Source organism: Mobula hypostoma, chromosome 13, assembly GCF_963921235.1.
Source record: "Mobula hypostoma chromosome 13, sMobHyp1.1, whole genome shotgun sequence".
NCBI lineage: Eukaryota > Metazoa > Chordata > Chondrichthyes > Myliobatiformes > Myliobatidae > Mobula > Mobula hypostoma.
The window spans coordinates 11,688,839-11,833,017 of NC_086109.1; the positions used below are offsets into that span (position 1 = coordinate 11,688,839).

Consider the following 144,179-nt stretch of genomic DNA (forward strand, 5'->3'; position numbering starts at 1 on the left):
CATCCACCCCAGATCCACTCTATCGAAGGCTTTCAATATTCAATAGGTTTCAATGAGATCCCTCCTCATTCTTCTGAACTCCAACAAGTACCAGGCCCAGAGCCATCAAATGGTCCTCGTATGTTAACCCTTTCATTCCCGGGATTATTCTTGTGAATCTCCTCTGGGCTCTTTCTAATGCTAGCACACCTTTTCTTAGATAAGGGCTCAAAACTGCTCACAGTTCTATAGGAACCATCCTCTCCACATCCACTTTATCTAGGTTTTTCAATATTCAATAGGTTTCAAAGAGAATTTCCCCCCCCCCACTCATTTTCCTCATGATTACAGAAAGAACGTAGTCAAATATCAGAACATGTTGTTTTAAAGGCAGTTTATTAACAAACACATTTAATGTTTTTACACTTTTTTCCTCATCATTACTTGTGAAACAGTAATTATTTGATGAATTGCATAATAGCCCAATGGGGCTTTCACAAACATCTGGTGTTGCAATTGTTTTAAAAAGAAGCTCCATTGAGGCTTTTGACGGCATTTCCTCTATAAAACTAAAAATGATTGATGGCTCTGTTAGAGAGTGAATCCACAAATTGCTCTTCACTGAACCTCTTCAGTTGTTTTAGTGTAGAGCGTTTACTCCTACTGCTGAAAAAGTGCTCAACAGGTTGCAGTACACAAATGAGGAAGATTTGTCTCTTAACAACACTGACAAGATATCTGGGCTTATAGTTCAATACCCGGCTGAGGAAGTGCCAACTGAGATGAAGAAGCACATTAACATGTGATCTGATAAATATAACGTGAAGGTTTAAAGTATCAATTACAGAAGCATTATGATTGCAGTCCATTTTGTTGAGAATGGATCAATCCTGAATATTGAGCAGTGCTGTGACTAGAAGTTCTCCTCCTTTTCGTGGACAGACGTCTCATGAACATAGCAAAGGCCGTCTTGTGTCTCAGTGCTGGATTTGGTTGTTGTCGTGCCACTCGTGGTACTTCCTCCTTCATCCCTAGAGGACTGCAGAATCATGTTGACAATGTTAAATGATACTACATCAGTTGATCTCCACATGAAGAAAACTTAAACTTTGGTATTAGTGATGGATCCCACCCTTACATGATATATTTTTCACTGTTTTAATTCTTACCAGAATTTAATAGCAACAGCAAAATAACTTGGATGAGGAGGCTAGCTGTACAATTCATTTTACATTACTTTACTTACTGCCTGTTAGATTACTAACGTTGAGGACAGCAGTGAAGGCCCTCTATCTCTGGCGGGTTCAGGGCTTCCTCCATTATGCCAGTAGCTTCCTCTCGGTTTTCACTACTGTTAGTCATACAAGTCTCAGGTGGAGACTCAGGAATACCATTGCATTCATAAATAGAAGGATTCTTCATTGCTTTTTCCGTAACAGTTTTGTTTCACCAGTCAGGGTTGTTGGCCGTGGGCTGAACCCCTGAACCTGGAGGACCGGTGGGCCACTCTTAGTCTGACCTCTGCCCTTTGACCTGTTTGGCATGGGTGACCCAACCAAGAGCCAAAGCATAAAGCCCTGACTCCTGCCAACATAGCTCTCTGGGTCACTGAGGCATGCAAGCCTTTAAACCCAACGACAAGGTTGTTGGCGGCACTTTACACAAAAGATGGTACGTTGATGGAACTAGAAGAGCCATTTTCTCATTGCTTCAGTGACCCAAGTTCAATCCTAATCTCCAGAGCATCTGCAGATTCTGCATATTCTTCATAGCATTTTGTGGGTATCCTTCCATACCTCAAACAAGTGCTGGCTGATAGGTTAATTGTCTGCAGTAAGTTACCTCTAGTGTGAGTGGGTGGTGGAATTTGGAACATGGGAGAATAAATTCCAGGTAAAAATAGTGAGGAATCGGGACTGTTGTGTGAGCCAGCACAGATTCATTAACATACACAAATTGTTGGAGGAACTCAGCAGGTCAGGCAGTATCTATGGCAAGGAATAAACAGTTGGCATTTCAAGCTGAGACCTTTCATCAGGACTGGACAGAAGGGGAGGAATTGTTAAAATTTAAACAGATTTGTTAAAATTCATTGTGCTAGCCACTATGTGGCACAGTAGCATAATGGTTAGCACAATGTATTCCAGTTCCTGAGATCTGGGTTCACTTCCCGGCACTGCCTAAATTGGGGGATTGCTGGGCGGCATGGCTTGAAGGGTCAAAAGGGCCTATTCCACACTGTATCTCAATAAATATGTAAATAAAGTGAAATGGCCTACTTCTGTGGGATAAGGAAATGTGGAAATGTAGTCATTTCTTCAAAAACGAAAGTCAAAGGATGGTTCATGGAAGGCTAGAGGGACATCTGCAAGAAACTGGGTTTTCGTATTTCCATGCAGCACTGAGGAACAGCCTGGACTGGATTAGGGTGAGGAACTATAGGTCTGATGGCCAACTCACTCCCTGAATTTTTCATCACCACCACAGCTTCTTCCATGAGTTGCTGGGCTTCTTGGGGACCTAGAAATGTACATAGTCCTTCCTCCTTCTTATCCTGAAGAAATAGAAGACACTTTTCTAACCAACTCTTGGACTTGCAGTCAACAAACCCATACTGAGTCATTAAAGAGCAGCTATAATACTCTTGAAGACTCTTCAACCAGTATTTGGCTAGATGAGCTTATCATTTTATTGATCATTCAACTATGAATGGGTTCATAAAGTAAATTGAACTGTAATTGGAGTCACTGGGCATTGGGCACAGTCACACTTTAACAAGAAGATTGTTTACAATAGTATGATTGACTCAGTCAAAGGTGTTGCCAGCATATTCTATTTTTATAATATTAGACGTTTAATTGGATTCAGGTGTAGGTTCTGGTTGGACTTAGATTTTAATGTAAGAAAATAAATAATTAGCTTATTCCATTTTTAACACCAGATAAATAATCATTGGGAGATTGTAGCAGATACATGTTTATCATCAGACATTAGATGTGGATTACTTACCCCAGAAGTAGTGACTGAATTAGTCTCTTCCCCAATGTATCTGAATCCTTTCTCACCTAAGCATGATGTAGAAATACATTAGAGAGTTATGATTACAAATTAATACACGGAATCATTTGCAGTATACACCCAGTGGCCATTTTATTAGTTAAACCTGTATACCTCGTTAATGCAAATATTTAATTAGCCAATCATGTGGCAGCAACTTAATGCATAAAATCGTACAGACATAGTCAAAAGGACAGACTAAACATCAGAATGGGGAAGAAATGTGATTTGAGTGACTTTGACTGTGAAATGATTGTTGGCGCCAGACAGGGTGGTTTGGGTATCTCAGAAACTGCTGATCTCCTGGGATTTTCACTCACAACAGTCTTAAAAGTTTGTAGAGCATGTTGTGAAAACAAAAGCATCCAGTGAGCATCAGTTCTGTGGGCAAGAACACCTTGTTAATGAGAGAGGTCGGAGGAGAATGGCCAGACTGGTTCAAGCTGACAGGAAGGTAACAGTTACTCAAATAACCGCGCTTTACCACTGTGGTGGACAGAAGAGCTTCTCTGAATGTACAACACGTTGAATGTTAAAGTGGATGGGCTACAGCAACAAAAGGTAATGATTATTAGGTACTGTACCTCCTGTACCTAATAAAATGAACACCAAATGTGTATTCTAAGGAAAAATTATCTTAAGTGTATTGCAGCAGACAAATCTACTAAAACGTAACATCTTTACTTCAAATTGTTAAAAGTTAAATAATTTATTATCAAAAGATTTCTCTTTGCAACATCTATAAGCGTACAGAATAATATGACACAAAGGACTGTAGCTTTAAGGTGTCAGTGTGACTTTAATTCACCATTGTGTAAGTGGTTCAATGATCCAATTGAATCCCACACCCATTTAACAGGGGCTTGCAAAAGCATTTGAATTGTTGGTATTGATTTAATAATTTAGTAAATGGATAATTGAACCATAAGGATTGACTTGGATGAATTTCATATACAGAACCAATCTTCCAACTCTAATCCGCTTGGAACGTCATGTTACATTGTCCTTTCGCATACTTGTATCTTGTGTGTGCTGCATTGTATATTGTTTGCTTTCTATGGCTTGATTTACATCTGTAATGCCAGTGCATATTCTTATTCATTGTTTCGACTGTTTACTGCTGCTCTCGAGATTCCTGCAGGTGTCAGCTGGGGCTCCGTTGGTAACACTGCGAACTAGAGATTGTGGGTTCGAATCCCACTGTGAGGATCTGAGCACAAAGATCTTGCCTGACAATTCAGTGTGGAACTTAGGCAGTAAATTAATGAAGATGCTATCAGTAACTTAGGTTTTATCTGTCCTTTCTGAAGAATGTAGGAAGGTTGTGGAAGGGGAATATTTCTTGTCATTTGATGAACAAAAGTTGTAAACTTAATCAGCTCCATCATGGGTACTAGCCTCAGTAATGCCCAAGACATCTCAAGGACTGGTATCTTAAAGGTGGCATCCATTGTTAAGGACCCCCACCACCCAGCACATGCCCTCTTCTCATTGTTACCATCAGGGAAGAGGTACAGAAGCCTGAAGGCACGCACTCAGCGATTCAGGAACAGTTTCTTCCCCTCTGCTATCTGATTTCTGAATGGACATTGAATCCTTGAACACTACCTCACTACTTTTTTTATTTCTATTTTTGCACTGCTTGTTTAATTTATTTAATATACATATATACTCACTGTAATTCAGTTTCTTTACTATATTATCATCTATGCAATGTTCTGCTGCCACTAAGCTAACACATTTCACAACATATGACAGTGATATTAAACCTGATTCTGATTCTGACATGAATCATTCCACTAACTTTATGGAAGGTGCAGATAGTTGGATCATTTACACATCCTGTCTGTTTTCACATTGTCCACATCCAACACACATCAAAATATGTTTTTGTTGTGTGATACACTTTCAGCATTTTTCCAAAGTTTAGTACTTGCTTTATTTATTGGCATTGGGATTGTGCTGATATAAACTGTGTTGCAAATCATCATTCTTGACAATACCGATATTTCTCCAAGCACCAAAGGAGAGAAAAAAAAAGATTTATTTGTCACACAGACATTGAAACATTCGGGTATTCAGTGAAATGCACGGCTTGCAGCAACTCAGGTCAGCTAGGATTGTGCTGGAGGCATCTCACAATTGTCACCACATAGCATAGCCACAACTTACTAAACCTAACTGTTTGTCACTGGAATGTAGGAGGAAACTGGAGCACCTGGAAGAAACCCATGTGGACATGAGGTGAACGAACAAACCTTAGAAAGTCTCCTTGCAGACAGCAGCAGGAATCAAAACCTGACCGGCGTGCTAAATGCTGCTCTACTGTGTCACTACTTTTTGGTAGTGTGATAGATTTTCAATATTTCCAAATTTTAATACCTGTTTTAATTATTGGCATCATGTGTTTTGCTGATATAAACTATTTTACAATTCAAGGTTTTGACAATACCAGTATTTCTCAAAACATGATAAATTCATTTATGTGAAATACAGAAATGCATGATGTGAAACCCAGATCTAAGCTAAGAATGTTTTCAAATTAAGATTAAATTGAGGTGCTACAGTAACACAGCATTTAGCACGATGCTGTTACAGCTTGGAACATTCCAGAGTTTGGAGTTCAGTTCCTGCACCTTCTGTAAGGAGTTTGTACGCTCTCCTCGTGACTATGTAGGTTTCTTCCAGGTGGTCCAGTTTCCTCCCATAGTCCAAAGACATGCTGGTTAATAGGTCATTGTAAATTGTCCTGTGATTATGCTCGTGTTGCATAGGTGGGTTGATGGGTGCTGTGGTTCACTGGCCCAGAAGGGCCTGTTCTGCACTGTCTTGCAATAAATAAAAAATAATAAGAAAATAGTAAATGAATTCTCCCAGTCTCAAAACCCTGCTCATTAAAGGAAATTGAAGGTTACTGGTCCCCCGCTTTACGAATGGTCGCTTTACATCACCTTGCTTTTACGAAAAACCTATATTCGTACCTGTTTTCACTAACTGAATGAGGATAAAATAGCGTTCAGCGTTTGTTTTGCAGCGAGCCATTATAGAGAAAGACTACCATGACCATGAAGCCTTGCGCGGTCAGGTGTATGCGCATGCGTGTACATGCCGATTTTTTTCTACAAATCGTTTTTTTGCTAAATTTTCCCGATTCTGACAAATGAAACTACACTGTACATACATTATTTCTACTTTATATAGGCTGTGTATTTATCATGTCATTCCTGCTTTTACTATACAGTATGTTAGTGTTAGCTTAGGTTTTATGTGTTATTTGGTATGATTTGGTAGGTTATTTCTCGGGTCTGGGAATGCTCAAAAAATTTTCCCATATAGATTAATAGTAATTGCTTCATCGCTTTACACCATTTCAGCTTAAGAAAGGTTTCATAGGAATGCTCTACTTTCATAAATGGGAGGGGGGGGGGGAACCTGTATTTCACTGCAGTACTCAGGCTATTTAACATCTCATTGACCCACACAGCTACCATGTAACGTGCCACTTGTGATTGTTTGAACAACGGGCCTCAGTCTGTGGTCAGTGAGTTGCTACACAGCCTGGGTGTATGCTAATGATAGCTTGGAGTCATAGAGTCCTGGAAGCTCTTCCACATTTTCACCACCCTCTGACTGAAGAAGTTCCCACTTAAACACTTCACCTTTTGCCTCTAATCCATGTTCTCTAGTTCTACTCTCACACAACCTCATTGGAAAGAGCCCCCTTGCATTTACCCTATCTATAGCCTTCATAATTTTGCACACCTTTATCAAATCTCCCCTCATTCAAAGTTCAAAGTATATTTATTATCAAAGTATTTGTAATCTGTACAACCTTGAGATTCATCTTTTTACAGACAGCTACAAAACAAAGAAACCCAACAGAACCCATTAAAAAAAAATTAAAGCCTGCCGAGCACCTAATATGCATTAAAAAAAGCAAATCGTGCAAACAATAAAAGTAAGCAAATAGCATTCAGAGCAGAAGTTCGTGAAAGTGTTTTCACAGACTGCGAAGCCAGCAGCTGATTCAGGAACCCATTAGTTGCAGGCCATAGATTAGATTAGATTAGATTAGATTCAACTTTATTGTCATTGTGCCGAGTACAGATACAAAGCCAATGAAATGCAGTTAGCATCTAACGAGAAATGCAAAGAATAGTGTTATTTACAAAATAACTGCCAATAAAAAGTAAGTGCTACAGCACACAAATATAAAAGTACTGAGACAGTACAATATGGGTGCAATACTGCTTAGCGCTGTGATGTGAGGTTCAGCAGTGTCACAGCCTCAGGGAAGAAGCTCTTCCTGTGCCTGCTGGTGTGGGAGCGGAGGCTCCTGTAGCGCCTATTGGATGGGAGGAGAGTAAAAAGTCCATGGTTAGGGTGAGATGCCTTCTTGATAACGCTTTTCCCCCCTGCCCAGGCAGCATTTAGGGTAGATGTTCTCAATGGTGGGCAATTGGGTGCCGATAATCCGCTGGGCAGTTTTCACCACACGCTGGAGTGCTTTGCGGTCCGATACGGGACAATTGCCATACCACACTGAGATGCAGTTGGTGACTATGCTCTCAATGGTACAGCGGTAAAAGTCTGTCAGTATCCTGGGACAGAGGTGCAGTTCAGCCCAGAGACGGGTAACCTCATGGAGCAGTGCGCCGAACTGGTCTGTCCCTCACCTCTGGCCCCAACATACTGACCCTTTCAATCTGGTCTTGTGCTTAAATCGTCCAAACCTTTGGGTTGTTTCTCAGTCTCAGACCCAAGCCCTGCCACTTCAATACGCTCTCAGGCCCGGTCCCTGCCGACTCAGTTTGGCCCATACCTAATCTTTCCAATTCAGCCCGGCACTTAAATTTGGGTCTTTCCCTACAACTTGTCCTGTTTATCTGCCCTACGAGTTGTGAGTTGTGTCATAGAAAGTGGCCTGGAATGATAAGGAATTTAAAACAGTGTGTCTTGGCATGGCAAGTTCAGAAGGGAGCAAAGAAGGAATTTTTTCACCCAGTTGGAATCCGGAACACACTGCCTGAGAGAAGATGCTGAAAACAGAGGACTCACAACATTTTCAGAAATGCCTAGACGAGTCTTGAATGGCAAAGGTAAATGGGATTATTTGGTATGTTCTGGTAAATGGGAAGAATGCTGACTTGATAGAGGTGTATAAGATGATAAGAGGCATAGACAGAGTGGACAGCCAGTTTCCCATGGCAGTAACCACTAGTATGAGAGGACATGCTTTTAAGGTGATTGGAGGAAAATATAGAGGGGGGCATGGCGGAGGTAAGTTTTTTTTTTACAGAGGGAGTGGTGGGTGCACAGAAGGTGTTGTTAGGGGTGGTAGTAGAGGCAGATACTGTACAGTAGGGATGTTTAAGAAGTTTTTAGATAGGCACATGGATGAAAGAAAAATGCAGGGCTACGTACAAGGGTTCTTGGAGTAAGTTAAATGAAAGATCAACCGGAGTGCAGAAGACAACAAATTGTGCAAATGCAAATCTAAAGAAATAGCAATAAATAATGAGAACATGAAGTAACAAGATAAAGAGTCCTTAAAGTGAGATCATTGGTTGTGGGAACACCTCAATGGATGGGCAAGTGAGTGTAGTTATCTCCTTTTGTTCAAGAGCCTGATGGTTGTGGGGTAGTACCTTGTTCCTGAACCTGGTGGTGCAAGTCCTGAGGCTCCTGTACCTCCTACCTGATGGAAGCAGCAAGAAAAGAGCATGGCCTGGGTGGCAGGGTCTCTGATGATGGATGCTGTTTTCCTACGACAGCTTTTCATGTAGATGTGCTCAATGGTCGGAAGGGCTTTATCCATGACGTACCGGGCTAAACCCCCTATATTTTGCAGGACTTTCTATTCAAGGGCATTGGTGTTTGCATACCAGGCCACGATGAAGCCAATTAACACTCTCCACTACGCATCCGTAGAAGTTAATCCAAGTTTTATATATCATGCTGAATCTCTGCCGACTCATAAGGAAGAAGAGGCGCTGCCATACTTTCAATAGACAATAGGTGCAGGAGTAGGCCATTCAGCCCTTCGAGCCAGCACCGCCATTCACTGTGATCATGGCTGATCATCCACAATCAGTACCCTTTTCTTGCCTTCTCCCCATATCCCTTCACTCTGCTATCTTTAAGAGCTCTATCTAACTCTTTCTTGAAAGAATCCAGAGAATTGGCCTCCACTGCCTTCTGAGGCAGAACATTCCACAGAACCACAACCCTCTGTGAAAAAGTTTTTCCTCAACTCTGTTCTAAATGGTCTACCCCTTATTCTTAAACTGTGGCCTCTGGTTCTGGACTTCCCCAACATTGGGAACATGTTTCCTGCCTCTGGCGTGTCCAATCCCTTAATAATCTTATATGTTTCAATCAGATCCCCGCTCATCCTTCTAAATTCCAGTGTATACAAGCCCAGTCGCTCCAAGCGTTCAACATATGACAGTCCCGCCATCCCGGGAATTAACCTCGTGAACCTACGCTGTACTCCCTCAATAGCTAGAATGTCCTTCCTCAGATTTGGAGACCAACACTGTACACAATACTCCACGTGTGGTCTCACCAGGGCCCTGTACAACTGCAGAAGGACCTTTTTGCTCCTATACTCAACTCCCCTTTTTATGAAGGTCAACATACCATTAGCTTTCTTCACTGCCTGCTGTACCTGCATGCTTCCTTTCAGTGACTAATGAACAAAGACTCCTAGATCTCGTTGTACTTCCCCTTTAACTCACAATTGCACTTGTCTAGCACAGATCCTTTGAAATAGTAACAACCAGGAATTTAGGATTGCTCACGCTTTCCACCTCTGTTCTTCTGATGAGGACTGGTCATGGACCTCTGGTTTCCCTCTCATGAAATTCACAATCGATTATTTCCTTGGTCTTGCTGACACTGAGTGAGAGGTTGTTGTTATGACACCTCTCAGCCAAGTATTCAATCTCTCTCCTGCATGCTAATTCATCACCGCCTTTGATTCAACCCACAACAGTGGCATCATCAACAAACTTGGATGTGGTATTGGAGGTGTGCTTAGCCACACGGTCAGAGGTGTAAAACAAATAGAGCAGAGGGCTTCAGGGCTATGGGCACCTGTCCTGACTGAGATCTTGGAGATGTTGTTGCCAATCCAAACTGACTGGGGGCTGCAAATGAGGAAATCCAGCATCCGATAGCAAAAGGAGGCATCGAGGCCAAGGTATTGGAACTTATTGACTAATTTTGAGGGGATGATGGTGTTAAAAGCTGAGCTGTAGTTGATAAAGAGCATCCTGATGTATGCATCTATGCTGTCCAGATGTTCTAGGATTGAGTGAGGAGGCAATGAGGTGTGGACCTGTTGCTCCAGTATGCAAATTGGATTGAGATCCAAATAGCCTCTCAGGCAGGAGCTGATGTATTTCATCACCAGTCTCTCAAAACAATTCATCACTGTGGATGTAAGTGCAACTGGATAGTAGTCATTGAAGCCAAATCATCATACTCTTCTTGGGCACTGATATAATTGAAGCCCGCTTGAAGCATGTGGGTATCACACACTGCAGAAGTAAGAGATGAAAGATCTCAGTGAACACACCAGTCAGTTGATCAGCACAGGTCTTTAGTACGTGACCAGGTACCCTGTTCGGTCTGGATGCTTTCCTTGGATTCACCCTCCTGAAGGCAGTTTGCACTTCAGCTTCAGATACTGAGATCAAAGGGTCATTGGGAGATGTGGGGTTTTCATGATGGTTCCTCCATGTTCTGATGGCCAAAGCGTACATTGAAGGCATTGATCTCATCTGGAAGTGAAGACCTACTGTCTTCCATGTCACCTGATTTAGCTTTGTAGGAGGTGATAACATTCAAGCCCTGCCACAGCTGTTCAGCATCCGTCATTAATTCAAGTTGGGTCTGGAATCTCCACTTCGCCCGCGAGATGGCTTTCCAGGGATCATATCTGCACCTCTTGTGGCTTTCTTGATCTCAAGACGTGAATGCCCCTGGTAAAGCCCTCAGCAAATTTCAAATCTCTTTCTTTCTTTTTAAATCTTTTTATTGAGTAAGTATACAAAAAAGGTAAGCCATATAAACATTAATACAATGTTAAAGTATAATAAAATTCCAAAAGATAACAATACCAAAAAGAAAATACTACAAACAATGTAATTTAAGCATAAGAAACCAAAATAACATAATAGTATACTAGATTTTATATATATCAATGGAAAAAAAGAAAAAAAAAACCCCCCAAAAAAAACCCACCGTGCAACTAACTAAAAGCAAAGCAAAGCAATGGGCTAACTTGAAACCAAACAGAGTTAAACTTAAAATCACGTCCTCAATCCCGACCTCCATTAAAACAGTGAAAAAAAAACAAGAAGGGTAAATATTACATTAAATGAAAATATCGAATAAAAGGTCCCCAAATCTGTTCAAATTTAAATGAAGAATCATAAAGGTTACTTCTAATTTTCTCCAGATTCAAACATAAAATCGTCTGAGAAAACCAAAAAAAGGTAGTTGGAGCATTAAGCTCTTTCCAATGTTGTAAAATACATCTTTTCGCCATTAAAGTAAGAAATGCAATCATTCTACGGGCTGAAGGGGAAAGATTACTAGAAATTTTAGGTAGTCCAAAGATAGCAGTAATAGGGTGAGGAGAGATATCTATATTTAATACCTTAGAAATAATATTGAAAATATCTCTCCAAAAAGTTTCCAAAGTAGGGCAAGACCAAAACATATGAGTTAAAGAGGCTATCTGCCCCGAACATCTATCACAGAAAGGATTAATATGCGAGTAAAAACGCGCTAACTTATCTTTGGACATATGTGCTCTATGCACCACTTTAAATTGAATTAGGGAATGTTTAGCACAAATAGAGGAAGTATTAACTAATTGTAAAATCTGCCCCCAATCATCCACAGAAATGGTAAGCCCCAATTCCTGTTCCCAATCTACCCTAATCTTATCAAATGGAGCTTTCCTGAGTTTCATAATAATATTATAAATCATAGCCGATGCACCTTTCTGACATGGATTAAGGTTAATTATCGAATCTAAAATATATATAGGAGGAAGCATTGGAAAGGAAGGAAGTATAGTACTTAGAAAATTTCTAACTTGTAAATATCTAAAAAAATGTATTCTTGATAGGTTATATTTATTAGATAATTGTTCAAAAGACATAAGGGAACCATCTAAAAATAAATCCAAAAACCGTAAAATACCCTTAGTCTTCCAAGTTTGAAAAGCGCGATCCGTAAAAGAGGGAGGAAAAAATATGTTACCTAAAATAGGAATCGCTAACCCGAATTGATTAAGATCAAAAAATTTTCTGAATTGAAACCAAATACGCAAAGCATATTTAACGATCGGGTTAGAGACCTGCTTAAGGCGTTTCGAATCAAAAGGAAGAGATGAACCTAAAATAGAACCAAGTGTATAACCCTGAACAGATTGTAATTCCAATGCTACCCATTTAGGAATAGATAGTATATCCCGGTCAAGTAACCAAAATTTCATATGTCGAATATTAATAGCCCAATAATAAAATCTAAAGTTAGGTAATGCTAAACCTCCATCTCTCTTAGCTTTCTGTAAATGTATTTTACCCAGTCTCGGATTCTTATTCTGCCAAATAAATGAAGAAATTTTAGAGTCGACTTTATCAAAAAAAGATTTAGGAACGAAAATTGGTAATGCCTGAAACACATATAAAAATTTTGGCAAAAAAAACATCTTAACTGCATTAATACGACCAATCAAAGTTAAATATAAAGGAAACCATTTAGATGAAAGTTGAGTAATATGGTCTATTAATGGTAAAAAGTTAGTCTTAAATAAATCTTTATGTTTACAAGTAATTTTAATCCCAAGATATGAAAGGTAATTATTAATCAATTTAAATGGAAATTTATAATATAAGGGAAGATGTTTATTAATCGGAAAAAGTTCACTCTTACTAAGATTTAATTTATAACCTGAGAAAAGACCAAATTGTGCTAATAACTCTAAAACAGCAGGAATAGATCTCTCAGGATTAGAAATATATAAAAGTAAATCATCAGCATAGAGTGATAATTTATGGGACTTTAATCCCCGAGTTATCCCAGTAATATTTGAAGATTCTCGAATAGCAATTGCAAGAGGTTCTAATGCAATATCAAATAATAGGGGACTAAGAGGACAGCCTTGTCGAGTACCATGAAAGAGAGGAAAAAAAGGTGAGTTTAAAGAGTTAGTACGAACCGAGGCTACAGGGGAGTGATATAACAGTTTAATCCAGGATATAAATTTCAGGCTAAAATTAAACATTTCAAGCACCTTAAATAAATAAGGCCATTCTACTCTATCAAAAGCTTTCTCGGCATCTAAAGAAATAACACACTCAGGAACATTTTGTGAGGGAGTATAAACGATATTTAACAATGTACGAATATTATAAAAAGAGTAACGACCTTTAATAAAACCCGTTTGGTCTTCCGAAATAATAGAAGGAAGTACTTTTTCTAGTCTATTTGCTAATAACTTAGAAAAAACTTTAGAATCAACATTTAATAAAGATATTGGTCTATAAGATGCACATTGAGCAGGGTCTTTATCCTTCTTTAGTATTAAAGAAATTGATGCTCTATTAAAAGATTCCGGAAGTTTACCAAGTTTCAAAGAAGCCTCAAAAACCTTATAGAGCCAAGGAATCAATAAAGAAGCAAAACATTTATAAAATTCAACGGTAAACCCATCAGGGCCAGGAGCTTTCCCCAGATTCATAGAAAAAATAACATTCTTAATCTCATCCATTGTAATGGAAGTATCTAATAAAGAAGACATATCCTGTGAAATCTGAGGAAAGTCTAACTTATCTAAAAAATCATTCATATATTTAGAATCTCGAGGAGACTCTGATTGATATAAAGAAGAATAAAAATCACAAAAGGTTTGATTAATCCCCACATGATCCAATATCAATCGATCATTTTGGTTATAAATCTGATTGATTTGAGATTTAACATAATTAGATTTCAATTGATTAGCCAGCAGCTTGCCAATTTTATCACTGTGAACATAAAAATCACTTCTTGTTTTCTTTAATTGGTTTACAATCGAGGACGAGAGTAGTAAACTGTGTTCCATTTGAAGTTCAGTTCTTTGTTTGTATAGCTCCTCAGAAGGAGCCATAACATATTTCTTATCAATTTCTTTAATCTTGTCCACAATTGCCATCTCCTCCTGCTTCTGTTTCTTCCTCAAAGCAACGGAATACGAAATAATCTGACCCCGAATATAGGCTTTAAAAGTGTCCCAAAGAGTGTTAACCGAAATATCTTCTGTATGGTTAATTATAAAAAAAAAGCTCAATCTGTTCATTCATAAAATTAACAAAGTCCGAGTCCTGAAGCAACAGCGAATTAAAACGCCATTGTCTATTGTTTGGTATATTGGCCATAATTTTAATAGAAAGCTTAAGTGGAGCATGATCCGAAATGGTTATAGAATCATAATCACATTTAATCACTGAAGGAATGAGACGAGAATCAATAAAAAAAATAATCAATTCTTGAATAGGAATGATGAACATGTGAAAAAAAGGAAAAATCTTTTTCCTGAGGATGTAGAAAACGCCAAATATCCGTCGACCCAGAATCAGAAAGGAAAAAATTAATCAAATTTGCAGATTTATTAGGTAAAGTCCGTAAAGGAGCCGAACGGTCCAAAGCTGGAGATAAACAGGTATTAAGATCTCCGCCCCAAATCAATGAAAACTCGTTCAAATTCGGAAACTGATCAAACAATGATTTATAAAATTCCGGACAATCCATATTAGGAGCATAAACATTAACCAAAACTACTTTTTTATTAAATAGTAAACCACTAACCAATAAAAATCTACCATTCGGATCAGAGATAATATCCTGTTGTATAAAAGTAACTGAGGAATCTATAAAAATAGAGACGCCTCGAATCTTAGCATTGGAGTTCGAATGAAATTGTTGTCCCTTCCAGAATTTGAAAAAACGTAGTCTGTCCCCCCTCCGTACATGGGTCTCTTGTAAAAATAAAATTTGTGCTTTAAGTCTCCGGAACACTTTAAAAACTTTTTTTCTTTTAATAGGATGATTAAGACCATTAGTATTCCAGGAGACAAAATTAATAATAGACTCCATAAATCCTAAAGTCAACCCACAACAAGGAGGATTGACAATAGGCGCGACCCACAAACCCGGAGAGGAAACAGAACATACAAAAGATACCGGGGAAAAGGACGCAACCAGTACTTCAATAATGTATATAGCCCAAAGAAAAACAAACTAAAACGTGAAGCCCCTCCCGCCACCCCCCAGCCCAAGACCCCAAGGCAAAATCTAAAGCAGACCCGCCAGAAAGAAGCAAGCGCTAAAACTACCCCCATGACTTCCGGTATACGCTCCCTAAAAAAAAGGTATAAATCATCTCCCTAACAGAGGTTGAAATTTCCCTCTGAATTAACTCCGCTATCGCTTTCAAAGTCACCGGTGATTCAGTCGGAGGGAGATCCGTAGCTTTCGGTTTAACCGGAGGTTTACCATCCTTGCCGTCTTTCTCGTTCTTAGACATAGCAGATCTAAGTTCCATCCAGTTGTCGGAGAATTCAGTTTAATTCAAAGTATTGTAAGAGTTGATGCCTTAATGGTTAATTAAAGTATAGCTGACCATAGAGAAAAAAAACTCAGAGGTAATGGAGCGAGTCAAGAACACGACTTCACTCCATGAGCACTACCGGAAGTCCCGTCAAATCTCATGGATAATCCAGGGCTTCTGACTGGGGAAGACTCTGAATGATTTAGTGGGGCACACTCATCCACAGCTGTTTCTGTTAAGTCCATTAAAACCATGCGTATACACTCAGATCCCTAAATGAGTGCTTGAACACGGCCCAGTCCACTGACTCAAATAATCCTGTAATCGTTCCTCAGCCTCCCACAACTACCTCTCAGTTGTCCTCATCTCTGGAGCCTTGCTGTTTAGGCTGTCCCTGTATGCAGATAGGAGGGGGACAGTCAAGTGATCCAACTTACCAAAATACAGCCAGGGCAAGGAATGGTAGGCATACTAGGCATAGTGTAGCAGTGGTCTGGTATGTTGGGACCTCTGGTGCTACAGGTTATATGGTGATGATAACTGAGCAGGGTTTTCTTCAAGCAGGCCTGGTTGAAGTATTCAGCTATAATTTGAAATGCATCGGAATGGTCTGTTTCTTGTCTGCAGATGACATCATGCAGTGTTGTGGGTGCTTGCTTATAGTCGGTCGCTAGTGGTATATCAGCTGCCGTCAGGATCATGCATGAGAACTCATGAGGCAAATAGATTGGTCTGCAGTTGATCGTTAGATGTTCCAAGACAAGAGTACACCTGTTTGACAGAACCGCCACTTTGGAGCACCAATGAGAATTGACCATAAAACACATGCCTCCTCTCTTTTCCCTACCAGAGTCTGCAGTTTAGTCCATTCTGTTAATCATAAATCCTTCAGTTCTGACTGCTGCATCTGGCGTATCCGTAGATGACCAAGTTTTGTTACAGCAAATAATTGAGCTGTTTCTCACCCGCCTCTGAAACAGCAGTCTCGCTCTCAGATCCTCAATTTTTTTTCTTCAGCGAATGCGCATTCGTCAACAAGATGCTGGGCAGAGAAGGCCTTATCCCTGTGGGCGTCAGCCTGGCGTGGACTCCCTCATCCATCATGCCTTCAGCCATGGTGATGATCCATAAACACGCCGCGTATGACTGCTCCTCATTCTTCGGTCAATTGTGAGATCTGAAGATCATTGATGTGATTTAAAAGTCCATTGTTAAGAGGAATGACTCTATGATTTGTGCATCCAAATGACAACAGAAAATCCTGGAATCACTCAGTGGAAAGAAAAATATAATCAAGCCTCACCCATCATTGAGTACATCTACAAGGAGCAGGAACACTGCCACAAAAAAACAGCATCCATCATCAAGGGCCCTCACAATCCAGACCATGCACTCTTCTCACTACTAGCATCGGGCAGGAGATACAGGAGCCTTAGGTCCCAGACCCAAAAGGTTCAGGAACAGTTACTACCCTTCAATCATCAGGCTCTTAAACCAACGTTGATAACTTCACTCACATCAACGTTGAGCTAACTCCTCAACCTAGAAACTCACTTCTAGAGGCTTTACAACTTGAGTTCTCAGTATTTTTACTTACATTTTTATAATTTGCAACATTTGTCTTCTTTTGCACATTGTCCATTTGTCAGGCTTTTATATATAGTTTTTCATAAATTCTATTGTATTTCTTTATTTTCCTGTAAATGCCTTCAAGAAAATGAATCTCAAGGTAGTTCATGGGGAAATAGACACACTTTCATAATAAACTGATTTTGAACTTTGAACTTTAAAGAATTCATTGTGATGTGAAACATTAACTGTTTCTTTTCCCATAAATATTCCCTGACCCGATGAGTTTTTCCGTCATTTTGGATTTTTATTATAAGTTGCTAACATCTTCAGTTCTATGAATTTTCAGTTGTAAGTGCAAGTGTAGTTAGGCTTTGCTCAGTGTGGAGAGCAATGGAAGGGACTGCAGGGTGCAGGAGATCCATTTAGCTGCTCCACCATTGCTTGGTAATGCATAGCACAACCAGACAAGTTGGTCCCATAAGACCAAAATCCAAGATTATAAGCAGACAGGTACACAGGAATTTACAGAATGTGCATGATGAGTGTTCTACAATAATTCTACAACATGGATCAGACTTACAGTTTTTTTGGATATGTTTGATAGAAATATATATCCAGTGTCCCTTTAATCAAATTGGATCCCACCCACCCTGCGTATAGACTGTTTGTCCCACTCCCATCAGGGAGGAGACTATGCAGCATCCACACCAGGACCACCAGACTCAAGACAGTTACTTCCTTCAACCTGTCAGGCTGATCAACACCTCCCAGCTAATAATACATCCCACCACCACTACCTACACATCACCTTGCATCACTTTATGTACGTACAATCAGTCTATGTAGTTAACAGTTACTCGCACATTGTGCTTTATAGGATTCCTTTTAGATTTAGGTGCGCAGTAGTGTAGTGGTCAGCGCGACGCTATTACAGCTCGGGGCGTTATAGTTCAGAGTTCAACTCCAACGTCATCTGTAAGGAGTCTGTGTGTCCTCTCCGTGGGATGTGTGGGTTTTCTCCAAGTCGTCCGGTTTTGTCCCACAGTCCAAAGACATACCGGGTAGGTTAATTGGTTATTGTAAATAGTCCCAGGATTAGGTTAGGATTAAATCAAGGCTCGAAGGGCCAGAAGAGCCTATTCCATGCTGTATCTCTAAGTAAATAAAAATATATAAATATTTCTACTTATTGTGTTTTTGTTCTTTATGCTGATTGTTTTTTTTTAGATGCTGCATCACTTCCGGAATAACAATGATTTTGTTCTCCTTTGCACTCGTGTACTGAAGAATGAGAGTACGCCATCTTGAATCTTGAGTCTGGAGCTTTAAGCCAGGAGTTTCCTTCGTGTTGCTTTTTTGTATGATTCAAGTATTATTGTATCATCGAGAGGGGGAGAGAGAGAGGGAGGGGGGGGGAGATAGAGAGAGAGAGAGGAACTCTGGCAGAATTCCAGGCTTTCCTCTTGAGCTCACCCATTGAAAACAGGAAGTTTGTTCTTTAATTTGTAATTGAAATGTTGAAGTTGTTCAACTTACCCACTGCTGAATATTTTCTATATCTTATGATGAAAACAGCAGCGATAATCACAATTCCAAACATGATTCCCAGAGAGACTGATAAATTTGTGGTACTATAGGAGAGAAAATTGCAGAGTTTATTTCTCCAAAGCTTATTTTTGTACTCTAAATAATATTGTGATGGTATTGGATTCCCTGTCTGCAAAGCTTTAAACTCAAAAGAGTATTTTAAGCCCTATCTGATATAGATACCTACTGGTACCCTCACTATAGCGAGGGTATACTGTATTCACCTACTCTACAGTGACTAACTTGCTTCTCTATCCAGTATGCATGGAAAGGTCCAGCTGCCAACACACACTGCTTGAGTGGTTTGTCCTGCTTTCTATCAAGGAAAAGATACTTCTAGCTAACAAATAAACACAGATATTTTATTTTTAACAATATATGTTTATAGATTCATAGAATAGTACAGCACAGTACAGGCCCTTCGGCCCACAATGTTGTGCCGACCCTCAAACCCTGCCTCCCATATAAGCCCCCACCTTAAATTCCTCCATATACCTGTCTAGTAGTCTCTTAAACTTCACTAGTGTATCTGCCTCCACCACTGACTCAGGCAGTGCATTCCACGCACCAACGCACCCTGAGTAAAATACCTTCCTCTAATATCCCCCTTGAACTTCCCACCCCTTACCTTAAAGCCGTGTCCTCTTGTATTGAGCAGTGGTGCCCTGGGGAAGAGGCACTGGCTATCCACTCTATCTATTCCTCTTATTATCTTGTACACCTCTATCATGTCTCCTCTCATCCTCCTTCTCTCCAAAGAGTAAAGCCCTAGCTCCCTTAATCTCTGATCATAATGCATACTTTCTAAACCAGGCAGCATCCTGGTATGTCTTCTCTGTACCCTTTCCAATGCTTCCACATCCTTCCTATAGTGAGGTGACCAGAACTGGACACAATACTCCAAGTGTGGCCTAACCAGAGTTTTATAGAGCTGCATCATTACATTGTGACTCTTAAACTCTATCCCTCGACTTATGAAAGCTAACACCCCATAAGCTTTCTTAATTACCCTATCCATCTGTGAGGCAACTTTCAGGGATCTGTGGACATGTACCCCGAGATCCCTCTGCTCCTCCATACTACCAAGTATCCTGCCATTTACTTTGTACTCTGCCTTGGAGTTTGTCCTTCCAAAGTGTACCACCTCACACTTCTCCAGGTTGAACTCCATCTGCCACTTCTCAGCCCACTTCTGCATCCTATCAATGTCTGTCTGCAATCTTTGACAATCCTCTACACTATCTACAACACCACCAACCTTTGTGTCGTCTGCAAACTTGCCAACCCACCCTTCTACCCCCACATCCAGGTCGTTAATAAAAATCACGAAAAGTAGAAGTCCCAGAACAGATCCTTGTGGGACATCACTAGTCACAATCCTCCAATCTGAATGTACTCCCTCCACCACCACCCTCTGCCTTCTGCAGGCAAGCCAATTCTGAATCCACCTGGCCAAACTTCCCTGGATCCCATGCCTTCTAACTTTCTGAATAAGCCTACCGTGTGGAACCTTGTCAAATGCCTTACTAAAATCCATATAGATCACATCCACTGCACTACCCTCATCTATATGCCTGGTCACCTCCTCAAAGAACTCTGTCAGGCTTGTTAGACATGATCTGCCCTTCACAAAGCCATGCTGACTGTCCCTGATCAAACCATGATTCTCTGAATGCCTATAGATCCTATCTCTAAGAATCTTTTCCAACAGCTTTCCCACCACAGATGTAAGGCTCACTGGTCTATAATTACTCGGACTATCCCTACTACATTTTTTGAAGAAGGGAACAACATTCGCCTCTCTCCAATCCTCCGGTACCATTCCCGTGGACAACGAGGACATAAAGATCCTAGCCAGAGGCTCAGCAATCTCTTCTCTCGCCTCGTGGAGCAGCCTGGGGAATATTCCGTCAGGCCCCGGGGACTTATCTGTCCTAATGTATTTTAACAACTCCAACACCTCCTCTCCCTTAATAGCAGCTTGCCCCAGAACATCAACCTCACTCATATTGTCCTCACTATCATCAAGTTCCCTCTCATTGGTGAATACCGAAGAGAAGTATTCATTGAGGACCTCGCTCACTTCCACAGCCTCCAGGCACATCTTCCCACCTTTATCTCTAATCGGTCCTACCTTCACTCCTGTCATCCTTTCTTTCTTCACATAATTGAAGAATGCCTTGGGTTTTTCCTTTACCCTACTCGCCAAGGCCTTCTCATGCCCCCTTCTTGCTCTTCTCAGCCCCTTCTGAAGCTCCTTTCTTGCTTCCCTATATTCCTCAATAGACCCAGCTGATCCTTGCTTCCTAAACCTCATGTATGCTGCCTTCTTCCTCCTGACTAGATTTTCCACCTCACTTGTCACCCATGGTTCCTTCACCCTACCATTCTTTATCTTCCTCACCGGGACAAATTTATCCCTAACATCCTGCAAGAGATCTCTAAGCATCGACCACATGTCCATAGTACAATTCCCTGCAAAAACATCATCCCAATTCACACCCGCAAGTTCTAGCCTTATAGCCTCATAATTTGCCTTTCCCCAATTAAAAATTTTCCTGTCCTCTTTGATTCTATCCTTTTCCATGATAATGCTAAAGGCCAGGGAGCGGTGGTCACTGTCCCCCAGATGCTCACCCACTGAGAGATCTGTGACCTGACCCAATTCATTACCTAGTACTAGATCTAGTATGGCATTCCCCCTGGTCGGCCTGTCCACATACTGTGATAGGAATCCATCCTGGACACACTTAACAAACTCTGCCCCATCTAAACCCTTGGAACTAATCAGGTGCCAATCAATATTAGGGAAGTTAAAGTCACCCATGATAACAACCCTGTTATTTTTGTACCTTTCCAAAATCTGCCTCCCAATCTGCTCCTATGTATCTCTGCTGCTACCAGGGGGCCTATAGAATACCCCCAGTTTAAATTCAGACAAATAGTTTTCATAGAAATTTAACACTCATAGGGAATTTCCAATTTATAAAAGATTTCCAAATTACAAACTACAAAGGATTTCCTAAAACAAGTGCACGGTTATATGGTTTTAAGTGCAATTATTACAAACTAGAAGAACATACCAATGAGTTATTGCGAACAACTCTGATCTTTTGGAAAGGTCATGCAGCTGTGCTAGAAAGCTGAATTTAGCACTAAAACATCTCAGGCCCTGGAAAGCGAATATCCATGACAATATAGTCTTGATTCTTACTTTTCTTCAATAATATAACATCCACTATGAAAGATTCCCACCATCAAAGTCAAAGTAAATTTGTTATCAAAGTATCCTACATATATGTCACACATAGTACATTGAGACTCATTTTCACCATCTGACCCATGCTAACCTTTCACAGCTGCTATCAGGCAGCACATACAGACTTTCCACACCAGCAGGTTTAAGAACAGCTACTTTCCTTCAACTGTTTGGTTCTTGAACTAACCCGAACAATCTTAAGCACTACAATTCAGCAGTAGTATGAACACTTTGATAAAACTGTGCACTAAAATGAAGATTTTTCTTCTAATTGTGCTCTTGGAAAATAGTGTACAGTTTATGGGTGTTTTGTATGCTCATATGATGCGATGTGCCCGTAAAGTTGTCACAAATAAGTTTTTCATTGCACCTGTGCGTACATGTACTTGTCCAAAGTCAAAGCTTGACTTTGACTTTAACTTTCTCAGTTTTATCCTCACAGTTCTACTGCTAAAACTACTGATGTTTACAGGGTGCAGAACCCAGAATCCAACTGTTTACCCAACACTGTCTGCACCCACAAACCGTGATAGTGACAGTTAACTGGCTGTTCTCCATTCTACCATTACCTTTGACTTGGCGGTTGAACTGTTCCCTGAACTTCATAGGGCAGTGTAGGTGAAGGTGTTGTCAGAGCTGGAAAAACAATAACAATGTAAGTATTTCACAGACTATATAACTTTATATTCAGTAGAAGCGTAATGCATAAACACTAGAAAGTCTGCAGATGCTGGAAATCCAAAGCAACGCACACAAAATGCCGGAGGAACTCAGCAGGTCAGGCAGCATCTATTAGTAGATGTTTCAGGCCAAGACCCTTATTCAGGACTGAGAAGGAACGAAAAGATGCTAGAATAAAAAGGTGTGGGGAGGGGAAGGAGGCTAGTTTGCAGGGCTAAGTGCTGGCAGGATTAGTGGGGAGGGATGAATAGACAGGTGAATTGTGGAGGGAGCAATCCCTACAAAAAGCAGACTGGCGGGGAGGTAGAGATATGTTTAATGGTAGGATCCCTCTGCAGATGCTGGATATTGTGGAGGATAATGTGCTGGATGTGCAGGCTGATACATAACGCATTTAATGATAAAATTTTGTCTTTATAAATTTGATTTTATATTCTTCTAGACGAAACTCACATAAAGTTTATTGTGTTTGGGTTGATTGGGTTTATATTCCTCCTTTGACAAAGTGAGACCTACCATAGTGTCAGGTCCAATCGGTAGAGATTGGACAAACTGTTGGAGTGTAGTGACATGGTGAACATTTTACTCAACTATTGATCCAGTCTTTATTCAACTATTAATTCATTCAAGCTATTATTAGTTTGGTTAATGAACCGCAGGCACCAATACCAGTAACACAATAGCAACCGAGGAATTTAATAAATCTGGCTAAAATGCTAACCTGAAACCAATATATAAAAATGTATCTAATTCAATGGCACTCTTTTTTTTGGAAGGAATTCTATTCCCCTTTAAATGTATCCCCAGGCTCATAGCAATATTATTGTCTCTTATTTGCTTTCCGAAATTGCTGGCAAGTGTACAAACTTCCTGCGGGATTGCAGGAAAGATGATACATATATCAGTACTGACTGCTGAAATGGGCATTCTACTCCACACTCCAACACAGCAAGAGACTACATGTGGACAGTAGGAAAGGAATTACATTCTGACTGTCTTAAGAAGACATAAGAGCAAAATTAGGCCACTTGGCCCATCAAGTCTGCTCTGCTATTCCATCATGGCTGATTTATTACCCCTCTCAACCCCATTCTCTTGCCTTCTCCCCATAACCTTTGACACCCTGACTAATCAAGAACCTATCAAGCTCTGTTTTAAATGTATACAGTGGCTTCCACAGCCATCCGTGGCATTGAATTCCTCAGATTCACCACCTGCTGGCTCTGGAAATTCCTCCTCATCTCTGTTCTAATTGGACCAATTGGACGTTCCTCTGTTCCGGACTCACTCACCACAGAAACAATTCTGTCCGGATCCACCTGTGAAAGTTTTGTATCTGGTGCAATCTCTGCCTCGTGATTGTTCAGCAAGGAGGAGGAGCTTTCAAAACTGCACTGTGAACCTTGCGTCCCTTTGCGTGGGAGAAGACTGTTGTACACAATAAATAGGAGTATAAACATCTCCCAAACTACATACTAGCCAGACCAATCAAGCATCTCCTGCCCCACCTAGGCAGAATCTGTGGGTCCTACATCAGCCAGCTCAAAATGCATTTAACTAATGTGGAATTAGGTCACCTTTCATCTCAGACAGGACATAAATCTGAGGATATATTTTACTGCTTCCCTCTGTTTAGGATTATAATATTTTGTTGTAGAGAGGTGGCCTATTGTTCATCCTGCCTTTCTGTCCATACCATCTCGCAATGCTACCTCCATAAGACTGCAAGGCTAATCTATTTCTCTCAGCCCCAATCTCCTATACCACTTTATGCCCTGACCAATCAAAACTCTATCAACCCCTGCCTTAAATATAGACCATAAGACATAGGAGCAGAATTAGGCCATCTGGCCCATCGAGTCTGCTCCACCATTCAATCCTGGCTGATCCTTTTTTTCTATCTCCTCCTCAGCCCGAGTTCCCGGCCTTCTCCCTGTAACCTTTGATGCCATGTCCAGTCAAGAACCTATTAATTCTTGCCTTAAATACGCCCAAAGACCTGGCCTCCACAGCTGCGTGTGGCAACCAATTCCACAAATTCACCACCCTTCGGCTTAAGAGACTCAACCTCCACGGCTGCCTGTGGCAATTTATTCCACAGATTCTACACTCTATGCCTAAATAAATTCCTCCATATCTCTATTCTAAATGGCCATCCCTCTATTCTAATGCTGCGTCCTCTGGTTTTAGACACTCCCAGCACAGGAAGCATCCTCTCCACATTCAATCCATCGAGGCCTTTCAGCATTTGCCAGGTTTCAATGAGATCCTCCCTCATTCTTCTGAACTCCAGTGAGTATAGACTCAGAACCATCAAACACATCTCATATAAGTCTTTTAATCTCTGAATCATTTTCATGAACCTCCTTTGAATCCTCTCCAATGTCAGCAATTTCCTAGATAACTGGCCCAAAACTGCCCAGTGAGGCCTCGCCAGTGCTTTATAAAATCTTAATATTACATCCTTCCTTTTACATTCTGGTCCTCTTGAAATGAATGCAACCATCACTTTTGCCTCCCTCACCACAGACTCCTGCAAATTAACATTTAAGGAATATTGCATGAGCTTTCCTAAGTCCCCTTGCATCTCAATTTCTTTTTGTATTTTCTTGCCATTTAGAAAATTACCCTTTTATTTCCTCTATCGAAGTGCATGACCTTACACTTCCCAGCACAGTATTCCATCTGCCACTTCTTTGCCCACTCTCCTAATCTGTCTAAGTCCTTCTGTAGCCTAATGCTTCTTCAAAACTACTTGCCACTCCACCTATCTTCATGACAGCTGCAAATCTGGCCACAAAACCATTAATTCCATCTTCCAAATCATTGACATATAACATGAAAATAAGCGATCTCAACACAGACCCTCTGGAACAGCACTAGTCACTGGTAACCAACCAGAAAAGGCTCTCTTTATTCCCACCCTTTTCCTCCTGCAAATCAGCTAATGCTCTATCCATGCTGGTGTTTGCTTGCAATGCCATGGGCGCTTAACTTGTTAAGCAGCCTCATGCGTGACACCTTGTTGAAGGCCTTCTGAAAATCCAAGCACACAACATCCACTGATTTTCCTTTGTCTATCCCGCTTGTTATTTCTTCAAAGAATTCCAACAGATTTGTCAGGCAAGATTTTTCCTTACTGAAACCATACTGACTATCGCCTATTTTATCATGTGCCCCCAAGTACTCGAAACCACATTCTTAACAATTAATTCCAACATCTTCCCAACCACCAAGATCAGAGTACTGGCCTGTAATTTTATTTCTTGTGCCTCTCTCCCTTCTTGAAGTGTAGAGTGACGTTCACAATTTTCCAGTCCTCTGCGGCTCTGCTGTCATCCCTGCTAGTGTTCCCTTTCTATCAATTTTGACCAGCTCCTCTCCCATGCTTCTGTAATTCCTTTTGCTGCACTGTAATATTGATAGATCTGACTTCAGCTTCTCCTTCTCTAATTGTAGGGTGAATTCTATTATATTACGATCACTAGCCCCTAAGGGTTCCTTTACCTTAAGCTCTCTAATCTATTCCAGTTCATTGCACAGCACCCAATCCACAATAGCTAATCCACTAGTAGGCTCAATTACAAGCTGCTCTATGAAGCCATCACATAATTATTCTGCGAATTTCCCCCTTGGGATTCAGCACCAACCTGATCTTTCCAATCCACCTGTATATTGAAATCCATGATGACTATGGTAACAACACACATAAAAGTTGCTGGTGAACGCAGCAGGCCAGGCAGCATCTCTAGGAAGAGGTACAGTTGACGTTTCGGGCCGAGATCCTTCCAAAGGGTCCTGACGAAGGGTCTCGGCCTAAAACGTCGACTGTACCTCTTCCTAGAGATGCTGCCTGGCCTGCTGCATTCACCAGCAACTTTTATGTGTGTTGCTTGAAATTCCAGCATCTGCAGATTTCCTCGTGTTTGCATGACTATGGTAACATTGCCCTTTTGACATGCATTTTCTATCTCTTGTTGTAATTTGTAGACTACTACTGTTCAGAGGTCTGTTTATAACTCCTATCAGGGTCTTTCTACCCTTGCATTTTCTTAGCTCTACCCACAACGATTCTACACCTTCTGATCCCATGTCACCTCTTTTTAATGATTTGATTTTACTTATTACCAATAGAGCCTCCCCACCCCCTTGCCCTACCTGCTTGTCCTTTTGATCTCCCGTCTGAATGTTCCCTGCTATTCATAGAGTCATTGTGTTTTAGAAAGTTACTTTGTGGAATCAAGTCTTTTAGGACCACAGAGTCCACGGCAACTATCAAACACCTAATTGCACTATTCCTTCCCATCTTCTGATCAGCTGTGTCCTCCCTCACCCCATTGCCTCACCTGTTACTCACCTGCCAAATAAATACAGTGGCCAATTAATCTACAAAACCTGTACACCTTTGGGATATTAGAAGACTAAGGAAACCCACATAGTTGTAGGAAAAATGTGCAAACTCCACAGAGACAAGATGGAAGTCAGGTCATTGGAGCAACAAGGCAGCAGCTTTGCTAACTGTTCCAATGTGCTCTTACAATTAATGTAGTGAGATAGTCCCAACCATTATACGTGAATTCACACATCAGATTAGTAAAATTGAGAACAATGCAATCTTTCTACATTTGTCCTTTAACATGACAGTAGTACATTTAAATGAACTATAATTTGTTCATTCATTATGTGCCATATCGTATGATTGTTCTTGGCAAATTTTTTGTACATAAGTTGTTTGCCTTTGCCTTTGTCTGGGCAGCGTCCTTACAAGATGGGTGATCCCAGCCAATATCAATAGTCTTTAGAGTTTGACTGCCTGGGCATCAGTGGTTGCATTACCAGGACTTGTGATAGGTACCTGCTGCTTGTATGACCATCCACCACCTGCTACCATGGCTTCATGTGATCCTCATCTGGGGGCTAAGCAGATACTACACCTTGCGCAAGGGTGAGCTGTAGGCTAGCAGAGGGAAGGAGTGCTTTCTACCTCTTTTGGTAGAGACTTTTCTCCATGTCTCCACCCAAGAGCTGTTATTACTTATTTTAAAGAAGCTCCTGTGCAGAAGGCATATATCCAGCTCTACTTCTCAGAATTCCTCCCTTCCTTTTACATGCTGGCTAAAAAAAATCCTTGAAGTTTCTTCCAAAAACATTGAATTTTAACTCAAAATAGGTATCTAAATTTGCAGCAACACACATAAAAGCTGCTGGTGAACGCAGCAGGCCAGGCAGCATCTATAGGAAGAAGTACAGTCGACGTTTCGGCCCGAGACCCTTCGTCAGGACTAACTGAAAGAAGATCTCCCCCTCCCCCTCCCACTTTCAAATCTCTTACTAGCTCTTCTTTCGGTTAGTCCTGACGAAGGGTGTCGGTCCAAAATGTCGACCATACCTCTTCCTATAGATGCTGCCTGGCCTTCTGCGTTCACCAGCAACTTTTATGTATGTTGCTTGAAATTCCAGCATCTGCAGATTTCCTCATGTTTGCGTATCTAAATTTGCAATTGTTTAGAAAAATGGCAGTAAGCCAGCAAAGTATTGCTTATTTATAACCATTTAATCAATCCCTTCTCTAAATTAGAGTGCTGCCCTATTGTTAGGGTGTATTCTGGAATGATGCAATATAGCAAATATTAATTTCATTAGCAACCAGACTTCAGATCTGAATGTGGACTGTAGATTGAATTTAAAATGCAGTTGAGAACAATGGTCTTCCTGGAGATACAGACTGAGGTTAATTGCAAACCAGGAAACACCCATTCACCTGAGATGAATGCATATGCCTAAATATAGCGCAGAATGACACTCATTTTGGGCATGTTGTTGTGAAGATCTAGGTATCTGAAACTGTGTACAACTCAAAGGAAGCATTATGAATGCATTGTCACCAGAGAAATTCTGCTGTTGTTACCTTTGTTCTTTAACATGTAAAATATGATCTAATGTTGGTTCAAGAGGCCTCTTCCAAGAATGTCTCCTGTATAATGCCTGCTTGTTTTGCTCAATAAAAACTTCTATGTCCACGAGCTTCAATGTGACTCCGGAGACTTCATTCACAGTCACAACGCTCATCTTACCTTCTGTAATATTCAAGTGTAACTCAGCCATTTTGTCAAAACCGAAGCTTGTAATACCACACCAGTAATGCCCTGTGTCCCTGATTGTTAGTTGGGTCATGGTAATGAAAAGTTCTGCAGTGGTTTGGTTGTCCATAATTGTGATTCTTTTGTCTGTGCCATCCTGCTGGTTGTTTGAACGGGCAATAACACTGCACGATCTCCAGCTGGACCCCTTGCACAAGTACTTTGCGTAGTTTTTGTAATAGGCATGATACTGGCATCTTATGGTGACCGTTTCTCCTACCGTTCCAAATACTTGCTTTGGCCCGGTTATACCAGCTGCAAGTAAAAGAGCACATTTTAATATTTTTTGCTTGGTTTTAATTGCCACATATACCAAGAAACAGTTAAAAACTTGTCTTGCGTAATACAAGTCTAATCTACACAGTGCTTTGAGGTAGAATGAGGTAAAGCAATAACAATGCAGAATAAATTGGAAAAACCACTGAAAATTGCTGTGCAGGTGAATGATAAAGTGCAAGATCGTAACAAGATAGCTGCGAGGCCAAGAGTCCATTGTACTTTACAAGAGATCTGCTCAAGAATCTGAAAATAATTTGAGTGCAGTTCCTTAGACACTGTGCTAAGAAACTGGAGCTGGAGTGTGATGACTTCCGGTTCATATGGAAGAATGAAAAAGTGATGGGTAGGAGCTACAGGAAGGTAGTGACCCTAAGTTGCAGAAGGGAGATACCTGGGTGACTGCCAGGAGAGGAAAATAGAATACGAGTCAGTACAGAGTGTCCCCATGGCCGTTCCCCTCAATAATAAATGTAATGTATGGACCTATTCCTTTTAGAGCAATGACTCCCTTTAGCACTAGGTATGGACTGTCTCTGCATGCATATTGATCTGTGTCTATGCATGTATATTGATCTGTGTCTATGCATGTATATTGATCTGTGTCTATGCATGTATACTGATCCGTTGTCTACGCATGCACATTGACCTGTTGGCTATGCATGCGTATTGTTCCATCTCTCTCACTGCAATGCGAATACACCAGTTAAAGCCATCTCCCATATACGTGCTTTTATTTACTTGATGTGCAGTTGCAAAGGCACAACGAGTTGGCAATGTGTATGAACCTGAATGTCAGAAAATATCTTGAACTGCACTGACAGTTACAGGACGAGACAGTGAGAGGAGAGAGTTAAACAGTACAGAGAAGGCTGCCACAGACACTAACAAAGGGTCGCGTGAGTAGCTGCGTAGAACACAGTGAAACACAGCAATAGCTTTAGTCAAAATTTAATAGTGCTACTGAAAGCTGGAGGTCATATATTGAGAGGGTTGAACTGTATTGTAAGGCAAATGATGTGGATGAGCAAAAAAATAGTCCCAGGCTTCTTAGCTTAATGGGTGCTAGGACATACAGTCTCTTGTGCAACCTAGTAACCCTTAAAAAACCAGTCAGCTGGCTCTGTGGCTCAGAAGGGAAGAGTGGAAAAGAAAAGTGCAACAGTGATAGGGGTTTCCATAGTTAGAGGGGTAGGCACAAGATTCTATGGACACGCTTCAGATACCTGAATGGTAGGTTGCCTATCAGATGCCAGGGTCAGAGATCTTGGATTGGGTCCACACCATTCTAAAAGGGGAGGGTGAGCAGCTAGAAGTCGTGGTACATATTGGTACCAACAACACAATTGGAAAAGGAAGGAGATTCTGAAGAGAGGATATAGGGAGCTTGGAAGAAAGCTGAAAAGCAGGACCTCCAGGCATAATCTCTGGATTGCTGCCTGTGCCACAAGCCAATGGAGATAAGAATAGGGTGACTTGGCAGATGAATGCGTGGCTGAGCAATTTGTTCAGGGGCAGCATCTCTGAGTTCTCTTCTGGAGCAAGTGTGACCTGCAGAAAAAGGACAGTTTACACCTGAACCCAAGGGGGACCAATATCCTTGCAGGCAGGTTTGCTACTGCTGTTGGGAGGGCTTAAACTAATTTGACAGAGAGATGGGAACCAGAGGATGGGGAAGTTGGTATATAAGCGGATGCAGTGTGTGGTGTTACTGTAAAGAAGTGCAGGCAGATGATAGGGCAAAGTTGAAGTGTAACATGGGAGCAAAATCTAACAGGGTGATGAACACAGGACTGAAGGTGTTATATTTCATTGCGTGCAATTTATGGAATAAGACAGATGATCTTGTAGTGCTGCTAGAGATTGCCAGGTACAACATTGTGGGCATCACTGAGCCGTGGCTAAAAGAAGATCCTAGCTGGGAGCTTAACATCTAAGGATTCATATCGTATCGAAAGGACAATTAGGCAGAGGGGTTGGGTGGCCGGGTTGGTAAAAAAAAAATCTAGAAAGAGGTACATAGGATCACGGATGTAGAGTTCTTGTCGGTAAAGTTAAGAAAATGCAAGGGTAAAAGGACCCTGAAGGGAGTTATATACAGGCCTCCAAACAGTAGCCAGGATGTGGGATATAAATTACAATGGGAGATAGAAAAGGCATGTAAAGAGGGGATATTACGATAATCATGGGGGTTTCAGTATGCAGGTAGATTGGGGATAATAGGTTGTTGCTGGAGCCCAAGAGAGGGTATTTATAGAATGCCCATTGTTTGGTTTTTGAGAACATCTTGTGGTTGAGCCCACTTAGGAAAAGGTAATTCTGGATTGGGTATTGTGTAATAAACCAGATTTGATTAGGGAAGCGGAACAAGTGCTACACATGCCCTTACACTTCCTCCCTTACCACCATTCAGGGCCCCAAACAGTCCTTCCAGGTGAGGCAACACTTCACCTGTGAGTCGACTGGGGTGATATACTGCGTCCGGTGCTCCCGATGTGGCCTTTTATATATTGGCGAGACCCGACGCAGACTGGGAGATCGCTTTGCTGAACACCTACGCTCTGTCCGCCAGAGAAAGCAGGATCTCCCAGTGGCCACACATTTTAATTCCACATCCCATTCCCATTCTGACATGTCTATCCACAGCCTCCTCTACTGTAAAGATGAAGCCACACTCAGGTTGGAGGAACAACACCTTATATTCCGTCTGGGTCGCCTCCAACCTGATGGCATGAACATCAACTTCTCTAACTTCCGCTAATGCCCCACCTCCCTCTCGTACCCCATCTGTTACTTATTTTTATACACACATTCTTTCTCTCACTCTCTTTTTTCTCCCTCTGTCCCTCTGAATATACCTCTTGCCCATCCTCTGGGTCACCCCCCCCCCCGTCTTTCTTCCCGGACCTCCTGTCCCATGATCCTCTTGTATCCCCTTCTGCCTATCACCTGTCCAGCTCTCGGCTCCATCCCTCCTCCTCCTGTCTTCTCCTATCATTTTGCATCTCCCCCTCCCCCTCCAGCTTTCAAATCCCTTACTCACTCTTCCTTCAGTTAGTCCTGACGAAGGGTCTCGGCCTGAAACGTCGACTGCGCTTCTTCCTATAGATGCTGCCTGGCCTGCTGCGTTCACCAGCAACTTTGATGTATGTTACATCAGTAATACCTACTGGCTTCTTGATATACAGGATGGTGTCCTGTGGGGGGCATGCCTTCTTCTGATGGTCAAAAGTTGGTTCTGTTGTGATTGTCTAGTTTAGAAACTGCAGCTACTTTTCTCATTGTTTAGCTGCCTTGGTGTCCAGTTTCATATATCCTGACTATATAAAATAACACGTGGAAGGGGCTTGCTCTCTCCTCTTTTGTTTAACTCAAAGGTGCACATGGCCATTGGGAAGGTATGCTCTGTGCACTCTTTTAGCTAAGTAATGTTTGTTGAATATTTAGCTTTGTAGTGTCTGTAACCTGGAGAACATACTGTAAATGTTTCATTGAATGTTTTACTCTTTGTAAATTAATGTCTAATATACCTATTCATGGAGACCAGAAAACCATAAGACCTAGGAGCAGAATTAGGCCATTCAGCCCATCGAGTCCACTCCGCTGTCCCATCATGGCTGATCCCAGATCCCACTCAACCCCATACACCTGCCCTCTTGCCATATCCTTTGATGTCCTGATCGATCAGGAAATGATCAACCTCCACCTTAAATATACCTATGGACTTGGCCTCCACCACAGCCAGTGGCAGAACAGTCCACAGATTCACTACTCCCTGGCTAAAAAAAAAAAATTCCTCCTTACTTCCATTTTAAAAGATCACCCCTCAACTTTGAGGCTGTGCCCTCTAGTTCTGGATAGCCCCACCATTGGAAACATCCTCTCCACATCCACCCTTTCTAGTCCTTTCAACATTCAGTAGGTTTCAATGAGATCTCCTGCATTCTTCTAAATTCTAGAGAATTTGGCCCCAAACTGCCAAATGTTCCTCTTATGTTAACCCCTTAGTTCCTGGAACCATCCCTGTGAACCTCCTCTGGACTCCTCCAATGACAACACATTCTTTCTGAGATATGGGGCCCAAAATTGTTGACAATACTCCAAGTGTGACCTGATTAGTGTCTGATAAAGGCTTAGCATTATCTCCTTGTTTTCATATTCTATTCTCCTTGAAATAAATGCCAACATTGCATTTGCCTTCTTTACCACAGACTCCACCTGTAAATTAACCTTCTGGGAGTCTTGCACAAGGACTCCTAGTCCCTCTGTACCTGTGATGTTTGAACCTTCTCCCCATTTAGGTAATAGTCAACACTATTGTTCCTTTTACCAAAATGTATTATCATATATTTCCGAACACCGTATTTTATCTGCCACTTTTTTTGCCCACTTTTCCAATTTGTCTAAGTCCTGCTGCAATTGCATTGCTTCCTCAATACTACCTACCCTTCCAGCTGTCTTCGTATCATTCACAATCTTTGCCTCAAAGTCATCAATTCCATTATTTAAATCATGGACAAACGTAGCAGTCCCAATACTGGCCCCTGAGGAACACCACTAGTCACAGACAAACAACCAGAAAAGGCCCCTTTTATTCCCTCTCGCTGCTTTCTGCCTGTCAGCCTTTCTGCTATCCACGCCAGTATCGTTCTGGTAATGCCATAAGATTTTATCTAGTTAAGCAGCCTCATGTGGAACCTTATCAAATGCCTTCTGAAAATGCAAGTTAATGACACCCACTGCTTCTCCTTTGGCCACCCTGCTTGTTACTTCCTTGAAGAATTCTAACAGATTTGTCAGGCAAGATTTCCCTTTACAAAAACCATGCTGACTTTGACTTATTTTAACATTAGTCTCCAAGTACCCTGAAGTCTCACCCTTAATAATAGACTCCAATGCTTTCCCAACCACTGAGATTAGGCTAACTGGACAATAATTTCCTTTCTATATCATTAGCCGAACCCACAAACCTGATTCAACATTACAGATAGACTGAACTGCTGTTTCAGAGAAGGCTAAAGGTGGGAGGGGTTGGGAGGGGTGCTGTCTGTGTTTCATGATAAACGCTTTGTGGTGCTCAGATGTGGCAATTTTGTTGCACTCTCATTCCCCCTGACTCAAAAAATCTAATGATTAAGTGCCGACTGTTCAACTTACCAGGAGAGTTCTTCGCTGTGATCCTGTCAGCAGTTTACATACCACCAAAAGATGACACTAATCAGGGGCTCAAAATATTAAATACTGCCATTGCCAAACAAGAAACAGTCCGCCCAGACAAATTTCAAATCATGGTCAGGAAGTTCAGTCAGGATTGTTTGAGGAAATCTCTGCCCAGTTATCATCAGCATACAGCCTACAGCACCAGGGGTCTCAACACAGCTATACTATGATAAAGAACACCTACTGTTCCATGCCCAGACCACATTTTGGGAAATCTGATCGCCTGGCTGTTCTTCTTCTACCTGTATATTGCCAGAGTCTAACGAGCAGATCCAGAGATTGTTGCCTTTTGCACATTGGCTCTTTGTTCATCCTGTTGGGCGCAGTCTCATTGATTCTATTATGTTTCTTCAGTTTACTGAGTATGCCAGTAAGAAAAAAATCTCAGTGTCGTATATGGTGACATATAGAGTATGTACATGGGAAATAAATTTACTTCGAACTTTGATCGGAAATGGTCTTTCTGGAATGGCTCTGGAAGACTGGAAAATTACTCTTTAAGAAGGGATGGAGGTGAAAGAAAGGACATTGGAGGCCAGGACTCCAGATGTTGGAATCCATTTTCAAGAATGAGGTTTCAGGATACTTGGAGGCACATGATAAAATAGGCCAAAGTCAGCATGGTTTTCTTTAAGGGAATCTTGCCTGACAAATCTGTTCGAATTCTGGAGGAAGTAACAAGCAGGATAGACAAGGGAGAGTCAGTGGATGTCATTTACTTGGATTTTTGGAAGGCCTTTGACAAGGAGTCACCCATGAGGCTGATAAAGAAGCTAAGAGCCCATAGTAGTATAGGAAGGATACTTGCATGGATAGAAAATTGGCTGATTGGTGGGAGGCAAGGAGTAAGAAATAGGAAGCTTTTTCTGGATGGCTGATTGTAAATAATGGTGTTCTGTTCTGTTATATGTCACTGATTTGGATGACATAGAAACATAGAAAATAGGTGCAGGAGTAGGCCATTTGGCCCTTCGACCCTGCACTGCCATTCAGTATGATCATGGCTGATCATCCAACTCAGAACCCTGTACCAGCCTTCCCTCCATAACCCTTGATCCCTTTAGCCACAAGGGCCATATCTAACTCCCTCTTAAATATAGCCAATGAACTGGCCTCAACTGTTTCCTGTGGCAGAGAATTCCACAGATTCACCACTTTCTGTGTGAAGAAGTTTTTCCTAATCTCGGTCCTAAAAGGCTTCCCCTTTATCCTCAAACTGTGACCCCTCGTTCTGGACTTCCCCAACATCGGGAACATGTCAGAACTGATTACTTTGTGGTGAAATTTGCAGACAATATGAAGATAGGTGGAGGGGCAGGTTGTGTTGAGGAAGGAGGGAGCCTGCTGATGGACTTAGTCAGATAGGGAGAATGGACAAAGAAGTGGCAGATGGAAACAGTGTAGGAAAGTATATTCCCATGCACTTTGGTAAAAGGATTAAAGGCGTAGACTATTTTCTAAACAGGGAGAAAATTCAAAATCAGGGGTTCAATGAGACTTAGTAGTCCTCAAACAGGATTCCCTAAAGGCTAACTTGCAGGTTGAGTCAGTGGTGAGGAAGGCAAATGCAATGTTCGCATTCATTCTGAGAGAACTGGAATAAAAGGGCAAAGATGTCATGCTGAGACTTTATAAGGCATTGGTCAGACTGCACTTGGAGTTTTGTGTGTAGTTCTAGTCTTATTGAAGAACAGATATGCTGGCATTGGAGAGGTCCAGAGGAGCTTCATGAGAATGATTCCAGGAATGAAAGGTTAACATATGAGGAATGTTTGATGACTCTGGGCCTGTATGTACTGGAATTCAAAAGAATGGGGTGATCTCATAGAAACCTATCGAATGCTAAAAGGCCCAGAGAGGGTAAATGTGGCGAGGACGTTTCCAATAGTGGGGAGTCTAGAACCAGAGGGCACAGCCTCAGAATAGAGGGACATCCATTTAGAACAGATATCAGGAGGAGTTATCTTAGCCACATGTTATTGAATCTGTTAAATTCTTTTCCACAGATGGTTGTGGAGGCCAAGTCGTTGAGTATATTTAAAGAGCGGTTGATAGGTTCCTGATTAGTCAGGGTGCCAAAAGTTACAGGGCGCGGGCATGAAAATGAGATTGAGAGGGATAATAAACCAGCTACGATGGAATGGTGGAGCAGACTCACTGGGCTGGACGGCCTAGTCCTGCTCCTATGTCTTGAAGTTTTATGGTCTTATAACAGTGAGATGGAAGCTGCACTTGATCATGGTGATACAGGTTTTCTAGCTCTTGTACAATTTTAAATCACGGAGAGCTTGTGCTGGCAATCAGGCACTACTTACATCACAGTATTTTACTACATCAAAGGCCATTCAGCCCATTGTATCTATGTTGTTCCTGGAAAGGGATATTGCCACCCAAGCATGTTCATAAATTACTCTTCATTTTCAAAGTTCAGCTATTTCCTGCTTTGCCAGGCAAAAGGAGAGGATGGCAAGAGAATTCATTTGTTTTAACCAAGCACTTCACTCTGGTTTAGTTCCAGACTCAGATTAGTTTATTGTGATAGATAACCTGCTGCCACGAAGTGCCTTGCTCGCGTGAACCTCATGAACTAAATAGTTTATGGAGTTTGATTTAGCTGAGTGTCAGCCATTGCATTTGGGAAAGTCAAATCAAAATAGTACTTTCACAGTAAATGATAGTGCTATAGAACAGAGGGATCTTGGAATTCAGGTACATGGTTCCCTGTCTACCTGTGACTCCATTTTCAGAGAACAATGAGAACAATGTTGTGCTGATCTTTTCGCCCACTCCAAGGTCATTCTAGTGCTTCTCTCCCAAATAGCCCTTCTTTTTTCTTTCACCCATGTGCCTATCTAAGATTTCCTTGAATGTCCTGAATATATCTACCTCTTCTATTACCCTCGGCCCTGTGTTCCACATATCCACCACTCTTTATGCAAAAAAAACTTACCTGTGACATCCTGCCTACACTTTCCTACAATCATCTTAAAATTATGCCCACTCATGTTAGCCATTTTTGCCATGGGATAAAGGAGCTGGCTGCCCACTCTGTTTATACCCTTTGTCATCTTATACACCTTTATGAAGTCACCTTTCATCCTCCTTTGTTCCAAAGAGAAAATCCCTATTTCCAACCTTTCTTTTTTATCATGGTCTCTCTGACAAACTGGCTTAGGGTCTGCACCCAAAAATATTGGACCAGTAATCTTACAAGAATGTGCATGCAGTTATCAGTGGGAGTTTATTACAAACAAGAGAAAATCTGCAGATGCTAGAAATCCAGAGCAACACACACAAAATGGCAGCATCTGTGGAAAAGAGTACAGTCGAAGTTTTGGGCCAAGACTCTTTGGCAGGACTGGAGAAAAAAAAGATGAGGAATAGATTTAAAAATGTGAGGGAGGGGAGAGAGAAACACAGGGTGATAGGTGAAACTGATCAAGAGCATGTGAAGTGCTGTGGATATAGGTGGGAAGGAACTGAACCAAGGGGGATAGAATGGAGTTGAGGCATGAGGGACAGGGGGGCAGGAGCAGGCGGAAACAATAGACCTACCAGGACAGTCAGGTTTGTGGATCTTACGTAGGAGGTAGAAGCAAGCAGTGAAGGGTAAAGGAACTATGAATTTGGTGGCACTGAATGGGAGATCTCCAGAGTTGATGAGGTCTGTAATGAAAGTTGTTTTGTATGGATTAGCAGAGAGAGAGGTTAGGACATTTTCTTTTAATGAGAGAAGACAGATAGTACAGAATAAACACAAGAGATTCCTCACGTGCTGAAAATCCAGAGCAACACACAGAGGAACTCAGCAGGTCAGACAGCATCTATGGAAAAAAATAAACAATTGACATTTTGGGCCAAGATCCTTCACCAGGACTGGAAATGAAGAGAAGAGCAGACGTTGTTTTGGGATCCTGGGGTTCTGAACCATGAGAACTCTGTGCATATCAGAGATTCAGATAAAGCATTGAAGTAAATACAGTTGAAGATTACATGAGCAAATTAATCAGAAGATTAAAGGAAGCTCCCGGTGCTTTCTGGTAGGGTGCCGAACATGTAAGATAAGTAAAACCTTTGCCTTTTAATTATGTTCTGAATAGAATAAGGCTTGGATTTAACTGCTGTCCTCAAAAAAAGCAGTTGAAGAAGAATGAATCATGGCAATTTTGGGCCAATTACTTTGCAAAGAGTTGTCATCACAGAGCTGAAAGATGGCTTCCTGCATTGTTTCATTGCAAGCCATCTAATCAAACTAGGCGATTTAACAGATGACCTAGAGGGTGTTCACCGTCCAAGGTTGAATTCAGGCACATTAGCTGAATCAGGACGTCAAACAATTTGCCTTGACATTGACATGTTACTTGTTTCAATCTGATTCAGGCAAGCAGCCATCTGCACTTAAGAGACTGATTTCCCACTCCTCAGTCATTTACAAATTGTTTGAATCTTGTCCTACTCTAGGTTGTGAACAAAGAGTGAGCTGAACACGCTTCCATGTTCCTTCTATCCATTGGCATGTTTGTGAGAAATGTGTAATTTGCAGGACATCAGCATGTTTCTAAACATTGAACCACTGCGCCCTCCCCAGTTGGGAAACAAATGATCACTGACATAGACTTTAACCAGCATTGCTGGGAAGTTTGCCAGTGGCTAGTTTCTCAATCACAGCTGGAGCCTGTAACTTCTTTTTTAAGTTGTGGGGCCTGATGCATTTAACAAATGCCCCAGCATCAAGGGCATCTTCAAAAGGTGAAGCCTGAGAAAGTTTATATCTGTCCTGAAGGAGCCTCACCACCCAGGACGTGCCCTCTTCCCATTACCACCGTCACAGAGGAAGTACAGGAGCCCGAAGAAAGATACCTGACATTTTATGAATAGCCCCTTCCCCTGTGTCATCAGATTTCTGAACGGTCCATGAGCCCGTGAGGACTGCTTCAGTATCTTGCTCTCTTTTTGCACTACTCATTGATTATTTTTATACTTCTTATGTAGCTCGTGATTTCTGTCTGTACTTCAGTGATCTATTGCTGGAAAACAACAAATTCCATGCCATATTTCAGTGATAATAAAGCTGGTTCTGATTCTGCCTCCCACCACCTCTTCTTCTCTTTCTTCTGGATGCTCATTGTGATCACTGCTGAAAAACTCTATAGCACAGTTAGAAAGTATTACACCTGGGCAAGTGGGACCGGTATAGATGTAATGAACACCTAATGAAATGGCTGTAACTACAAGATTTATGACTCAATAAACCCAACAACTTGATTCCCTGACCGAGAACTGAATCTGGCTCATGGCGATGAGAGTGATAAATCCTAACCAGGAGGCGTTGGGTCAAAAGGCTTGATTCCATCCTGTCTCAAGGATCAAATTTATTCGCCAATACATTTACATATATTAGGAATTCGCTATGGTGTGTTGATGCGACATGCAACAGGAAAACAGCACCATCCAACAATAACGAATAAAGAACTTTATAAAAAGTGAAGTTAGAGGTTAAAGTACAAATATGGAATAAAATGTGCGCCAATACAGTTCTGTGCAGGAGTCTTAGGCACATTTATATGGCTAAGGTGCCTAAGAGTGTTGCACAAGTGCTGTGCTAATTTTATGTATTGCACTGTACTGCTACAGCAAAAAAAAACAAACTTCATGACATACGTGAGTGTTGATAAACCTGATTCTGATATGGGTCTTTATTGTAGATTGAGAGTGGGAAGGGGTCAGGGAGAAGAGAATTATGGTAGGGAAAAGGGAAAAGAAGAGGGCAGGGAGTGGGAAGCACCAGAGAGACATTCTGCAACGATCAATAAACCAATTGTTTGGAATCAAATAACCTTGCACCCTGTCTCAGGGTTGGGTGTGTCTGCACCTGTTGCACCCCCTGATTCCCTTAATAGCCAAAATTTCATTGTAATACCTGAAGAACATCTCCAACAGGAGAAAGCCAAAACACTCCTTGATAAAGCAAAGTCCCCCTATTTATTATCAAAATCAGGGGGAATTGGTGACAAGAAGTAATCCACTTCAGCCACATCAACACTGGTTACAAACAAATGGACGGGTTGCCTTATTAATTTTCACAAAATCATAGCTGCATCTACAAGGCACCAATCAGGATTACAGTGAAAAGCCATGACTTGCCTGACAGAGTGCCTTCAAAGGTAAATCTCTTTGTTTGCTTAGAGCTCCTAGTAATTGGTATCTCATCCACCGCTCACCTACTGCAGGACATGCTACTTATGGGAAAGAGTGATAGTTATTCCTTGGTAATAATCAGTAGAGTATGAAGGAATGTCTGGTCATTATTATATTGCTGTCTGTGAAAGCTTGAAGATTTGCAGAGGGGATAATATCTTTGGAGATGTGAGGGGCAAGTTCTTTACACAGAGAGTGGGTTGGGTGCTGCCTGGGGTGGTGGTAGAGGCAAATACATTAGGGATTCTTTAAGAGACATTTAGATAGGCACAAGAATGTGAGGGAAATGGAAGGATGTGGACATTGTGTAGGCAGAGGAGATTAATTTAGTTGGCCATTTGATTGCTAATTTAATCGGTTTGGCACAACATTGTCGGCACAGGTCTGTTCCTGAGCTGTGCTGTTCTATGCTCTATATTCTATGTCTTACATTATAACAATTACTCTATATACCATAGGGCTATGGGTAACCCTAGGTAATTTCTAAGGTAAGGACATGTTCTGCACAGCTTTGTGGAGCCTGTATTGTGCTGTAGGTTTTATATGTTTCTGTAAGCATAAAGACATTGGGGATCATAAAAAAATTGCTACATGAAAGTAAATATTCCTTCAATTTTTAAACTTTAATGAGAATTAAAACACCTTTAATTTTATTTTATTTATTGAGATACAGGGCAGAGAAGGTCCTCATGCCCCCCGCCTCCCGCCCCAGCTGCACCACCCAGCAATCCTCCGACTTAGTCCTAGCCTAATCACTAGACAATTTACAATAACCAAGTTATCTACCAACTAGTATGTTGGTAGGTTGATTGGTCATCCTAGATTGTTAAAATCAAACTGATTTTGACAGCATCAACTTTAATGAGTACACCCACTCATATCACTGACTAATAAGGTAATGCAAGACTTGTCAAATATGAAACATAAGCTTTAAAAGTCATTTTATAAGTACGGGACAGAGTTAATAAATTAATTCCTCTTAACATTCGAGATGGAACACCATTGTAATTGTTTTGCTTACCTGCCAATGAAATGCTGATGAAGATGAAGATAAGTTGAATGAGTTTCATGTTTAATAATAATCTACTAATACAGGACATGATTGCCACTTTGCACAGTCCGACTTTATCCAGAAAATGTTATTTGCTTCTTATCTGGATATCACGAAATGACATGTTTGTTCTCAATTGCGCAAAGCCCCTGCAAGGTTATTTGATGGCAAAGATGATACTGTAAACATCACTGAACTTTTTCGCTGGAGCGAGATTGTACTCCATCAGGTGATATTTCAGGGCTTGCTTATTTGCTGTCCTTCCTGGAGTCTCAAAGGTCGATCACCACTACTAGAAGTCGGGAATCAGAGCCAATGAATGAGGGGGTTGTGCCTAGAAATTCACCTATATAATATCATACAAGAGAAAACCCGCAGATGTTGGAATTCAAAGTAATACACACAAAATGCTGGCGGAACTCAGCAGGCCAGGCAACATCTATGGAAAAGAATAAACAGTTGACGTTTTGGGCTGAGACCCTGATCTTGGCCTGAAGTATTGACTGCTTACTCTACAAAAATGAAACGTTGGAAGATTTGCGAAATCCATAATGTGGATTGTTGGCCGCTGAGGAGTGCAATAGAACAAAGTGATAGGGGTAGACAGATGCATAATTCCTTGGAAATGACATCACAGCTATATAGCATATTAAAGAAAGTTTTTGGCACATTAGCCTTCATAAATCAATGCATTGGGTAGAGGAGTTGGGATTGTATAAATTGTTGAGATTATATAAACCATTGTTGAGGTTTAATTTGGAGTAATGTGCACAGTTTTGGTCACCTACTTCCAGGAAAGATGTAAATAAGACTGAAAGAGTGCAGAGAAAACTTATGAAAATGCTGCTAGGACTTGAGGACCTGAGTTTCCATGCAAATTTGTAAAGGTTAGGACATTATTCCTTAGAGCTTAGAAAACTGAGGGGAAATTTGATAGAGCTATACAAAATTATGAGGGGTATAGAGAGGGTTAAGGTAAGCAGGCTTTTTCCACTGAGATTGGTTGAGACTCTATCTAGAGGTCATGTGTTAACAGTGAAAGGTAAAATATTTAAGGGGAACATGAGGGGGAAATTCTTCACACAGAGGGTGGTGAGAGTGTGGTACGAGCTGCCAGTGGAAGTGGTTATGGACTGGGTGCAGGCTAATAGGACCAGGCAGATTAATGGCTTGGCATGAACCAGATGGGCTGAAGGGCCTGTTCCTATGCTGTAGTGTCCTATGATTCTATGACTATGAACTGCTCCCACAAACTAAGGGCTCAATTTCGAGGACTCTTCAGCTCGTTGTCTTGATATTTATTGCTTATTTATTATACTTTCTTTTTCTTTATATTTTTGTATTTGCATAGTTTGTTGTCTTTTGTACAGTGGTTGTTTGTCTGTCCTGTTGGATGCAGTCTTTCATTGATTCTATTGTGTATCTTGTATTTACTGCAATTGCCTGCACAAAAAAGGGAATCTCAGGATTGTACATGGTGACACATACGTACGTTGATAATAAATTTACTTTGTTCTTTGGATGCAGGCTTCAATATCTGAGTGATGAAAGATGGAAAGGAAAGCCACATACAATAAACATGTGTTTGTAAAATTTTAATATCATCATGGAAGTAAAGAATAGCACAATCATTTAAACATGAAAAGTGATCCCACAAATAATAAAAAAAACTGGAGACTAGTAAATCCTTTTTCAGCTGTGAAATTAGATTAAAAAATGTAAACTAGCCTGTCATTAGTACTATAGAAAATACATTAGGTAAATTATATTCTGATTTCTAAACAACTGAATGTAGATTTCATGTTTTAAATTCAGTAGCTATTACATTTGACATTTTAAAACATAATTCTATGGGTTATTGTCAAGTTCTAGATGAAAATGCACAAAAACAAATCGGATTTCAAAGTCTCATTTTGCAGAAATGCAGACTTCAGTGCTGCTTATGCATCAGGGAACACTTTTTGTTGCTCAAAAAGAGTTTAGAATACAATTTATTATTAACTTGGCATAAAATGCAATGCTGTCTTCTTCCCAGTTACCCATTCTAACACAGCTAATAGATTCAATGAAGCCTCAGATCCCCTACATGATAAATTATGAAGATTCAGTTCATTCCCTGCCTCTGATTGATTGTGTGTTTTACACTATACACTGTATGTTTCTTCTTTACACTCTTACACTGTAAGACACAATGTCATACAGATAAGCCATGCTGCTCAGCCAGGCAAAGGGTTTTGACTACATAGTCTAAGATTATAATACTTAAATTAAAAGAAAACTCATTCTACTTGATTTTTCGGTGATTAAAGTATCCTATTGTCTGGATGCCAATTGGCTTTCCACTTGAAGGCATCTTGCAACGGTGCTAATTGGTGATCATTATGTCGTATTACACAGGCGTCCTCATCAATTCCAATCTGAGTTATACGTTAACGGTTTATTAATGTTAATTCTTAAATAATCCATTTTACACATTGCAGATGTAAATCTCCACAGATGTGTGTGGGCAATGCATGATGTTGAACTGCGGACAAATTAATACTTCAAGTTTGATTTTTGGTGAAATTAGTTGGAGTTTGTTCCTTGAGGATAATAATCAGACTGCGTTCAATATAAAGACCATGTGAAGATTCAATTTCTGACTATACCATTCAATATAGAAGTTATGAAAGAATAACTGGCCTTTCAAATGTTTATGTTTCATATGAGTCTCACCCCAGCCCAGGCACAGCTTTTCTTTATTACTACATATTTTGTCCCTTATCTCTTATATTCTTAAGGAAACTGGTTATCAACCTTAACCACACCATTTTGCGATGCATTCTTCATTCTGCCCCCTCATTGGCCTGCTTAATCTAAAATGATTGATGAAAAATATTCTTTCACAGATGTCTTCCCTGCTCAAAACTCCCATTTATCTGTCTTTTCTGCAAATGGAGCAGTACTGGAACAAAGCTGATCAAAGATTTACTGGGAAATAAATATTTAATTATTTGAATTCAAGATTTCCGGGATGGAACTCATCCTGGTGTGGGAGGGCCATTTATATCCGTTATTTTGAGAGTGTTGCTTTAATTTTAAATTAAGGAACATTATCTTTGCTAAGTCAACACTCCACATAAAGGAAGTGTCGGAAAAATGAGAAACACCAAGGAAATTGGTGACCTTCTGAGCTCCTCCAACATTTTTTCTGCGTTAATCTGGATTTCCAGCATCGGCAGAATCTGTGTTTGTGATGATCAGTTGAGCTACTGTGTAGTGTCACTGAGAATCATTTCAGGCTGCCACCACTCATCGTCAAATGCTGTGATAGAGTGGTGCTAACACAATACATTCCCAAGCACATTATCATTGCTGACTGTAGTACAAATGATCTTTAGCAATATTCAGCTGTAAATTCTTAACTCTTGGTTCCTGCAGTTGGCAATGTGTGTTAATTGCTGCTTAGTTATTGGTTACAGCAAGATGGGGATGGCATCCAGTTGTAGGAACCAAGAGTCTAATTTCTACTCCTCTCTAAATGTGCTAATGAAGAATATGAGCAGCACTCATTCAGGGCTGGAATAGCAAGTTGTGTCAATGCTGCATTAACATTTCTTAGGTTTCCAGCAGGGTCCAGGTGTCAATTTTAACCGATATTTCGATGACAGACTCCCTGAGTTTGTCATTGAAGTGTCACTTAAAATCGACACCTGACCCAACTAGAAGCCCGAAAAGAGTTTGTGTGTAATATACGCCATGAAATCACGAGATCATTGTGTTAATACCAGTTCTTTCCAATGTAGTAACAACTTGTGTTAACTCCACTGATTACCAAATTTAGTAATTAATGGTATATTACCTCCTACTACCAAACTCTGTAAACAATAGCTATAATACCATTTATACCCAGCTGCAATATTTACTGATGGTAACACAATTCATTCCCAACTACAGTAAATAATAAACTTGAGAACGTCTGCAGGTGCTGGAAATCCAAATCAACACACACAAAATTCTGGAGGAACTCAGCAGGTCAAGCAGCATCTATGCAAATGAATGAACAGTTGACTTTTCAGGCCGAGACCCTTTTATCAACACTCATTCCCAGTTTTGAAAACCATTATTACTAACACCCCTTATACCTCACTACAGTAACTAATGCTCCAAACATTTCCCATTAACAACTTGAAATAGGAAAACAATAGTGTAAATGGCAATTAATTGTCAACTGCAGTAACTGACAATAGCATTATCTCTTACGAAATGCTGGAGGTCAGGCAGCATCTATGGAGAGGATGAAAGGTTTCAGACCAAAATGTCGGCTCTTCGTTCCTTTCCATAGATGCTGCCTGAGCTGTTGGATTCCTCCGGCATTTTGTGTCTGTTGCTCTGGATTTCCAGCATCTGCAGAATCGCTTGTGTTTATGGCATTATCAGTGCTGTACTTACTAATAGTGTTCACACCCCTGATTTCTAACATATTTTAACAACAATGTAACCACCAACCACAGTAACCAGCTGGTTTAACACCACTCAGCTCCAGTTGCTGCAACCACTACTAATTCCCAACTGAATGGTAACCAATGTTACTCTTCATCAACTATTGAAAACATTAATACTATCACGGACAATTACTCACTTCAGTCATAATTAGTCTCGACACTTTGCATCCCCAATTGCAGGAAACAATTGTGTAAGCATCCCTTATTGCCAGCTGTGACAACCAATAGTGAGAATGCCATTCATTCCAACTGCAGTAGCCAATGGTATCATCACCATTCTTTGACAACTCTATTTGCAAATTATGTTAATGCCTTTCAGTTGCATTGCCCAGTGCTAATAGCAACATGCCCTCGCATCTGCACCAAGAATTACGTGTCAATATCACCCATTTTGAACTGTGGTTACTAACTTGTCTCCAGTTACACTAGCCAATTTTTTTTATTGACTCATGGTAATTGCCGTGACCATTTGCGCTCATATCTCATTTCCAACTCAAAAGCAGAAGAGATTCTGCAGAGGCTGGAGATCCAGAACAACAGAGACACACAAAATGCTGGAGGAACTCAGCTGGTCAGGCAGCATCTAAGGAGAGGAATAAAGAAAGAATGGCTGATCCCCCTCTCCATAGATGCTGCCTGATCTTCTGAGTTCCTCTGGCATTTTGTGTATGTGTGTCATTCACAATTGCAGTACTTAAGTGTAGTTTTGAAAGAGGCTTTTACCAAGAGGCAATATTGACAAGTCTCATGGGACAGTTGTTCGGAACCCCTCTTGTTTATCAGCAGCTCAGCCTGGAGGCTGGCAGTGAAGCAAAAGGCTGGACAGTCCAGTTGGCTAACAGAGTGTGAGGAGGTGTTTCATGATGCTGCACCACAGTAAATCAAGTGTGACTACTGTATCTGAGCACTTTTAACACAGAACAAAACCTGAAGTGAAGAACGCCAGTCGTAGTATCTAACTCACATGAAGTGCAAGCATACGCACTACCTTCAGGCAATGAAGCACTGTTAGGTGTAAGATAAACTAAATCTTAAATAGTGAAGAATCAGGAAGAAATTATAGTTGTGCACCTTTTTGCATGCTATTCTGGGGTACTATGTATCAGAATGGCACAGCCATAGTACATGAGACACCAGAGAAAAACTTAGGGACTGACTGTTAGTTATTGTGTTTCATCCCTTCACTCCCCCACTTCTCATCTAATGGAGCTTTATCTTTCTGTCTGTCCCTGATTCAGAGAAAAGGCTTTGACTGTTTGTCTGAGACTAACTTTCTAGTTACTTAGGAAGTCAGTGTTGACTATTAGGTTATGTAGGTAGGTGAAAAAGTAGGTTATAGAGTCATAGAACGCTACAGCACGGAAACGGCCTTTCGGCCCATCTGCTCATTCAGTTACGAAAGGTCATTCAGCCTTACAGCCCATTCCGTGATTCGTGATTCAGTTGGATCATGGCTGATTTGTTTCTTGGATCCAGATCACCCAGCCTTATAAATAACTAACAATCTCTGTTCTGAGTTTTTCAATTGACATCCCCTCCCCCCCTCACCCCATAAGCATGCATACCTCAGCAGATTTTTGGGAGAGAGAATTCCATATTTCCACTCCATGTTCGGTGAAGAAATGATGTCTAATATTTCCCCTGAAAAACTGAGTTCTGACTTACTTCCCCTTAATCCTGAGCCCTTCATGAAATGAAGTAGATTCTCTCTGTCCACCCAACGTAAGTTCAAAGGGCAAATGCGTGCCTAGGATTCGTGGCATGGGTACACATTGGGAAAATCTGGCATTATGTTCTGTGACTTATCTGATATGCAGTGGCTGGATAGAACGCACAAAGTGATAAACGTATCCAAATGGAGCAAGTTATGATTTACAGGGACGCTGTTCTGCAGAAAACGGGTCAAACGTTAGGTGGAGAAGAATTTTTACTTTTTGAATGCAATTGTAGAATACTCTATCGGCTCTGAAGCTGGAGGCTCGATAACTGATGGCTTGTTCTCCTCCGGGCTGCTGGAAGGGTTCACATTATCGTATGTGGCGGAGTCTTCCTGAGGGTGGCCAGTAGGCTGAATTGCCACAGTGGCGTAGGTAACTCCTGCTTCCTTCTCTTTGGAGAGCTGCAGACAGAGAATGAGACAAAGTGTTAACTCTTCAGTGAAATTATATTGGCTTTAATTGCTCCCATAGTAAAAAAAAAAGGGGCTATGGTATAAAACTATGTAATTGCTATTTATACAGTCTGGTACTGTGGTGTAGCAGGTACTGCTGTGGTCTCCATATCAAGAGGGCAGATATATAACCTGGAGTATTGTATACAGTTCTGGTCGCCCATTATAGGAAGGATGTTGAGGCTGTGGGGAGGGTGCAGAAGAGATTCACCAGGATGCTACCTGGATTAAAAGGAATGTGCTACACCGAGAGGGTGGACAAACTTGGGTTGCCTTCTCTGGAGCGGCAAAGGCTGAGGCGTGATCTGATCGAGGTTTATAAGTTTATGAGAGGCAAAGGCAGAGTAGACAGTATCTTTTTCCCAGGGTTGAAATGCCTAATATCGGAGTGCATGCATTTCAGGTGAGAGCGGGTAAGTTTGAAGGATATGCGAGGGGCAAGTTCTTTTTTTTGCGAAGAGTGGTGGGTGTCTGAAATACGGTGCCTAGGGTGGTGGTAGAGGCAGATACATCAGGGAATTTAAAGAGACATTTAGAGAGGCACTTGAGTGTGAGGGACATGGATGGATATGGACATTGTGTAGGCAGAAGGGATTAATTTAGTTAGACATTTCATCACTAATTTAATTGGTTCAGCACAACACTGTGGGCCGAAGGGCCTGTTCCTGTGCTGTACTGTTCTATGTTCAATTAGCCGGGGAACAAAATGTTAAGGATATTCATATCTGGGATAAGTTCCTTGGAGAGGGTTAACCAATACACGGGAGTTTTAGAAGACCAAGAAAGAATCCTGTAGAATCATAGAAACAGCACAAAAACATTCCTTCACACCACTGAGTGTATGCAACCATTAAGCAGCCATCTTTACATTAATCCAGCCTAATTCATTTCATCTTCAACTTACTGAAGGTTCTGTCCACTCCTGTCAACTCACTGAAGATTCTGTCCACTCCACTCCACTCTTCAAGAAGGGAGAAAGACAGAAGAAAGGAAACTATAGGCCAGTTAGTTTGATCTCGGTGACTGGGAAGAAGTTGGAGTCAATTATTAAAGATGAGATTTTGGGTACTTGGAGGTACCTGATAAGATGGGCCATAGTCATTATGGTTTCCTTAAGGGGAAACTCTTGCCTGACAAATCTGTTGGAATTCTAAGAAGAAATAACAAGCAGGATAGACAAATGGAAATCTCTGGATGTTCTGTAGTTTGGATTTTCAGAAGGCCTTTGATAAGGTGCCACGTGTAAGGCTGCTTAACATGTTATGAGCCCATGGTATTACTGGAAAGATTCTAGCATGGATAAAACTGTGGCTGATTGGCAGGAGGCAAAGAGTGGAAATAAAGAGAGCCTTTTCTGGCTGGCTGCTGGTGACTATTGGTGTTCCACAGGGGTCTGTATTGGGACCGATTCCTCTTACGTGACATGTCAATGATTTGGATGATGGAATTGATGGCTTTGTTGCAGTTTGATGATGATATAAAGACAGGTGGAGGGACAGGTAGTTTTGAGGAAGTAGAGATGCTACAGAAGGACTTAGACAGATTAGGAGCATGGGCAAAGAAATAGCAGATGGTATACAGTGTCCGGAAGTGTATGGTCATGCACTTTGGTAGAAAAATTGAAAGGCTTGACTATTTTCTAAATGGGGAGAAAATACAAAAAACTAAGGTGCAAAGGGACTTGGTAGACCTTGTGCAGGATTCCCTAAAGATTAATTTGCAGGTTGAGTCTGTGGTGAAGAAGGCAAATGTAATGTTAGCATTCATTTCAAGAGGACTAGAATATAAAAGTAAGGATGTAATGTTGAGACTTTATAAAGCACTGGCGTGGTTTCACTTGGAGTATTATGAGCAGCTTTCTGCCTCTTATTTTAGAAACATGTGGTGAAACTAGACAGGGTTCAAAGGAGGTTCACGAAAATGACTCCAGGACTGAATAGCTTGACCTATGAAGAGTGTTTAATGGCTCTGGGCCTGTATTTGCTGGAATTCAGAAGAATGAGGGGTGACCTCATCGAAACCTATTGAATATTTCCTATGGGGGGAGAGTCTAAGAGCAGAGGACAGCCTCAGAATGGAGGTGTGTCCTTTTAGAACAGAGATGAGACATTTATTTAGCCAGGGAGTGGTGAATCCATGGAATTCTTTGCCACAGGTAACTGTGGAGGTCAAACCTATGTACACTTAGTGCAGATTCTTGATTCGTCACAGCATGAAGAGATATGGGGGAAGACAGGAGATTAGGGCTCAGAGGAAAGTTGGATCAGCCATGATGAAATGACAGGGCAGACTCAATGGGCCAAATGGCCTAATTCTGATCCTATATCTTAGGGTCTTATTGTCATATTATTTGACTCTACTAACATGTCCTGTACGTCTTTTGGATTTGGGGGAAGCTGAAGCACTTGAAGAAACTAGTTTCGTAAACGGAAGAACATGTAAACTCAACACAGATACTGTTTGAACCCGGTAGCTGAATGTGTGAGTTAGAGGCTCTATGATGTCTCGCATCGGCACAAATTGGTAATTGGTTTATCAGTGTCACATGTACTGAAGTACAGTGAAAATCTTGCTTTACCTATTGCCCATACAGATCAATTTATTTTGACTGTGCATTGATGTACTACAAGGTTAAAACATTATGACAATAAATTGCTACAGGAGAGTGGGTTTGAGAGGCATAAGTAGCGTCTGGGTAGCGTGACACTATTAGAGCTCAAGGTATCAGAGTGCAGAGTTCAAATTCATCACTATCTGTATGGAGTCTGTACATTCTCCTCGTGACTGTGTGGGTTTCCTCCAGGTGCTCCAGTTTCCTCCCACCTTCCAAAGATGTACCGGTTAGTAGGTCAATTGGTTATTGTAAATTGTCCAGTGATTAGACTAAGTTAAGTCGGTGGGTTTCTGGGTGGTGCGGCTCATTGGGCAAGAAGGGCCTGTTTTGTGCTGTATCTCTTAATAAAACAAATCCATCATGGAATGGTGGATCACACTCGATGGGCCAAATGGCTTCATTCTCTTCCTATATCTTATGGTGCTATGATCTTAAGTTTATGGAGTACACGGTTCAGGAGAAGGAGATGGGAAGCTGTTCTCTTGAGCTGAAGGGTACGGAACAATGGGGCACACTCTCAGAACAAGAAGCCAGGCACACAAATGTATCAAAATCTCCTGCAGTTTAGTGTAAACATTTCATTACACTCGTGAAGTGATGTGAGATGCTTTACTACTTTGACGGCAGTAATTGCAAAGCAATTGTTGGTTTGGGGCAGCACAGTAGCATGGAGGCTAGCGTAATGTTATCACAGTGCCAGCAAACTGGATTCATTCTCTGCCTGTAAGGAGTTTGTACATTCTCCAGTGACTGTGTGCGTTTCCTCTGGGTGCTCCAGTTTCCTCCCACATTCCAAAGACCTACAGGTTAGTAGGTTACTTGGTCACGTGGGTGTAATTGGGCATTGTGGGCTCGTCGGGCTAGAAGAGCCTGTTACTGTGCAGTATCTCCAGATAAAACATAGAATAGATAGGTCTGATGCGTACTGTATATATAAAACCTACATATCCACAGTAGCAATGTATTCTTTAAATGGGATATGTAATCTCTTTAATGTAACGTAATCCAATGTAATTGGATTTCTGAGCTTGGGCAAGGTTTAATTGATGTGGTTTATGGATTGGACTCTGTAGTTCATGTTATGATGTGTTTCTAGTTTCTGATCACTCTTTCTTTTGCTGCTACTTTGGGCAATTTTGATCAGGGCAGCCTGCAGATAACGAACTGAGCAGAACTGAATATGCCAGGACTCTTTCGATTTTGCGTTTTATATTCTGTTTCTCGCTCACTTTTTTTGCTGCCGTTTGCGCGATTGGATTTTATTTGCATATGTGGGAAGGAATTTAATGTTTTTCTTTGAACGGGTTCCATTATTTTCTTAGTTTCATAATTGCCTGTGGGGAAGATGAATTTTGGTGTTGTATACTGCGTATGTATTTTGATAATAAGTGTACTTTGAATCGTGAAATGGGTAACATACTCTTCAAATGATATGGCCGACTCCAAAACATCCTATTGTCAAGAGTGTGCAGCCTTACCGCAGAGTTTGACTTCGGAATAGAATTCTCGGCAGTTGACTCCTTCTCCTTATCTAAAAATACAAACATAGCCAGAATAAATAAGACTATCTGGAAACATGCTCAGTCAAATGCAAATTTTAACATTCACTGGACCTTCAGATGGGAAAAGGAGAACTGAGATACATGGTGCGTCAATTTTCAGGAAGAATCTGATCTATTCTTCCTCAGTTGACAACACTTCAGCCTTTGTGTAATGGTTTAAACCACTACTCACAATAAATCTTTACAGGGATGTCATGAGTGTTAAACAGGGACTTTGTTTTGGCTATTGTTAAGCAAGCTACGTCAGTCATGTGTGTGAACTTAAATCTCTTTATATATTCTGAAACGGTTGCACTGTTTAATTTCCATTCATTCACTGTGAACTAGATTGTATAATAATTTTCACATTTGAGTATTGTTGGTGATTGCCTTTTTCTATGCATATTGTCTTAGGTGTCTATTCATATTTCTTTTGGGTATATAAAAGGCAATTGTATCATTCCTTGTTGTTCCAAGGAAGGTCCATATGAGAATGGTTACTGGGTTGAAGGACTTTGGTTGCAAACAAAGGCTGAGGAAAGTGGGAATGTTTCTTTTTGGGGAAGGCTGAGAGGATAATTTGATAGAAGCATATAAAGTGCTGAGTTGGTGAACAAAGTGGATAATGGGAGACACAGGAGATTTGCAGATGCTGGCTTTCTTGAGTAATGCCCACAAAATATTGGGGGAACTTAGCAGGTCAGACAGTGTCTATGGAGGGGAATAAACAGTTGTCATTTTGGTCTGAGACATTTCATTGGGATTGGAAAGGAAGGGCAGAAAGCCAGAATGGCTTCTTCCTTTTCAGTCTCAATGAAGGTTCTCGACCTGAAATGTCAACTGTTTATTTCTTTCCATGAATGTTGCCCGGCCTGCTGAGTTCCTCAGGCATTTTGTGTGTTTGGATGGTGGGAGGCTGTTCCGGCTGGCAGAATAGTCAGGGACTAAAGGTATCAATATAAAATAAAGGAGAAGAAAAGTAAAACTCATGTTAGGAATTGCTTTTTTATGCAACATGTGGTTAGAATCTGGACTACACTGCCTGCGGATGTGGAGAAGGTAGGCTTCCTTGTGGCCTTCAAAACAGAATTGGATAAATGTGTGGTGAAGAAAGGTTTGGAGAGTGGGCTGGTATGGAACTAGTGAGTTACATTGGTTGAAAGCTGGCAAAGACATGATGGGCCAAATTGCTTCCTCCTGTATTGTAAACATTCTCTGATTCCATGATCTGGGCTGATGCTGCATGGTTAACCAGAGGAAATGTTTCAATATGGATGTATATTTAAGGCAGAGATTGATAGATTCTTGATTAGTCAGGGCATGAAGGGATGTGGGAAGAAGGCAGGAGATTTGGTCTGAGAAGGAAAATAATCAGCCATGATGAAATTGCTGAGCCGACTTGATAGGCCAGATGGTCTAATTCTCCTCTTATATCTTATGGTCTTATGATATCAAGGGAATGCCCTTCAGCTGGACGAAAATGATTACCAAGGCACCATTTAGAAGAGCAGAAGCTAATCCTGATGTCCCTTAACCAACATCACCAAACTGATGATCTAATCGTTATCTTTTTGCTATTTGCTGTACTTTTGCCTTGACTGCCATATTTTCTTTCAATATCATTGTGTCAGTATTTCAACCATTATTCATTCTTTATAAAGTAGTCAGGACAATTTGTGGTTGAAAATTGTGCAATATATGTATAAGTCTGACTGGTTGAGTTGTTCTCTGATCTTGGCAATTTATTTGCAAGCGTTCCATCACCATACACGGAGACATCATCCTCGTATGGTGACGAAACGTTTGAAAATGGATGCCAAGACCAGACCCAACCATCAACCACCTGAGCTACACATTTTTCGAGTTATTTCCAAGTATAAATATATTTCTCCATGGAAAAATTCCTTTCAAGGGCATCTGAACTGCAATACTGGTCTTATTTTGATGTTGCAGGCTGCTCATTTATTCTCTAATCTTGTAATTCTGCTTACATGTCTGCCTTCCTTTCTGAGATTCCATCATGATTTGTAAGTATCCACTGGATTTTTTAGTATTGGCTTGCAGTCTCTCTGGTTGGCTCCACTTAAACCCAACTCACGCAAGAACATTTTCATAAAGCAGGGAGGCAAACGCGAGGCAAAACTTTTATGAACTGTTACACTGCAGATTTACCATTTCCTGTCTGATGGTTATACCAGCTTTCTATTTCCCTACCATGCTGGAAAATGCTACTGATACATATGTTAAAAAGCCCTTTCCTGAGACTTTCGAATTCTTGTTAGAATTGATCCCACTCACCTGTCTCTTGCCCTTCAATTGCCTGCTTCCCTTTAAATTCCACTTTGCAGCCATCCATATGTTCATTCAGAGCTGTGAATAATTAAATGCAAAGGCAGACCCTCAAAGATTGAGCCCAGTCAATAATTATCATTCCAGTGAAAAGTGAACCAGTTGTGAACTACTTTAGACCAATCGTATTGATTGGGTAGGACTCAGTTGCTATTCAGCTTTTGCTTCACTTGAAGGAGATGACTCCATTTCCTTAAAATCAAATTTCACACAGAAACCACTGAATTTAAGACCCTCTTTATATTGTGGGATATTGAATATGTTGGAACTTTGGACTAATGTAATTTGTGCCTCATCTAATTAGCTACCCTTCTCTGCTCAAACCAAACAAAAATATAGAACACACACACACACACACACACAAAGCTGGAAGAACTCAGCAGGCCAGGCAGCATCTACGGAAATGAATAAACAGTCGATGTTTCGGGCCGAGACCTGCCATCAGGACTGAGAAGGAAGGCAGGAGCTGCCAGAATAAAAAGGTGGGAGGAGGAGAAGGACACTTGCTAGATGACGATAGGTAAAGGTAGGGTGGGGGAGCTCAAGGGCTGGAGAAAAAGGAATCTGATAGGTGAGGAGAGTGGGTAATAGGAGAAAGGGAAGATTCTCCTAACAGACCAAAAATGCAATATATGCATTACGGGCAATCAATAAGATTATTTAGCAGGTAATCAAATGGTGCCTGTTTTAACAAAAGAAGAATTTAATGTGTTCTAGCTCATTCATTCAGTGTGTTGATAATTGTTCAAGTAAGTATAATTGTTTTGTTTCTTTCTGCAGTCCCAAACAGGAGGATGGCCTTGAGTCTGATAGATTGCTGACAAGCAGTCCTTTTAATTAACAAATAAAAATCACCTTTGTGTTGCTAACGTGACTCCCAAACATTTTGTAAAGCATCAGCAAGAAACAATGCACGTTGCATTGTGTCACACACAAATTGTCGCCATGTCACTGGCAATCCTGTCACCATTATATTGTGCTGAATAGACAGTGCAACAGAACTCCTATTCTTCCAGAGAGATGAAGGAGGTTCCATCACTTTTGGCTAACTCTTTTATTGAGATCTATGCCAGAATAAAATAAAAAAAAGTGAGGTTATTGAAATTAAAATCTGAGGAGACTTGTTCCTGACAACACACATATAGTTCTTGAGTGTAAATGCATGTGCATCATAGCAAATCAAGATATAATAAGTTAAGTTTGTTTTATATCATGTGATTAGTGTTTCTTTGTAGCAAGGATTTACCTTAATGCAAAAACTTTGCTTTATTTTCTGAACTTACCTTTATTTTTCTGCTTTCTCACTTTTTTCATAACTAGTACCAGGAGTCCGAGAAACACCATAGTTAGTATTCCAAAGACTAGTCCAAGTATTATGAAAAGCCTTGGTTTTTATGAAAAAGAGAGTAAAAAAGAACAGTAAGATAAGGTCAGAATGTATCAATTGAATATGCACCATGAAATATGATGGTAATCATATATGCAATATAATTTACCTGATATAATGGCTGTCATTTTCTAACATCAGATTACAATCTAGGACACTGAAGTTAACTTCAGTGCAGCTGAATGTTGGGAGTGTGCTCAACTGGCAGCCAATAATTTTGCATGTGTTTAACCCTAGCAACCAATGTGGAATTACACCCTCTCACACGCCAAAAGCAATGTGGCATTGAGTCAGTGATCCATCTACAATGGTTTAATGATAGCTGGAGTTCTGATAAAGAGACATTGATTGCATTCCCGCTCACTTGCTGAAGCCCCAGGGACATAATCAATTTCTCTTTATCTATCATAAAGTAACATTGGTTCACTGGTAACAGTGGCATTCCCTAGAACCCCTTTGACACTCGATCCCACTCTTACCAGTTACCAATGTTACTCTGCTCAGCCACAGAAGGACCTATGACTTCCACGACTGAATATAAAAAGAAAAAAATGAACTCCCTTCCTCTTTCCACAACCTCATAAATGACTCCACTGCAGCTTTTGTAAAAATTTCCAGTCAAAGTAAATTTATTATCAATGTCACCAAATACTACCCTGAGATTCATTTTCAAGCAGGAACTCAAAGCAGAGTAAAGAAATACCATAGAATCAATGAAAAATTACAATGACAAACAGCGATTGTTATTTCACAATTGATTGATCCTCTGTACAATTTTTACAGCCTCAGCCGGCATACGCTTTTGATGAAACATGCTCATGTTTATTGCTATCATGGGCATAAATACACAGAGTACAAATGCCATGAAAATTAACTTTATAATGACAGATGGACCCTATCAGTGGTAATACCATTATTAAATCTAACAGTGATATCATAAAATCCACTTCAGACATTCTCTCTTCTCTCCCTTCCCGTTGAGCAAAATATATAAAAACCTGAAAGCAGGCTCAAGAACAACAACTATCATGCTATCTGGTGAAATGACGATTGAATGGTCCCCTTAAACAAAAAGATGAACTCTTAACTTCATAATCAATCTTGTTAGGACCTTGCACCTTATTGTCTGACTGCACTGCACTTTTGCTGTAATTGAAACACTTCTTGTCTTCATTTTAATATTGTTTTACCTTGGACTATACAATACACCATTGTAATGAAATGATCTGTGTGAACGGCATGCAAAACAATATTTTACATTGTACCCGTGTACACCTGATAATGATAAGACAATTTACTAAACCAATTGCTAATTTACAAATTAATGAATTGCACTTCCTAGTTTTATTCCCTTCTGTAGATTTATGACATATTATATTAGGATGCAAATTAAAGTAAAAGCAGAAGTGTGAATGTGGTTTTGTCGTAGAAAATGCAACTCTGCAGTAACACGTTCATGCTGGGGGAACTCATTTGATCAGGCTCCATCTATTGGGAAGAATAAACAGTTGATGTTTTGGGCCAAGAGTCTTCATCAGGTCATGATGAAGGGTCCCGGTCTGAAATGTCAACAGTTTATTCCCCAACATTTTATGCGTGTTGCTCCAGATTTCCGACATCTGAAGAATCTCTTATGCTTTGAATTCTGGAAACTAATGTTAAATGAGGTGTTGAAAATTTCTTCCAGTCTATGCTAAAGATTCGTGCAGACCCATCTGGGCACTGGTGAAAGATGGAAAGACACCCCAAATTTGGTAGTTTGATAGTTTCTTGGTAGGTTGATCTCCAAGTTTGCTGGTGATTAATGAAAATGATGCAGTTGGAGATTGTCACTAGATTATGCTTAATGTCAGTCTTCTGGAATATATTTTAGTTGTTAACTTATGTATAGTAATATTATTTTGTGTTGTGTGAGTTATGTATATATACTGTGTTATGTACCTGGGTCTGGAGGAATGTTGTTTCATTTGGCGTATGCATATACAGTATATGGTTGAATGACAATAAACTTGAACTTGATGGGGGGGAGGGTCAATTTCCACTCCTCAGCTGATAGTTCAGCAGAAATCTTGATGGAAATTGGGGAATTTCTGTGAATCTCTATAATAGTTAACTGTGCTGCACTGAACTGATGGTTCACTATGTCTGTGCAATGACGTGAACTAGCAGGTGAATAGCAAGACATCTGGCCCTGAGGACCACCACTAGCTCAGCACTAGGGCTAGCAGTGGTTCCATAACTTGTGGAGCCGGGGGGGGGGCGGGCACAAACTCTTCCCCTCTGCTTTACCCCTCTCAAAACTGGTGCATCTGGCAAGATTCTATTCTGTTTAGTGGGGAGTCATTGAGTTTCACAGGAAAGGTCCCTGGAATTACCTGTGTTTCCCGCCTGAAATTTTAATCCATTTACACATTGCCAATTTTTAGCATTTTATTAATGTTATAAATTAGTTTATTTGTTACATGTACATCGAAGTGTTAACACATACAGTGAAATGCGTCATTTTGCATCCAAGAACAATACAGTCCGGGGTTTGAGCTGGGCGCCTGAAAGTGTCATCATGCTTCCAACGCCAAAATAGCATTACCATAACTCACTAACTCCAACCCTAATCCATCCGTCTTTAGAATACAGGAGGAAACTGGAGCACCCGGAGGAAACACACAGTCATGAGGATAACATACAAAATCCAATGGGAATTGACTCCTGATTGGTGGTTGTTGGTGCTATAGAACGATTGCGCTAATTGGTACACTACTGCACCGCCCCTGATCGATCTATTACTTAAACTCGGCATAATTTTTTCAAATGGTTTTCAGAGCAACCTGGAATCAGTGCAAGGGACTGTGGCAGGGCGAGCTGTCTGAGGGGTAAAGGGTTGTTTTGTTGGCCTGCACTCGTTTCCATGGCTGGGTCAGCACTCGCAGAAGGCTCTTTCAGGAAGGCGGGCAGCAGGAGTGAAGGGAATGGGTGGGACGCTGGGAAGCTTGTGGCTACATAAGAATAACCAGGCTGCCGACATCTCACAAGAGATGGGAGCCGGGCTCGGAACAATGCAGCCCTGCTGAGCAGCTGCTGGTGTTATAATGCCCTTTCCCACTATGTGTACGGTCCGCACCAAGGAAGCCATCTCCTTGATGGTAAAGAAAACTGAAAAAAAAAATTGAGCCCACATAAAATTGGAGCACCAGCCTCCCCACTATCAAGGACATCTTCCATCATTATGTACTTCCACCATCTGGGACAGGCCCTGTCGTCAGTACGACCAATAGGGAGAAGATATAGGAGCCTGGAGACCCATAGTTAACATTTTAGAAGAGAGTTTCTTCCTCTCTGCCATCAGATTTCTGAACTGTCCTTGAACCCCTGAACACAACTCATTATTCTGTATTTTCTCTAAATTATTTATTTGCTTTGTTTTTGTACATTTATAGATCTGTATGTCCTTGCACTGCACAGCTGCCACAAAGCAACAGAACTCACGTCATACGTCGGTGATAATAAATCTCAGTTATAACAGCATGGTTGTAACATCAACATTCCCACCTGAACCCTATAATCTTTCACTCCCTTACCTATCAAATACTTCTTTCCAAAATTCAGGGGTTTCAATTGAGCTACCCGTTGAGGAAGGAAGTTCCAAAGACTCGTAAACTTCTGAGAGAAATAGCTTCATATTAACTCTGCCTTGAATGGACGATCCCTTAATTTTAAACAGTGGTTCCTAATTCTAGATTCTCTCACAAGAGGGAGTAGTATCTTTATGTCCAGGCTCTCAACATCCACCGTCTTGCATGCTTTCATCTAGTTTCCTCTCAAACTTCTCCATTCCAGTGGATACAAACTATCTGCCCAAACTTCCCTTAAAGGACTATTAATCTATAAAGTTGGATATGTAGTAGGATGAGAGTTTTAGCAGATTGGTTAGGCGGTGTGGGGTGCATTTTCCCGGGAACAAAGAAGCCTGAGAGGTGAGGCGTATAAAATTCTGAGAGGCACAGGTAGGTAGATAGAAAATAATCTGTCTCCCATGATAAGGGTGTCTAAAATCAAAGGGAAAAGGTGAGAGGGCAGAGGTTTAAAGGGGATAATGGAGTAGTAAAAATAACGACTTTTATGAAGTATCTAGACAAGTAATTGACTGAGCATGACATAAAGGGATATGAAATTATTGAATGGAATTAGTACAGATAAACAAGATGGCCAGTATAGAACTGGAGGACCAAATGGCCTGTTCTTTGCTGTACATTTCACTGATTCTATGAGTCTACAGCACAGTGTTAAAGTCTTAGGCACGTATATATCGTTAGGGCGCTGAAGATTTTTACACAGTACTGTGGTAATTTTATTTATTGCACTGTACAGCTGCTGCATAAAACAAATTCATGACATACGTGAGTGATGGTAAATTTAATTCTGATATGGGTCTCTATTGTGGACTGATAGTGGGAAGGGGGCAGGGAGAGAGGAATCGTGGTTGGGAAAAGGGGATGGGAGAGGGGAGGGAGTGGGAAGAGCTGGAGAGACATTCTGTAATGATCAATAAACTAATTGTTTGGAGTCAAATGACCTTCCCCGGTGGCCTGGGTATGTCTCTACCTTCAACTTCCCCCCCCAAACCCCACCGCCCCGGCACTCCTACTCTGCCACCTGTTCCACACCCCTTCCACAGCACTCCACCCTCACCATTCCCAACATCCTCTGCTCCCACCAGGTTTACAAACTCGATTCCTGCTTCACGTTGACAAATACAGAGCTGTGCTAAAGTCTTCGGCAGCCTAGCTATATATACCTGTATGTGTCAAAGTCTTTTACACAGATTCATTAATGTCTCAGTAATATCCCATTTTATTACTTTGTTGTATTTGGGTCGGTCCACAACAGGAAAATGGACACTCACCTGAGTCTTTGTTTGTCTGAAGGAAGTAACTTTTGAACTGTTAAAACATATAAAAGCATTATTTTGTTATTCATGCATTTCTTGATTCATTCTCAACTGTTGTGATGCAACACAGACAAATAAAAAGCTCGTTGTGGTAGATTAACAAGGGAAATTATCACAAGAAAACAGAGAAAAAGATGTATAATTTGTGTTTTTCAGGTTTTTCTCTGTTTGTTCTTTCTCCAACACCCTTTTACTAATTCACCAACTGCACAGCTCCATAGGAAGAACATCACTCTAGCAACACTGTCGTCACACTCTCAGCGATTTCCCTTAGTCCTATCTATTGTTGGCACCCTCCCTGAAACATAAAAAATAAAAGCTAACTGTTTTCTCACTCTCTCTGATGTGATAAACGAACGTGAATGATAACTCTGCATCTCTTTCCAAATATGCTCCCTACCCTACTGACCACCATTTTCAATTGATTTCTTCTTGATCCATTACAAGGAAAAGAGCAGATGGAGAAGGAGAGAACAAAGCGATATATAAAACTTGATCTACCTTTCATAATCTTACACAACTTTATTTCTTACTCTCCAACTGCCTTCATAATCTGTCAACCAGGTGGTTTAATAAACAACGTATCACCATGGCAATTCTGCTCTCACTCTCTCAGAGATACCCCAACCCCATCCTTTTGCACTTAAAACTAATCTTTTTATTCAGTTTTCCAGTTTGATGAATGACCTTCAAACTGAAATAATGTTTCTGCAGATGGTACCTGACCTGCTGAGTGTTCTCAGCATTTTCTGATTTTATTTAGGATTTCCAGCATCTGCAGTTTTTAAAATATTTTCATTGTCTATTAAAATGCCTCTGTGATATCAGTTTTCTTCTGTACGATTAGATCTACATTCTTTCAGGCAAATGGAGGTGACTCCAGCATACTCCCACCTTGTCAATGGTGAAATGGCATTGGGGAGACAGTGGGTGAGATACACAACCTCTGTCCTGATCTTGGGTCCAAAGTGTTAATGCTTATTTCATTTATGTCGAGATACAGCACACTACATGCCCAATGAGGCTACGCTGCCCAATAATACCCATGTGACTAATTAACCTACTAACCCATATATCTTTGGAATGTGTGGAAAAACTAAAGCACCTGGAGGAAACTCACACGGTCAGGGAAGAACCTACAAGCTCATTACAGGCAGTGATGGAATGGAACCTGGGTCCCTGGCACTACAATAGAGTTATGCCAACTGCTATGCCAACATGTCGCCTACTAACATAACTAATTCGGCTCAGTTTCTCACGTACAGAAATGTAAAGGTGAATGTCAGACATGTTAACAAACATAAATTTGACCAAACAAATCATTCTGTTACACACAAAATGCTGGAGGAACTCAGCATGTCAGGCAGCATCTATGGAAAGGAATAAACTTTCAATGCTTCAGGCCAAGACCTGATAAAGAGTCTGGTACAAAACATTGACTGTTCATTCATTTCCATAGATGCTAACTAACCTGCTGAGTTCTCCCAGAATATTGTATGTGTTACTCTGGATTTCCTGCATCTGCGGAACCCCTTGTGTTTTAAATCATTCTGACAGATTAATAAAGGCAGTTAGAGAGAGAAAACAGAGAAAGGACCATATAAAAGAACAAACACAAAATAATTCAGCAGGTCAGGCAGCATCTATGGAGAAGAATGATGTTTTGGGCTGAGACCAAAACATCGGCTGTTCGTTCCTCTACATAGATGCTGCCTGACCTGCTGAGTTTCTCCAGTATTTTGTGTTTGTTCCTTTGGATTTCTATCATCTGCAGAATATCTTAAATTTATGCAAAGGACACACAAGTCTGGGACTTGCAGGTCAGAATAATATCTTACCTTCACGAATTTTCAGTTCTACAGCACTTGAAGGATCCAGAAGATGAGGTTTATCTATTCCACACCAATACCAACCCTCATCACTTTTTCTTAATCTTTCTATTCGTATTGTAAGTTCTCCTTTTTTGTTGTTAGCTGCAATTGTTATTCTGCCGTCTCCACTTTTCATCTCAGGGCCTTGCGTTTGTACTAAAACAGTACAGGTCCTGCGGTAGTATCCCTTGCACCAGTACTTCTGATAGCTTCTGAAAAATGGGTTAAACTTGCAGTCGATTTCAACCTCATTTCCCACCGTTCCGGTTTTCGCACTTGGTCCAGTTATGTCAGCGTATGTCACTGTAAGTGTGAAATTATAACATGTTGTAAAGTACAAGAGATAGATGCTTATACTGCTGTGCACAAAATAGCTTATGTAAAGAAGTAAGGGATAGCATGGAAAGGGTGGCTGAAGGGCCTATTTATGAGCTTTATGAGTCTTTGACTCCATTTAATTGAAACCCTCATGTAATTGCCATATACACGCAGTGGCCACTTTATTAGGTACCTCTGTACCTTATAAAGTGATTACTGAGTGTATGTCAATAAGGCCATAAGATATACAGTCAGACAGACAGACATACTTTATTCATCCCGAGGGAAATTAAGTTTCATTACAGTTGCACCAACCAAGAATAGAGTATAAATATAGCAATATAAGACCACAAATAATTAAATAATAATATGCAAATTATGCCAGATGGAAATAAGTCCAGGACCAGCATATTGGCTCAGGGTGTCTGACCCTCCAAAGGAGGACCTGTAAAGTTTGATGGCCACAGGCAGGAATGACTTCCTATGATGCTCAGTGTTGCATCTCGGTGGAATGAGTCTCTGGCTGAATGTACTCCTGGGCCCAACCAGTACATTATGTAGTGGATGGGAGACATTGTCCAAGATGGCATGCAACTTGGACAGCATCCTCTTTTCAGACACCACCGTCAGAAATTCCAGTTCCATCCCCACAACATCACTGGCCTTACGAATAAGTTTGTTGATTCTGTTGGTGTCTGCTACCCTCAGCCTGCTGCCCCAGCACACAACAGCAAACATGATAGCACTGGCCACCACAGACTCGTAGAACATCCTCAGCATCATCCGACAGATGTTAAAGGACCTCAGTCTCCTCAGGAAATAGAGACGGCTCTGACCCTTCTTGTAGACAGCCTCAGTGTTCTTTGACCAGTCCAGTTTTTGTCAATTCGTATCCCCAGGTACTTGTAATCCTCCATCATGTCCACACTGACCCCCTGGATGGAAACAAGAGGTCAGTGTGGACTCATTCAGCTTTTAGACATGATGATATGGAGGAGAATTGGGCCAATTAGTCTATTGAGTCTGCTCCTCCATTCCATCATGGCTGATTTATTATCCCTCTCCGTGCCATGTCATTGACTGCTCTACTCATTTTCTTCCTCTGCTCTTCTCTTTCATTTTCCTTGCCCTTCACACTTATCCTCTCTGTGCCAGGCAATCATCTGGTCTAACTATTTTACTTTTAGTTGATTACATCTCTCCATGCACAGATCTACAAGTTGCTGAATTTGTTCATCTGAAGTCTAACAGACATCCATTAGTCTTGCGAGACCATGGATCTGCGCCTGGAAAGTCTTCACTCTCCAGGGCACAGGCCTGGGCAAGGTTGTATGGAAGACCAGCAGTTTCCCATGCTGCAAGTCTCTCCTCTTCATGACACCAATGTTGTTCAAGGGAAGGGCATTAGGACCCATACAGCTTGGCACCAGTGTCGTCTAACAGACAAAGAATTACAAAACGACATTAGTTTTAAGACCACAGTCTGGGCCTGGAATGTTGGATGAGCGATCAGCTGGGGAATTCACAGTGATCAGGGCCCGGAGGTTGTACGTGGGGAAAATTCCAATCTGTATCTAAAATCCTGCCCTTGGACTTGGAGTTGAAGAATGAGGGCCATTATGATATGATACTCTGGTAAAGAGCTGATTCAGGTTTAGATTTATTTGTCACATGTACAATGAAATGTGATGTTTGCTTTAACAATCAATTTAGTCTTAAGGATGTGCTGGGGATTGCCACAGGCAAGTGTCGCCAGAGATTAAATACTGTCTAGCTTTGCTGGGCCATTTCCAATAATAGTTAAGATTTAACCATGTTTTTATGGGTCTGGAGTCACAAATAAGCCAAACGTGATAAATGTGGCAGGTTTCCTTATCAGAGGACAATTAGTAAAAAGTGTTGATTTTTATTAATATCCTGCAACTTCATGGACACTGATGCCACTTTATCAAAAATAATCAAGTTTATATTATTATCCACTGTGAGTTTTGAACTATCCAGAGAAATAAACCGCCTACTCATACCCAAGTAAACATCAGCTGGCTGCTACCCTTGTAGACATTGAAACAACAGACAATAGATGGCTGCTGTGACTGATCAACATAGGCCAGAGTAAACTACAGGATACCCAGGTCTGAAGGTTACAAGAAGTTGGATGTGAAAGATATGAGTCAGACTGAAACCCACTACATTTACATTATTATACACATCATGGAAGTCTGTGGGGTGATTTTGGTTTAATTTTGTTTTGATGATCTGCCTTGTTCTCCAAGTCTTTCCAGTCACTCCGCAATCATAACCATTAAAATGTTTATTGATGGTAAAACGGTCATTCAGCTTTTAGACGTGGTAATATTGACCTATTCTTTATTTAAGCTCTGTTGTGCCACGGCCTGTCTCCTCTGAAATCCTTTTCTGGTCATTTGTTATTTGACTCCACCAACACACTTTCCATCAGGTTCCCGAGTCCAAGGACATCTGCGGATCTGCTGCCTGTGTTCAAAGTCACTGGAAGTTCCATTCACCCAACCATTACTCAAGGCCCCATTAACAAGGTCTCAATTTTACCTGAAGAGCATACTGACTGGTTGTGTCACAAACTGGTATGGAGGCTCCAACACATAGGACTGAAAGAGGCTGCAGTGTTCTTGTCTCAGCCAGCTTCACCATGAGCACAAGCCTCCCCACCATTAAGGGCGGCTTCAGAAGGTAGTTCCTCAAGAAGGTGGCATCCATCATTAACGACCCTTACCATTCAGAACTTGCCTTCTTTTAATTACTAAAAAATCCGAGAACCTGAAGACACAGAGCTTCTTCCACTCTGCCATCAGATTTCTGAATGGTCCACGGACCCAACCACACTATTCCGCTTTTGCACTATCTATCTATTCATAACTATCTTTCTATCCATATATATCTATGTATGTATTTATCTGTTTATTTGTTAACATTATTTTTTATTGTAAATTATAGTATTTTTATGTATTGCACTGTACTGCTGCCACAAAACAGCAAATTTTACAACATATTAGTGATAATTAACCGGATTCTGATTTTGATTCCTTGTTTACAAATCATGGTCTCACTGTAACACCACCAGCTCTCCCTCTCCTCCATCCTCACTTTCTCCATTCAGTTTCTTTGATATCGCTGCACGCATTCATTTCTGGCCTTAAATTGATCGCAAATCGATCGATCATTTCTCCCATCAGAAGTCATGACTTCAGCTGCCGAGGCCCTTGGCCCCTGAGTTCCGACTCTAAGCCACTCCTTCTTCTCTTCCTCTTTTTTTCCATATGTTTCTCTTCAAACTGCCTCTAACTAATCTTTTGATCACTGTCTTATGTGCTTGGCATCCAAAATTAGTTGTTAAAAATCCTGTGAAGCAGCTTGTGGTACATTGCTTTGTTGAATGTGCCATTTCAGTGGAAGGTCTTGCCCTGACAAGTGCCTCGGTCAGATTTTCAATACAAAAAAATTTGATCCCACTCGCAGTTAAGTAACTCAAAGTGCTCCAGGAAGCAGGTGACCATAAAATGTATGTGTGATCACTACTGCTTTGGGAGGCTGTGCTTTTTTAATGCCTCGATGGCAGGAGAATGGGGAATTTACTAGCCATGATCAAATGGTGGACAAAAATTGATGAACCGAATAGTCTAATTCTGCTCCTGCATCCTATAGACTTAATGCATCACATAGCTTCAAGAGGTGGAGCTTCCCCTTAGTTTCATAATAGGTGACCAGAAAAAATTGGCATCCATTTTCATAAGGCTGGCTAGACTCTTTGGAAAATCCCTCCCCTTTTAGCCAACGGAATTAATGCTGAATATAAAGAGAACAGAAACATTATCTTATCTGCAATGTTTTCAATAGGCTGTATAAAATTCTACATCAGTAATCATTACATCCACACACACAGACACACACACAGTGCTGGAGGAACTCAACAGGTCAGGGAGAATCTATGGACCGGAAGTGTCTCGGCCCAAAACATTGCTTATTCCCCAATACTTTGTATATGTTGCTCTAGATTTCAAGCATCTGCAGTACCACCTGTGCTTTGAATTCTGGAGTCTGTTTTGAAGCTAATGTCAAATGATGTGTTGAAGATTTCTTCCAGTCCACACTGAAGGTTTACACAGAAATGTCTGTGTACTGGTCAATGGTGGAAAACCACCTCAATTTTGACAGGTTGACAGGATCTGATGAAGGGTCCCTGCTTGAAACATTGACTGCTTATTCCAGTCCGTAGATACTTCCTGACCTGCTGAGTTACTCCAGCTTTTGTGTGTTACTCCGGATTTACGAAGTCTGCAGAATCTTTTGTATTTGTTATTTATGCTGAATTCCATTCAACCAGGCCAGCCTATTAAGAGCATTTAGCAAAGTCTGATAACGACACTTTGAGTTAAAACCGATCAATTCAGGAGATTGGAGATTCTTAGATTCTAACAAGTTAATTTCAGTCCACCACCCAGTCCTACCACCAACTACTTAAAGGCTCTTAGCACATTTTTAAAAATCACCAAACATAATGATTCAGTCTATCTTCTAAATACATAACATTCAGAATAATTTATTGGCAGATGATAATATTAACAGAAGACTGTATATGTAATACTTTCCATGGTCTGACATTGTCTCAAGGTGTTTCTTTTTGATGAGCAAATGCCATTTTAATGTAAGAACCCTAGCAGCTATGTGTGCACAGCAAGATCTCAGAAATTGTTATGTGCTTGTAACCAGGTTATTTTCTATGCTGTTCTCTAAGGAATAAAATGGGTTGTGGAAGGAATGACTTCTATGCTCTTAATAGTAATAGTATCATAGGTCTTTGGTTTAACATTTCTTCTGAGTGATGCTGTCTCTGGCTGCACTACACTCCTTGAAGGAAAGCACTGATACTGCCAAAAGGTGCTTGCAATAACTTGATATTTTACAGAAACTGAAATTCTTTCACAAAACAATGAATAAAAGCAATCTGTGTTCAGGAAGGAACCTCAGTATAAGAGCACTACCATGGATTTCAAAGTGCTGGTCCTATTGCATATCTGTGCACTTGTAATGCTACAGTGACACTGTAATTTCCATCGGGACCAAAAAAGTATCTGTCTATCTATTGTTTAAGAACCACCCAAGTAAAATAGGTGTAACCCAAGGGTGCCCAGCTAGGTGTCTACAGGCCCCTCAGTTAATGGCACAAAAAGTTTGGTAACCCTGGCATAACTGAAACTTGAGTGGAACCAGGCTCTGCTGCTAATAATACTGAGCATTGTCCAAAGACATAAACTTTAGACAAACTTGGCCTATTACAAATAAAGAAGTGATTTCTCTTCATTTGAATCAGCTGAGCAGAATTATTTATAAAGAGGCTGAGTCTTTTAACTAATTGGTTGCCAACTCGTTTTACAGATGCCAGGAACTGAAATTCCCTTGTCAGCTCAAGGGCATATAAAATTGCTTCATATAAGCCACAGCTTAATGGCTCATCATTACAAATCAGCAAAGCTGGATGTCAGACATTGCCTCTGTGTTATACAGAATTAAGCAATGTTATACTGTGTTAACTAGCAGTTAAAATCTCACTTCCCAGAAAAGAGTAACAAATGGTAACAAAAATCTTTATAATTCAGTTCTGTTATTTGAGGACATTATAGGAACTGAAAGCTTTAGATTGGTGTTTAGATATATATTTTTTTTATCACTTATGACTCTCCACAACATTGCACATAAATTGATTTTAAAAGATCATTTTGCATTCTCAATTTTGCTCTTGACAGGAGTATTGTTATCATTTTATCTGGTTTAACATATCAGCGACTTAAATGAGGTACATTGCTGTAAATTTTACCAAATGAAGCACAATGCCCTTTTAGTCCAAGATTCTGTATGCAGTGCTTTATCTGATGAAAGAATTCAACTTGGCCATGTTTAAATTCTGGTCGCCTGGCAATTATACCAAGTGTTTTGTTCCTCTATTGTCACTGCTGGAAAGTGGCACAGATTAACATTTCTCTGAGAGTTAAGAGAGAATTCTGTTTTGAGAGGCATCAAAAATACTGTTGCCAGAATTCCTCACAGATCTCAGTTCTGGTCAGACAGATGCAAACCTACATTACTTCTTTAACTCAATATTTCACAATACAATACTACAGTTACCATACTTCGAAAAATCTAAATAAGATCAATGTTTTCTTACCTGAGAGGAAAGTGACCAATAGTAGAAGAGTCACACCCATTTTTAATTACTGTTGTTAATTCCAGATTGCGAACAGCCTTTTTGTTTGCCCAGTCCTACTTCGGCTCTGCTGTGTCCAAACTTTCACTTCCCCTCCACACTTGCAAGATCATGACCTCCAAATGAAACTGAGAATAGAAAGTTCAGGTTTTGGTTTTGACAGCCCCAGAGTTTGCAGCATGTTTTGTGTGAATAAATGAGTACCAAGGCATTCATTGTACAATACCCAGGCCAATGTGAAAGCCTAATTGTTTTCTTACTGAGCCTTGTTGGAAGAATTGTATCAACTGTTTAATTGTTCGTGCCAAAATGGCTGCTGTGAGTTTAAAAATTACAGCTTTTGCAATCTCTATTAAATAGTTCCAATCCTGCAAAATGCATTTTAAAGATGTGAATTGCTTTAATATTTGCTGAAAAAATTGTCCGTTTTCTTTCTTGGGAGTATTTGTCTATGCCTTTGTGCTTTGGAAGGTTTTGAACACTTTCATTTAAACATTCTCAGTGTTTGGAGCCAGATAAGATAGGTTTAGGAAGGCATTTTAGGAAGAGTCTTTTTTCGCACTGTGTGTGTGAGTAGACTGAGACGAGTCTGGGTTACCCAAGGGGGTATCGGAGGTAGAAACTCTCATGAAATCTAAGAAGTGTGAGTGAAAGATGAAGGGTTTATAAGGGACCTGAGGAGCAACGTTTTCATGCAGAAGGTGGTTGTATCATTTAAAAAAGCACTTTGAGAGGTACATGGGGAGCCTGGGCTTGAAGGGATATTGTCCAAAACTGGAAATGGGGACTATCTGGGTGGACAACTTGATCAGCATAGACTGGTTGGTCCGAAGGCTTGTGACCTTGAGCATATGAATGAGCATTTGAATTGCAAAGGCTTAGTCGACTATTTCTGTGCTGGATAACCCTATGATCTGATAAAATAATGAATTTTAAACTACAGAACATGGCAGTTCTGTAAAATTGGTACAATAGTGATTCATAATCCTGGAATGTCAACCAAGGAATTGAATTCTAGGTACTTCTAGGCAGCTGGTGAATTTAAATTCAAGTCGTTGAGTAATTAGTAATAGTGACCATGCAGCTACTGAATTGTCGTAGAATCCTTTTGGTTGACTAATGCTATATTAGAAGGGAGTTTTATATACTCACTCTATCTCGATGAAGTGTGGCTCCACACTGATCCAAGTCATTTGCCTCTAAACATCTGCAGAGATGAACTGGCTTCTCCAAGGCAGAAAGGATTAAATATTGTCATTACACGTTTTAGTGCCAGCATTAGAGGCTCACAATATTCAGCAGAACATGACTGTCTTGACTGCTCTTTGAAATAGCCATTCCGTGTGGAGGATGGGAAATGAATGTTTTGCTCAAGTGCTTCAAATGGTTCAATAGAATATATCAGAGAATGTGTACAGTATACACCCTGAAATTCTTACTCTTCACACACAGTCATGAAACAAGAAGCCCCAAAGAATGAATAATAGCAAATCAGAAAGCCCCCCCTTCCAAGCACAAGCAACAAGAAAAACATTGACCCTTCTTCCCCCCTTCTGTCAGCTGTAGCACCGAGCCCCACCTCACCATCATGCAAGCAATAGTAAAAGCCCCCCAAAGAAATCTTGATCTAGAATCCATCAAAAACTACAGTCCATAACCCAGCACTTCAGTATCTCAGTAAAGCTCTCTATCTCTTCATCATGGGAGAGAGAGGTCGCTCCTGCAGCGAGAGTGGAGACCAGCAACTTGCTGTTTCAATGTTACAACCTGATGTGTCACTCCTCCTCCCCTACCCGCAACCTGACGAGGATCGACAGGCTCTCAACTCCATCAAAAAGAGAGAGGGATTGCTCGAGTGCAGAGGTCTTCTTCTGACAGCAGCACACACTGCCTGATGTCCTAATGTTTCAGTCTTACGTGATGCTTCAGTCAGTGAAATCAGCGAGGATCTGGGTGGCCTACAGCATCACTCCCCAAAAGCGCATGTCTTCCAGGCCGTTTCTGAAGATAGCAAAGCAGCAAGCTATGCAGCCAGTCTGAAGAACTATAGTTTGTGCTGAAGATCATGGACTCTGACAGAACACCAACCACCTTGAAAAGAAAAGAAAGACATAAGAGACAAAGAATAAGCTGCTTTGTGGATGAACTGGGAGAAGTCGCCTGGGTCTGCAAAAACTGCTGGTGCCATCTTTTTATTTCTTAGAATTTAATTCTTAGATCAGACTGTTTAATTGTTGTTTTCTTTGCAGTCTAACAATTAAGTATTTACTTATTTTTGAAGTAGTTCTTATATGCACATAACAGTTTAATATGCCTCTGGTGGCTGTACAAAGTATAATTCTGGAAAGCTCTGGAAGCCTCTTTGTTCTACATTATTTGAGTAATTGCTTTCTCATTGATTAACTTGATACTGCAATATTGAACAGGTGATTCCTGATTGGTTGACTCTTATCCACAAATTTAATCATATTTTTATGATCACATGACCATAAGACTCTGTTGAACATTAAGAATTTAAAATATTGCAGGTCTGCCCCATCCACGAGTTGCTCATTAATGGAGAAAGTGAAGAAGCTGGATTTGTTGTGGATCATGCTGCTGCCTATGTCAGGCAGGTGCTGGAGGAGTTGGTGTGCAAAGACAGTGTGCAATCTAACAGTATGAGATCATCTTAGTCACTTTTCTTGTGTTTGCAAGATCCTACTGTACATTGTTGATATGGAATGCTGCAAGTTTAATTCTCTGATTTATTGGCAAACAGCAGGGGCAGATGGAAGGAGAGCTGTGTGGTCTGATCCTAGTCAGGACTAGGCCTCAAGCCGCAGTGTCACCGGTTTACAGCAGCCCAGGAGAGAGGCGTTAGAGTCAATGCACTCCTTCAGAGGCAGTGTAGTGTGGCATCTAAGCTGGAGTCAGTGTTGCTCCCCAGTGTTCCCTTGGCAGAGCTCATGTGTTTGAAAGCAGATGCCTACAATATTCAAGGACTTAGCCTCCTGGGCTAAATATTTTTTGTGTGACTGTATTTTACTGATATCTTATATGTACTTTCTATCTTATATGAGCCTTGTACTGTGTGTGACTGTTAGTATTGTGTTTTGTACCTTGGCCCTGGAGTAATATGGTTTTGTTTGGCTGTATTCATGGGTATTTACGTATGTTGAATGACCATTAAACTTGAACTTGAACTTGAATGAAATTTTTCCTTACTTCTATGGTCGGTTGGCATCCGTCTGTCTCGAAGGACAATGGGTGATGATGATCATCATCACAAACCTGGGCAGAAGGTATGGAGATCCTGAGATGCCCAGTCATCAAGATCCCCCCTGTCAGCCTCACCAGTGTAGTCCAAAGGAAAACTTATGAAGCAATATGTTAGGAACCAGCCTGGTTGCAGAGATGACTGGAAAGATGTTCAATGAAGTTCAGCCACATGAGGGGCTCCACTCCGGATTTGCTGTCTGGGTTTACACCCGTAGCCTTTGTCTCTTCCGAAGCTGCTCACAAGGCATTGGGGTTATTTACCCATAGCTGAGGATCTGGTTCATGAGCACCAGGACACGTCCACATACCAATGGGCCTGCGTGCTATGTGTGCAGGGGCCAGACCTCCTCCCCGTCCTCTGTAGTTCGGTCTGAATCCAAAAGGAGTTCAGTTTCCGTGTGTCGCCAGCAAGGAGGCAATGCATGAGGTTTGCTGTTGGAGAGGCTATGTACTGGCAGGGAGAGACTTACACATTCAGCTCTCCTTTTCGCAAGACTGCTAACCAACAATGGAAGCTGGAAGTGAGAGCGACAAGCACTACCCACTACACTACCACACTAGACATGTCATAACAACCATTTTGACACCTTCTCTATGGTAAAGTAAAGGCATCCGTTCGTCTTGCGAGACCATGGATCTGCGCCTGGAAAGTCTTCACTCTCCAGGGCGCAGGTGTGGGCAAGGTTGTATGGAAGACCAGCAGTTGCCCATGCTGCTAGTCTCCCCTCTCCACGACACCAATGTTGTCCAAGGGAAGGGCATTAGGACCCTTACAGCTTGGCACCAGTGTCATCGCAGAGCAACGTGTGATAAAGTACCTTGCTCAAGGACACAACACGTTGCCTCGGCTGGGACTCGAACTCACGACCTTCAGGTCGCTAGTCCAATGCCTTAACCACTTGGTCACGTGCCCACGCTATGGTATAAAATAGATGAACACAAAGCAGTATCATTTTTAATATTAGCTTCCCCTTCACTAGTAAAGCTCTATCACTGTGTCAACTTTCCTCCATTCTATCAACTCTTAAATGATCATAAAGTAGCAAGTTTTGTGCCTCTTTCCTGACTTCTAAAACAAACTTGGATCAAAAATATCAGAATCCAAGAGTTTGAACACAGAAACAGTATTTTTATTCAGATGCACACCCCTGTGCAAAAACCACTAAGAGTTAATAAACAGGAGCAGAGAGCAATTTAAATGGCAAACAAGCATTCTGGGCTTTACTGGAAGAACATTTCAGTATAAGACTGGAGATACTGTATCTTATATTTGAGTTTTTTAGAATATTCACTTATAAGATGGAGCAGCAGGGTAGTGTGGTAGTTAGCGTAATGCTTTACAACCCCAGCTGTAAGAGCAGGATTCAATTCCTGCCACTGACTGTAAGGAGTTGATGCATTCTCCCCATGACCACGCGAGTTTCCTCTGGGTGCCCTGGCTCTCTCCCACATTCCAGAGACATGTGGGTTAGAGATAGTAAGCTGTATGCATGCTATATCGGAGCCAGAAGTATGGTGACACTTACCCCCAGCACATCCTCAGACTGTGTTGGTCAGTGATTCAAAATTACGTATTGCACTGTACGTTTTGAAGTTTTGAGGTACATATGACAAAAAAAGCTATTCTTTAAATCTTGCTCTGATTATATAGGACACTGCTTAGATCTGGAGTATTTTGTAAAGCTTGGAAAAGAATTAGTGCAATGGAGGTTAGTCATTTGTTGTACAGGGCAGGTTAAGCAGCCTTTGGCTGTATGAAAGATAATCTCATCAAAAGCATTGAAACTTTTTATTGATATTGACAACTAAGGTGCAAAGTTCATATTGACTGTTTCATGAGTCCGAAGGCAGGGGTGTGTAGTCTTAAAATAAAAAAGTTACCTTGAGATGAGATCCAGTTGGTAGTGTCAGGGAATGTAGAGGAGGCTTGACCCAAAATCAGGGCAGCGGAGATGATTCAGTGATGAGCGATAAATTTAATAACAGACTCCAAAAATAATAAGCCACGCGGGGTCAATAAAGGAGAGAGAACAGATACGAAACACCACTGGCAACAAAGTAACTGAAGGCCGGGGGCAACTGGTTGAGGCTAGCTGGTTCTGTGGGTGATAAAAGAGCTGGGTTTAAATAGGCTGCAGGTGATAAGATGGAAACAAGTGGCAGGTGACTCCTGTTAACTGAGTGGAGGTTGGGAGGTACCTGCCTGTACAGGCCTGACAGGACCCCTATTCCCCCCACAGCCAGCACCCGATGGCCCAGGATGATCCACATGGGTCCTGTGGAACTCCTTGATGAGCGATGGATCCAAGATGAAAGTGGATCACATCCAGGGTCTCTCCGGGGTGTATCCCTCCCAGTTGACCAGGTACTGCACACCCTATCCATCAACCTACAAGCTGTGTACGTTGGACCACCTTTCACCGTCCTAGGTTCTGGCAGTGCAGGCTCAGGTGGGTTAAGTGGCCCATGAACAACAGGCATGAGGAAACATGGAATGTTGGTGTGATCCTGAAGGGTAGTGGCAGCTGGAGATGGATGAGTGACTGAATTTATGCAATGGGTAACCTTGAAGGAACCAATAAACTGGAGCATTGCTTGTAGGAGCTGGTGCGCACGGTTTGATCGTTAGGTGCAAAGCCAGACAATTTAGAACGGAGTTGAGGAAAAACTTTTTCACACAGAGGGTTCTGGTTCTGTGGAATGCTTTGCCTCAGAAGGCAGAGAGGCCAATTCTCTGGATTCTTTCAAGAAAGAGTTAGATAGAGCTCTTAAAGATAGCGGAGTGAAGGGGATACGGGGAGAAGGCAGGAAAAGGGTACTGATTGTGGATGATCAGCCATGATCATAGTGAATGGTGGTGCTGGCTCGAAGGGCTGAATGGCCTACTCCTGCACCTATTGTCTATTGTCTATTGTCAGACAGAGTATCCAGGCTAGAGTAGTATGGCTGACACAAAATAATCTGCAGATGCTGGGATCAAAGCAACACTCACAACACGCTGGAGGAACTCAGCAGGTCGGGCAGCATCCGTGGAAAAGACCGGTCGACGTTTCGGGCCGGAACCCTTCGTCAGGACTGTAGAGGGAAGGGGCAGAGGCCCTATAAAGAAGGTGGGGGGAGTAGCATGGTTGGCTATTGCTGGTGGTTGGCCTTGCAGCAGCAGGTGCAGTTGGAAGCTAGTGTGGACTCTAGCCATTCGAGCCCTCTTCCAGCCATTCTAGTAGCAGCAAAACAGGTCTCAGGGACTGTGGGAGAAAGGGAAGGAGGAGGGGCATCAGAGGAGGTGATAGGCAGGCCAGAAGATGAGAAGTGTTAAGGGGGAGAGCCAGAATAAGGAATGGAAAAAGAAAAGGGGGAAGAGGAAGAAATCACCAGAAGTTTGAGAAATCAATGTTCAAACTTTGATCAAAAATCAAAGTTTATTAAAGGCTAAATCAGGGACAGGGGTCTGAAAGTCTGACCCCTGCTTCAATTACTTATGCTGTGAGTCACCAGACCATGCCTCTGAATCATAAGCTGAAGTCACAAACTATCATAACTCAAAATGTACCTCGATCTCCCTGATCAGCTATGGGAACACCTTTGCCAAAAAGGCTGCAGTGGTTCAAGTGGATATCTACCCACCACTTTATTAAGGACAATAAATTCTGTCCTTATCAGCAACCCCTAGATCCCCAAAATCACAAACCAAAAAAAACCCAGAGTGACTATAGTGAGGAAGTTCACTATATGTCAGCTCAGCAATAGCTTAGACAGATTGCTTGAAGAAGTGGTGATATTTAAAAAAAACAATTGTATGCTGATTTGTTTCTATTAAGTAATTTAACTACAGATCCCATTTTATTAAGTGCTGTGTATTCAGAAACTGCTTTACTGAAGAATGAATACTTTTGCAGCAGTGGCTTGCTTTAATTAAACTGACTACAAGCATGGCATACGAAGAAATACTGGTGTTATGCACAATGATGAAGTTAATTCCTAGCACTAAGTTTCAGAGATCTGTAGCTGCTTGCAGGGTGCATCAGCAATCTTAGTGCTGTGTCGATAAAGTGACTTCCACCTTTTGCTCCAAAGAATGAAGAAGTGGTTTCTGACTTCCCAAGGCAGTCAACTTCAGCTGTAATTATGTCCTGCCAGACATAAGATTATTGTAGTATTATATCGGTAGCAGAATCAGATTTACTATGCCATGCCATTAAATTTCATGTAATTCCAAGGAAATCTTCTATTGTCCTTCTGCATACCAGAGAATCCTCGCAGGTAAATGCCATTAAACTGTGAAAGAAGATCAGAAGACGTCTTGAAAATTTTACAGTCTTGATTACACAATGAAAGGCAGAAAGGCTTTTGAAAATTCAAATTGACAATGCAGAAGACTAATTAATCAGTAATTTGGCAGACTGGTGTTCATCACACCAGCCTACCCACCATCAAGTACATAGAAACGGAGAGGTGCCGGAAAAGCTCCAGTAGCGTTATGAAGGATCCCACCCACTCTGCTCACGGACCGTTTGTCCCACTCCCTTCAGGGAGGAGGCCGCAAAGCCTCCATGCCAGGACCACCAGTTACTTCCCCCAAGCTGTAAGGCTGATCAACTGCTCCACCTACTAACCCACCCCTTCACACTTCCAACCACCACTACTTTATCATTTCCTGTCATTCACCTAATGTACAGAGACTCCCATACCTAGTGTCACTTTATGGACAGACTATAGCTATCAGTCTATGTATATAGACTAATAGACAATGTTATATTTTATATATATAGTGTTTTTAATTATTAATGAATTCCTATCTTATTGTGTTTTTTGTGCTGCACTGGATCTGGAGTAAAAATTATTTAGTTCTCATTTACATTTGTGTACTGAAATTGACATTAAACAATCCTGGATTTTGAATCTTAAATTATTAGCTATTATGCAGAAGCCAGTCATAACCACTGTTATGAACTGTCATCATTGTTATTCATTTTTGGCTATTGTCTATAAGGAGTTTATATGTTCTTCCCGTGAGCGTGTGGGTTTCCTCTGGGTTCTCCGATTTCTTCCCATGTTCCAAAGACACACCAGTTGGTGGGTTAATTGGTTAATTGGTCATTGTACATTTTGTCCCGTGACTAGACTAAGGTTAAATCAGGGGTTGCTGGGTGGTACGACTCAAAGGGCCGGAAGAAATAAGAAATAACATGTAAAATAAGCTAATTTGAAATTTGTAAGTCCAGAAAACGCACGAAGTGTGAAGCATTTCCCCTCAGTAATTAGGGACAAGGGGTTGAAACTGGGACAGAGGCATTGCCGTGGTGAAGCTCCACCCCCATTCATTGAAAACAAAACAAGGTGCAAGTTGATAAAATTCAATTGTTTATTGATATTTTAGGTCTTGGAGCTGTGGGGACCAACTACACTGATGCTCCTATTGAGAAGACCAGCATTGGCTCTCTTACTCTTAGAGAAGTAAGTTCCTTTGCTTCCTACAATAAATCCAAAAGGTGGTCATCACAACTTGAGGAGTCCCCTTAAGTGTAATTGAAGCTAAAATACATGGTGGTAGGTTTGTAGCCCTGGACTTTCCTTACAGACTGGTTCCCCACCATTTCTGCTTTCCAGCCCCCAGCTATGGGTCTAATTGAGATTATTGGAAGTTCCATTTTACACAGCAAGACACCAGTGTGCAACATTTTCCCTGTGTGCTGTATTTCCCTAGTATTGGGGAGCAGAGACGCAGCAAGATGATCAGCGGTTTTGACAGCACAGCATCCGTGCGCCAGTCCATGATGTGTGCGTGGTGAATCCGAACACGTCGAGGATAGTTCTTGCTCTTTAGTTAGCTGTATAGTCTTGAAGGTGTTGGTGAGTTATGGAGCAGCTGTGTAATGTAGCAGACCCTTACACCCTGGAAGACAAAAACAAAGAATGACTCATATCTTGCAAAGCAGAATGCGAGCTTTGTGTTCCATCAATTTCCCCTTAACAATCATTAATTTAAGCACATGCTGATTAAAAGGCACTATTGTGTTAATGAATAAAATCAGAGAGTGCAAGATACCCAGCAGGTCAAGGAACTGACAGCCTGTCTGTAAATCCTATTGAAAGTTTTACAAGAAAATTTTGCAGATGACATAAAGTTGGTGGTGTTGGGTAGAGTAAAAGTTTGTCGTAAGTTACAATAGGACATAGACAGAATGCAGAGCTGGGCTGAGAAAAGACAGATGGAGTTCAATCCAGAGAGGTGTGAAGTGATCCACTTTGGAAGGTTCAAACCTGAAGGCAAGACTTTTAGCACAATGAAGAAACAGAGAGATCTTGCTGTGCATATCCATAGGTCCCTCAAAGTTGCCCTGCAAGTTGTTAGGGTGGTTAAGAAGGCATAAGCCTTCATTAGTCAGAAGACTGAGTTCAAGAGCCACTAAGTAATGATGAAGCTCCATAAAACCACACTTGGAGTATTGTGTTCTGTTCTGGCCACTTCATTATAGGAAGGATGTGGAAGTTTTAAAGAGGGTGCAGAGGAGATTACCAGGATGCTGCCTGGATTAGAGAGCACGTTTTATAAGGGAAGGTTGAGTGAGCCAGGGCTTTTCTCTTTGGAGTGAAGGAGGATGAGAAGTAACTTGCTAGAGATTTATAAATGACAAGAGGCATAGGTGGAGTGGATAGCCAGCACCTTTTTCCCACGGTGGCAATGGCTAATAGGAAAGGGTTTAATTTTAAGGTGATTGGAGAAAAGTGTAGTAGGAAGGATGTTAGAGGTAGGTTTTTTTTACATAGAAAATGGGGATGGGTGCATGGAACACACTGCCAGGGATGTTCGTATAGACAGATACTTTAAGGACACTTAAGAGAGGCTTACTAACGGATGAAAGAAAAATAGTTATGTGGGAGGGAAAGGTTAGATTGATCTTGGAGTATTTTAAAAGATCGTCACAACATCATGGACTGAAGGACCTTTACTGTGCTGTACTGTTCTATGATCTTTGTTCTAAGTCCACGGTAAGTCTGCAGTTGGAGGCATTAAAAACACATTAGTTATGTCAAGCTGTAATCAAAGAAGAAAGAAAGAGGATTTGTTTCACAGCAAAGTGCTCCCTCATTTTGATCAACACAGATATGGAATCATTCATGGCATAGGCGTAGCTGGAGTGTATTCAGTCCATTGCATGCGATTTAAACTTTGGAGAAACTACTGTTTTAATAGAAACAATTTAAATGCCATTGGTACTTCATAATTGGCAAATGCTTACTTCCAAGGTCTATGGTCTATTTACAGTGTTGTGTTTTCATTTCAGAAGTATTTATGAAGATGTTTTCAAAGAATAGCTCTTAGATGTTCTTAAGGATAAACCTGTAAGTACGGAAACAATCAATTAGAAAGAAACCTTACCAGGTTTTCTTTGTCTATATTCTCATGGCCACTATACCCCAGAGAAGAAGAATGACAAAGAAGATCCAACGTAAAATGCTCCATATGAAATGGTATTTGGAATTATTTTTCCTGTGAGGAAAGAGGCAGCTAGTTTAATCAAAAACATTTATGACATGTGTGAACCGATATTTGTATTTGATTGCAAGATAGTTGTGGTGTTAGTGACCTGTTATGCTGTTGGCCTGTTATGTTGCAGGCCCTTTATGCTGTTGGCCTGTTACGTTGTAGGCTCATTATGCCGTTGGTTTGTTATTATGTTGTTGGTCAGTTATTTTATATTATATTTATTTTAACTTTTTTCATGCTCTAGAGCCTTACGGTTAACAAAGGGGTCCATGGACCCCAGGTTGGGAACCCCTAAGGTAGATGTAAAGGTCATGCAAAGAGTTAAACCATTTCAGTGGAAAATTACAAGTCAAACCCATTGGTTTGAGTACTGAGTCATACATATACCAGACTATTTAAGGCTGGCAGACTTCCTTCCCTATAGGACTTTGATAAACCAGATGTGTTTTCATGCAAAAAAATCGTTTTGATATTAGTTTATTTTCTATATCTATTTAAATAATGTAGTTAATTAAATAAGTATACATTTTCTATCTGATTTGCTGGAATTTGAACCCCTGATTTCCCAGATCAGTGATGCAATGTAATTACTGCCTTGCTTCCAAACCTCTGCTGCAGCCTATGTTGCACAGTGTAATAAACAGAAGGTCTGTGAGGTGAAATTGACTCTTTCATGCTTTCTTTGTACAGAGTAACAGATAATGTTACCTTGTGACGTGATGGTGGAGCAGTTAGTGCTGGTACCTCCCATTTCCATGGGCCCACATTCAATCCTGAACTTGGGTGCTTTTTGTGCGGAGTTTCCATGTTGCCTTTCCCCAAATGATCTGGTTTCCTCCCATCACCAAAAGACTTACTGATTGGCAAACTGAACACTGTAAACTGCCCCTTAGTGTTGGTTAATGTTAAAAAGATTCAAAGGGAGTTGATAGACATTTGTGAGAGAGAATATGTAGCTGGGGTACAGGGAAAGAGAGAGGGGACCAGATTGATGAGATTGCCTCCCTAGGAGTCAGCACGGATCTGAAGGGCCAAAAGTGTTGTCATAAGAATACCCTATCCACATACATTAAATTAATTTTTAGGGACTGGTAAATTCCCAAAAGGCCATAGATCATTAAAGATAGGAGCAGAATAGGCCATTTGGCCTATCGGGTGTGCTCTGCCATTTGATCGTGCCCGTTTATTTATTTAGAGATACAGTGCAGACCAGCCCATTCCAGCCCAATAAGCTGAATCCGCCAGCAAACCACCTATTTAACTCGAGGATAATCACAGAACAACTTACAATGACCAATTAATCTAATAACCGGTACATCTTTGGAATGTGGGAGGAAACTGGAGCACCTGAGGAAACCCACACAGTCACGGGGAAATTGTACAAACTCCTTACAGCTGGTAACAACAGGAATTCTGCAGATGCTGGAAATTCAAGCAACACACATAAAAGTTGCTGGTGAACGCAGCAGGCCAGGCAACATCTCTAGGAAGAGGTGCAGTTGACGTTTCAGGCCGAGACCCTTCGTCAGGACTAACTGAAGGAAGAGTGAGTAAGGGATTTGAAAGTGGGAGGGGGAGGGGGAGATCCAAAATGATAGGAGAAGACAGGAGGGGGAGGGATGGAGCCAAGAGCTGGACAGGTGATAGGCAAAAGGGATACGAGAGGATCATGGGACAGGAGGTCCGGGAAGAAAGACAAGGGGGGGGGGACCCAGAGGATGGGCAAGGGGTATATTCAGAGGGACAGAGGGAGAAAAAGGAGAGTGAGAGAAAGAAGGTGTGTATAAAAATAAGTAACAGATGTGATACAAGGGGGAGGTGGGGCATTAGCGGAAGTTAGAGAAGTCGATGTTCATGCCATCAGGTTGGAGGCTACCCAGATGGAACATAAAGTGTTGTTCCTCCAACCTGAGTGTGGCTTCATCTTTACAGTAGAGGAGGCCGTGGATAGACATGTCAGAATGGGAATGGGATGTGGAATTAAAATGTGTGGCCACTGGGAGATCCTGCTTTCTCTGGCCAGCAGAGCGTAGATGTTCAGCAAAGCGGTCTCCCAGTCTGCATCGGGTCTCGCCAATATATAAAAGGCCACATCGGGAGCACCAGACGCAGTATATCACCCCAGCGGACTCACAGGTGAAGTGTTGCCTCACCTGGAAGGACTGTTTGGGGCCCTGAATGGTGGTAAGGGAGGAAGTGTAAGGGCATGGGTAGCACTTGTTCCGCTTACACAGATAAGTGCCAGGAGGGATCCCACCACTAAGCACATCTTTCCCTCCCCCGCTCTCTCTGCATTCCGCAGGGATCGCTCCCTACGCAACTCCCTTGTCCATTCGTCCCCCCCCATCCCTCCCCACTGATCTCCCTCCTGGCACTTATCCGTGTAAGCGTTTTATTTTGGGTTATGATAATTTTCCTTGTGGGTCGGGTATGGTACAAACAAATGAGCACAGTCACCTATTCATCCTTTGTTGTTAGTTTATTTAGAGATAGAGACTGAGCAGGGTTTGGATATTTTTTGTTGACTGCCTAGTTGCTTATATCATTAATATTGTTTCTCGCTGTATAAAATCGTTCGCCTTTGCTGGTTTCGTAATAAAGGATTGAACGTGCTTTTTTTGACTTGGAACACCGTTATTTGGAGGTGTGGCAATACAGTATTGAGTCGCTCAGTTAGTCTCTTGGCAATTTTGGTTTCCTTTTCAAGTAACCGCTACTGTCCCAATGACAGCAACGCGGGGATTTCCAAATTAAACTGTAGATCATCTAAAACCAGCAAGCTGCACTAGTTTCATGGTTTAGTTTCAGCAAGCACTGGTAGTGTCTACATTATCCAAGCCCACTGCCAACATCGAGAGTGCCGACTTACCATAGGGATTGAAACATCAAGTCCTAGTAGCTCTACTTATAACATTAGGGCATAGGCATCAGCAGGAGAAATTCAGCACATTGATTCCCTAGCACCCATTTTACACTTTTGCATGATCAATAATATTCATCTGACTCTGAAATGGTTTAAAATAAATCTTCAATTTCCTAATGCAGATGACACCACTGCTGGTAAAATCCCAGATGATGACAAGGAGGCATACAAGATTGAGAAAGATTTGATGGCTGAGTGGTGTTGTAACAACTTTGCACTCAATGTCAATAAAACCAAGGAATTAATTGTGGACTTTAGGAAACGGAGCATTGGGAGAACACATACCAATCCACATTGAGGAGACGAGTAGTGGTGGAAAGAGTGAGCAGCCTCTAGTTTCTGGATGTCAACATCTCCTGGCTTCTATCCTGCGCATAACACGTTAATGTGACTACAAAGAAGGCTCTCCTTCATTAGGAGTTTGAGCATATCAACAAAGATTTGCTAATTTGTATAGATGTAAAGCGGAGATCATTCTGACTGGTTGCATTACACCCGGGTATAGAGGCTTCAATGCACAAGATCGCAAAAGGCTGGAGAGGGTTGTAGACTCAACTAGCTCAATGGCAGACACAACCTTCCCCACCATCAAGGGCATGTTCAGGAGGTGGCGTGTTGAGAAAGTGGCATCCTTTATTAAGATCACTCACCATCAGGGACATGGTCTTTTCTCATTTCTACCATCAAGGAGAAGTTACAGGAACGTGAAGATCTACACTCAGTGATTTAGGAACAGCTTCTTCCATTCGTCATCAGAGTTCTGAACAGTCCATGATCCTAAGAATACTACCTCATTGTTCCTTTTATTTGCGCAATTTATTTATTTTGTAAATTATATTAATTTTAAGTCTTTGCTCTATTCTGCTGCTGCAAAGCAACAGATTTTACATCACACAAGGCAGTGATAATAATCCTTATTTGGAGTCTGATTTTGACCTGTAGATCCTCAAAGAATCATTAATCATCCCATGCACAGCAGTAAAATATTATTCATCGTTACAGTTGTGCAGATATAGAGCAAGTGCTTATAAGGTATAATTTTATAAAGATTTTGCTTTTACCTGATTTCCTGCGCTGATAAGTTATCTGTGACTGGAGGAAGTAACTGATGACCTGTTAAAAATGAGGGAAATATCTGTTAGGTGGTTGTGCAGGTAAATGTTCATTATAATCCATGCCATTTACTTTGCACTAAGCAAGTACTGTATATAAAATATAATGGCATGAAATTAATATCAACAGGATATAGTTTAATTGCTTAATAGATTTTTATTTATTTTTTAGAATAGTACAGCACATGAAAGGGCCCTTCATTCCTTTGTTTCTGTGCTATGGTGCCAAATGAAAGAACTTGCATCTTCCACGCACATGATCCATATTCCTCCCTTCCTTTCATGTTTATATGTCTGTCTAAATGCCTCTTAAATATCGCTCTCATGTTATGGGTGGCAGGGTGGAAACATGTCTCCACCAGAGGTGGTGTAAGATGCTCCTTCCCTCCGCTAGCCTGCAGGTCACCCTTGGGCAAGGTGTAGCACCTGCTTAGCCCCCTGATCAGCATCACGTGAAGCCATGGGAGCAGGCAGTGGATGGTCATATGAGCAGCTGGTGCATATCACAAGCCCTGGTTATGTGACCACTGACGACAGGCAGACAATCGCTGAAGAGCTTTGTAAAGACACTGCCCAGAAGAAGACAATGGCAAACCACTTCTGTAGGAAAATTTGCCAAGAACAATTGTGGTCATGGAAGGACCATGATCGCCTCTGTCTTACAACACGACACGTAATAAACAAACGAATAATGTCTGCTTGTACAACCACCTCTCACAGCATAAGTGGATATGAGCTATAACCTGAGAATGGACAGATTTGAATTGTTTTCTCTGGATCACCGAAAGCTGAGGGGAGATCTGATCGTTTATAGAATTATGGGAAACATAGATAGGGTAGATAGAGTCTCTCCCAGGAGAGAAATGTCAAATAGTAGAAGGCATAGCTTTAAGACTAAAGGGAGAAAGTTTAGGGGAGATGTACAGGGTGAGCTTTATTTTACCCAGATGCTAGGTGCCTCTCTTATAGCTCATATCCACTTATGCTGTCAGCATCATGGTGTACTTCCCAGACACCCTCTCCAAATCTTCTCCACCGTTAATGTTATGGGACAACCAGAACCGAACACTAACTCCAAATGTGGCCTGACCAAACTTTCATACAGCTGCAACATGATTTCTTGAATTTTATACCCAATACCCCAGCTGCTAAAGGCAAGCATGCCAAATGCCTTACTTACCGCCCTGTTTATTTATTTTTATTTAGAGATACAGCATGGAATAGGTTCTTTTGGCCCTTTGAGCTGCACCGCCCAGCAACCCCCGACAACTCCAATTTAACCATAACCTGATCACAGGACTAGTTACAATGACCAATTAACCTACTAACCAGTACATGTTTGGACTGTGGGAGGAATCTGGGAGGTCTGGAGAAAACCCACAAAAAGTGTCCTTACAGAAGACCCTGGGATCAAACTCTGAATTCTGACACCCCAGGCTGTAATATCGTCGTGCTAACTGCTACGTTGCTGTGGTGTCTTTTGATGTTGCCACTTTCAAGAGCAATGGATTTGACCTTAAGATCCCACTGTGCATCAATGGTCTTAAGGTCCTGCCATTCTCTCAGTACTTTCCCTTTATGTTTGCCCTCCGCAAATGCAACACCTTACACTTTTCAAATTAAATATGAACTGCCCTTTCTCTGCCCATATCTACAGTGCAATTCTGTTGAAAGCTTTAAACAATTTAGCAAATTATGCATTAAGCCATACAGCAGTCTATGCAAAAAAACATTAATAATTACAGAAGTATATTCAAGCCTTACTTTCAAAGATGTCCAGTTTTACAGGAATATGCAGGTCCATCAAAAATCCGGTAATTCCACACCAATACATGTCTTGATCATTCAGAGTTAGCTGGTCCATGGTGACTGTAAACTCCCCGGCTCTTTTATCATCTTTAATGCTTATCCTGCCTTCAGAGATTGTCTTCTCAGAGCCTTGAGTTTTTACCAGAATGGTACAGGCTGACCTATTCTTGCCTTTGCACCAGTATTTCTGATAGTTGCGGAAAAACATGCGGTAGGTACAGGTAATCTGGACTGATTCTCCCTCATTTCCATTTACTACTTGTGGTCCTCTTAGAGTAGCATTTGCAACTGTTCAATGTGAACATATAATGAACATGTTAAAGCATAAAAATTGCAACAGATTAATAACTCAGTGGCACATGCAAAATTCTGGAGTAACTTATCAGGTCAGGCAGCATCAATGGAGGGGAATAAACAGCCTACATTTTGTGCTGATTTCTCTAACATCTGGTAATTACCACCCCACCCTTATTTCCCCCATTTTTCATTCATTGTTCTGGTTACCCATTCATCCCTTCACTTCTCCTCTCCCACCCTCATTACCTGCCCATCACTTCCTTGTGGTTCCCCACCTCCTCCCCTTTATTCCATGATCCACTGATCTCTTCTTCAGCCCTTTACCTTTCCCCTCCTCATCTCCCAGCTTCTCCACCTCCCCCACCTATCCCTTCACATCGTTTCCTCTATCACCTACCAGCTTGTACGCCTCCCACTCCTCCCGCGATCTTACTCTTGTTTCTGCCCCGTTCCTTTCCAGTCCTGATGAAAGGTCTCAGCCTGAAATGTCAACTGTTTATTTCCCTGCACAGAAGCTGCCTGACCTGCTAATTTCCTCCAGCACTTTGTGCGTGTTGCTCAAGATTTCCAGCAACTTCAGAACCTCTTCCGTCTAATAACTCCAAGTGTTCACTTGAGAACTTAAGATCATTTGAAATTATGGTCCTTGTGTCCTAACTCGCACCAAGCTCCAATTAGCTGACATCTTTGCAATTGCTGATCTTTTCTATTAAACAGAATCTTCGAAGTACTCATCCTTGCTTTCGTTTTACTGCATTATCTTGCCTTGTTCTCATCTCCAGAATCTCAAGCCCTTTAACAACCCAGATCTCTGCACTCCTCCAAATACAGCCTCTCGACCCCTCTAATACTTGCAGGCATGCCTTCAACCTTTTGCCCTTCTACTCCTCTCCAACTCGCTCCCCTTTTAAGCTCTCCATAAGACCCCCTTGCCCACACCTTGCTCGTTTACCTAACGCCTTATCAGCAGAGGAAAATCAAGCAAAAAAAAGAAGCACTGTAATGATGGAATTCTGAAATATAAATGGGAAGTTCTGGAACCACTCTGCTGGTCAGCAGGTGTCAGTGGACAATGAAGCAGTTAACACGTCAGGCTCTACCCCAGTAGGAACACACAAAACACTGGAGGGACTCAACACCTCAGGCAGTATCTAAGGAGGATAATGGACAGTTGAGATTTCAGGACACAAAATGTTCCTATGGCATTTTGTGTATTGCCCTCTCTTGTGTCCATGCTGGAGGTGTCTGACAAAAGACCTAGAAGCTAAAACTTTAATGTTCATTCTTTCCACAGATACTACCTGACCAACTGAGCAAAATGGATTCCTGCTTTCACTTCTTACATCTCATCCCATAGCTTTGTGTCAGCATCTTGGCTGTTAAGTCTTGTGAGGTGCCTCATGGTGCTTTCTACGTTAAGAGTGCTATACAAATAAAAAAATCCATTTTAGGACTGGTTATTACCCCTGGAACATCAGGGACTTGAATCAGAGAGGATAACTTCACACATCCCATCACTGAACTAATTCCACAATCGATGGATTCAGTTTTAAGGATTCTACTGGTCTTGATATTTATTGCTTATTTATTATTATTACAAAAACACTTTTTTCTTAGCTCAAGCTGGTAAAACCTGAGGTGCAGGCAGAGCTAAGCACACTCATTTCACAATTGTTAGGAACTTTCGGACTATTCTAGTGCTGGTTAGTATTGTGCCTTTCTGAAGATTTATATAGAAATTGCTGTGTAGCCCTAATTGTGTAATGTTATTGTGTTGTGCATTTGGGATGATAGCAGTTGTAGACATTGCTATCAGGACAATGTATACCCTGTTCATGTTCAAAAGTCTTGACTTTCAATTTCCTCTTTTAATTGAACATATTTCTGGTGTTTTTCACTTATTGATTTCTGTAGGTAATATGTGTTTGGAATGGCTAATTCTATTAAGCAGGTTGTTCTTTCTTGTTTATCCTGTATTGTTATGGATTGTCCTATCTGTAATAATGGATCAGTTGTAATATAATTTGTGGTATTCTGACCCGAAAGCTCGATCATGATTGTATTTATCGTAAGGTATGATTTTTTTGTGTTTGTACTTTAAAGCAAGATTTTGATGAATGATATTTGCTACTTGATTGTGCCTGTGTAAGTAATCAGATTGAATTAAACTGCTACAGGATCCTGTAACGTGTTGGATTGTTTATTGTTTTTCTCGTCATTTTCTACATTTATCATCTTGAATTTGTTAGTCTTTTATCATGTAATTTTGATTTTTTTTTGAGTGTGTTAACCACCTGGTCCTATATTACCACAAGGAATCCTTTTGTTTCGGGGAAGAGGTCCCCAATTCTGAGCCAGGCGTTCAACGCTTCCTTGTCGACATCTGATCTGCAAGGATCATGGGAATGTCTTCCATGAAGGGTCATGCTCCACCATTGGTTAACTTTTTCTTCAACAATGATAATTTGTTCATTTTCCTGGGTTATGGTCTCATTTAAGTTTAGTGGTGTGTACTTCTTATCAGAATTGTATATGTCGGTATTTCAGTGGAGTAAAGGAAATTATAGTGGCATGAGAGAGGAACTCGTGAAAGTTGACTGGAAAGGGACACTGGCGGGAAGGACAGCAGAGCAGCAGTGACTGGAGTTTATACGAGAAGTGAGGAAGGTGCAAGATAGGTATATTGCAAAAAAGAAGAAATTTTTGAATGGAAAAAGGATGCAACCGTGGTTGACAAGAGAAGTCAAAGCAAAAGTTAAAGCAAAGGAGAGGGCATACAAGGAAGCAAAAATTAGTGGGAAGACAGAGGACTGGGAAGTTTTTAAAAGCTTACAAAAGGAAACTAAGAAGCTCGTGAAGAGGGAAAAGATTATGAAAGGAAGCTAGCAAATAATATCAGAGGATACTAAAAGCTTTTTCAAGTATATAAAGAGTAAAAGACAGGTGAGAGTAGATATAGGACCGATAGAAAATGATGCTGGAGAAATTGTAATGGGAGATGAGGAGATGGTAGAGGAACTGAACGAGTATTTTGCATCAGTCTTCAGTGAGGAAGACATCAGCAGTATACCGGACACTCAAGGGTGGCAGGGAAGAGAAGTGTGCGCAGTCACAATTACGATAGAGAAAGTACTCAGGAAACTGAATAGTCTAAGGGTTGATAAATCTCCCGGACCAGATAGAATGCACCCTTGTGTTCTGAAGAAAGTAGCTGTGGAGATTGCGGAGGCATCAGCGATGATCTTTCAAAAGTCGATAGATTCTGGTATGGTTCCGGAAGACTGGAAGATTGCAAATGTCACTCCGCTATTTAAGAATGGGACAAGGAAGCAAAAAGGAAATTATAGACCTGTTAGCTTGACATCGGTGGTTGGGAAGTTGTTGGAGTCGATTGTCAAGGATGAGGTTACGGAGTACCTGGAGGCATATGACAAGATAGGCAGAACTCAGCATGGTTTCCTTAAAGGAAAATCCTGCCTGACAAACCTATTACAATTTTTTGAGGAAATCACAAGTAGGCTAGACAAGGGAGATGTTGTGGATGTTGTATATTTGGATTTTCAGAAGGCCTTTGACAAGGTGCCACATATGAGGCTGCTTTACAAGATAAGAGCCCATGAAATTACGGAAAAGTTACATACGTGGATAGGGTGTTGGCTGATTGGCAGGAAGCAGTGAGTGGGAATAAAGGTATCCTATTCTATTTGGCTGCCGGTTACCAGTGGTGTTCCACAGGGGTCCGTGTTGGGGCCACTTCTTTTTACGTTGTATTCAACGATTTGGATTATGGAATAAACAACAGGAATTCTGCAGATGCTGGAAATTCAAGCAACACACATCAACGTTGCTGGTGAACGCAGCAGGCCAGGCAGCATCTCTAGGAAGAGGTGCAGTCGACGTTTCAGGCCAAGACCCTTTGTCAGGACTAACTGAAGGAAGAGTGAGTAAGGGATTTGAAAGTTGGAGGGGGAGGGGGAGATCCAAAATGATAGGAGAAGACAGGAGGGGGAAGGATGGAGCCAAAAGCTGGACAGGTGATTGGCAAAAGGGATACGAGAGGATCATGGGACAGGAGGTCTGGGAAGAAAGACAAGGGGGGGGGGGATCCCAGAGGATGGGCAAGGGGTATATTCAGAGGGACAGAGGGAGAAAAAGGAGAGTGAGCGAAAGAATGTGTGTATAAATATAAGTAACAGATGGGGTACGAGGGGGAGGTGGGGCATTAGAGGAAGTTAGAGAAGTCGATGTTCATGCCATCAGGTTGGAGGCTACCCAGATGGAATATAAGGTGTTGTTCCTCCAACCTGAGTGTGGCTTCATCTTTACAGTAGAGGAGGCCGTGGATAGACATGTCAGAATGGGAATGGGATGTGGAATTAAAATGTGTGGCCACTGGGAGATCCTGCTTTCTCTGGCGGACAGAGCATAGATGTTCAGCAAAGCGGTCTCCCAGTCTGCGTCGGGTCTCGCCAATATATAAAAGGCCACATCGGGAGCATCGGACGCAGTATATCACCCCAGCCGACTCACAGGTGAGGTGTCGCCTCACCTGGAAGGACTGTTTGGGGCCCTGAATGGTGGTGAGGGAGGAAGTGTAAGGGCATGGGTAGCACTTGTTCCGCTTACACGGATAAGTGCCAGGAGGGAGATCAGTGGGGAGGGATGGGGGGGACGAATGGACAAGGGAGTCGCGTAGGGAGCGATCCCTGTGGAAAGCAGAGGGGGGGGGGAGGGAAAGGTGTGCTTAGTGGTGGGATCCCGTTGGAGGTGGCGGAAGTTACGGAGAATAATATGTTGGACCCGGAGGCTGGTGGGGTGGTAGGTGAGGACCAGGGGAACCCTATTCCTAGTGGGGTGGCGGGAGGATGGAGTGAGAGCAGATGTACGTGAAATGGGAGAGATGCGTTTAAGAGCAGAGTTGATAGTGGAGGAAGGGAAGCCCCTTTCTTTAAAAAAGGAGGACATCTCCCTCATCCTAGAATGAAAAGCCTCATCCTGAGAGCAGATGCGCGGAGACGGAGGAATTGCGAGAAGGGGATGGCGTTTTTGCAAGAGACAGGGTGAGAAGAGGAATAGTCCAGATAGCTGTGAGAGTCAGTAGGCTTATAGTAGACATCAGTGGATAAGCTGTCTCCAGAGACAGAGACAGAAAGATCTAGAAAGGGGAGGGAGGTGTCGGAAATGGACCAGGTAAACTTGAGGGCAGGGTGAAAGTTGGAGGCAAAGTTAATAAAGTCAACGAGCTCTGCATGCGTGCAGGAAGCAGCGCCAATGCAGTCGTCGATGTAGCGACGGAAAAGTGGGGGACAGATACCAGAATAGGCACGGAACATAGATTGTTCCACAAAGCCAACGAAAAGGCAGGCATAGCTAGGACCCATACGGGTGCCCATAGCTACACCTTTAGTTTGGAGGAAGTGGGAGGATTATGGAATAGATGGCTTTGTGGCTAAGTTTGCTGATGATACGAAGATAGGTGGAGGGGCCGGTAGTGCTGAGGAAACAGAGTCTGCAGAGAGACTTGGATAGATTGGAAGAATGGGCAAAGAAGTGGCAAATGAAATACAATGTTGGAAAGTATATGGTTATGCACTTTGACAGAAGAAATAAACGGGCAGACTATTATTTAAATGGGGAGAGAATTCAAAGTTCTGAGATGCAACGGGACTTGGGAGTCCTCGTGCAGGATACCCTTAAGGTTAACCTCCAGGTTGAGTCGGTGGTGAAGAAGGCGAATGCAATGTTGGCATTCATTTCTAGAGGAATAGAGTATAGGAGCAGGGATGTGATGTTGAGGCTCTATAAGGAGCTGGTGAGACCTCACTTGGAGTACTGTGGGCAGATTTGGTCTCCTTATTTAAGAAAGGATGTGCTGACGTTGGAAAGGGTACAGAGAAGATTCACTAGAATGCTTCTGGGAATGAGAGGGTTAACATATGAGGAACATTTGTCCGCTCTTGGACTGTATTCCTTGGACTTTAGAAGAATGAGGGGGGACCTCATAGAAACATTTCGAATGTTGAAAGGCATGGACAGAGTGGATGTGGCAAAGTTGTTTCCCATGATGGGGGAGTCTAGTACGAGAGGGCATGACTTGAGGATTGAAGGGCGCCCATTCAGAACAGAGATGTGAAGAAATTTTTTTAGCCAGAGGGTGGGGAATCTATGGAATTTGTTGCCACGGGCAGCAGTGGAGGCCAAGTCACTGGGTGTACTTAAGGCAGAGATTGACAGGTATCTGAGTAGCCAGGGCATCAAAGGTTATGGTGAGAAGACGGGGGAGTGGGACTAAATGGGAGAATGGATCAGCTCATGATAAAATGGCGGAGCAGACTCAATGGGCCGAATGGCCAACTTCTGCTCCTTTGTCTTATGGTCTTATGGTCTTATGTTCACATGGAGTGCTGAGTCCTGTTTTCACTGATGACAATATATTCTTAGAAGTTTTATGTGACTGTTGTGTAGATTTTTAATATCTGTTATTCCTCTTCCTCCTTCTGTCCAAGGTCGTGTTAATCTAAGTGCATTAGCATGTACATAACGTTTTCTGAAATCTGTCATTTTTTTCTTCTTATTTTTCTTTGTAAATTTTCTAGGTCTGTTTCAGACCAAGATATCATGTCGAAAGGATACATTAATATAGATGTAGCAAAGGTGTTTATTGTCTTTGTTATGTTTTTATTGCTGAGCTCTACTTAAGGTGGTAAAACCTGAGATACAGGAATAGCCAAGTACGCTCATTTCTCAATTGCTAGGAACTTTGGAGTATTCTAGTGCTGTTTAGTATTGTGGCTTTCTGAAGGTTTACATAGATACTATTATTAATATTATTATTATTATTATTTCCTTTTTTGTGTTTCCAAAATTTGTTATCTTTTGCAGATTGGTTGTTTGACTGTCTCTGCCCTGTGTGGTTTTCATTGATTCTATTGAATTTCTTTCTATTTTCTGTAACTGCTTGCAAGAAAATTAAGCTCAGGGTGGTATATGGAGTAATACTGTATTTGTACTTTGGTAATAAATTTACTTTGAACTTTGAAATGTTTAAAAAGTTGTTGCTGTTTTGCTCATAGCCTGTTCTGCATTTTATTCAGCAGCTTCAGTTTACCCTTTAAGTGTATGGGCTTTCATGGGGACTGAGAGACTTACTGGCAGGTCATAAATCCTTGCCTAAATTTTATAATCTCTAAATTAGTTTTCCTTATGTCATCTGTCGATCCTTGCAAATTGCTGTAAATACCTTCCCTCGGCCCGGAATTTCTCTAATTATGGGAGCAGTTTCACACACGGGGCAACTTAGATCTCTGGAAATTCCAAGTTTTGACAACCCTCTCATCTCTTAAAAATATACACAGAATGTTCTGCTTTTCTTTGGTTCCTGCAAAAGTAGATAATTTCACAATTCTTCATATCATTTTGCAATTAATTTTTGTCCAGTCTCCAAACGGGCTTTATACTAGTACAATATGGCCCGTAACAGTCCACTTCGTGCACTAAAAAATAGAAAATGATTTTAAAAATAGATAATCGATAAAGCTTTGTCATTTGCTGGGACATGCCCGTGCTTAAATCAGCTTTAATTATTTGAAAAGGAAATATAAATGCATCTATCTACAGTAGATGATGCACAAAGCTGATGAAAATAAGGAAAACTTGGATCATCTTCAAAAAATCCCAAAGCGATTTGCAACCATGTCATATTGTAATGAAGAAAGTATGATGGCTGATTTGTGTACAAGTTGATACATACACCCAGAAATGTAGGGCACTAATTCTGATCCCCTTGTTTCCATGGTTGGATATGTCCAATTCTCTAGGAAACAATATATACAGAAGGTGGAGAAATTGAATGATAGAGATCGCAAGATATTCCATCCATTTAAATTAGCTGCCAACATGCAAGCTCTTCTGATTGTCCCTAGTTATACTAAAATCTAACTTGCATATTATCAAATACCAATATGATTTCAAGAAGAGTTGCAGTCACTTACCTGACAGAGTGATCATGAAATAAAGAAACACAAAGTCCATGCTTTACTGCTTTTGAATCCTGTGAAGCTTATGATATTGTTCCTATTTTATATCTGCACAGCTCTACTGAGTTTCATTGGTTGCAGGAAGCATATTTATAGAAATAGGGTGGAACCTGTGACAAAATGAATTACTCTGATATTTATATTTTCATGATTCCAGCTCTCTGCTAATCTCAAGAATAGCCATTAAGGAATGGCTGAGTAAATATTGTTTTTAGTGACTGTATTTTGAGATCTTATGATAAATTATTTCTTAAAACTGGTGGAATGGAATACCAAATTGCTCTGTCTTTGATAGCTGGCTGGGTCATGTGTTAAACAGCAGATGCTCTGTTTAATTCAGAATAGACCGACGTAATTAAGGACCTGACCTTAAGGTGTGCGAAAGGAGGTAAGGTGGAAACTATTGACAGAAGATGCTAGAAATACTCAGCAGGTCAGGCAGCATCTGTGGAGAGAGAAGAAGGCAGGAAAGATGGATAGGACAAAAGGAATATCAATAATAGAGACCAGTTCAAGTGGGTTATGGGGCAATTGTAGGCTTATTCAGAAGGTTAAGGCACATGGGGTCCAAGGTGAGCTCGCTAATTGGATCTAAACTTAGTTTGGTGATAGAAGCAGAAGATAGGATGTTTTTCACATAGGAAGATGCTGACTAGTGAATACACAGGGATTGGTGCTGTTACCATTGATCTTTGTAATGGTTACTAATGACCTGGATGTGAATAGAAGAGGTATTTCAAGATTCAAGAATCAAGATTCATTTATGATCAAAGAATGTATAAGTTATACAACCTTGAGATTTGCTTGCTTTTATTATCAAAGAATGTATAAATTATACAACCTTTAGACTTGCTTGCTGACAGGTAGCACAAAGCAAGAAACCTGAAAGAGCCCAATTAAAAAAAAATGAAAATAGAAAAGTAAAAGACAAACACTCGATGTGCAAGAGAAAGAAAAAAGAAATTTTGATCATGCAAACAATTGAAGCGATCAACAACAGCATTCCAAACCAAAAATTAAGTTGTCATAATCTGAACCCCAGACAAGGCCCAAAGCCTTACTTATCAATTCAACATATTAGTGGACATGGAGTACAACAGCTGGGGCAGTCTTCATAGCCTCAGCACCACTGAGATAGCTACCACAGAGAACAAGCGAAATAGGCTGTTGTCCCGACCAACACCCTTGTCTTTTCAGTCTATCTAGGCCGGCATTTAAATTGACTCAACAGCGGAACAGTGAAAGGCTCCAGCACCCTGAAGAAGGAGCGAAGATCACAGAGAGTGAGTGAAATTGGCTCTCACCTCTGATCTAGGCCAGTGTTTAAATGGCCTAAACAGCGAATTGTAAGCACGGCAACCAGCCCTTTTGACCCAATGAACCCATGCTGTCGATGTGACCAAGTAACTTACTAATCCATACGTCTTTGGAATATGAAATGAAGCTGGAGCACCCAGAGGGATCTTACACAGACATGGGAGGAGTGTACAAACTCCCTATGCACAATGATAGGATTGGAACCCAAGTCACTGGCATTAGAGATGACACAAACATTACTGGCACTGTGATTAGTCAGGAAGGTTGTCTAAGGAAAGGTGGACGGAATTTAATCACATGAAGTGCAAAGCAACTCGCTTGACAAGTGAAGTCGAGATAGGACACATGCAATAAGTGGTTGGGCTCAAAGGAATGTCGATAAACAGACACATAGTGCTCAGCTTCATAACTCCCCCGATAGCAGCAACACAGATTGGCAGAGAGTTGAAGAAGGCCGGTAATGTGTCCACCTTCATTGTTTGTGACATAGAATGTAAGAATTGAGATGCTATGTTACAACTTTCCTTAACTATGGTTCAGTTATACTTTGAGCATTGGGGGCACTTTTCTTTGCCATGCCATAGGAACGTTGTGAGTATGCTGAAGAGAATGCAGAGGAGAATCACCAGAATGTTGCCTGGGCTGGAGGACTTCAGGCAGAGGAGAGATTGGATAGGCAAGACTTGTTTATTTTGGAGTGAAGGAGGCTGAGGGATGATATGATAGATACTGCATATGAATGGCACAGTTAAGGTAGATAGTTAAACTATTCTCTTGGTAGGAGTATGAAAAACAAGACAGCATAGCTTGAAGATGGGAGGAAGGTGTTTTAAAGGAGATCTGTAGGCTATGTTTTACACAAAGTGATGCTGATATCTGGAATGTTCTGCCAAAAGAAGTGGAGAAGTTAGATACGAGAAGAAATTAGACAATCTCCACAATAGGAGAGGAATAGGAGGACATGGTCTAGTATCGATAGGCATAAGGTTTGGCATAGGAGTGGTGGGCTTGAACTTTGAACATGTAGTGAAATGTGTCATTTATGTCAATGACCAGCACAGTCCAAGCAAAGTGTCACCACACTTCTGCCACTGACGTAGCATGCCCACAACTTACTAACCCTAATGGAATGTGGAAAGAAACCGTAGCACCACAGGAAACTCACGCAGTCACGGGGAGAATAAACTTCTTTACAGGCAGCAGCCTTACAGGGAATCAAACCTGGACCGGTGATCGGTAGTGCAGTAAAGTGATTGTGCTATACCACTGTACTGTGCTCTCCAATATTGATGAGATGTTATGGTCATCTAGTACTACTGCAATTAATTTGCTTGGCTTCCAAGTGCTCTATAAGGAAATGGAAGTTTCTTTTGCTATCAGTTCATTTTTAATCCAGTTTCAGTCACACTGGAGCCAAGCTTTCTGATGAACTCTAATAATCCACTACTTGTAACATTTCCTCTGACCTTAGGCTGATTGCGTGAATGGGGGAGAAGTCTTTTGTTAATTTATCTTTTGAAGAGTGGTTCTCTTAATAATCCTTGCATAAGTATCTCCCTGTGAACTCTCCTTAAATAACATGATGGGATATTTTACCATGTTAAAAATACACTGTAAGTAAGTTGTTGCTTTAACACCTCAGCTATAACTCAAATGGTATTTATAAATGGTAATTACAAAACTGTTTGTCTTGCTTATTCCTAAAAACCATTGAAGAGTGATCGTAGCCTTCATCATCATAGGAACTGGTCAAACTTCGGGGTAGGTATGGACCTTGTTGTAATGTAGAACATGTGACACTGAACTAATGATCTCTCATTAATGTTATTGCAAAATTAATATCGCTCCTTGTCAGTCTAGTTTATAGTATATTCAAAATGTTATAAGGTATGTTCCTCAAATCACAACATGGACTTTGCCCAAAAAGTTACACCGGAGAATATGATAACTCTACGAGAATTGTAGGGAGCCACCATTACACAAGAACATTTTTGACCTATTAAAACCTTTGACTCCATCATAAGACCATGAGACCATTTGGCCCATCGAGCCTGCTCTGCCATTCCATCATGGCTGATTTATTATCCCTCACAGCCCCCTTCTCCTGACTTCTCCCCTAACCCAATGGCCTTACTAATCAAGAACCTATCAACCTTCGCTTTAAATATACCCAATTACTTTGCCTCCACTGCCATCTGTAGCAATGAATTCGACAGGTTCACTACCCTCTGGCTAAAGAAATTCCTCCTCATTTCTGCTCCAAAAGGATGTCCTTGTATTCTGAGGTTGTGCCCTCTGGACCTAGAGTCCCCCACTACAGAAAACATTCTCTCAATATCCATTCTATCTACATATTTCAATATTTGATAAGTTTCTGTGAAATCATCCCTCATTCTTCTAAGCTCCAGCAAGTACAGGCTCAGAGCCATCAAACGTTCCTAATACATTAACTCTTTAAATCCTAGGATCATTCTCTTGAACCTCTCCAATGTCAGCACATCCTCTCTTAGATAAATGGTCCAAAACTGCCCACAATGGTCCAAGTGTGGTCTGACCAATGACTTATAAGGCCTCAGCATTACATCCTTGCTTTTATATTCTACTCCTTCTGATATGAATGATAACATTGCATTTGCCTTCCTTACCACCAACTCAACTTGCAAGTTAACCTTTAGGGAATCCTGAACAAGGACTTCGAAGTTCTGCTACACCTCTGAGTTTTGAATTTTCTTCCCATTACTACAATGCTGTACATCAGTCCTGCGGAGTGGAGCTGATGTTCAGAACTAATAAGAAGCTATTCATCCGACAGAGGCCACACCTCACTTGATCTCCAGTAGCTGAATTGCAGTCTATAGATGACACCTGCATCTGTAATAACCTCAATAATAAGCAAATGCTTTGAGAGGTTGGTCAATGACTACATCTGCAGCTTGCTACCACCCACACTGCACCCCCTACAATTCACCTACCGTCACAACTGATCAACGGATGACGTACTAGCCATAGCTTAACACACCACCCTTATACATCTGGAGATGAAGGATGCTTATATGAAAATGCTGTTCTTGGACTATAGTTCAATATTCAACACCATAAATCCCTTCAGGCTTGACAAGAAGCTCAGAGACCTTGGCCTTCACCTTGCGCAGCTGGATCCTGGACTTCCTGTCAGGTTGTCGGCAGGTGGTAAGAGTGGGCTCCCTCACCTCTGCCCCTCTGACCCTCAACACAGGTGCCCCTCAGGGCTGTGTCCTAAGCCCCCTCCTTTATTCTCTGTATACCCATGACTGTGTCGCCACCCACAACGCCAATTTGTTAATTAAATTTGCTGATGACACTACATCGATTGACATTATCTCAAATAATAACGAGGCAGCCTATAGAGAAGAAGTCCTCACCCTGACACAGTGGTGTCAAGAAAACAACCTCTCCCTCAATGTCGCAAAAACAAAGGGGGTAGTTGTGGATTACAGGAGGAATGGAGACAGGCTAACCCTATTAACATCAGTAGATCTTTGGTCAAGAGGGTGAACAGCTTTAAGTTCCTTGGCAAACACATGACCGAGGATCTTGTGTGGCCTGTACATACCGGCTGTGTGGTGAAAAAGGCACAGCAGCGTCTCTTTCACCTCAGATGGTTGAAGAAGTTTGTTATGGGCTCCCAAATCCTAAGAACTTTCTACAGGGGCACAATTGAAAGCATCCTGATTGGCTACATCACTGCCTGGCATGGGAATTGTACTTCTTTCAATCGCAGGACTCTACAGAGAGTGATGTGGACAGCCCAGTGCATCTGTAGATGTGAACTTCCCACTATTCAGGACATTTACAAAGACAGGTGTGTAGAAAGGGCCTGAAGGATCATTGGGAACCCAAGTCACCAGAAACACAAACTTTTCCAGCTGCTACATCCAGGAAACAGTACTGCAGCGTAAAAGCCAGGACCAATGTGCTCCAGGACAGCTTCTTCTACCAGACTGATTAATTCAAGCTGATACAATTGTATTTCAATGCTACATTGACTGTCCTGTTATACATATTATTTATTACAAATTGCTATAAATTGCACATTTCACATTTAGATGGAGACGTAACGTCAAGATATTTACTCCTCATGCATGTGAATGATGTAAGACATAAAGTCAAGTCAATTCAATGCACTGGGACATTGTGTTCCCATCCATCATTGCTGATGTCACTGAAACATGTGAGAGAATAGGCTTTACACACAACATTGACAATATAAAAGTCCTCTACCAACCTGCACAACACTGCCCTCTGACAATAAAGGTTCTTGGCAAGATGATGGATAATTTGGACCACTTCTCGCCTCTTGACAAAACCAGCTGTCACGGATGAAAATCATCATCGATGCACAAGCACAGATTTTGACTAATTAAGGAAAAGGGTGTTTGAAAATTATTACTGCAGACCTAAAACAAAGCATTTATATTTTTTCTATTTACTTAGAGCTATATCCATTGTATCCAGTATAAGGTGGCACTGGTGAAGCTCAGAGACTACTTGTTGGTGGCAAACAAAACCAAAAAAACAACTAAATACTTCATTAATTACACTTAATAAATGATCACTAAGCAGTAGCCTGTAACTTCTTTATTGGAGTTAAGCCTTGGAACTTCCTTTACAATCTGGTATTTTTGCAGTGTGAACTGAAGGAGTGGGAGTCTTGGAGGAGTGGGTCAGTAGCAGTGTGGTGTGAATAGGCCGAATTGAGGCACCAGGGCCTGGGCATGAGAGCGGGGAATGAACCAATGTTTGGCTGGAGTGGACATGGAGGCAATTTGATGAGGCAGAACCGAGGTGAGGCAGAGTTGAGGTAGATCCTGGGCCCGAGAGTGAGGAAAGACCTGAGGTTTGATTGACTTCAGCACTAGCCTGAATTGGAAAGGCCAGGTGTGGGATGAGATGAGGCGGCAGGGCTCAGGCCCGAGAGCATATCAACGCGGCAAGGCCCAGGTCTGAGGACAAGGAATAACCCTAAGTTTTGATGATTTAAGCACTGGACACCATTAAAATAATAATCTTGAAATAATAACAATAAATCACTTAACTGATTCCAGGGTTATTTCTTGCATTGTCCATAACGAGTTTTCATTAAGATAAATTTTATTAAACATACATCTATTGCATTGGTTATCTAAGATTACTTCAGTCTAAGATCCCCTCGTGTTTTAAGAAGGCAACGATAATCCCAGTGCTGAAGAAGAGCAAGGTGGCATGCCTGAATGACTATCGACCTGTAGCTCTGACATCAATTGCTATGAAGTGCTTTGAGAGATTGATTATGGCACACATCAACCACAGCCTACCGGTCAACATCGACACTTTGCAATTTGCCTACCAGAGCAACAGGTCAATGGCAGATGCCATCTCTCTGGCTCTACATTCCTCCTTAGAACACCTGGAGAATAAAGATGCATACGTAAGGATCCTTTTCATTGACTACAGCTCTGCCTTTAATACCATCATTCCAAATAAACTGATTCCTAAGCTCCAGAACCTGGGCCTTAGCACTCAGATCTGCAGCTGGATCTTCAACTTCCTCACAGACAGGACCTAGGCTGTAAAAATAGGGGACAAGCTCTCCTCTACAATCACTCTGAGCACTGGTGCCCCACAAGGCTGTGTACTCAGCCCCCTGCTGTACTCACTGTACACTCGTGATTGTATAGCCAAGTTTCCATCAAACTCAATATATAAGTTTGCTGATGACACAACAAATTGTAGGGCATATCTCGGGTAATGATGAGTTTGAGTACAGAGAGGAAATTAAGAACCTGGTGGCATGGTGCGAAGACAATAACCTATCCCTCAATGTCAGCAAGATGAAGGAATTGGTTGTTGACTTCAGAAGGAGTAGCGGACTGCACAACCCAATTTACATTGGTGGTGCGCAAGTGGAACAGGTCAAAAGCTTTAAGTTCCTCGGGGTCAATATCACAAATGACCTGACTTGGTCCAATCAAGCAGAGTTCACTGCCAAGAAGGCCCACCAGCGCCTTTACTTCCTGAGAAAACTAAAGAAATTTGGCCTGTCCCCTAAAACGCTCACTAATTTTTATAGATGCACCGTAGAAAGCATTCTTTTAGGGTGCATCACAACCTGGTATGGAAGTTGTCCTGTCCAAGACCGAAAGAAGCTACAGAAGATCATGAACACGGCACAGCACATCACGCAAACCAATCTTCTGTCCTTGGACTCACTTTACACCGCATGCTGTCGGAGCAGTGCTGCCAGGATAATCAAGGACACAACCCACCCAGCCAACACACTTTTCGTCCCTCTTCCCTCCGGGAGAAGGCTCAGGAGCTTGAAGACTCGTACGGCCAGATTTGGGAACAGCTTCCTTCCAACTATGATAAGACTGCTGAATGGCTCCTGACCCGGATCTGGGCCGTACCCTCCAAATATCCGGACCTGCCTCTCGGTCTTTTTTTGCACTACCTTACTTTCCATTTTTCTATTTTCTATTGATGATTTATAATTTAAATTTTTAATATTTACTAATTTTAACTATTTTAAATATTTTTAATATTTAATATTTGTAATCCAAGGAGTGGGAAGCACAGAATCAAATATCGCTGTGATTGATTGTACGTTCTAGTACCAATTGTTTGGCGATAATAAAGTATAAAGTATCATTATGTCCTTAGGGAATAAAGTATTGCTACCCCAGGAAGAAAAGCTACCATTAAAGGTTGATGTGACTGGTGAGTTAAATTGTTCCATAATTTTACAGTTACCACTTATTGGAAGTGGAAAATCAGCAGGTGAAAATAGGTCTGCATGACAGAACTTATCCCTTATGGACTTTTAGTAGATCATTCTGGTTGTTATGGTGATTGAGAGCAAATCCTCAACTCAATGGATCTGATGACATCAAATTATAAATATCCAGAAGATTAGACAGCATTGGTGGAGAATGAAATTTTGAGTTAAATGTTGACTAAGTAAATGATTCTTAAGTCAATCATTACACAAAGTATGATTACACCCCACTCCCTGCCCTCTCCCTTCCCCTTTTCCTAAACATGATTTGCCTCTCCTGGCTCCTTCCCACTCTCAGTCCACAGTAGAGACCCATATCAGAATCAGGTTGATTATCACTAACACATGTCATGAAATTTGTTAACTTAGCAGCAGCAGTACAATGCAATACATAATAATATATAAAGAAAAAAATTAACCAAATAAATCAATTACATTAAGTATATATATATATATGTATACGGAATAGATTAAAGATAGAGACAATGGGCCAAGTTCATTATTGAGCTGTGCCACTGTATTGCAGGCTGCAAAATATTTTGTTATTTACTGTATCAGGAGTGGCAAACCTTTTTTGAGAGCATGTCTCCAAATTAGTGATAATCTGAAAAATATTCTTGTGTTCCATGGTAATTTTGATTTGTATTGATTCATGAATTAGTATCAATTCAAAGATTCAAAGTATGACTGAATTAATTAATTAATGAAATTTTACTTTTTGGTCAGTACAAACATTACAAAAAGCATAATTTTCAATGATGATTTCATAGGACAAAATTAAATGATAAAAATAATATCTTTAAAGAGTATACTGCTAGTGTCTTCCACGATGAAGACCGATGCAAAATACTTATTTTCTATCAATCTTCACTGCAGTAAGTAATGCTGACAATTATTGTCCATCCCTAACTAATTCTCTGCTGGACAGGAGTCAATGGCATTGGTTTGGAATCAAATATAAACCAAACTATATTTACAGATTTTCATTCCTGAGGAACACTTGTGATCTTCCTGTATTTGGCAAACTTTAGTGAAAATTTCAGGAACACTTAATTACTTGAATGTAAATTCCATGATTAAACTTATGTCTTGATCAATAACCCCCAAACTCTTTCTGTTCATTCATTAATTTAATCTTGGTCCCTACAGATTTTAAACAGGAGTCTTTCTCCTGATCCATTGAATATTAGGAGAAAGAACTGAAAATAATTCTTTAGTTACAAGTTCCTGAACATTCACAGTCACCCCATTTTCCCACTGCCTTAACTGGGATAGAATTCCTTCTCCTTGCCTACCAGTTATAAATTGGAGGACCACTTCGTTGAATACCTCCCTCCAACTGCCTAAAGTGAAATTCCCAAACATTCTAATTCCGATTCCCATTTCCGTTCCAACATGTCAGTCCATGGTCTACTCTTGTGCCATGATGAGGCCACCCTCAGGGTAGAGAAGTAACACTTTATGTTCTATGTGCAGGGGTGGCGCTAAGGTGGTGCTAGCTGGTGCTATAGCCCCAGCAGAAATTACAATAGCACCACTCTAGCACCACCAAGAAATTAACTGAAATTTCACATACAAATTGCAGCTGCTTTGCTTTCTCTGTACAGTTTTGAACACAGCTTGTTTCTCCAGTTGATCTAGTGAAACAGCGCCCCCAATTACCATAGCACCCATGCAGTAATAAAGTTATAAACTCTGTCAGAACCACTCTACACTTCTGCTTATTTGTTTGTTGTCGATGTCTTGCCGTTGCTGTCCTCAGATCAGTTAAGCTGATCTAAGATCTCTTAAGGTGGTGATGTCACTCACGCGAGAGATTGATAGTATACATCCAGGTGCAGATCCATGGTCTCACAAGATTAACGGATGCCACACACACACACACACATTGTGCTTTTACAAGCTAGCGTGGGCCTAGCACGAGCATTATTTTGGCCAGCGTGAAAAATGGTTCAATTTTTAGTGAGAGAACGACCTCATCCAGAGGAATCAGTGGTGTCTCAGCCTGAGCCTGTCTTAATTGAAAGTGACATGCAGAAAGGAGTAAATGGGGATGAGGACGACAGCAGTTCATCGAAGGAGTGTGAGGGCAAAGTAGAGGAACAAGAAATGGAGCGGGATTCGGAAGAGAACGTGGATGAAACTGCTCTTAGTGCCAGTGGGAATGCTGTGAGTGATGTTAGCCAGCAGCCTGAGGAAGGACCCCATCAGCCAGCATTGAAAAAGTACCCTTCGCAACAGTTCGGCAATCAGCAAAGGCGTTTTATTCGTGGCTGGTTTGACTGACTGGAATATTCGATCACGAAAGATACTACATTCCGCTTCGCGTGCAGGCATTTCCTGTGTGGAGGACATGGGTTCCATTCTGAGTCTACCTTCACTGTCACCGGTTACTGCAACTGGCGGAAAGCTACAACAGCTTTCAAAACCCACCATATAAGTGCAGCACATAAGTTTGCCATGGAGGCACGGGCCGAATTCAAATTGAGAAAACAAGACGGTTCAAGATTGGGAAATATGTTTGACAAAGGACATTCAAAGATTGTCCAAGAAAATCGTGAGTATATGAGAGCAGTGGTTGAGTCTAGCAAGGACAGACAGTGAATGACACAGTGGAATTTCTAGCTCTAATGAGACTCTACCGTGATGTATTTATAGATTTATACAAACTAATCTGCATATCACTGACGTTACCTGTGACATCTGCCTCATGCAAACGGAGTTTCTCTTGCCTCAGACGCCTCAAAAACTACCTGAGGAATAGCAGCAGTGATGCTCGGATCAGCAACTTGGCCCTGTTGGCCATAAACAGCCGGAGGACCAAAGCACTTGACATCCAGAAAATCATTGATGCTTTCGCCACCAATCACAACAACAGACGGATTGTGCTTCTCTGAAAACATCAATGGTGAGTGCAGTTGTTTCTTTTTAATTTGGTCCAAGACTTGTGCTGATTATTATCATTATTTTGTGGTGGATGCCCCATAGTCCTTATGTTTTCTGCAAATCCTAAAATATTACATTTACTGCTATTAAGCCTACTGGTTTTGCTTAGACTTCCAAGCGGTGATTCTGTTGATTTTTGTTTTAAATTCAGTAGCCGAATTAATTGAGGTATTGCATGGTCAGAGTACGATTTGTCCAACTCCTGGTAAAGCCTTGCATCTGTTGTTTGCCTTATTTGACTTTAATAACGGTGTATCTTTTGGCATTGTATCTATGTAATGTGAATAGCAGTGGACATTGTGGGTTAGTGTTGTGTTTTTCAGTTGAAAAGCACGCATTTGATGCTGATTGTGGGATTGGTGCCTGTGCATTGTGGGTCGGATGCTCTGTTTGTTTGTTTGTTTATGCTCTGTGTAGCCCGGGTTGTCTCCAATGCTGCTGACACTGTCACAGTTCACTTCTATATTAGATATATCAATTGCTGTCGCTTGTGAATCAACAGGGGTATTTATAGTAGGCACATAATGCATGAAACTGACTTTTGAATGCCCCACGTCTGGCCTTGCGAATACATATTACCATATAGTACATCCCTCAACACCATCACTGAATAATTCAGCCCCACTGTAGCACCAGCAAGAAAAAATCTCTGGTGCCGCCACTGTCTATGTGGGTAGTCTCCAACCAGATGACAGGAATATTGATAAAAAAAGAATTCTGGTAAAAAATCCCCTTCCACTCCCCTCTTCTATTCCCCACTCTGGCCTCTTACCTCTTCTCACCAACCTATCACCTGTCCCATGTGCCCTTCCTCCTTCCCTTTCTCCTATGGTCCACTCTCCTCTCCTATCAGATCCCTTTCACTCCAGCCCTTTACCTTTCCCACCCACCTCATTTCACATATCACTTTCTCGCTACCTTCTTTCTCTCCCCCACCCCCCCACCTATTCAACCTTTTCATTCTGGTGTCTTCCTCCTTCCTTTCCAGTCCTGAAGAAGGGAATAAGCCTGAAATGCCGACTTTATTCATTTCCACAGGTGCTGCCTGACCTGCTGAGTTCCGCTAGCATTCTGTGTGTGTGTGGCTTTGGATTTCCAGAATCTGCAACTTTCTTGTGTTCATGAGCTAGCTGTTGATTCACTATCACACATTTTACATTTTTGAATGATCTTTGTGGGTGTTGCATATGCCTAATAACTTGGATTAAGGTGACTCCAGTACTTCTTCAATAACAATCTCTGCAGCACTACAGGTTCAGCAAGAGTGACAAAGGCTTATGAATGGAATTCCCACGATTACATGTAAAATTGTAAATATGCATGTAAGACAGAACTTATCTGAGAAATTATAATTATATTCTCGATATTCTTTAGTTGTAAATATTATCGTACGTATTACAGATACACATTTGTAATGTCTGCATCAACAACAGGAAATAGATTTTGTCATAATACATCAGTTTTTTTGATGTGCAAACGCTCGAAGCGTAAATAAATTTAAAATTAGCACTCTGGAAATTTTTAAGAAATTGCATTTATTTGAAATGAAACTCTCTCTATTTACAGTTTGAAAAAGTGGCATCTTTAAAACAATAAGAAAAAAGTGACATGAACATACAGTAAAGTAAAAGGAAATTCCGCCTATCAGAATTGTAATAGCATTAATACTATAGATTGTATTGTTATTTACGCTTTTCATGGACATTTTCCCATTCCACTTTTATCACCGGAAACTTCAGTTATATCTTTCTGTCTCCTATAATCTCATGGACATAGCTTATTTCATTTTTAAAACGGAATGACTTTTCACAGTTGAGCACCCTACTGCTACTGAACAACAAGGGGCTGGGCTCTGTGCAATATTCTTTCAAACACTTCATGGCTGAATTATTTTCAGTGGAAACAGGGATGATTCTGATGCATGGTAAGAGAACTTTTGTTCCAAAAGAGAGCCTTTCATATTTACTTAACATGCTCTCTTCTCGCTGCTGCCAGAAAGGAAGTACAGGAGTCTCAGGACTCACACCGCCAGGTCCAGAAACATCAGGCTCTTCAACCAAAGGGAATATCTTCACTGGCCCCATCATTGAAATGCTTCTACAGCCAATGGACTCACTTTCAAGGACTTTTCATCTCATGTTCTCGATATTTATTGTTTATCTATTTATTACAATTTCTTTCTTTTTGTATTTGCAATTTGTTGTCTTCTGCACTCTGGTTGAATGTCCAAGTTGGGCAGACTTTCACTGAGTCTGTTATGGTTATTATTCCGTAGATTTAAAGAATATGCCCACAGGAAAATGAATCACGAGATTGTATATGGTGACATAAATGCACTTTGATAATAAATTTACTTTGGACTTTAGTGTGGCATTTAACTGCCAATTTTGAAAATTATCTATTGTTTTTTCTTCCTCAGTTTCAGCCATATACTCCTCTCCATGCTCCTGATCCTCTCTCTGGTCAATTTTGTACCACAAATTTTGGAGTCTTTAATGTAAACATGAATAATTAGGATCCCAGTCTTTGTGAAAAGTGGTTTTCCAGTCTAAATAACCATTCTTCAGTTCTGGTCTATACCATTATGGAATTTTTTTAATCCATTTGCTATATTTCCACTTATTCAAGCCTTTAACATTTTGCTATTTAAGAAATAAATCAATGGATCATACCATTATGTACATTTTCTACTACCAATTTAACAAACTTTATTTGATTTTGAATTTTCCGTACTCTATATTTTCATTTATATTTTTTGCCTTTAAATATTCTGCTTTCATTTTCTGTATATTTCTGTATATTTCCTATAACGCTGCCATGCAAAATTGCATTATTTATTTATTTTAATTATTTAGAGATACAGCACAGAACAGACCCCTCCTGCTCACCAAACCACACTGCCCAGGAACCTACCAATTTAATCCTAGGCAGATCACTGGAGAATATTCAATGTCCAATTAACCTACTAACTGGTACGTCTTTGGAATGTGGGAGGACACACACACACACACAGAATGCCAGAATTGAACTCAAAATTCCAACACTCTAAACTTTAATAGCGTCACTCTAACTGCTACTGTGGCACCCCAAATTATTCCTCAAAGATCTTGATATACAATAGCTCCTGCTATGTATGTGGAGACAACACTAAACAGAAGCCTCGTTGACTGCTTATTCCTTTCCATAGATGTTGCCTGACCTGCTGAGTTCCTCCAGCATTTTGCATGTGTTACTCTGGATTTCCATCATTTGCAGAATCTCTTGTGTTTAGGAGGTGAAGTACTGTGAGAATTGGAATCTCAATCTCTTGTCATTCACGTAAATTAATCAGACTCAGAAACTCAATGTGAAATGGTTACAAACAAGAGAAGATCTGCAGATGCTGGAAATCCAAGCAGCACACACAAAATGCTGGAGGATCTCAGTAGGCCAGGTAGCTGTCGATGTTTCGGGCCGAGACCCTTCATCAGGAGTTCCTCCAGAATTTTGTGTGTGTTGCTGTGAAATGATTACACCTGGTATTGTAAAGAAGTGGGGTGGAATTGAAATGAACTAGTTAGGAAAGACAGATAAGAATGAAGTAATTACATGGATATAAGGATCTTGATGGTGGCATCCATTAGTCTCACAAGACCATGGATTAGCGCCTGGAAAGTTCCAGGGTGCAGGCCTGGGCAATATAAGGGTCTTACTACAACAGTAAAGTACAGATAAAGCCATAACATGATATCACATGCATGATTATTCTAAGAGGCAATGGTGACATACAGTTTCTTTTCAGAGTACTGAGAGTGGGATCATTCTTGGTGGATGGCTTCAAAATTTGATATCTGCATAGGTGACCTTGTCGTTGTTGTTTATGGAGTGCTCTGACATTGAGTCCTTTTGTAGCTGCACTGTTGCATACACAATTTCATTTTCACTTTTACTCTGTTGGACATCTGATCCTCTGTCTTGAAGTTGCATGACATTTGCATAAATAGTGCTCCCTTCCAGTGGTGGCACTTCCTAATATATACAGTGTACAAAAGGTAATATTGACTTTTGATTAATGCAAATAGTAAACTCCACTGTACAAATAAGAGTCAGAATCACATTTGTTACCAACTTAAATAACATGAAGAAGTATGGTCTTATGCAGCAATATAATGCATTACTATAAAATACAAAAAAAAAGCGAAAAAAGTAATAATGAGTAGTATTCATGTGTTCAAGGACCATCCAGAAATCTGATAGTAAAGGAGAAGTTATTTCAGAATCATTGAGTTTTGGATATTCAGCCTTCCAAATTAATCAACAAACAATTTAAAGCTCAAAAACAGCTTACTGGACCCAACTAGCTTTGAGACCAGGATCAAGGACAGTTTCTATCACACTGTTACGAGGTACCATATTACTATCAGATGGACTCTTGCCCTCACAATCTATCTCACTCTGGCCTTGCACCTTTTTGTCTGCCTGCTCTGTAACTAATATTTTATTTTGCATTCTATTATGTTCCTGTGTACTGCATCAATACACTGATGTGACAAAATTAACTGTGGCATGGCATGCAAAGTAGTTTTTTTAAATCTCTATTGTACCTTGGTGCATGCGACAATTGTAAACACATTTGCCAATTTATGTTGTTTATTTGGAATGCAAATTAATCACCTACATTAATTTGTATTCTCAACTCCTCTGTGCTGATCTAGCTTTCCTTTTCAAATCTCATTGATGTTCCCTTTAACTGCTTCCTTTCATGACTAACTCCACAATATGATCACATCTGGAAATAGAAGTTAGGTATAATAGCAACTATTTTATATTTAATCTCCTGGCTTTACTCTTACCTGTGAGTGGAAACACTACCATTCTGCTATAAAATTTCTCTGTCCACTTGATGGGACTGAGAACATATTTCATGATATTAAACCTGATTCAGATGCTGAATCACTTTTGCAATGACTCCTGGCCCCTCAAACCTCTCTGTAAAAATCTAAAAATATCCTGAATGTTTGAAATCAATTGTGATTAAATAGTGATCTTAACTATATATACTGGCTACACGCCATTCACGTGTGGTCATGCAACATCTTTGACTTACTCCAACTGCTTCAGATGCTTCACAAGGGAATAATGAAAGGAAAATCAAAGCAAAGACTCAGAGAGCTGAAAGGCTTTAATCTTTAGAGGCAAAATGTTTTCATTGACCACCTTAAATGGGAGAAGTGAAGGGGTCATCGAGTAAAAGCCAGAGCTTAGTGCTCGAGTAGTAGAAGCCATAACTTTCATGGTGCTCAGCACAAGAGAGTCTGGAGATGCTGGAAATCCAGGGCAACACACACAAAATGCTGGAAGAACTCAGGTCAGGCAGCATCTATGGAGATGGATAAATAGTTGATGTTTCAGCTTGAGACCCTTCAGCAGGACCTGAAAGGAAGGAGGAAGAAGCCAAAACATGAAGATGTGGGGACAGGAAGCAGTACAAGCTAGAAGGTGATAGGTAAAGCCTGGTGGGTATGGGGGCAGGAGGGAGATGAAGTAAGAAGCTGAGAGGTGATAGGTGGAAAAGATAAAGGGCTGGAAAAGAAAGAATCTGATAGGAGAGGAGAGTGGACTATGGGAGAAAAGAAAGGAAGATGGGAACTGGGGAATATGCTAGGCAGACGAAGAAAAGAGAAAAGGTTGGGGTGGGGGGGGGGAGTCAGAACTGAAGAAAAGGGAAGGGAGAGAGAGAAAGGGAAAAATTACCACAGGTTTTAGAAATTGATGTTCATGCCATCAGGTTGGAAGCTCTCCAGATGGAATGAGGTCTTATTCCAGTTCACAAGTGTAAAAGAGAACAAAATCATTGTTACTCTGGATCAACCAACATTTTTAATTTTTTAAAATCTTATATGTGAGTACAGTTAATTACAGGGAACGACTATGAACAAGAGCTAGGATAAGAGGCTCTGAGTGTCCAGTGTGTTGGTGTGGGAGAGCGTTTTCCAGCATTAAAGGTGTACAAATCCACCTAGCAAAGTTGAGGTGATATTCCATCCCAGTGGATGAAGATGAGATTACTTCACCAAGCACAGATGATGTGGTCTTTTCAACCACTGATTCACAAGCCACAGCGATTCGCTCTGGAGAGCGTCATCATACTCCAGGTCAGACGAGAGATAACCCAGGTCAGGTTTCAGACCACAGTACCCAGGTAGATCCTTCGCATGATGGTGGAGGTGAGGAGGTAGAGAAGAAGAGGAAGGTCAAGTGGCCAGCAATGGCAGATGAGAAGGCTTGGCGTGTATTTGATGAGGATATCAGTATGATGTTGGAGAACACTCTCAGGGGAACATCAAAGAGAAAGCTGGAAGTGATGGGCGATATGATTTACGATGCTGGAAAGTACAGGTTTGGTTTGGTTGAGTTTAAGAAAGCAAAGCCTACACAGCAACCAATCAGGCGCCAGAAGGGGATTAGTAGGTTGAGGAGAGAGCTTAGATCGTTGAGACAGAGGTGGAAGGTAGCAAGTGAGGGTGACAAGCCAGGGCTTGCTGATCTCTGAGAGCATTTTCAAATAAAGTTAGCATTACTCCGTCCTGCAGAGTCAAAACGTAAAAAGACAAAGAGAGAGAAGGCAAGAAAGTCATTCTTTGAGGACCCTCATGAGTTCACAAAGAAACTGTTGGAACAAAGTAAGAGCAGGCAGCTTAACATCCCTCATCAAGAACTTGAGGATCACCTGGCAGGCACTTACTCTAACGAACAGCAGGAAGCTCCTTTGCTTGATATTTCAGGGCTTGTGAAGCCTACCAAGCCAGGAGTGAAGCTCGATCTGTCAGAACCCAAATTGGCAGAAGTCGAATGGTTCATCAGAAAGGCAAGGTCAGGCTCAGTGCCAGGACCTAATGGAGTGCCATATAAGGTTTTCAAGAAGTGTGAAGAGCTGAGGAAATACTTGTGGAGATTGTTAAAGGTGGTATAGAGACAAGGTGTTGTTCCTTTGTCATGGAGTGAGGCTGAAGGAGTATACATCCCGAAGGAAGCGAATTCTTCTACATTGAATCAGTTCTGACCAATTTCACTCCTGAATGTAGAGGGGAAGATTATGTTTGGCATTCTGGCAGAAAGCATCTCTTCATTTGTGATAGAGAATGGATTAGTAAATACATCTGTGCAGAAGGCAGGAATACTAGGCTTCTCAGGCTGCCTTGAACATTCTAGTATGATATGGCATACCATCCAGGCATCAAAAAGGTTGAGAAGAAATCTGGCTGTAGTTTGGCTTGATCTGGCAAATGCGTATGGTCTGTTCCCCATGTCTTGATTGAGTTTGCAATGGAATTCCTATGGGTTCCTGCTAAGCTGAGGAACTTCGTTATGCAGTACTACAACGATTTCCAGATGAGGTTTTCCACTCAGCAGCTTACAACTAGGTGGCAGAGCATGGATGTTGGAATCCCAATGGGATGTGCGATTTCACCCATCCTTTTTGTATTAGCCATGGAGGTCATTGTGAGGGCTGCAGAATCAGTGGGACCAGGTGTCGCACTTGATGGCTGGGAGAAGTTACCACCAATACGAGCATTCATGGACGATCTCACCCTTTTGGGTCCCAGCACAGAGGCAGTGGAAAATGTACTATCTAGACTCGAGGAGCTAATGGATTGGGGAAGAATGAAGTTCAAGACCAAGAAGTCAAGGAGCCTTGTTCTTAGGAGAGGAAAGCTGGTTGACTTTCATTTCACCCTTTGTGGAGAGGAGATTCCATCCATTCAGGACCAACCAGTTAAGAGCCTCGGGTGATGGTACACAGAGGAGATGAGAGACACCAAGAGGGTTCAAGAGACAGGAGAACAATTCAGCAGAGGTCTGATGTCTGTTGACAAGCGTGGCTTGCCTGGCAAGTTGAAGTTGTGGTGCTTGCAGTACAGACTGATGCCACGGATAATGTGGCCACTAACTGTCTATGAAGTGGCAATGTCCCATGTTGAGGCAATGGAACGGAAGATCAACAAGTATGTGAAGAAGTGGCTTGGAGTACCGAGCAGCCTCACCAATGTTGCAATCCACAGTAGCCAGACAAAGCTTACCATCCCAGTGCAATCCCTTGTCGAAGAGGTCAATGTTGCTACGGTAAGATCATTCTTGATACTTTGAGACTCGAAACACCCTGTCATCAAGAACACCCAGCCAGATGTGCAATCAGGCAGGAAGTGGTCAGCCCATGTAGCAGTTGATGAGGCAGAGTCTAAATTGAAGCACAAGGAGACAGTTGGAGCTATCCAGCTAGGCCGTCAGGGACGAAGATGGACAACCCACAAGTGGTGGTCATATTCTACAGGTAAGGAGCGCTGTGAGCTTGTAACACAAGAAATACGAAAGGTAGAAGAGGAGAAGAGGTTAGCTAAAACAGCTGGTCTGGCCAAACAAGGGGCTTGGACCTGGTGGGAAAGTGTTGAACAACGACATCTATCTTGGAATGCTCTGTGGCAGATGGAACCGCTCCGCATTTCTTTTCTATGCAGAGCAGCGTACGATCTGCTCCCAACACCTGCCAACCTCAGCACCTGGTATGAAGTTAAGACAGACAGGTGTGCTGCTTGTGGCGAGAAGAGAACACTTCAACATATTTTGAGTGCATGCAGAGTCAATCTTTCCAGCAGCATGTACACTTGGGGACATAACAACATTCTCAAAGTTGTAACAGAAGCAGTTGAGCAGAGAGTACTGCAGCACAACTTATCTCATGCCCCATGCTGCACAGAACATCACATATCATTTGTGAAAGAAGGCTCCAAGTCAAGGGTGTACAGCGCAGGCTCACGATCAAGCATACTTCTTCAGGCAATGATTGGTGTGTCAAGGCCGACCTGGATGGAAAAGGCAGTTTCCCGGAGCAAATAGCTTTCACCACATTGCGTCCAGATATAATCCTATGGTCTGACACCAGTAGAGAAGTGGTTATTGGTGAACTCACAGTCCCCTGGGAAGACAACATCGATGAAGCCCATGAGCGCAAGTTAACCAAGTATGCAGAATTAAGATCAGAGTGCAGAGACAGAGGGTGGAAGGTCTCATGCTATCCATTTGAAGTAGGCTGCCGTGGGTTTATTGCGTTCACTTTCCAGAAGTGGCTGCGTGACCTTGGCTTCACTAGAAGAGAGATCAAGTCAACCAGCAGGGCTGTAGCTGAGGCAGCAGAGAAAGGATCAGCATGGGTGTGGACCAAGTATGTCCAGAGGGGCAGATAGTCAGACAGTGTATACATATCTTGCAAACCCTTCAGTAGTTGCATAGACGCCTGAAGAGCAGACTATCTGTTGGATGGAAGTGACGGACAACTCTGATAGAGGCAGATGCCAAGTTTTTAAGCTCACCAGTGGGAGGTGGTGCTTTAGCACTGCTGGCCCACCACCTTGAGGGAGTCTTGATCATCAGCGGGCCGAAACTCCTGAAGACGGGTGGCAGATCAACTGATGATCCCACTGGTGATAGCACAGGACAGTTAACATCTTAGTCCACGTGTACTTTTATTTTTAACTCTGAACATAGTTTTTGATGGTGACATCCACATCATATATTATGGCATTGTGTAGGGTGTCATTTTTACCATTAAACACCTAGATGTACTATGCCCAAAGTAATCTGGTTTTTAAATAATTTCACTTAAAGAAAACTGCTGGTGCTACGTTAGAAAATCTATGGCAGACCAGAGAATTCCAACATTTTGATAGGTGCAGTAACCCCTGAAAAAATAGAGAGGGAACAGACGAAGATTTTAATGTTAACTGACAAGACTGACCCAAATTATTCAGTGTAACAATAGATTCAATTAATTGGGACTCCAGCTGAAAATTAGTAAGGGAGTAATATGGAAAAAACCTGCTGTACATTAGGAAAATATCGCTAGAAAAGGCTACATTGATGTAAGAAATTACACATCTCTAACAGTAGAGTCAGGACCACCATCACTTGGTACCCGTCAGTAAGGATATTAAATATTTGATTCACTCCAGAGATTATTCAAGTAAAATATCATGTTTGGATTTCAGGAAAAGTTGGACAGGAACAAGGGGGAGAAAAAACCTAAAGGATATGCTGATAGGGTTTAACAAAGAAGAGTGGAAGACGATTTGTGTGTGGTTGTAATGTTAGAGTGGATGATGCGTAATTCCACATAAATTCTCAAACATCCAGACAATTCACATCCTTACCTGGGTTTCATTCTTGCCTTCACTGTGAAGTATGTTCCATCTGGATTCTGGAAAATACAGTGTTACTGTTGAAAGGGTCATATCAAACCCATGTTTAATCATCTGTGTGATACATGCAGAACATTATATTCATGAGAACTTCAGCAGAATTACAGGACGATTCCATATGTAGAGCAAAAACCTGGTCTGGTTTCTGCTTAGAAACTCAGTAACCTTCACCTTCACTGTCTAATGGAGCAAATCATCAGAAAGCTGCTGCCCCATCCTCAAAGAGGAATTATTAGTTGGAATCATTACATTAGCCAATGAAATAAGACAACAGGAACACATATGACAATCAGAATGCATTGCTACATCAAACAGTAACACCAAAACAAATTGAGAGGAAATGAAAAGAGAACAAATGGACAATAAAGATACACAAATTTGGAGAAGTAGTAACCCAACCCAAAGAGCAAGATAAGAACTACTTATCTAGAAAAACTGCAAAATAGCACGCCTCATCATAAACACAAGAGATTCTGCAGATGCTGGAAACCTGCAGCAACACACACAAAATGCTGGAGGGACAAACAGTCAATGTTTCGGGCTGAGATCCTTCTTCGGGACTAGAAAAGAAGGGGAACAATGCCAGAATAAAATGGTGGGGGGGAGGGGAAGGAGGACTAGGTGAGCCAGGTGAGTGGGAAAGCTAAAGGGCTGGAGAAGGAATCTGATAGAGGACAGTGGACCATGGGAGAAAGGGAAGAAGGGAGGGGCACTAGGGGGATGTGATAAGCAGGTGAAGAGAAGAGACAAGAGGTCAGAGTGGGGAATAGAAGTTGGAAGGGGGAGAAAAAATACTGAAAGGAAAAAAAAATACAATGTTCATGCAATCAGGTTGTAGGCTACCAGGCTTCACCTGTCACCTTCTAGCTACCCTCCTTTCTCTCCCCCCACCCTCCAACTTTTTATTCTTTCACCTTCCCCCTTCCTTTCCTGAAGAAGGGTCTTCACTAGAAAGGTCAACTATTTATTCATTTCCCTACGTGCTGACTTATCTGCTGAGTTCCTCCAGCATTATGTGCCTGTATATAAAATACCATTTATGGAACAGAGATTTTATTCAATGGCTTGGAGGATAGTTGTATAAAAGTTGTGCATAACCTACACAGACTCAATATGTTATTGGTAGGAAAATTACCCCATGCCCTCCAGGGGCCAGAAACAGTGTTTTCTTTATTAGGCTCTGGGATTAAGTAGAAGCTGCCACTGTACAAGGGGATGCATGGTGGTGTAGTGGGTAGAACTTGTCGCTCTCACTTTCAGATGCCACCGCTGGCTAGAATTTGCAAAATGGAGATTTGCCTGTGCAAGTCTCTCCCTGCCAGTACACAGTCTCTCCAACAGCAAGACTCATGTAGTGCCTCCTCGCTGGCGACACACGGAAACTGAACTCCTCTCGGACTCGGGCTGAACTACAGAGGACAGGGAGGAGGTCTGGCCCCTGCACATGTAGCACAGAGGCCCACTAGTGTGTGGACGCGCCCTGGTGCTGGTGAACCAGATCGCCAGCTTTGGGTAAATAGCCCCATTGCCTTGTGGGCAGCCTCAGGAGAAATGAAGGCTATGGGAGTAAACCCAGAGAGCAAATCTGGTGTCGAGCCCATAAGGCAGCTGGACGTCATTGAATATCCTTCTGGCAGCTCCTGCACCCAAGCTGGTGCCAAACAAATTGCTTCATAAGCTTTCCTTCGGACTACACTGGTGAGGCCAAGAGGGGGATCTTGATGACTGGGCATCTCAGGATCTTCATACCTTCCACCCAGGCTTGTGATGATGATGATGATCACCCATTGTCCTTCTAGAAAGGCAAATGCCAACGACCACCACTGTTCAAGCTCACAGATTTATGGAAGGACATGTTCACTCTGTCCATACTAGCACAGCTCAAGCTTCACCAGCTCTGCAACTACAGGTGCTTTGAGGATCATGTCCAAGGTCTTTGCAATTTCAACTTCTCAGCAACCTAGGACACATACACCCGCTACTTTTTTTTTGTCAATTACTCATTCTGTATCCACCAATCATTTTTGCCCTTTGCTAGTCTCTCTGTTCTGTATTCATTTTCTGATTTTAAGCACTGCTGTCAATCTCTTTGCAATTTTTTTCCTGTTCCAATACCTTGCAATTGAACCACTGGACTGAAGTCCTTCATCCTTAAATGTGATTCATAAATTCCTTCCATAACTCTCTCAAGCTTCCACAATTAAGTACAATGCCCACAATATTCCAATTGCAGCCAGGCTTATATTGTATAAACAGAGACACAAGAAGCTGCAGATTCTGGAATCAGGAACAAAAAATAATAATCCTGATCTGAAACAGTAAAAATTTTTGCACCTCCACCCCAACTCCCACAGATACGGTTTGTCCCACTGTGCTACTCATGCAGTTTGCCTTTTATTCCATGTTTTATAAAGTTTCTATCTAACTTCATTTCTGTTGAACTCTGTATCAATATACAGGTGACATCCTGTCAGGCCTTGAACCTAGGTCTCCAGCATGGTAGTCTTGAACTCTACCACTGTACACAAGGGACTGAATGAGAAATGAACCCAAGTGCAGAGATCATGCAGGAGGCCAAAGTGAATATTCAGGCAGGTACTTTGCTAGCCTCTGCATCCAGCACATAATTCTCCGTAACTTCTGCCATCTCCAACAGGATCCCACTACTGAGCACACCTTTCCCTCCACCCCCCTCACCATTTTCTGATCACTCCCTACGTGACTCCCTTGTCCATTCATCCTTCCCTACGGATCTCTCTCCTGGTATGTATCCTTGCAAGCGGAACATGTGCTATGCCCGCCTCTACAACTCCTTTTTTACTACCATTCAGGGCCCCTAACAGTCCTTCCAGGTAGGGCAACACTACACCTGTAAGTCTGCTGGGGTCATTTATTGTATCATGTGTTCTAGGAGTAGCCTCCTATATATCAGAGAGACCCGACATAGATTAGGGGATTGCTTTGATAAGCACTTACGCTCCATCCACCAGAGAAAGCAGGATCTCCCTGTGGCCGCCCATTTTAATTCTATATTCCATTTCCTTCTGACATGTCAGTCCATGGCCTCCTCTATTACTGCAATGAGGCCACACTCAGGTTGGAGGAATAACATCTTGTATTCCATCTGGGCATCCTCAAACCTGATGGCATGAACATAGATTTCCCAAGCTTCAAGTAATTGCCTCCCCCTCTCCTTCACTGTTCCCTCTCTCACCTTATCTTACCTGTCCATCACCACTCTCTGCTGCTCCTCCCCCTTCTCTTTCTTCCATGGCCTTCTGTCCTCTCCTATCAGATTCCCCCTGCTCCAGCCCTTTACCTCTCACCAATCAACTTCCCAGCTTTTCCCTCCACTCCCCCAATCACCTACCACCTTGTACTGTTTCCTCCCCTCCCCCACCTTCTTACTCTGACCTCATCTTTCTTTCCAGTCCTGATGAAGGGTCTTAGCCCAAAACATCATGTTTACTCTTTTCCATAGGTGCTGTCTGACCTACTGAGTTCCTCCAGCAATTTTGTGCTTTGCAAAAAAACTCTCAAGCAAAATGGCATTGGATTACAAAACTAACACATTATCAAGTCACAAACACGAGGAAATCTGCAGATGCTGGAATTTCAAGCAACACACATAAAAGTTGCCAGTGACCACAGCAGGCCAGGCAGCATCTCTAGGAAGAGGTACAGTCGACGTTTCGGGCCGAGACCCTTCGTCAGGACTAACTGAAAGAAAAGCTAGTAAGAGATTTGAAAGTGGGAGGGGGAGGGGGAGATCCAAAATGATAGGAGAAGACAGGAGGGGAGGGATGGAGCCAAGAGCTGGACGGTTGATTGGCAAAAGGGATAATGAGAGGATCATGGGACAGGAGGCCTAGGGAGAAAGAAAAGGCCTCCTCCTCTACTGTAAAGAATCCACAGTATCCTCTACTGTAAAGACCCATTCTGATATGTCTATCCACAGCCTCCTCTACTGTAAAGATGAAGTCACACTCAGATTGGAGGAACAACATCTTATATTCCATCTGGGTAGCCTCCAACCTAATGGCATGAACATTGACTTCTCAAACTTCCACTAATGCCCCACCTCCCTATTGTACCCCATCCGTTATCTATTTATTTATATACACACATTCTTTTTCTCTCTCTCCTTTTTCTCCCTCTGTCCCTCTCACTATACCCCTTGCCCATCCTCTGGGCTTCCCCCGTCCCCCTTTTCCTTCTCCCTAGACCTCCTGTCTCATGATCCTTTCATATCCCTTTTGCCAATCACCTGTACAGCTCTTGGCTCTATCCCTCCTCCTCCTGTCTTCTCCTATCATTTCGGATCTCCCCCTCTCCCTCCCACTTTCAAATCTCTTACTAGCTCTTCCTTCAGTTAGTCCTGACAAAGGTTCTCGGCCCAAAACATCAACTGTACCTCTTCTTAGAGATGCTGCCTGGCCTGCTGTGTTCACCAGCAACTTTTATGTGTGTTACACTATCAAGTGTTGGCTTAAAGAGTGAGCAAAGAACAGTACAATTCACACAACTTAAATACTCAGAATAACTGAACACAGGTGTAGTGAATTACCACACAAGTAACACAAGGTGAGAACGTTTAGAAACCAGAAGCCCACTGAGGGCTTCTAACGACCAACTGTGGGACCGACCCCAAAGTCCTGACACTTCTTCAATCAATTTCCCAATCTGGAGCAGCTTTCAATGAACTTTGCCCTGTTTATGTGCACTTTATATTGTCTTTTAGCCTTTGTGTCATAATGTAAGACTTTATATTTTTTTTATCATTAAATTGGTCAAACAGCAAAGATATAAAGTAATGTATAAAAATAAGAGAAACATTTGTTAGTAATCTGCAGTGTGGACATGCAGAGATAACTGCAACATTTATGTGGTGACCTTGATAACACTAAGATCAAATTTAGTTTGTGCCTTCTTTAGGCATGCCTCCTTTTTTTGCTGTCTTTTTGCACTACTCATTTAATTTCATTTTTACATTCATATTTCTTATTGTCATTTATGGTTTACTTTATAATTACTGCCTCAAAACAACAAATTTCACGACATATGCCAGTGACATTAAACCTGAGTCTGATTCTGAATCTGATTACAATTCAGAAGTGGTTTCTGTTCTGTATGAAGCTGCGTTCTTCTTAGAAGTCAATTGTTGAGTAATGCATCAAGTAAATAATTGTAGCAACACACATCAAAGTTGCTGGTGAACGCAGCAGGCCAGGCAGCATCTGTAGGAAGAGGTACAGTCGACGTTACCGCTTCCTAGAGGTGCTGCCTGGCCTGCTGCATTCACCAGCAACTTTGATGTGTGTTGCTTGAACTTCCAGCATCTGCAGAATTCCTGTTGTTTGCAAGTAAATAGTTGTGCTATCTGTGGTGTGGTAAACACAATTCCTTTGTCTATAAACTAGCTCAGCAATAGCTTACTTTTAAAAGCCATGGCACAGGATAAATGGAGATTAGTTTGTGGATTTTACAGCATGCCACCTGGCTTAGCTTCTAGATTCCAGTTCCAAAGAACTTTATGTTCAGATCACCAGATCAAACACATTTAATGTTCTCATCATAAACTAACTTCTTGAGAGTTGTGAAACAAGGAAATCCTTTGAACATTTTTAAAAAAATATAAATTCAAGTATTCTTAGCAAATTCATGATTGAATAAGCATAATCCCATTATACAACGTCTTTAATAAATCTGATCAAGAATCGGATGAATACGCATTCGCCATTAAAGGTTACCCATTAAAACATTTCCTCCCATGTTATGATGGAGAGAATTGTCTTGGTTTTTAGCAGACCCTCTACTTATAAGCAGAACAGAATTAGATTTTATTGTGAGAAACAGTCCAGCAAAGATCTCTGCACTGTTCAAGTGCACATTAAACATTCCAATATTTGTTATTGCTGGAACACCAATCTGCTGCATGAACACAGTGAGCTGACGTTTTGGGCTGAGGCCCTATACCAGGGCTTCCCATTATCATCTGACTTCCTCCGTAATTCTCTTAAAGTGGATATGACTTGCCATCTACTACCAGCACAATTGAATGGAGAATAAATGAGAAGTTCAGCTTGCTGTGTCAAATACAACAGCTAATTCCCCAAAACCCAGTTCAGCAGGTGAATGGGCAAGTCTCATCTCATTCTTATTCCACCCAATCACTAGAGTGTCATATAGTTTTGCCGTGCCAGACCAATGTGGAGTTTGCCACTTGTAATATACAGAGGGGATAATAGCTGTCACCTTGTTGTAATCATAACTTCATTATTTTTTGCTGCTTTTTTTTTCACCTGGATAAGAACATTTCAATTCTGGATCTTTGCTGGTAAGAACCAGTTACGGTTTACTGCTACTTCCACTTATCATGTCCCCATCAGCCTATCATCCTCCTCATCGTGATACACCTACTGCTTTTTTAGCTTCTGCTCCACCCATTCCTCCACCTTTTTTCCGCTGGCTCTCTCCCTTCTAGCTTTCAGTCCCGATGAAGTGTCTCGACCTGAAATTCTGACTGTCCATTTCCCCTCCATAGATGCTGCTAGATCCGCTGAGTTTCCTTCAGCATTTTGTGCTGCTATAATCTCTTAATATTCTCCAGCCAATTATTATGCATACCATTGAATTAACCTCAGAAAATTATAGGTATTGTACTCACGTCTGTATTTATTCTTTAAATAGAAAATCAGACATATGAAAAGCACCAGGAGGAGAACCACAGCAACAATGAGCACAATTTTGGAAAAGGGTCTATGATGCAGAGAAGAGAAAAGAGTTAGCCCTGGTTAAAAAAAACCCTTGCCAAAATGTTATACAAGTCTGTAAGAAAGAGGTATAGACATCTGGCACTTGCAAAACTCGTTTTGCAACTTTCGTTGGTTTTCAACACAGTAAATGAAGAGCTTATCATCGAGTTGTCTGTTATAATCGATATCTGTACCCTGGCTTGAACTCTGAGATGAATTTATTTGTTATATACGCTGGGAAAGCGCTGGATGCTTTCTCAAGTTTAGACGTTGTGTAGTGTGGGGAATGCAACAGCTAATATGCAGTATGCATAGCAAGTGACACATGAATGTGCAGAGAATGGAGAGATATGAACTTGGAGTAGGCAGAAAGGATTGGTTTAGTTAGACACTTACTTACTAGTTTAATTAGTTCATTCCAATATTGTGGGCAGAAGGGCCTGTTCGTGTGCTGGGCTGCTCTGTTCTATGCTCCAAGATCCCACAGACAACAGTGTGATCATGACCAGCAATAGTGATGCTGGTCACAGGATAAATGTTGCCTAGGTTACCAGGCAGGTAGCGAGGCGGAGATATATCTCTACCAAAGGAGGTGTAGGGTGCTCTTTCCCTCCACCTCCAGGAGGTGCTGGATGGTCATATGAGAATCTGGTGCATATCACAACTCCTGCGACTACTGACGCCGGGCAGACAATCTCTGAAGAGTATTGATAATGGCTGGGGTCACCCATTTTGTAAAGACACTGCCCAGAAGAAGGCAATGGCAAACCAGTTCTGCAGAAAAATTTGCCAAGGACAATCCTGGTCATGGAAAGACCATGATCTTGCACATCATACAACATAGCCCATAATGAGCAAACAAATGATGTTATCAGGGAGCGCTTCCATACTCCCTTGAGGATATTGAATGTATCTTACACTTCTGCCTGAACAACAGCACTTCGGATTTCCTCAGTACTGCAGTGAGACCTGGCTGCAAATCATTAAAATGGCATCACAGGTAGATAGGATTGTAATGAGAGCTTTAGGCATATTCATCACCATCATTATTATTATATGCGTGTTGTATGACGTAGGCAATCATGGTCTCATGACCACAATTAATCTTGGCAAATTTTCCCATGGAAGTGGTTTGCTATTGCCTTCTTCTGGGCAGTGTCTTTACAAGATAGGTGACCCCGGCCGTTACCAGAACTTTTCAAAAACTGTCTGCCTGGCGTCAGTGGTCGCATAACCAGAACTTGTGATGTGCACCAGCTGCTCATACGAACATCCACCAGCTGCTCCTATAGCTTCAGGTGACCCTGATCGAGGGGCTAAGCAGGTGCTATAGCTTGACCAAGGGTGACTTCAGGCTAGTGGAGGACAGGAGCACATTACACATCCTTTGGTAGACACATGTCTCCACCCTGCCACCTAATTAGGCACATTGGCCTTCATAAACCAAGGCACTGGGGTAGAGGAGTTGGAATGTTATGTTGAAGGTGTATAAGAAATGGTGAGGCCAAATTTGGAGTTTAGTGTGAAGTTCTGTTCAGCCAATTACAGGATAGGTAACAATAGCTTGAAAGAGGGCAGAGAAAATTCACACAGAGTTGCTGGGATTTGAAGGCCTGACTTAAAGGGATATGTTGAATAGGGGAGGACTTTATTCATTGAAGCACAGGAGAATGAGGGGCGATCTTATAGAGGCATACAAAATTATGAGGGTGTCAGATAGGGTGAATGATTGCAGGCTTATTTCCCTCAAGTTGGGTGAGACTAGAACCACTGGTTAAAGATTTAGGGTGAAAGGTGAAATACTTGGGGGGAATCTGAGGGGGAACTTGCTCACTCAGAGGGTGGTGCAAGTGCGAAGTAAGATGCCAGTGGAAGTGGTAGAAATGGGTTCAGTTGTTAAGAGAAGTTTGGATAGGTACATAAGATGAGAAAGGTATGGAGTTCTATGTTCCAGGTGTAGGTAGAAGAGACTAATCAGAAACATAGGCCAGCATAGACCAGATATACTGAAGGGCCTGTTTACATGCTGTAGCGCTCTATGACTGCAAGAGTTTTGTGTATGATATTAATGGTAAGTTCATCAGCTCCTCATGGTCAGATTTATATAAAGGGGTGTCCATGTAGCAGTTAGAATGCATAGTTTTGGTTATTTTGTCATCTGGTCATTATCATAGTGTTGTTTCTGGGAACTTGCTGTACACATTTATCACGGTAAAGTAAATATACTCATCTGGTTGACATCCAGGGGCATTTATCAAATCAGCGATGTTAAGGGTGAACCCACACTGTCAAAAGGCTCTGTATCCAGTCAATAAACTTACCTGCTCTCTCTCTCTCTCTCTCTCTCTCCCCAGTGGCTGCACTGTCCTAGTCTATGTTTGCAACAAACTATGCTTCTCTAGTTCAAGTTTATTGTCATTCAACCCTGTACATGTATACCACCAAACAAAACAATGTTCCTTTGGACCAAGGTTCACACACAGTACATCTCACTCACACACAACATAATATAACCACAAATACATGAACAAATAATAAAATACATTCCAGAAGATTGACTTTAGCACAAGGTGCATTGAAAACAAATGTTAAAAAGTAAACAGGGCAATGCTACTGGCACTTTACATGTCTCTTCTTTCTCTCTTCGGCTGGCAATCGATTTTAATGTTGACTGAGGCCTGGGCAAGGTTGTATGGAAGACCGGCAATTGCCCATGCTGTAAGTCTCCCCTCTCCACGCCACTGATGTTGTCCAAGGGAAGGACACAGCTTGGCACCAGTGTCGTCACAGAGCAATGTGTGTTTAGGTGCCTTGCTCAAGGACACAACACATTGCCTCAGCTGAGGCTCGAACTAGTGACCTTCAGATCACTAGACCGACGCCCTAACCACTTGGCCACGCGCCAACGCACTTTACATGTAATGAGACCTGGGTGGTGGTAGGGAGTTCAGCATCTTACAGCCTAGGGGAAGAAGTTTTTTTCCAATCTGAACAGCCCTTGTCTCCTGTCTGATGGTAGCAGGTCAAAAAAGTTATGGGATGAAAGGGAGGGTTCCTTGACAACAATAAGGCCCTGATAAACATCTCCGATGGGTGGAAAAGTGACCCTGATAATCCTCTCAGCAGCTCTTACAATCCCTGGTTGTGTCTTGTGATCAGATGCCTTGCAATTCTCATATCAAATGGTGATGCAGCTAGTCAGGACACTCTCAAAAGTGTTAATGCAAAAATTGGTTAGAATGGGTGGGGTCTCACTCATCTCAGTCTCCTCAGGAAATAGAGATGCTGCTGTGCTTCCTTGAGTAAAGAGGTGGTGTTGAGGGACTAGGTGAGATTGACACACAACTAGTGTGTCCCATCTCTGGCAGAATCTACGGGTCCAACATTCATTACACCAGAATTTCACTACCCAGAGAATGGAGAGAATGTGGAACTTACTGTCACAGGGAAGTGGTGGCAATGTATTTAAGGAATGTATGGATGTGTTTAAGGAAAAACTGGTCACGTATATGAGGGAGTAAGATGAGCACTTCTGAGGGGTTTAAAAGCACAGCATGAAAGGGTTAAACCAAGTGGTCTCTTTCTGCACTGTGCTCTTTCTGTTACTTAACTCTATGTAATGATATGACCTCTTGCTAAAAGTGTGGACTTATTACCAGTACTCTCTTCCTCGGAATGCATTGTAGGAAGAGATAGAATATAGCACATAGAACAGTATAATACTGGAACAGGCCCTTTCATTCTTGGAAGCTCCTCTGAACTCTCTCCAATGACATTACATTATTTCTTAAATAAGGGGCCAACACTGCTAACAATACTCCAAGTGCGGCCTCACAAATACCTTATGAATCCTCAGCGTCACATCCTTGTTTTTAACATCCTCCTGAAATGAATATTGTACCAAATTAGTAATCAAATAGCCTTGGGCCTGCACTTGCTGGAATTTAGAAGAATTGGGGGTGGGAGGTGGAATCTCATTGAAACCTATCATATTTTGAAATGTTTTGATAATGTTGATGTGGAGAGGATGTTTCTGTTAGTGAATAAGACTAGGATCAGAGGACACAGCCTCAAAATAGAAGGACGTCCATTCAGAACGGAGATGAGGAGGAATTTCTTTAGCCAGAGGTTGGTGAATGTGGTATTCATCGTCACAGGTGACTATGGAGGCCAGGTCATTGACCTCCACTTACTCTACTTCAAAATGCCCCTCCATATTAGAATAGAATAGAACTTTTTTGTTATTGCTCAAGACAACGAGATTGCTCAGCACTATTTCTCCTATCCTCCACATCTTTCTCTTTGGTCTTTACTGATGTAGGATACTCACCCTCCAAAATCCAAGAAACTTTGCCCCTCTTTATCCTTGATATTCCCTGAAAGTGGTGTTATAAATAGGCAGAGTGGTGAAGAAGGTTTTTGGCATATTGGTTTCTTTTTTTCATACATTGAGTTTGGAGATTGGGATATAATGTTGCACTTGCATAAGACATTGATGAGGCTACATTTGGAAAACTTGTGTTCAGTTTTAGTGACCCTGCAAAAGGAAAGATGCTATTACACTGGAAAGAGAGTAGAGGAGACTTACAAGAATGTTGCCAAGACTCAAGGAACTGAATTATGGAGAGAAATTGAACAGATTGGCACTTTTCCAATGGAGCATAAGAGGGTGAGATGTGATTTTAGAGGTGTATAAAATCATGAATGGCAGAATGAGAATTAGAATCAAGATTATCATCACTGATATGCTGTTGTGCTTTGTAACTCCAGAACATTGAACTAATTAAAAGAAAAAGACGGGAGATTGAAATGTGATTCTAACTTTGTGTTTACATTAGGTGAGGCTCACACGTATCATGAGGTGGCGCGATGACGTAGGCAATTCATGTAATTTGCATACAACATAGTAAATTATATGAACAACAAAGAATGCTTAATCAAACAATATAAAGTATATACAAGATTCCTCAAATATTACTGAAATATTAAATACACAACACGTCATGAAATGTGTTGTTTGTGGCAGCAGTACAGTGTAATACATAGTTTATTTAAATACTTTTATTTATTGAGATAAAGTACAGAAGGGTCCTTCCGGCAATTCGAGCCATGCCGTCCAGCAACTCCCAATTTAATCCTAGCCTAATCATGGGACAATTTACAATGACCAATTAATCTACCAACTGATATGTCTTTGGACTGTGGGAGGACACCGAAGCACCCAAAGGAAACCCATGCAGTCATGGGGAGAATGTACAAAGTCCTTACAAGCTGTAGCGGGAATTGAACCCACATCTCCCGTGCTAACCACAATGCTGTCATGCCACCCTGAAAATGACTATAATACTCAGTAAATAAATAGTGCAAAAGGCAAATAATGAGGTAATATTCATGGTTCACTATCTTTTCTGCTCTCTCTTTTTGTACTAATTTCTCTTATATATATATATATTTCTTATTGTAATTTATAGTTTTTATTATTATGTATTGCAATGTACTGCTGTTGCAAAATAACAAATTTCATGACATAAACCAATGATATTAAATGTGTTTCTGATTCTTATTCTGGCTTCATGGGCAGTCCATAAATTTGATGGTAGAGTGGACGGAGATGTAATTAAAACATTGACTGTAGGTGATTAGACTCCTCTAAATAGGGTCAGTAGCATTAATACAGTCTTTATCCCCAGGGTTGTGGGCACGTGGCCAAGTGGTTAAGGCGTTCGACTAGCGACCTGAAGGTCATGAGTTCGAGCCCCAGCTGAGTCAGCGTGTTGTGTCCTTGAGCAAGGCACTCAACCACACATTGTTCTGCGGCGACACTGGTGCCAAGCTGTATGGGTCCTAATGCCCTTCCCCTGGACAATATCGGTGTCGTGGAGGGGGGAGACTTGCAGCATGGGCAACTGCCGGTCTTCCATACAACCTTGCCCAGGCCTGCACCCTGGAGAGTGAAGACTTTCCAGGCGCAGATCCATGGTCTCACAAGACTAACAGATGCCTTATTATTAGCCCCAGGGTTGGGGAATCATGAACTAGAGGGCATAGGATTAAGCTGAGAAGGAAGAGATTTAACAGAAACCTAAGGAACAAGATTTTGATCCGGGGTGGTCAATATATGGAATCAGCTGCCAGAGGAGGTGGTTGTGACAGATACATTAACAACATTTTAAAGGTGCATGCGAGCTCCATTTCAACATTTAGGAGAAGTTAGGACAGGATTGTAGGGATATGTAGGGCTATGGTCCTGGGGCAGGTTGAAGGGAATAGGCAGTTTAAATGGGTTCAGCATGAACTAAATGGGCCAATGGGCCTAATTCTGTGCTGTACTTCTCTATGACACTATGACTTGATAATAGCAAAGATTAAGAGGGACATGGGCTAAACATGCGACTAGCTTAAATCTCACGCTCACGCTGCCTAAGGAAAGCTACAAGCCTCTGTAAGGACAATACACACCCATGCAATCATCTGTTTGAACTTCTTCCATCTGGCAGACGTTATAAGATTTTCTATGCCCGGACTTCCAGACTAAAGAATAGCTTTTTACCTCAGAACTATAATTGCTGTAACCAATTGATCAAGCATTATCCATAAATTTGTTATATTGCTACTTTAATACTGGTTTAATGGCTGTCATGCATCTGAGTTGCGCTTTTGTACTGCTGGACATTGCTTGTACTGGCTGATTACTTGATTTTATTTATTGTTTATTTATTTTATTTGCTGTTTTATAGCATTGAGTATGAGAGTTGCAAACTAATTTTCGCTGTATTGGTGCATGACAAATTGTACTGTGCAATGACAATAAAGATATTTCATTTCATTCATTCATTCATCTTGCCTGGCATAGATCAGATGGGCTGAAGGGCCCTTTTGACTCAATGACTTGATGGTTCCTGCAGTTGTGTTGACCCATGTTGAGACCTTCACCACCCTCAAAGTGTGTTGTTCACAATCGATATCAAGATCCTTGCCTTGACTGTGTAATTTGATAAGAGCTGTCCAATCAGTCCCACAACAAGCTAAAAGAGTGTTACTGCTTGGTAAACACAATTAATGTCACACCATGGGATGATTTTAGTGATAGAACGGTCATGGTGGAAACTACAGGGACTAGTCTTTGAGTGGTGATATTTGGAGCAACTTGTTCTAATTTCACAATGAAAAATGTTACAAAGATAATACAAACCTAGTGCCATTTCATTTTGCTGAGCTGCCTTTCAAAATAATGTTATATGTTTAAAATACTGCAAAGTGTTTAAGGTAGGGGTTCCAAACCTGGGGTCCACAGACCCGTCTGTTAATGGTAGAGGTCCAAGGCATAAAAATGGTAGGGGGTTCCCTCTGGAACTCTAGCTTGAAGCTTGCATAAGAACATTGGCTGTTGTCTCACCCGCCAGTTAGTTTGATTAAAGTCAACCCCTTCATATGTAGTAGGTATTAGGAAACCAAATTCAATAAACCTATCAAACATCTTTCACGTCTAAAACAGTTTTGAGAACAGTATACCTTTTTGCTTGATGGTTTTCCTCATTCTTGGACTTCTCCACTGTATTTGTGGATTGTGTAGTTGTTTGTTCAGCTGTAAAAGACAGAGAAGTATATTCAACTCTTACTGAGATTTGGGAGTTAAATTCAGCTTCAATTGCATTTCAATTGAAGATAGAGCAAAATTCTTGCCCTGAGTAAAGAGCCGATTGGTTTCACGGATGTAGAGATATTTCCTCAGAGCATAATAAACATAATAAATATAAATGAAAAAGCAATTGTATAGAATACTATGTACAAGTTTCTTAGACTTAAACAGTATCCCATAAAAGATAAATGGCAGGGCATCTTTTTTGAACTACGCTCCTAAATTGTGGAACTCAATACCTAAAGCTATAAGGGATGCAGAATCAGTTGACACTTTAAAACATCAGCTCAAAACCTATTTTATTTAAACTTGCTTTTAAGTAACATCTTTTTTTTAAATTTTATGTTTGCACTTTATCCCATTGCAAAGCACTTTGAACAATGTCGTCTATATGAAAATGATCTATAAATAAGTTATTATTATTAATATTATTATGTAACTGTTGAGTGTGGCCATATATAAATAAGATATTACCTGTACATAAGTGATGCTAGGTGCAGGAGTATATGAACATAAGATGACTCATAAGGCTGAAGGGCCTGTTTGAACCTTTGACTGCAAATGATTAAGTTTACTGATAATTTCTATTTCTTTACATTTACTGATAATTTCCATTTCCTTCCTATTTCTCAGCACTGGTGATGCTGAAATGTCATTGGAGCTGTTAAGGGGCCTGGAATATTGAGAAGACAAATTGTATTTAATTCTATGCAAACACTGGGGAATTTCCAGCTTTGCAAGGGTTTCAACCGGAAAAGTCGACACTTTCTTTCCACCGACAGATGCTGCTCGATGGGCTGAGTTCATCTGGCAGATATTTTGTTGCTCCAGATTCCAGTATCTGCAGTCTCCAGTCTCCATCATCAGCCTCCATCATCAAAGATTCTCACCAGCCCACACCATACAGTCTTCTCACTGCTGCCATCAGGTAGAAGGGACAAGAGCCTCAGGCCTGGCACCACCATGTTGAAGAGCAGTTATTACACCTCAACCATCAGGTTCTTGAACAAAAGGGAATAGCTACACTCGTTTAAGGACGCTTTTATCTTGTCACTTCCTGCTCGTTATTTCTTGCTATTTATTTATATCTGCGGTTGCACAGTTTGCTTACAGTATACAGTTCCTGAGGTTTACAGTTTGCGGATCCTGTTAACAGTGACTGTGTTATAGATTTGCTAATTATGCCTGCAGAAAAAGACTCTCATGATTGTATGTGGTGACATATATGTACTCTGATAATAAATTTTACTTTGAACTTTGATAATATTGACAAAGTTTTAAGTCCATTTTCCATGAGATTCCATGCCTGCTTTCAATGCATCCTAATTGAGAGAAGTTGGGCATTGGTAGTGTCTCAGACTGAATAAAAGATCTTAAGCAGAAAGCAGCAATGTAACTTCACACAACAAAGCAATACTGCGGTTAGAAGAGGGTGTCAGAGGCCACACGTTTCAGAGAGTGACAACTATTCTCATGTCAAATATTTACCACAGTCTGAGGCAGGGGGATATCGCTGCTGCAACACAAACAGCAACCTAAAAGAACAGCCCAATATATTATTAACCAAGCAACAGTCTCTCTCATCACCACCGGCAGAAGACTACTCCCTGGACAAGTTATGCAGAAGCCGATGACCATCAGCCCCGAGGACAAGGTTAGCAGCCACCTGGAAGCAAAACTGTTGGATGTTGACATCTGTCACATGAATAAGATCCCTGCTCTGTTGGTGACAATCATAAGGATCATTTCACTGGAATTTGCTCCAAGATTATTTGAAGCTGTGCAAAAGCATTAATGGTGATGATGCTTGAAGGACTGATGATGTAGATTCAGATTATTTTGTGTCTGACAGCTTTGAATCAAAGGATGGGATGTTTTCATACCACGTGTACTGAATGCGAAGGGTTCCCTGGACAGACTCACAGGACACTGGCTGCTGGTGACGAGTGGTGTCGGTATTGTGACCGCTTTTTTCCACATTACATACAGATGAATTATTTGACAGAGTTGATGGCTTTGTGACCAGGTTTGCGGGTGGTACAAAGATAGGTGGAGGGACAGATAAGTGTTGTAGCAGCATGGAGCCTGTAGCAGGACTCAGTCAGATTGGGAGAACGGAGAAGAAAGTGTCAAATGGAATATTGTGAGAGAACTGTGTGCTCATGCACTTTGGTAGGAGGAATAAACATCTCTTCTGAATGGTGAGATAATTCAAAATCAGAGGTGCAAGGGGACTTGGTATCTTTGAGGCAAATAGACGATGAGTAACACTTGTGTCTCACTGATCTGTTATTGTTGGATTATTAGTTTATGTCCAAATGTAAACCTCTGACAGGGTGACATTTCATACAGTTCAGAGACAGGAAAATGTGCTGAGCCTCCGGTGTCCTGTCAGAGGATCAGACGCTACACTGGATGAGAACAACAGGAATGGGGTTTCTTGACCCCAGCCCACTCCCCTCAGGATTCAGCATTTCAGGGTATCCTTGCAGTCCTGAACCCTCCCAGGAAAACATGGATCATACAGTTTAATGGGAGCATAAAGCTAACAGCTGGAAACCTACCATTAGATACTTGTAGATATACGTTAAAAATCAAACTGGCACCTGGTGTTGTAATTCCACAGCCGTACCATCCTGTATCTCCAGTGTCAAGATCCTCCATAGTAACAGTAAATATTCTCTGTTCCAGGTTATCTGTGATTGACACTCGTCCACTCCGTCCGTACTGCCCATTTGTTTGCACTAAAGCTGGACATTGGTGAATCTGTCTACGGCACCAATACTTTGTGTCTGAGCGGTACCATGTTTCATAGTGACAATCGATTGTGATCGTTCTTCCCACAACTCCTGTTACATATTTCTCTGCCCGCAATGCACCTGAAATGAGGGAGGTATTTTCAGATTTGATGGAAAGGAAGAATTTAATGCAAACAAATAACTTTAAATTACAAAATCAATCACTGAGAAACTTACTATCAATAGATAAACATAAAATGTTGGATCGGGAGTTTTTTCTGTTATTCCACAGCTGTACCATCCTGTATCGCGAGAGTGAAGATTAACCATAGTAACAACAAATACTCCCCATTCTGAGTTATCTGTGATTGACATTTGTCCATTCCGTCTGTGTTGCCCATTTGTTTCCACTAAAACTGAATATTGGTGAGTGCATCTATGGCACCAATACTTTGTGTGTGAATGGTACATTTCCTCATAGTGGCAATCGATTGTGATCGCTCTTCCCACAACTCCTCTTACTTTTTTCTCTGCCCACAATGCACCTGAAACTGAGGGAGAAATCATTGAAATTGCAGAAACAAATGTGGTTTATCAGTGTGACACAACAGAAGACACTGTATGGGTCACACCTGTAATGTGAACCAGTCGTGTCTCCTCTGGTTCCTTAAGGTCGTTATAACCAGGAGTAGGGGGCTGTGGGGATCAGGTCATATTACCGATTAAATGCTCCCAATGGTGTGTGTCTCAAATAGACTCTGACAACCCAGTACAGCTCCTGGCCTTCACGTACGGCTTAGCGACTACGCCCAGCCGAACTGTTTCTACTGACAGGAGAAGTGACAAGAGACAGGTTACTGACATCCTAAGCCGGTCGCTCTGGGCAGATGGTGCTCATCAGCCATGGTTAGCAGCTCATCTAGGAGAAGGAAAAATCCGGAGCTGGAATCCCTACAGCAGTCCAAAGTTGCTTTCAAGGCTGAGTATCAAGAACTCTGCTGCCACCGGTGCCAAACTGTATCAGTTTCTGTCGTTCATCTGGATTCATTAGGAGCGTGTAGAGAAGGAGCTTATTGAATGGGCAGGAGCTGGCTCTCCTTATCGTAGTGCCTTGTCTTGCATACTAGTTTGCATATCACATAACAGAGAGAGTAGAACTATGATTCAGAGACTGATGGCTATGTTTTAGTGCCCAACTGGAACCATTTACTCCACACTATTGAAGAATGTCAGATGATCAGACTGAAATATACAAAATCCTGCTGAGCCTTGCCAGGGTAATTGCAGAGATGATATTTGGATCACCTGGACAATACAAATACCTCGGTCAGGATGCTGTTGATTGACTACAGCTCCGTGTTTAACACACTCATTTCTACAGTTCTGATTGAAAAGCTCCAGAATGTTGGACTCTGTACCTCCCTCTGCAAATGTATCCTCAACTTCTGAACTGGAAGACCACAATCTGTGCGGATTGGAAATAACATCTCCACCTCGCTGCCAATCAACACTGACGCACCTCAGGGATATGTGCTTAGACCACTGATCTACTGTCTCTACACCCAGAACTGTGTGGCTAGGCAGTGTACAAGTGCCATCTATAAATTTGCTGATCAGAAGACTATTGTTGGCAGTATTTCAGATGGTGATGAGAGGGCATACAAGAGGGAGGTATATCAGCTCATTGAGCTCTGCCATCTGATTTCCGAATGGACATTGAACCCAAGAACACTACCACACTACTTTTTGCTTCTATTTTTGCACTCCTTATTTAATTTAACTTCATATATATTTACTATAATTCACCTTTTTTTAAATCTTTTACTACGTATTGCATTGAACTGCTGCTGCAAAGACAACAAATTTCATGACATATGTAGGCGATATTAAACTTAGAGGGATGATAGCAGGTGTATCATATTCTGTTTGAGGAGCAAGCAGTATGATCACTCTATTCCAGCAGGTCGTTCTCCTAATTGGTTGTCTACTGGTCCTCAGGTGGCTGCAAAGGCTGATCCGGGATCCACATATCTTAGTGCAGTGTAGACATAAGAAAGTGGTTCCTGTGGTTACTGGTTGGTTTCTCTGACTGTCCATTCTCTCCTTTTGCAGCTGCAGCTTGTTCTCTGCAGCACACTGGAGATTGCTCTCATGTAGCACATCTCCCTCTTGAACAGATTTCTTACTGGTACCTCTATTGAGTACAATGTCTTCCCAGCTTTCAGAAGTAATGTTGAATTTCTTCAGTCTGATGTTGATATTGAAAACGTTCTTTGTCCACCAAGAGTAGCTTGTTGATCTTCCATCAACTGGAATAAAGGATTTATTTGGGGGAGTCATGATTTCGGCATTCAAATGAGATGCCAGATCCATCAGATTTGGCGTTGCTCTATCATGGTGGGAATGTGGCTCATTTTGTCCTCCTCCATTACATTGGTGTTCGTACTTTTGTTTCTAATCCTCAAAATCTTTTGCAAGGTTCTTTGGAGGTGTTGTACCAGGACCTTTCAGGTGATCCATAATTCACTCCATGCTGTAATCTGGTAATGATCTGAGCTGGCAATGTTTGAACCCGAGAGTGGAGAATGGACAGACTCTGATGTGGAGATGGCAACCAGAGTTTATTCATAAGAATTCCAAGAGGGCATTGGTGGCTCGTCCAAGCAACACCGTGAGATGTAACGTTCTCAAATCTAGGTCCCTGTGATTACTGCTAATTGGCCGTGCACTTAAATAATCAAAGAAACATGGAATTCCTGAGCCTATCAAGATAAACTTAACAAGCTTAAAGAGGAGGCACCATGAAACTGCATTACAAAGAGCAAGTTGCTCAAGTAAAACACAAGGAACTCTAAACAAATAACAAATTACCCAATTCAGGTCCTCTAAAACCATCAGTACCCAATGCTTTTTGGCTCCCCGAACAGGCCCGTAGAGCTCTTTACAAATGTAGGAAGGACAACTATTCTATAGAGGAAACGTTTTGTAGGTTATGGTCTTCAAGAACTCGTTTCCTTAGTTTTGCATAGGGTCCATATGCATTACTCAGGCGATATGTTATAATCCAGTTTCGGTTAACTCAAACCATTGTGTTCCTTTGTCACTCATTCGGGTCAACCCAAGTTTCTCTTCCATTCTTTATGTTTCTGCACTCGACCCTCCCTATCTGGATTCAAATTCTTCACTGAAAACATCCCTTTGCATCCTCACTTGCTCCTTCCCCCCACAGAGTTCTTCACATAGTTTGTGTTTTGCTCGGGTTCCAGCATTCACAATTTCTTGTACCTCGAAATCAGAGGCAGGAGCAGCCACTGGGAAATCAAACAAGAAACGTGAGAAGCACATGGATGAAAGGAAAATGGAGGGCTATGTGGGAGGGAAGTGTTAGATCGATCTCGTGGTAGGTTGAAAGCTCAGCGCAACATTGTAGGCCAAAGGGCCTGAACGGTCCGGTGCTAATCTATAATCTATATGTTCCCTCAGAGGAAAGGGGAGATTTTGGAATTGTCTAACCAATAGTACTTTCCGCATTCCTACTGACTTCCAGCCCCACCACCGGAGACTCGATCATACACTTGTCATCCCATCATCTGTGGCCCATTAACCCCACAATCTGAATAGTTTCGGACGTGGTAGGGGTGTGAAGCACATGGAGGAAAACCAAGTTATCACAGGGAGCCTGGAGAAACTCAAGGACCGAAATGGACGGTGTGAGCTGTGAGACAGCAGCTCAGCTGGTGGTGCCTTGCGCCTGCCTCTCATTGACTGGTGAAGAAGGCACAAGTGCTCTCTGCAGAAACAAATCCATTTTAAAATGAAATTCCTATTGCGCCTATGAGGAATATCCCCACTACAGTGAAGCAAATAATTGTTTAGTACTTGTTCTTTAAGGAACATATGGGTCGTCACAACATCAAGAGCCGAAGGACTTGTTCTGTGCTGTAGTATTCTAGTGTCTAGTGTCTAGTATTCCAGCAAGGGAGTTAGGAACAAAAATATTAATGCAGCTTGTTATCACATCTACAGAATATGCTCCAATACTTCATGTTTAAAGACTTGCTTGTTATTGCTATTGTGTTAGGTGTGTCTGTGTTCTATGTCCATGTACTTCTTGCGTTCACTTTCCCTCTAGATAGCTGAACAGAAATTCTGGGCTGATCTTCCAGTGCAGTACTGAGGGAGTGTGGCAGTGTTGAAGGTGCTGCCCTTCATTCAACCCAGATCCTAACAGGCTGCTCAAATGCACATAAACGTCCCATGGTACATGTTATCTTTCCATCACTGCATTAATGTTTGTTTAATCGTGCTGTGGAAATGGTGCCCTACACGTCCCCATATTGGAGCAGTAGGTGGAGCTTCAATTAATTAGTTAGCTACAAGATATCACCACATATGATGCAATTACAAATCATCCCTTCTCACCGAAAAACTTGAAGTTGACATTCTTCTCCAGTTCACCTCATCACCATGGTAACGACCAAAGGAAATGCAGCTCGTGGGCTCTGTGGCTTGTAACCTTTCTGGCGGCAGCATTTGCGGAGGGAAGGTGAACACGGTTTATGCCGACAATGGGCAAGGAGAGTGGGAGGAGTCAGCTGATGCGCCAAGGATTTCGAAAGTTGAGGATGGATAATTGAGTAGGACATCAAAGGAAGATACTGCCAGGGCCACATGGAGGTCTGTATTTGGATTGTGGTTTGAGTGGAGTGAGTTTGGCAGATTACTGTTCCTTGTTTCACAGCAGATACTACATTAATGGAAGAAGGATGCAGAACCAACAGATTTCTCCATTCCTGTAAAGAATAAATAGATCCAAAATACTCCTGGGAATGAGAATGGGATTTTAGATTCAAGTAACTATATCAAGAGTCTTGGAGCACTGTGGTATCGTAGCGGTTAGTACGACTGTATTACAGTCTGGAGCGTTGGAGTTTGGAGTAGAATTCCAGTGCTGTCTGTAGGGGTCTGTATGTTTGCCCTGTGATTGTATGTGTTTTCTCCAGGTGCTCCGGTTTCCTCCCACAAGCCAAAAGAATCGACCAGTAATTAGGTTAATTCGTCATTGTAAATTGTCCTGTACCAAGCTAGGGTTAAATTGGGGGTTGCTGGGTGGCACTATCTGTTTGATTGGAAAGGCCTGTTCTGTGGTCTACCTTGAAATAAATAAAATAAGGAATGTACAAGTTCATATCGCAATATCTCATTAAATTCCTGAATCCAGAGTCTTTTAAATACATTAAAAGGGGAAATCTACTATTTTTGTTTGGTTTGGCCTGGTCCATATGTGACTCCAGCCCTGTTATGTTTTGTAACTCCAAATCATAAAATTAATTTGAAGAATAATACAAAACCCTAAGAAATGTGAGTGTTAGTTTGTTCTTTATTTTAAGTGAGAGACACACGTAACATGCGGGAACGCCATGGTGCATGTAATTCACTTATTTTTACATATAACCCCTAATAGATTATTTAAACAAACAAGAATGCTTAATCAAAAAGTATATTTACAATATTACTACTATACTACTGTACTACTGAAATATTAAATACATAACAAGCCCCACCACTAAGGTTGTCTCTGAATCACCCCTCTGAAATGGCCCAGGCAGACACACATGGCAATAAATTCCACATTGACCCCTAAACCTCGCTGGTGAATGAACTGAAAATTTCAAGGTATTTATTTTCAACGAGATGGCTGGTTTAATAAGGGTTCCGGTGAAGTAAACATATGTAGGTCAATAGAGGTAAGAATGTGAAGAAAATGTAAATAAAATGTTGGCTGTCCTCTGCCCAGGGGGGTAGTAATATCATTGACAAAGTCTCAAAAAGCATTTCATCAGTTGCACTTTAAATAAAGAGAGTTGAAATTTAGAATGTGTGAAATTGTTGTTATGATCACGTTCCAAGAATATTGGACTGTTTTAAAAATATTTTTTGTTGTACATACAGAATACTAATGTTGCATTGTGACATTATTAAATAATGCATGATATTAAATGCCCTTCAGATTCATTCTTAGCTGAGTGCCAGATTTACTGCTGCGGCTTTGTGTGTAGAAAGAAAAGAAATCGCAAGACCATTCCCCAGCATTTATCAATGACTTCTGCTGAGTATTTTCTGCCTTTACAATTTACACATATTCACCCATCTCTGCTGTGCAAATGGTGCACGAGACAGAAGCTAATACTGATCATCAGCATGTCTAGCTCGGGTGGTCACTCACCAGGCAGCGAACAGATGAGAAGAATCGGAACCCACATTGTGTTGTTCGCACAGATCAAACCATCAGTTTTTCTGCCACTCAACTTCTGGTCCTTAGTGTAAAATAACTTTTCAATAGAAATGTTATGGTGAAAATAAATGAGGAAGAAGGCAGTCGGAAGCCCAATTGTGAAAGCACAGTGAAGCAACTGAGGAAATATGTTTACTAAGAAATTGATATTTTCTCTGTAGAATTATGGTATAAATTTATTTTCAATGAATGGTGAGCATGATGGAGAGATTTAAAAAATTGTATAGCAACTGAACTGAGAGGAATAAAATAAATTGTGAGGTGATGATAAAAAAATATACAGTTTACAGATTGAGGGGAATTTCCCCTCTCTATGCAATCACTCCTCCAAGAGGACACAACTTTGCCGCAGGGTTTGGAGGCTGGCAAACCTCAATGACCCGGAGAGCTATGATAGCTGAAGTCAGTGAGTTATGCTTTGGCTCTTGGTAGGGTCACACACGACAAATAGGTCAAAGGTTCGAGGCCAGACTAAGTGTGGTCCACAGGTCCTTCATGTTCAATAGACAATAGACAATAGGTGCAGAAGTAGACCATTCAGCCCTTTGAGCCTGCACCACCATTCTGAGATCATGGCTGATCATCTACTATCAATACCCGGTTCCTGCCTTGTCCCCATAACCCTTGATTCCCCTATCCATAAGATACCTATCTAGCTCCTTCTTGAAAGCATCCAGAGAATTGGCCTCCACTGCCTTCTGAGGCAGCGTGTTCCACACCTCCTCAACTCTCTGGGAGAAGAAGTTCCTCCTCAACTCTGTCCTAAATGACCTACCCCTTATTCTTAATCCATGCCCTCTGGTACTGGACTCTCCCAGCATCTGGAACATACTTCCTGCCTCTATCTTGTCCAATCCCTTAATAATCTTATATGTCTCAATCAGATCCCCCTTCAATCTCCTTAATTCCAGCGTGTACAAGCCCAGTCTCTCTAACCTCTCTGCGTAAGACAGTCCGGACATCCCAGGAATTAACCTAGTGAACCTACGCTGCACCTCCTCCACAGCCAGGATGTCCTTCCTTAACCCTGGAGACCAAAATTGCACACAATACTCCAGGTGTGGTCTCACCAGGGCCCTATACAAATGCAAAAGGATTTCCTTGCTCTTGTATTCAATTCCCTTTGTAATAAAGGCCAACATTCCATTAGCCTTCTTCACTGCCTGCTGCACTTTCTCATTCACCTTCACGTTCAAGGGTACACCTCAGGGCTAACATTCCTGAATGGTAAATCGAAACTGTTACAGAAACAGCAATAAAGAAGCCTTCTATATCCATGTGTGACAGTATTCCTGAATCTGCACCTGGGACTTGCACAACTGACAGCAGTGAAAACCAAGTTACTGAACTGATGAAGACACTGCCAGATGGAAGACCTTCATTGCCGCCCTAAACGCCAGTGGCATAATGGGCAGTAACACAGAGATGATCTTGGCTCAGACCCTCATTGAATGGTGAGAGTGGTGAAAAGAATAAAAAAAAACTTTGTATAGCAACAAGTGAGAAGGTTAAAATAAATTGTGAGGTGATGATAAAAAAAACTGTGTTAAGATTGAGAGGGGATGATGAAGTTTCATCTGTATTTTTCTGATGGAAGCTGAAAATTAATACGTTAGTAGAATAGTACTTTCCACATACCTACCTACTCCCGGCCCCACCACCAGAGACTCGATCATACACTTGTCATTCCATCATCTGTGGCCCATTAACCCACCAATCTGAATAGTTTCGGTCGTGGTGGTGTGAAGCAGATGGAGGAAAACCAAGCTGTCACAGGGAGCCTGGAGAAACTCAAGGATTGAAATGGTCCGTGTGAGCTGTGAGACAGCAGCTCAGCTGGTGGTGCCTTGTGCCTGCCTCTCATTGACTGGTGAAGAAGGCACAAGTGCTCTCTGCAGAAACAAATCCACTTTGTAATGAAATTCCTATTGCGCCTATGAGAAATATCCCCACTACAGTGAAGCAAACAATTGTTTAGTACTTTTTTAAAGGAATATATGGGTTGGCACAACATCGAGGGCCGAAGGGCTTGTACTGTGCTGTAGTATTCTAGTGTCTAGTGTCTAGTATTCCAGCAAGGGAGTTAGGAACAAAAATATTAATGCAGCTTGTTATCATGTCCACAGAATATGCTCCAATACTTCATGTTTAAAGACTTGCTTGTTATTGCTATTGTGTTAGGTGTGTCTGTGTTCTATGTCCATGTACTTCTTGCGTTCACTTTCCCTCTAGATAGCTGAACAGAAATTCTGGGCTGATCTTCCAGTGCAGTACTGAGGGAGTGTGGCAGTGTTGAAGGTGCTGCCCTTCATTCAACCCAGATCCTAACAGGCTGCTCAAATGCACATAAACGTCCCATGGTACATGTTATCTTTCCATCACTGCATTAATGTTTGTTTAATCGTGCTGTGGAAATGGTGCCCTACACGTCCCCATATTGGAGCAGTAGGTGGAGCTTCAATTAATTAGTTAGCTACAAGATATCACCACATATGATGCAATTACAAATCATCCCTTCTCACCGAAAAACTTGAAGTTGACATTCTTCTCCAGTTCACCTCATCACCATGGTAACGACCAAAGGAAATGCAGCTCATGGGCTCTGTGGCTTGTAACCTTTCCGGCAGCAGTATTTGCGGAGGGAAGATGAACACGGTTTATGCAGCCACGGGCAAGGAGAGTGGGAGGAGTCAGCTGATGCACGGAGGACTTTGGAAGTTGAGGATGGATAACTGAAAAGGATATCAAAGTACGATACTGCCAGGGCCACATGGAGGTCTGTATTAGGATTATAGTTTGAGTGGAGTGAGTTTGGCAGATGACTGTTCCTTGTTTCACAGCAGACACTATATTAATGGAAGAAGGATGCAGAACCAACAGATTTCCCATTCCTGTAAAGAATAAATCCATCCGAAATACTCCTGGGAATGAGAATGGGATTTTAGATTCAAGTAATTATATCAAGAGTCTTGGAGCACTGCAGTATTGTAGCGATTAGTACGACTGTAATACAGACTGGGGTGTTGGAGTTTGGAGTACAATTCCAGTGCTGTCTGTAGGGGTCTGTATGTATGCCCTGTGATTGTATGTGTTTTCTCCAGGTGCACCAGTTTCCTCCCACAGGCCAAAAGAATCGACAAATAATTAGGTTAATTAGTCATTGTAAATTGTCCTGTATCAGGCTAGGGTTAAATTAGGGGTTGCTGGGCAGCACGGTTTGTTTGATTGGAAAGGCCTGTTCTGTGCTCTACCTCTAAATAAATTAATAAATAAATACAAGGAATATAAAATAGTCGTATTTCATTAAATTACTCAATGCCAGAGCCTTTTGAATACTCCAGCCCTGTTATGCTTTGTAACTCCAAATCATAAATTTAATTTGAGGAAAAAGACAGAAGTTCAAGAGGTGCTAGTTTGTTTTTTACTTTAAGCGAGGTGTGCACATATCACGTGATAGCGTCATGATATCTGAAATTCACTTATTTTTACATGTAATACGTATTAGATTATTTAAACAAACAAGAATTCTTAATCAAATTATATATTTAAAATATTACTCGAATACACAACAAGCCCCGCCGCTAAGTTTGTTTCTGAACCGCCCTCTGATATAGCCCAGGCAGACACACACGGCTCAGAGCGATAAATTCCACCCTGGCCCCTGAATCTCACCAGAGAATGAATTTAAAAATTCAAAGGATTTTTGGCAGGTTTAATATGGGTGTGGGTAAAATATGCCTATGTGACTGGCAAGAGGCAAGAATGAGAAGCAAATGCAAATATTTTTCTTTTACACACAGAACACGTACATTGCATTGTGATGTTATTAAGATATTGCATGGCATTAAGTATCCCTTCAGTTTCATTCATAATTGAGTGCCTTTGTACTGGTGTGGATTTGTGTGCTACGCTCCCATGGAAAGAAGGAAATTGCAAGTCCATTCCCCAGCACTTATCAATAATTTTTGCTGAGTATTTTCTACCTTTACAATTTACACATTTTCCACCTTTACAATTTACACATTTTGCTGTGGAAATAGAGCATGAGATCTAAACTAACACTCTTTATCAGCACGTCTATCTCTGGTGGTCACTCACCAGGCAAGGAACAGATGAGAAGAATCGGAACCCACATTGTGTTGGTTGCACAGGTCAGACCAGCAACTTGACCGTTCCTCAAGGTTTAGTTCTTAGTGTAAAATAACTTTTGAATAGAAATGTTATGGTGTAACTAAATGAGGAAGAAGGCAGTCGGAAGCCCAGTTGTGAAAGCACAGTGAAGCAACAGATGCTTACTAAGAAATTAAAATTTTCTCAGTGCATTTATGGAATAAATTTATTTTCATTGAATGGAGAGCATGCCAACTGCCAATTGTACATTGTTAACCAAGAGATCGAACAAAAGACCAGCTTTAATTACCTCGGTAGCTTTATATTACAAGATGCTAGAAGTAAAGTAGAAATAAAAAGAAGAATTGCCATTGCCAAAACCAACTTCCAAAAAATGAAACCCATTTTTACCAACAGACACATTTCTATGACAACAAGGCTTAGGCTACTAAAATGTTACGTCTGGTCAATCTTGCTGTATGCTTCCGAAACATGGACTATGACACCAGAACTCCAAAGAAACTTAGAAGCAACAGAAATGTGGTTTCTTAGAAGAATATTGAAAATATCATATAGAGATAGGGTAACTAATGAGACAGTACTCCGATGTACCCATATAAAAAGATCTTTAATGAGAACATCAAATGAGAGGAAACTTAAATTCCTGGGCCATGTCATCAGAAAGGGAGAAATAGAATGCCTTACATTACAAGGCCGCATGCCTGGGAAACGCAGTGGAGGAAGGCAAAGAAGAAAATATATGGACACTGTGAAAGAACTAACAGATCTAAGTGTGCGAGATATCATTGACGCTGCGAGGGATCGTTCGATGTGGAGAGCCATGATCGCCCAAGCGTGTAACGTGCAAGGCACATGAAGA

At 41.4% G+C, this 144,179-nt stretch overlaps 3 protein-coding genes across 4 annotated transcripts; all 3 read right to left on the minus strand.

The window, feature by feature from the left end:
* Positions 1–358: 358 nt before the first annotated feature.
* On the minus strand, positions 359–41,765 carry LOC134355905 (CMRF35-like molecule 5). The gene is made up of 6 exons (XM_063066438.1): positions 41,601–41,765; positions 28,820–29,140; positions 22,634–22,700; positions 18,755–18,849; positions 2,989–3,044; positions 359–1,018 (listed from the first exon to the last, which is right to left on the minus strand). The coding sequence occupies exons 1-6, from the start codon at positions 41,677–41,679 to the stop codon at positions 893–895; spliced, it is 744 nt and encodes a 247-aa protein (XP_062922508.1). The 5' UTR covers positions 41,680–41,765; the 3' UTR covers positions 359–892.
* A 1,453-nt stretch (positions 41,766–43,218) lies between these two features.
* Positions 43,219–69,647, minus strand: LOC134355904 (CMRF35-like molecule 1). Of its 2 annotated transcripts, XM_063066436.1 has the most exons (7): positions 69,509–69,647; positions 62,959–63,294; positions 61,076–61,112; positions 56,072–56,172; positions 54,738–54,809; positions 52,377–52,429; positions 43,219–48,233 (listed from the first exon to the last, which is right to left on the minus strand). In XM_063066436.1, the coding sequence occupies exons 1-7, from the start codon at positions 69,546–69,548 to the stop codon at positions 48,042–48,044; spliced, it is 831 nt and encodes a 276-aa protein (XP_062922506.1). In that variant the 5' UTR covers positions 69,549–69,647; the 3' UTR covers positions 43,219–48,041. The 2 variants fall into 2 exon arrangements, with proteins under 2 accessions (XP_062922506.1, XP_062922507.1); XM_063066437.1 differs by lacking the exon at positions 54,738–54,809.
* Positions 69,648–78,193: 8,546 nt separating this feature from the next.
* LOC134355906 (CMRF35-like molecule 3) lies at positions 78,194–94,513 on the minus strand. Its single transcript, XM_063066440.1, has 5 exons — positions 94,430–94,513; positions 86,097–86,429; positions 84,282–84,333; positions 80,190–80,300; positions 78,194–78,701 (listed from the first exon to the last, which is right to left on the minus strand). Exons 1-4 carry the CDS (start codon positions 94,467–94,469, stop codon positions 80,204–80,206), a joined length of 522 nt encoding a protein of 173 aa, XP_062922510.1. The 5' UTR covers positions 94,470–94,513; the 3' UTR covers positions 78,194–78,701; positions 80,190–80,203.
* Between the last annotated feature and the right edge of the window lie 49,666 nt (positions 94,514–144,179).

What these genes read in the sequence shown, in the direction of transcription:
- LOC134355906 (XM_063066440.1), bottom strand. Translation starts at nt 94,469, where the DNA reads ATGGACTTTGTGTTTCTTTATTTCATGATCACTCTGTCAG. An exon ending in TTTCATGATCACTCTGTCAG is followed by an intron (nt 86,430 to 94,429) that starts GTAAGTGACTGC and finishes CACATTGAACAG; the next exon opens with TTGCAAATGCTACTCTAAGA. An exon ending in TTATCAGCGCAGGAAATCAG is followed by an intron (nt 80,301 to 84,281) that starts GTAAAAGCAAAA and finishes CTTTCCTCACAG; the next exon opens with GAAAAATAATTCCAAATACC.
- LOC134355904 (XM_063066436.1), bottom strand. Translation starts at nt 69,548, where the DNA reads ATGGGTGTGACTCTTCTACTATTGGTCACTTTCCTCTCAG. An exon ending in ATTGGTCACTTTCCTCTCAG is followed by an intron (nt 63,295 to 69,508) that starts GTAAGAAAACAT and finishes TCACACTTACAG; the next exon opens with TGACATACGCTGACATAACT. An exon ending in AGAACTGAAAATTCGTGAAG is followed by an intron (nt 61,113 to 62,958) that starts GTAAGATATTAT and finishes ATGTTTTAACAG; the next exon opens with TTCAAAAGTTACTTCCTTCA.
- LOC134355905 (XM_063066438.1), bottom strand. Translation starts at nt 41,679, where the DNA reads ATGTCCTGTATTAGTAGATTATTATTAAACATGAAACTCATTCAACTT. An exon ending in GTTCAACCGCCAAGTCAAAG is followed by an intron (nt 18,850 to 22,633) that starts GTAATGGTAGAA and finishes TCTCTCCTATAG; the next exon opens with TACCACAAATTTATCAGTCT. An exon ending in TAGAAAATATTCAGCAGTGG is followed by an intron (nt 3,045 to 18,754) that starts GTAAGTTGAACA and finishes CATCATGCTTAG; the next exon opens with GTGAGAAAGGATTCAGATAC.